This window comes from Poecilia formosa, unplaced genomic scaffold (assembly GCF_000485575.1).
Source record: "Poecilia formosa unplaced genomic scaffold, Poecilia_formosa-5.1.2 Scaffold64, whole genome shotgun sequence".
NCBI classification, from domain to species: Eukaryota; Metazoa; Chordata; class Actinopteri; order Cyprinodontiformes; family Poeciliidae; genus Poecilia; species Poecilia formosa.
Genome location: NW_006800003.1, coordinates 284,149 through 428,327, shown reverse-complemented (window position 1 = coordinate 428,327; position 144,179 = coordinate 284,149). Strand labels below are relative to the sequence as shown.

The 144,179-nt window shown below is 39.9% G+C and overlaps 5 protein-coding genes, 1 long non-coding RNA gene and 1 other non-coding gene across 14 annotated transcripts in view; 2 read left to right on the top strand and 5 right to left on the bottom strand.

The window, feature by feature from the left end:
- Positions 1-70,919: 70,919 nt before the first annotated feature.
- armc1 (armadillo repeat containing 1) lies at positions 70,920-80,401 on the bottom strand. The gene is made up of 7 exons (XM_007554505.2): positions 80,102-80,401; positions 78,783-78,994; positions 78,113-78,204; positions 76,818-77,010; positions 76,229-76,345; positions 76,023-76,097; positions 70,920-74,153 (listed from the first exon to the last, which is right to left on the bottom strand). Exons 2-7 carry the CDS (start codon positions 78,942-78,944, stop codon positions 73,962-73,964), a joined length of 831 nt encoding a protein of 276 aa, XP_007554567.1. The 5' UTR covers positions 78,945-78,994; positions 80,102-80,401; the 3' UTR covers positions 70,920-73,961.
- Positions 80,402-82,700: 2,299 nt separating this feature from the next.
- On the top strand, positions 82,701-88,843 carry mtfr1 (mitochondrial fission regulator 1). Of its 3 annotated transcripts, none has more exons than XM_007554503.2 (8): positions 82,701-82,791; positions 83,482-83,597; positions 84,754-84,852; positions 86,284-86,417; positions 86,796-87,031; positions 87,160-87,403; positions 87,497-87,683; positions 87,913-88,843. In XM_007554503.2, the coding sequence occupies exons 2-8, from the start codon at positions 83,562-83,564 to the stop codon at positions 87,958-87,960; spliced, it is 984 nt and encodes a 327-aa protein (XP_007554565.1). In that variant the 5' UTR covers positions 82,701-82,791; positions 83,482-83,561; the 3' UTR covers positions 87,961-88,843. The 3 variants fall into 3 exon arrangements, with proteins under 3 accessions (XP_007554565.1, XP_007554564.1, XP_016528136.1); XM_007554502.2 differs by having other exon boundaries at positions 86,793-87,031; XM_016672650.1 differs by having other exon boundaries at positions 82,745-82,763; positions 86,793-87,031.
- A 1,020-nt stretch (positions 88,844-89,863) lies between these two features.
- pde7a (phosphodiesterase 7A) lies at positions 89,864-122,281 on the bottom strand. Of its 5 annotated transcripts, none has more exons than XM_016672686.1 (13): positions 120,592-122,281; positions 103,635-103,695; positions 100,273-100,305; positions 97,185-97,271; positions 94,812-94,975; positions 94,633-94,696; positions 93,383-93,579; positions 93,162-93,293; positions 92,961-93,052; positions 92,732-92,876; positions 92,540-92,636; positions 92,330-92,410; positions 89,864-91,708 (listed from the first exon to the last, which is right to left on the bottom strand). In XM_016672686.1, the coding sequence occupies exons 1-13, from the start codon at positions 120,727-120,729 to the stop codon at positions 91,482-91,484; spliced, it is 1,518 nt and encodes a 505-aa protein (XP_016528172.1). In that variant the 5' UTR covers positions 120,730-122,281; the 3' UTR covers positions 89,864-91,481. The 5 variants fall into 5 exon arrangements, with proteins under 5 accessions (XP_016528172.1, XP_007554561.1, XP_007554563.1 ...); XM_007554499.2 differs by having other exon boundaries at positions 97,185-97,274; positions 120,592-122,280; XM_007554501.2 differs by lacking the exon at positions 100,273-100,305 and having other exon boundaries at positions 120,592-122,276.
- A 9,562-nt stretch (positions 122,282-131,843) lies between these two features.
- Positions 131,844-131,929, bottom strand: trnay-gua (transfer RNA tyrosine (anticodon GUA)). Its single transcript is given in 2 exon segments — positions 131,844-131,879; positions 131,893-131,929. It is a non-coding gene; the product is annotated as a tRNA-Tyr (tRNA).
- Positions 131,930-133,471: 1,542 nt separating this feature from the next.
- Positions 133,472-140,720, top strand: trim55b (tripartite motif containing 55b). Of its 2 annotated transcripts, none has more exons than XM_007554497.2 (8): positions 133,472-133,591; positions 134,055-134,224; positions 135,999-136,179; positions 137,326-137,421; positions 139,170-139,403; positions 139,490-139,512; positions 139,877-140,001; positions 140,097-140,720. In XM_007554497.2, exons 1-8 carry the CDS (start codon positions 133,472-133,474, stop codon positions 140,255-140,257), a joined length of 1,110 nt encoding a protein of 369 aa, XP_007554559.1. In that variant the 3' UTR covers positions 140,258-140,720. The 2 variants fall into 2 exon arrangements, with proteins under 2 accessions (XP_007554559.1, XP_016528203.1); XM_016672717.1 differs by having other exon boundaries at positions 139,877-140,027; positions 140,097-140,182.
- The window catches only part of LOC107836514 (uncharacterized), a 16,694-nt gene continuing 13,231 nt past the window's right edge, over positions 140,717-144,179 (bottom strand). The window contains exon 3 of the long non-coding RNA XR_001662429.1: positions 140,717-140,818. This is a non-coding gene — a long non-coding RNA (uncharacterized LOC107836514). The remainder of the gene's footprint in view (positions 140,819-144,179) is intronic.
- Positions 142,421-143,918, bottom strand: crhb (corticotropin releasing hormone b). Its single transcript, XM_007554496.2, has 2 exons — positions 143,704-143,918; positions 142,421-143,316 (listed from the first exon to the last, which is right to left on the bottom strand). The coding sequence occupies exon 2, from the start codon at positions 143,293-143,295 to the stop codon at positions 142,756-142,758; it is 540 nt and encodes a 179-aa protein (XP_007554558.1). The 5' UTR covers positions 143,296-143,316; positions 143,704-143,918; the 3' UTR covers positions 142,421-142,755.

Sequence of the window (144,179 nt, the reverse complement as noted above, 5' to 3'; positions counted from 1 at the left end):
GCTGGGAGATAATTATGCTGCACATAAAGGATAAAGATTGTTTTATATTCAGTAATTTGAGCTTAAAGCCTGCTTGTTTGAACTGATAGTGCTGCTGTATGTTCAGAGCCTTGACAAATCATTAACAGCCTCTGAGTTTTTTTCAAATTTGACCACGTTATAACAATAAAACTTATGAAAATTTCATATTTTCATTGTTTGTTTTTTTACAAATAAAAAATGTTGAGTATGTTTTCAGCTCTCCTGAGTCAACACTCGACTCATTCTTCTTTTTAAAAATAGATGAAACTCAGTCTGATTGGATGTCGAACAGGAAGGTGTAAATCTGCCTTGATCTCACTACTTTTGCAGCCTCCAACAGATTTTCTTCCATGATTATCCTGTGATGTTTCTCCTGAAGAATACATACTCGCAGTATAATGCTGCCACTGCCAGTTTTCACTGTGTTTTTAAGCAACGCTAATTTTCTTCCACGTAGTATTTTGCATGTAGCCCAAAAAATATCTTGAGCTCACTGAGACCAGAGCAGGTTATTCCATGCCTTTATTAAAGGCTGCCTTTAATAAATTATAGTCCCTAAAGGTGAAGAATGAGAGCCATCATGTAAATTCAAGTTGGGTTTTTTTTGTATTGATGTTATGTTAAATCCTGGAGTGTCGCCTTGCTCCTCCAGACTAGCGGCAGCAGCAACGTTAACAGTTGTACTGTAGTACACATCATTTTACAAGTATGGATAAAAGCATGCATCATTGTCCTTCCACATCACATTTTTCAAACATTAATCTCACATTTCACGAGATTTAAATATGTCTGCCACTGTATCTGTGTGTAGCTACAGTTTATTTTTATTTTAGGTCTGAGCTGCTGTGGGCTGGTCCAATTTTTATTTCACAAGGTTACAATACACACTAGCTTATTTTTGAAAATGCAATCGACATTAATCATAAGAAATGTGCCATAGTGTTTCTGTTCAAGGTAGACGTTTTCAACCGAAAGACTATAAAGAGATTATCAGGAAAATCTCCAACAAACATTCTTTTTTATGTTGCATTTGGATTTTAAAAAAAGTAAGAATTTTCTGTTTTTGTGAATTTTACTAAGAAATAAATATTATTTTCTGCAACTTGAGATCACCATTCAGAGCTGATAAAGTAAATCTGTTCAGCCCGATTTGATTTATAACTAAAGGCTTGAATAGACAACAAATATATTAATTACAAATGCAATTCATTGTTTTCTTTGTGACCAAAATCACATTTTCCAACTTTTTTTTATGAATTTTTCTTTTGTTTGTTTTGTAGGAACCTTTACATCCCTCCTCTGTGAGCTGTGATGAAATAAGGCTGGGGCCTGAAGAGATAGAAGTGGGGTAAACAAGGCGGCCCTGCTCCCCGACTGTGAAGGTGACACGGAGACGCTACACGCAGAACAAGCCCTTTTGATTAATCACAGGATATTTACTAGCTCAGATCTAATCAAGGACCACAGGATCACAGAGCTACATCATACACGGCCCAGAAATTTACGCAGCAGAGTTAACCTGTCACCTGCCACTGTCCTTTCCTTACATCTATAAACACCGTGTGCACGGGCCGGCCTGGTGCTACACACGCCACAGCCGGGCAGGTGTTTTGTAAACGGCGCTGAAAGTGATTGTTTTATTTCAGCGGCAACAATATAACCTGCAGTCAGATAGTCAACACATGTCGCTTGATATAAAACCTTATGGCAGAAGGGAGAAAGAGCCATTTATCTCAAGGTGGTCATGGTAATGGGACACAGGGACGTGAGCTGCTTTACCTCTAAGTAAACCACAGCACTATGTGGAGCAAAGTGTCATCCGCCTGTGGATGTGGGACTGTAATGCTGCGAGGAAGACATGTAAACCCAGGCCTAATCCGTGATTACAAGCACTAAGGGATTGTGAGATAGTGATCTCTGACAGCTTAAGACTTTTTGACAATAAGGTTTTTTTTTGTTTTTTTTTTCCAACTTTCAGTGAATGAACCATGCCACTTTTGGAGACTATTATGTTAGTTAGAAGAGCTGCATATATTTTCAGGATGGGATGGCGTTTGGGCTGTGACTACAACGAAACATGACTTGATATTAAAAAGTTATTCAAAAGAACTGATCACCCTCTATAAGTCCAGCCATCTTATGACTGCTCTTGTTTAATTTTCATATAAAAGGACCAAATGGCAATGTGCAATAATAAAGAAAGAAAGAAGATTTGTTAAAAGTTCTGTCATTTAACATTATCATGGTAAGTATAGATAATAAGAGTGGCTTATAGATTGACTTGTAAAAGTATTACCGACAGAATTTTTTCACATTTTGTAAGATTGCATGTGAAAAGTTCAGTGTACATCAGATGACACAACAGTGGTGTGTTTGTGTTGAATCTCCTTCAAGCTGATAACCCTTGGCGTTACAAGTCCCCTAATTAGGAAATAGATTCTCTTCTCTGAAGGCCTCGGATGACATTAGAGAGCAAGCTGAACCGTGAAGGTCAAGCAGATACACACAGCAGACCCATCAAAGAGAAGGATGTGGAAAAGGTAAAAGCAGGGTAAGGCCGTTAAACAATATCCCACGCTTTGAACATTTCTTGGAGCCCTGCTAAATTTGATAATCTGAAAAGTGGAGAATTTTACAGAACTACAAAACTACCACCTAAACTAACAGACTGGGGAAGGAGAACATTAATCAGAGAAGCAGCAAAGACGCCTTTATGAAGAAGCTGCAGCTCAGACAGGAGAATCTGTTGACGAGACTTTGGTCTTTATCGCCACGAATCTGGCCTTTGCTGAAAGGAAGCCGTGTTTCTGTTTGGATCAAGGCATATAGGGGACGCAGGAACTATAAGGGCACAAATGAAGTGATCAAAGGAGACCATAATTTCAATTTTTATTTTACATGCAAAAAAAAAAAAAAAAACTGGTGGAAAACTAACAGCACATCACCCTGAACATATTATCTCCTGGTGGTGGCAGCACAGTGCAAAGTTTAACAGGACGCTATTACTTTCAGATATTTTTTGCCAGTCAAAATAATTATATTTAATTTATAAAGAGCAGTAACCCTTGACTGTATGAAATGGGAAAAGACATAACCTTTAGTGTGAACTGGGTCCTGTCCTTTGCTATTAGCATTTTGCTCAAAGAGACAACGGCAGAGTAAAGGAAGTGCTGCAGCCCCGCCGCGTTCAGGAAAGTGTTGGAGTGCGGCTTGTGCCATTGTGTTGCCTGGAAAATGTCACTCTGTAGGGGGGAAGAGTCTCAGTTCGGCCAGGTTTACGGAAAAACACTGGCAGAGAAAAAAATTCAGATAACTCCAGTTTTTTTTCCCCCCAGGAAGATGAGACTATATTGCATCTCTCCCGCATCTACAGATCCAATAAATTACAAGCAATCTGAGATTTGTGAGTAATAGATCACTCGGTGGTCTTCAGCCACAATCTCACCACTTGAGCTCCTTACAAAAAGTCTATTAGACGAGAGTGTTTTTGTCAGCCTTCCCGTCTCGCCGATATTTCCTCAGAGTGACGAGACACATTTGAAGCCTGGGAGGGAGAGTAATTTCTGTGTCACATCCCTTTAGCCCAACCTCCCTGACAATTGCCAACACAAGAGCTTTCCCACTAAAAATTAATCACATTTGCCTTTTTAATGGCGTCCCTCATACCTCTGCCAAGAATTCACAATCATCCTGCTGCGGTTGTGTCCCTAGTTGCTCCGTTTCTCACAAAGACACATGAAGGAGTGAATAAATACTTACATGACCCCTTTGGTTTTTTTCTCTCTTTTTAGCCGCCGCTGCAGTTTTCAGAGCCGGAAACGCTCAGAGCTAAGCAGGTGTAAGTTCTTTTTTTTAAAATTATTGTCATGGACTCAACTTAAATATGAAAGGTACTTTTTTTCTTATGATGAAGAATAGAGAGATTGGTCAAATAGTAAGTTTTAGGTTGAAAAAAATCAATAAAAGCTAAATACGATAAAAGTAGGACAGTGGATTTTTATGAATTTCAAAGGCTTTTCATTAATTTTAAACTCATGATGCGTGATTTAATCAACTTTTACAGCAGAGTGAAGTAGTAGTTATTTGATGGATAATGACGAGTTTCTAGATTAAAGCAGGAGGTGAATTTTTCTGCTTGAAACACACCGCATGATTTGATCCAGAATGGCTAAACAAGCAGAGCAAACTGAAATATTTCAGACTGATTTGACCTTCCTTATATCTATTATAAAAAAAATTATTGTACCCAACAAGAGTTTGTTTTGTTCTTTTCATTGTTTGTGGCAAACTACAAATAGTTGCTTCCGTAAAGGACTAATATTTGTCCTGTTGACAGATTCTCCCACCTGAGTTGTGGATTTCTGCAGCTACTCCAGAGTTATGATGGGCATCTCTGGTGCTTTTCCAAAAGATAACACAGTTTTATATTTAAATCTACAATCATCTGGAAGCTATCTTCACTTTCCAATTTATCTGATGGAAAAAATAAATAAAAGAGTCGTCTCAGTAAAAACAAGCCTTGGCATCAAATATTCAGACAGACACATGATTCCTTGTGAGTGAGACTGCCTGTAAAAATGACGGAAAAACAAAATACCCACAGTAAAACAATGTTCAGAGGACACTCTGTCAGATTCCTCTCCTTTTTACAGATTTCACCACTGAGCCGTTGTGGCATAAATGCCTTAAAACACTTTGACATAACCGTGCCGCGTCCAGAGACCCCTGGTCCTGAATAATGAATCTGCAGTATGTCCCGAACAGCTGTCTACATGCAAAATGCTTTTTAAGGCTTTCTTAAATCTTCATTTTCAGGCAGCTGCATAATTTAAGTATAATCCACCTGGTTCTCACCTGGCAACCATTAATCTAATGGCTCGTTCTCAAAATCCAGAAAAGCTGCTGCCGTTTATGAAGCAGAAGAGACAAAGTCCAGACCATCCTCGATTCATGCCCTGCTCTCTTCATATTTAATTCAGAGGTTGTGTATTTCTTTATGATTGCAACATCTGTTTGGTCCCAGTGCCAGCTCCCTCTGTCAGCCACCCTCTGTTCAATAATTCCTGTCCTGACCCCTAAGAGGCCCGGACATCACAGCGCCGGCTGCTGCTCAAACTTCCCTGGGAGCAGACACAAAGGGACAGGTGCTCACAGGCGACTAAATCATCCTGCTCACATACTCGGTTCACCTGCACTGTTTAGATCCATGACTTTGTTGTGTTAGAGAAAGAAACCAAAAACCGTTTCCGGCATTTTCTGCAAACTACAGCACTCCACTGTGGGACTTTACAAAGTTGTGCAGAACTATAAAGTGAAAGGAAAAGGACACAGTTTTGAAACTCCAATACCAATTCCTTCATGAATGATTGAGAAATGCTTGAAACTTCTGGGCTTGCATAAATGCTTTAAAGAGAAGGATATTCTTAAAGAGACAGAGGCCAATTTCAAGGCATCAAATTGGGAGGTCAAATTTGTTTGATGTATGCAGGATTTTCATAGCAGCTGAAGGTAAGCGAGTTATTTGATTTATGTGCCTGGCAAACATGTTGTACTCCCCCTTTAAGTGAAGTCATCCCAGAAAAGTGGAACTGTAACAAACTAAATAAATTTAGTCAAAGCAGACCTCACTTTGTCTGGGCTTGTCATCTTTGAAAAAAGAGCACAGCAGACAGAACTTGGGAGTTCAGCAGTCGCAAGTTGTGATCTTTGCACACTGTATTATAATCGCTTCGAAGGAGGTCTGTAACATTCAAAGACATTTCATAAATAAGGCAACGAGCGAACAGCTGTGGCAGCGCCTCGGCTGCTTCGGTTTGTAAAGGAGCGACAAGGATTGTGCTTGTTTTTATTTTTGTCTCAGAACATAAACCATTTAAAACCCTAAAACATAACTTTGGTTGAAGGAGTTACTCATGTTTTGGCTTTTTAAACAGATGTTTAGAATATTAAACCTATTTTGTTAAAGAAGAAAAAAAGACATGATTATTTCAATCTGACATGATTAAAATCATACCATTATGATTTTTATATAATTGTTACATAAAACTCCATCAAATAAGTACTTTCTTCTGACCATAGCCATTTTCTGGGGCACATTCCTTCAAATGGGCAAAATGTTTTTAGGGGCAATAAGAATGACCCCAGAATGATACTCTAGTACCCGAAAAAGGTTCCTGTACTGAAAACACACCCCAGTTTAATAATGAATCAGAAATGGCAGAGAAGTTTAAAAGTTTAAACTGGAAGATGAACAAGTGCTCTGCTAGTCAGAAATGCTTAACACCTGAATCCTTGGAAGTCCTGTCTTGCTAGCAGGGATAGATTTACTCCCTGTTTTCATGTTTGGGCCCTGGTTGCTGCCATGGAAACAGCTGGGATTTAGCAATGTCCCCAGAAAAATATGCAGAAAAGTATGCACCTTTAAAAAATCAGGTTGAAAAGAATCAAGTTTCGAGTTATATTTTGTGTGTTATAAGACTAATTAACTTCCAGCAGATTTATTGTATCCCAACGGTTATAAACTGATCTAAACTGATCGTAGTGTTTTGTCTGGTTTTCATAGTCGGAGACACCGAAGGTGGCGGTGTCTGTGACAGATGCTACCCACCGACCTCATAAACATGGCGGAGGGGCCAGATGTTTGGACGACCTCACAACCTTGGTACCAGCTGATGTGGCAGTGATGGAGATGGGTTCTGGCAGACAAAACAGATCCAGTGACATCTAAGGTTCCCATTTTTCCCACTTTTTCCGCGTTGGTCTTTACTCCACCCGCCCCCCCCGCTCCACACAGGGCAATCCTGGAAGGCAGGGAAAGATGGAGGATGGACAAGGAGAAACATGCAAACACAAAAGAGAGAAAGAGGCAGAGGGAGAGAACTGGTCAGTGGTGCTGACGGTTGTCACAGATGTTGAGTTCAGCACAAAACTCTGCCAGAAGCCATCATGTCAGAGCTAAGTTCGCCGAACGAACAAGAACAACTCCAGGCCCTGCCACTTTCTATCTTGCTCAAAGTTCAACAGCTGTTTCTTGAACGAATGCAGATGCAAAATAATGATAATAATGATTACTTACAGCTCCTGCTTAGACGTAAATACTCCTTCCAGACCACACCCAGCGCACATGGGTTCTCATTAGATCTGTACTGCTGCAGCTCTTTTGGTAGACCTAATTTTAGAGGCAGAAGATGGTTTTTGGCAGTCACTGTCACAGAGAGAAAACAAAGAGTTGTTATTCTCGATTTGCACAATTAACTCCCTAATCATCCAGCTGGTTTCGAATCATACACATTTAATATTTCTTTAGTTTTCAATGGGTGTCTAAAGCAAACAGCGAGTTAGACAGTTGTCAAAAACATGCAGAGCCTCTTTGTAACATGCATCCATAGTGTTGGAGTTGCTTCAACATCATTTCTCCTCAAATCAACGCTTGTGCTTGTCGATTCTGGCATGTGAAATTTGTAACATTTTGACTGGGCGCATCTTGGCTCCGAGCATCTTCACTCAGCTCAGAGAACGTCTTTGTGCCAAGGCCGCAGCCTGTGGCGGTTTTCCGAGTGACAGATGAGTATGTCAACAAAGTTGCACGTGTGTGTGTGTGTGTGTGTGTGATGAAACAATAGGTTTGATAAAGTGTGAACTGCACTATTTTGGACTAAAATGCCTGGTCGTTCTGTAACTAATCAGAAAGCTTGTCAGAGAAAATGAACGCACAAGCTTCACTTTATCATACAAACCCGCATGAATTTGGTGAAGACACCGATTGTCATGAAGCGACAACTACAGTTGGAAGAGCAAACGCATCTGAGAATTAGAAATAAACTTGCCAAACAACCAGCCACATAAAATATATTGAACAGGGACGGGAACTGCGACGTGAAGATCTAAATCTATCCGTCCTGTCTTCAGGCCTCTTGGCAAAGGGCAGCTCAGCTGTAGCAGACAGATTGTGTGAACAGCAGACTATGAACATCTCTCCACAGGCCATACCAAGGTGTCTAATCCAGGAAACACTGTGAACACACGCCCTTTGGGCTCCCGCAGTGCATCACATAGCCTAGATCAGTGGACCGCTGCAACTCGCTTCCGTCTCAAGTTTGTTTATTCCTTCGGCCACAGAATCCAAACCGTTAGAGGAGGAGACAGTGTGACGGCGCGATGATACTCGTTCCCTTTGTTTCCTATGAGCATCCAGTTATTGATGACTGGGTGTGAGATTAAATTAAGATTTTTAATTGGATGATATTGCAGTAGATTATCTATCTTTAATTAACTTTACATACATCATAATACTGCAAAAAAATACTACCTGTAGTTTTTGGAAAACGCTACACTTAGAGATACGTCATGAAGTTTATGTTAAAATAAAATTTGTCAGATATAAAAAGAAATGATTACTTTTCGTAGCTCTGATGTTTTCTTCTTCTGCTCTCCATGCACACATTGACCTTTATTTCCTTTCTCTGTTTTTCTTTTCATTGAATGTATATCTTTGTTTATATGTTTTCTTGATGGAGATATTGAAAGAGGAATTGGTGCCATTAACTTTATGCACTCTTTGGGTGACATAGATTAGATCTTTTTTTTTATTTTTATAAATAACGCTTTGTTTTTCTTCCCATAAAAAGTACTCCAAGTTACATTATTCTGTGTTTCTTTGAAATTAAATTAATTTCCCTTTTTGACTATTTTGATAAATGTTTTTTATTATATATCAGACTATCGGAATGGGATGAACTCATTGATAATGCCCTGACACATTTCGGCACTTTACCTGGAGAAACGTTGCCGTCTCACTAAACCGGTGGGTCTGCTCCAGCACCTGTCATAACAGCTGAGCGTCACCAACATCAGAAAGTGCTGCGAGATGACAGCACCCAACGTTGGCAAAGATAAAGCCTCGGGAAGAGGGGAAAGCAGGATAGATCTAAATTTCATTCTCTAGAGTATATCAAAGTGACTCCTGTCAGCATTGCATCAAAGCAGAGAAACAGGAACTGTTCACTTTTACAGCTGAGAGTCGTTCAGCGGAGGGAGTGGACGTGTAGGGGGGCTGTCAGGTGAGCACCAGAAATTAAATTGGTTGAAAAACAGGGAAAGGGATAAGAATAAAACGGGCCTTGTTAACTATCTCTAGTTCAGATTTATGATGGGAGAGTAAAAATAAGGTTGTGTCAGAGGGTGAAACTGAAGTGGGACTTTTAAGAAAACATCTATGTAAAGCTACTGGTGCAAATCAAGTTAGTCGAATTTATTTTTATAGCACATTTCAGCAACAAAGAAAAAGAAACATTACATTACAGTGGCAAAGAATCTAAGCAAATTACTTTTTAGCCTGGATTTAAATGAAGTCAGGACTTCAGCAGTTTTGCGGTTTTCCAGAAGTTTGTTCCTAGTTTGATTTTAAGAAAATTAATTTTTTAAAAACACATTTTAAGAAAAATATATTGTCTTAAAAATATATTTTGGTAGTGCTATCAAATGCCAGTTTTCTTACCTCTGGTAGTGATACTGCACCACTAATGTTTGCATAAAAAAATAATTCTGACCTTATTAATTTCAGGCCCGGAATATTTACCAATGCTATTTCTGTGGTGGAGAAATTAAGTGCAGAAGGAAAAACCCAGATCAGCGCTCAACATAAAACAACATTGACAGTTACCATGGGGCAGGCCTGTTTACCTAAGCAGCCTGAATAACAACTGAGTGTTTTTGCTACAGTACAGTGCCACAGCATACAGGAATGCTGGTGCACAGATGACAAATATTAGATGCTTACGGCTTAGGAAAAAAAATCAAGGCAAGACAAATCTTTGTTTGTCCCTGGGCCAAACCCTGCACTGCTCTGTGGGCCATTTCTGATTTCTGCACTAGCTGGTGTAACGCAACCAGCCATGCATTAGCATTGGCCCTGCAGTTAGAGCAGACTCTTAGGATCCTGTCACCCAAACTTATCATACACTCCTACGCTAACACACACACAGCCAGACGTGCAAGCAAACACTGAAATATGGCTTGCTGGCTGCAGCATATTTTATTTTCAGGAGACCTATCTTAGTTTCCTCTAATATCCGAAGCAAACAAATCCACTTATGTTTCTCACTGTCTAAGCTGACCTCTACTCTTTTAGCTGAAATTTGCACTGCTTCACAGTTGTTCATGTTGGGGTTTTCTACATAACAGTTTTTTTTTTGTTTTTTGTTTTTTTTAAAAGGACATAACTCAGAGTTTTTGAAGTGAGATCCTTTGAAAGGAAAAAAATATATATATTTCTCGCAGTTATAATTTCTCTCACTGTCTTCATTTAGGCTGAAGCTAAAGGATAGTCAGGGAAGGTCCAAAACATTTCTACTATTTTATATCAACTTCATCCAAAAACTATTTTATGAACACTTGTACCTGCATTACGTTTGCATCAGGCAGATTTTTGTTTTTCATTTAAAAAAATTGAGGTAGGAGGATTTTTTTTTGCAATTCTCTTTCAGTTTGAAAGACATTGGATGAACAAAGTATATAGAGCTATTTCCACTAAAACTAAGTGATAAAAAATTAAAGCAGTGGGAAAAGAAAAAAAAAGGGAAAAAAAGAAGAACGTAACATCATTGATAAAATAGTGTTTGTCTAAGATGCTGTTATGTATAAAGATTTTTAAGGAGACAAAAATCCGTCTGTGGTCTTGACATCTCTCCAGTTACCTTTTAGCTTCAGCCAACAGGTCCAACTAAACTAAACTTTCTACTAAATAAAGATGCCAAAAGAGTTATCAGCTGTAGTTGGTCCAGGAAGATGAAGCTAAAATTTTCTCAAAGCGGACTTTTCTTTAGACTAGATCATCTTAAGGTGCTTTTGTCTTCCCCTCTGTCTCTGACTACCAGCTAGCTTCAGTCTATGTAATCTATATTTATAGTAAATGAGGGAACCAATGGAGTCATCTACTGGAGGTAAGATAATAAATACATATAACCTTTTACTAGAACTCCACTTTAAACCCTTCATTCTTCCTGCCAAAGCTGGCTCATGAACAGGGGGCTCAAGCCAGCACACAAAGTTCAACAACTGTGAAGAAGGAACTATTAAAAAGGACACACAAAGCAGTGACCTTGACTGACAAGTGCTCTTCATTCTGGCCATAAACAGCAGCGGGCCCTGATAAGTGTTCAGCGATGCAGGGAGTAATGACCTATCCGTCAGCAGTGGTCGGGCCGTGTGAGCTAGTATAAATGGAACATACATAATGTACAGCAATAATACCAGCACACTCCCAGCCTAATGTATTATCATTATTCTTGAAGACCAGGACCCTTTCTTTTCTTTTTTCTTTCTTTTCCCCCACTTCCTGTAACGCTGTACAATGTGACTCAACAAGGAGGGTAAATGTCTTCGGGCCACGATAATTTCATTTTAATCTTTGTTCCATATTATAATTTCATGGTCAGAAATACGCCGGGCAGCGACGGCACGTTTCTCTCAAAGGCTAAACAGAACACAGACCATAACCGGAGATTTTATGTGAGGGTATAACGGCCCGCTCACAGGCACCAGGTCAATTTACGATAAGACAGAGAGAGCTGTAAATTTACATGTGATGGCCCATCTCCTCATCTCAAACAACATCATTATGTTCCCAACTAGCCTCTGATTATGACGCTGGTTCTGCTTAAACAGAACCAGTACAGTTCCTCCGTCACAATACCACGTAAATATACAAAATGAAATCTAGCATGTGGAAAAAGAAGATCCAAAATCAACACTTTTGTAACCTACAGTACAGCAGTATTCACTTTTTAATCATTTGTCATATTACAAATACAAACACTGATCTATTTTTATGTAGATTTCCTGCAACACAAAGTAGTAAATAACTGTGAAGTGAAAGGAAAAAAATTATAAACATTTTTCAACATTTTTTGTTTCAGAGTTTATTGACAATTACACCTGCAGGCGTTTTGACATATTTCTATAAGAGCTTTGCACATTTAGAGAGTAAAATTTTGCCAGCTCTTTCTCAGATCTTTTGTAATTTGAAACAGGTTTTCCTGCAGGGACTGGTGTGTTTAGCATGAAGTGCAGTTTGAAAACTGAAGATAAAATGTCACTTTCAGCATCAAAGTTAGTCCAAGCATAAATCCAAACCAACAAAATGGAGACTAGACCGGAAGACAAAGTTTAGGAATCGAGAAGTAAATCCGATAGAAATATGATGAGATGTAGATCCATGATGAGATGTTGTCCAGTCTTCCAAGGAAGACTGGACAAAAATGAGGCGAGCTGTGAGCCTCCTTTATGAAAGAATGCTGAAATTAATGCAAAACATATTGCCTGCAAAATGTAGTGTTGGTTCAAGAGTGTACTTGTGCAATCAGGTCATTGTAGATTTTTATTTCTTAGATTTCCTTCCGCAACAGATTTGTTGGTAGGTGAGAAACCTCAACTTGTCAAGTGTCAAAAACAGAAATTCAGAAAAAATTTGTACATTTCTCAGACACACTTTGGACTATCATTCATCAAACTAACTTTAATCAAGTGTTGGTTAAATGTTACAGATTGGGAAAAACCCTGATCCGTTGGAGCAGTTAAGGCTTAACAAACAGAAGCTTTAGCACTTAAACCTGAGCCGATGCACCACTTTAACCACGAGTTAAATGAGGTTTTGATACATTGAAGCACATTTAACAGAATTTTTTAAACTTAATTTTCTGGTCCTTTGCAGAATTTTGACTCATGCGTTTCTGTTGTTGCATCCTTCCCTTACATCTCATGGCTTAAAACACTCATGCAATAAATATCATCTCCCAAAATACAACCAGTGACAGCTTATTTAGTCCTGTCCCTGTACTAGTTGTGCTGAGAGTTATCGTGTAACGGCATTAATTAACAGGCGTCTCCAAAGCCTCCCACTCACATATTGCATCAAAGTCACAGCCAGTGTCCTTGTCCAAAAACTCAACTCTATCAAATCAAGAATATGCAGAGCTACTATGCAACACAATGCCGCGTACAATAGAGAGATATTTAAAATAAGGTAATGAGTGCAAAAATAAAAGTGAAGCTTTTAGATTGCAACCTTATCACAAGCAGTTTTAATGAAAACCAGCAGCACGGAGGCTGAATTAGGGTGAAAATTGCACACATTTCTGTCTCATCCCGCAAAGGTATCCCTCCATAGTAGAGTAAAAAATGAGGAAAGCCTCCAAAGCTTGGCCAGTAATCTCTCCTCTGGAGGTCAAATCTAACATGGCAGGTTAGTGTCTGTGGAGATTGACAGCCTGGAGAAATACGGCTGCCAGGCGCTCACAATGCACAGTGACAGTGAACACCTCCCAGGAAAAAGGCTGGTTACCAAGCCTTATAGAGCGACTGTCAGAGGGCGCCCGCCGTCAGAGCTGCTGCCGACTCCACGCTGACAGACTCTGTCAACCCGTCTCTATCATATCGAAGCCATCTCAGTCATGTAAACACCAGCTTGTCTGAGACGTGGACAGATCTGAGAGGTACTCGTCTCAATCTGAGGCATTTTCCAGGCAACAAATTTCATTAAAACTCTTTTTTCTTTGGCGCTTACATTTTTTTTAAGGCTATGAAATGAGCGACTGACACAGAATGATGTTTTTTTTTTGTTTTTTTTTACTGTAAAGAAAATAAATTGGATCCGCAACAATAAATATTTCATGAGTACGTAATTTCACGCGCTTGCCATTTTATTTTGATGTAACTACATAAAACAAACACATTTTCAGTGTTATACTTCCACATTACTTCTTTTTTATTGTCAAGGGATTATAGTTATGTTTTTAAAATATATATTCACCTGAATACATCTAAAGAAATATACTATTTGCTGCAAAATAAATAAAAAAAAAACTCACTTAAGGAGAACCTTCCTAACTACACGAAGTAGACAAAAAGATCTTAAAAAGAAAATTTAAAATGGACATCCTTTAGTTTAGAAAGGGTATAATTTCTGGGTTTTTTTAAAGCAAGCCTTCACATGTACATTCCGAAAGAAATGTTACAAAACGATGTTGTTTACTGTGACGCTGTGTGTAAAAATAAAGTACAGCACACCACTAATTGCATGAAATATGTTATCTTACAGGCTTGTGCTGTCTGCGTTTCATAAACAAAGGCTGACAGATCATGCCCTCAACCAGTGACCCTGCTGTGAGCATATGCACTAATGCAAGGTCACACTGGAGACTGGCCACATGAGGGGAAAACAGCCATCCAATTTGCCTCGTGAACCCAGCAGACACAAACTCCTAATGCAGTCATCGTGCCCTACAATAAAATGTCAGTTTGTTTAACAGGAGCCTTTTCCCCCATTAGCAGCTCCAATAAAGAGCTCTTGTGCTGAACAGAGGATTCCCTTTTATGTGTGGGAGAGGATAAAAAAAAAAAATGATAAGAGGATATCGTTGCCAAAAATCTGTTGCATACTCAGTTTTGAGGAGGCTTTGTTGGCTCCCACAGGGCTCAGCTGTGCGCAAAAGCGTGGCAGCCTTTGATTTTCATGATGACAGGTGGCCATATTTAAATCAGAGATCCAGTTAATACCAGCTATAAACCGCAGAGGCTGGTATTCAGTCGGATCTGCAAGTATTTTGACAGAGATACAATTTCTTTAAATGCGAGTCTGTGCATCACTGTGAATATCAAATTAAGATGCAAATGATCGTTCCAAGAAATTTCCAACGCTTTTAATTTATTTTTTTTTTAAAGTTGTTTACATGCAACCAAACATAAAAATAATAATTGGGATAACAATTAATTTACTTGAAAGTCTTGTCTCTCTAAAAGGCAAAGTGAAAAAGTAAATGAACGATTTAAAAAAAAAACGATTAACCTTTATCATCTTCAAAATGTTGGAGCCTTTGTCAGGTCATTTGTTTCATTTAGTTTATTTTTCATTAAACTCAAAGGAAAATATGTTTTATTCTAAGTTTCAGGTCAAATCCACATCTACTGTTTTCCAGGGTCACTGAGCTGCAACTTATGGTTTCATCCCTGTTCCAAGGTGCCTCAATCAATGATGTAAATCAAGTTAATGTTTGCAAAACTTGCTCACATGCTAAGGAGGTAATTCAGCCTTTTGGTTCAGGTATTTATGGATCCAAAAGTAACAAAAATAATGGCACTCAAGGGCTAGAATTACAGACTCCTAGATTAAAAAAAAGTCAGATTTTTCACATTTGTGGTCCAAAACAAAAATGTATTCCTCCTACAGATTTCTTTCTTTCTTTTTAATCAAACATACTAGATCCTCTTATGATTTTTATATAGGCTCAAAATTACCTTGATTCAATACAAAAAGCAGTTTTGAAATTATAATGTAATTTATAAAAGGGAATATGAATGTCCAAAACCAACCAAAATAAAATTAAATGTTTACCACATTTTTGTTTTTGTTCAGTACCTCAAGCCTGATTAAAGCCTTCAGCTCACACCACCCTCATGTTTAAAAAATAAAATAAAATAAATAAACTTTGAAAATGTTATTCAATTCACAAAACTACTATTTTTTTTTTGCATGTTAATATTGAAATGAGAATGGAATGGTAACTTTATGTAAAATGTCTCTGTAAAAAAAGTCTTCTTTGTAGGACAAGTAACATTTTAACGTGTCAATTACATGTGAAATGTGATTGATATTTCAAATCTATAGATTACCAAGAAAGACCAGCGACACACCATTGAATGACTGTTTTTATCAAGAATCACCTTGTTTCATTAATGACGAGTCTTACTGGAAAGCTGAAAAGCTGGTTTTATATTTGCATTTTGAAGTTGAAGTTGAATGAGAAGATTGTAGATTAATAAAAATGGAATATCAAGTAATAAAACTGAGACTTGCTTCATCGTGAGCATGGTTTGACGAGCGTTTTGCAGGTGGCAGCAAGCTAAAGGAGGAGGCCAGCGGAGGTTACTGTGAGTTTTGTGGGTAAAAGACGTCGTCGTGTTCTCCCCTCATCCTCTGCTTGCCCTTTGTCATGCATCCTCACCTCCAGAGCTGTCACTGACTTGTCAGAACCAATCAAAGGATGCCATGCTGTCTGCCAGCCATGTACCAGTTTGGACAGGATGACATCAAATTTCTGGTGCTACGTGTCAAGGACCATATGAAAACAGATGTCCTCATTACTGCCTCATCCCACCGCAGAAGAAATGATCTGTACTGAACTTTTCATTATTAGAAAAAAAAAACATGAATCATCTCAATGTTTCTCTTTATGGTTTCACCTTTAACCCTGAAGCATGTCTTAAAGAAATCAGTCGTTTTGGAAGTCGGCCATATAATCCGCATTTTAGTAAAAAATAGCACCATTAAAGTCCAATAAGCAAAGTCAGCAAGCTAGAATCTGATCCATGTCCGCACACGGTGCTGTAGAACAGCGACATGTCAAAGCTCAGTGTTATCCATATATGAGGCCCTGTGAGATCCAGCATGACAAAAGTAACTTTATTGAATGGGACAGATCGCCGCTTGTCTGACTGACTTAATCTGTTTGATTGAGCAACGGGACGCCTTCGGCTTCACAAGTCCTTCAAAGGCCGCAGATTCTGCAAGTGTGAAAAAAAGAGGGAGGGGAAAAAGGCAAGAGGAAAAAAAAAATCTCCTAACACCCCTTCCTCTCCATATGACATCCACGCACAGTGCAGCAGCAATCAGAGGATTTGTGTATCGGTTTATTCATTGTGCTACAATTGAAATTCAGATTATGAATCGAAGGTCCATAAAGGAAAATAAAAACTGTTCCGTTGAAGTAACACAGAGCTCAGTTTGAATAGCGACTAAACTTTCGTCCTACACCTAAAAATGCAGCGTCCATCAGCAAAGCCTGCATTCATTTGCTCATGCTTGGCCATCTTATTAAGGGGGGGGGATCTAACTTTCCTCCCCGCCCCCTTTTCACTCGCCTGTCCAAACACAAAGCAGACCTCAGCTATCATTGTGCTTGATCTGAATTTTATTTGGAGCTCCATATGCTTCCACAGCCCCGCTCTTAAAAGGCTGGTGTCGATGCTCAGCCCCTCTTGGCCTATTGAGCATTAAAAAGAGGCTCCGTTCTGGCACCACACCGCCTATTGTCGGCTTTCAAAGTGCACAGACAAAAGTGGGAGATCATGAATGAGTGCCTGAGAGTCTATTAAATGGTTTTTCAAACAACTTAAACAAGAATCCTGGTCTGATGAAAAGCAAAGTACTTTTTTCTTTTGCTGGATTTCTATTCACTTTTGGTGCTATGATGAATAATTATTTGTAAACGGAAAACAAGTAGTCGAATCACAAATGTTATGACTTCTTTGACAAAAAAAAAAAGTTGACCACACAAAACTACATGAATGTTCCACATCTCTGCCTTCTCTGAACTATTTTCCCCACTTAAAATGCCCAAAACTCTGTCTCTCATTCTCCAGGATCCCCCGTTAGTGACAATTTGTCCACATCAGAGAGCGATCACACCTAACAAGATCTGACTTGTGACACGCAGATGGGGAGGGGCTGGGCACGGGCGGCGGCACTGCTGGGTGCTCAGATGCCCGGGGGCTACAGAAAAACGCTGGGCTCAGACTGTGAGAGGACACAACTGCTTTCTGCTAAACTCTGCTTTACCACCATGAGCCCTAGCACCCCACAGCCTACATCACTGAACCATTACAAAGAAAAGATTCAAAAGAATCACTGAAGGAAGTCCCGATTGGTACCCTGCAATAGACCTGGTTGTTTACACATCACATCAATCTGGACCTTTAAATGTGTCCAGGTTTAGACAGAGCTTGGTCTAAAAGTGGTCTAAGCTGAGACGTAGAAATAGAAATATGATCAAGGGCCAGAAAAATGTCTGTAAATCAGGCATAAACTAAAATACAGCTTTATTTAATCCGGTATCATGATACTTTTATTCTAGTCATAAAAGTCTAGTGGTAAATAAAATGACGTATTTACAGCTTAGTACTGTACAGACGAATTAAATCATGCACTTGGATCTAAGATTTTTCTTAACATCTCATCTATGGACAAAAAAAACTTTTTCTGTATCATCAGAAAAAGTTCTGAATCATAATTAACACAATAATTATGATTTCACAAAAAAAAACAAAAAAACAGCAGATGTTTAGTATGAATAATAATGTCCAACCAGAAGTGACAAGGCAATGAAGTACTTGAATATATATCTTGATTTGTACCTAAATTTTCTTAACAGTAGCACAATATGGTAAAAATTGTAATCAAGAGTTTCTGAGTTCGCAGTTCTTGACACATTTTATTTTTGTCAATCTCAGCTAAAACGGGCCCACGTTTTCACTAAACGACAACAAACTCTCATCAGATGACTTACTCTACTCAACAGGAAGTAGCTCTATAATTACTTCCCTCACTTCTTCAAAATAAGAGTCTTAAATATACATATAAAACAGCAATAGGTTGAACACTCGTATATACCAACTTATTCTTGCTGGGCCACTGGGTGGGTATCTCCAGCGGTCATCAGGTGAGAGGTGGGGAACGCTCTGCTCAGGTCATCAGTCTATCAATGGGCAACACAGAGCGACACGGGTCAAACGGTGACACACACATTCACACATTAGGTCAATTTACAGAGATCAGTAACCTAATAGTTATGTTTCAGGATTGTTTTTGGGAGGAAGCTGGGGTCCCCGGACAGAACCCAGGCATTCAGGGTGAACATGCAAACTCCTTCCAGATCGTTTTCCTGCAAGGTGACAGCGCTACCAACTGTGCAGCTTTACTATATCCGAGTTCATGATGACACTTTACATTTATTCACACAACAAAGACACGTATGCTACTCGATAACGTTTATGAGACAGACCTTCCTCTGATAGGAAACTTGTAATGTTTTGATTGGACCGTGTTACATTGTTAATGTGCGGGGTGGGAGGACTGAGGCAGTAACCACTATAATTATTCACTTGGTAAAATACAATTAAAACAAACTGCTCAGCAAATATCACTTCTGGCTCACATATTTCCCATGATTTTTGTAAAGAATCTGCGATGTTTTGCAAGTTAAACTTGCCACTAATGCTTTTATAACAGATCCAATATCCACAGCATGTTGACTTTAGCAGATAATAATTTTTTTAACTTTGTTTTTTCAAGAATTCCTCTTTATTGGGGTAATTTATATGTCTTTTAAAGTTTGTCCTTCAATTATTCACCTTTGTGCATGGTGGTCTACTGTCATGTTACATATGGACAGGGATGCGTTGCCTGTTTTAAACCCCCACACACTCTGTACTCTTAAAATCACAGCGTGTCGTTTCCAGTCAAGTGCATCAGCCCGGCCAATATATGAAATTAGGTCAGGCTGGCCATATAGGGGATAACAGTCACTCTCTATTTCAAATAAAAAGTTAAATCCTATCAGAGTGGAAAGAAAAAGTATCTATGGGGAGTTCAATTAGAAAAAGGAAATAGTAGACTGAAATCGTGCACTATTATACCAAGTATAATGAGCTGTATTAACCTGTTTTTAGAATCAAAATGTACCAAGGAATTTGACTTTGGATCTGCTTTTCTCAAAATAAATACATTTAACACAGAGGAAGACACAGTTGTTTCAGAGCTAATAGGCATCGATGGATCGATGGTAGATCGATCGGCTATCTCTCTGTCCATCAGAGAAACAACCTGGGGGAAGAAACTGAATCTGTGGCAGCTGATTTTTGCAAATAGCGCTCTGTAGTGTAGAGGCGACCTAAGGGTGAAAGTCTAAACGGTTTGTGTCCAGGATGTGTGATTTCTGCAAAGATGCTCAACTTCAGGTAATTTCTGTCCAGAGAGTCATTTCTTTATTGGGTTTTGCTTGATGCAGAGCTGCAAAAGTGACTTATTGTTTATGTCCTTTAAGAATAACTTTGATTCTATTTAGATTGATTCTACCGAGCAAGCCGGCATTAGATTTTAGAAATTTTGCTCAGTCTTCACAGGGCAAAATGAGGTGCTAGAGATCAAAATGATCAGACTTTTTTTTGTTGAATAATCTTGCATATGCTTAATCTCTTGTCTCTTTAAAATTAAACAAAAATACTTTACTTTGGAGACTTAAAAACACAACTACTTCTATTTATTCCAGTCATTTTAACTGTTCCAGCTATGATTCTGTGTCTTTACTCTCATGCGTTTTATTTTTTCCTGCTTTCAGTGAGTCCTGCAGCATCCTCGGCCCTGCTGGTTGCTCTCACCTCTCTCTTGTGGCCCTCTGGCTTTCATCCTTGGCTCTGGCTCCTGACAACCTCACCCACTGAGCTACAGATTGGCCGGCACACAATGCCCCAGATCCTCATTCACTAACACAATGCGCTCCCTGGCCATACACCTTCCTCTCCTCCTTACTGTCCTCACAACATCCTTTTCTGTCCAATTCCCCCATTTCCTTTCCCGTCTTATTCATTTCATTTGCTCGAATAATTTCTTGTTCCTCCCTCCAAGTCGATGTCTTCTGCTCCGATTGTGTCTTCCTGGCAACTTGGTGACTGGTAGTGCAACAACAGAAACCATCTCCTGCCTTGTTCGGTTGCGGGGCTGAACGAGCAGGACGAGCCAGAGCTCACAAAGCCTCTACCGAGAGAAACAATGGTTGTGTGCTCCATCATTCAAACCGAGGGACACTCCGACAGCTGCCTCCGCCACGCTCACACTGACAAACGGCCAGAAAAACAGATGGTTTGTGCATTCATGACCAGTTTAGTGGAAGCCCAGGAGTCACCCTCCATTCAAGGGGAGGGTTTGTGTCAGCCATTCCATGATAAAGCTTTTCAGTCTGGTAGAAAATTAGAAATGCATTTTAAAATTGTCCCTTAATTATCGAGGTCATCCCCAGCCCCGTGGAGGAGAGGGGAGGAAAGAGTCTGGGCTCTGGCTTTGTGACACATGACTGATCTGAGAAGATGGGCTGCCTCATTTCACTTTTTAAATCCTGCCAACGCATTAACATACGTTTGTCAGTTGCTTCTAAAAAAGCAGACGCGTTGAATTTCTGAAGCCAATGTAATCAACTCGTCTTCTGATCAGCGCTGGCACCGGAAGACTAAACTTTACCAAAACAGACTTACAAACACGCATTGACTTGCAAACATACTCCCACTCCTCCAAACTTGTCACATTTTTCGCATTATAATCTAAGACTTATATTTATTTTATTAGGGTTTTTTTTTAAAGAAAGCCACCATTAAACTGATACCCCTCCCCCCAAAAAAAAATAAAATCCAGACACCAGACTGGTGTGAATATATTTGTAGAGATGTTTAAAGCTTTGTTAGGTTCTAAAACAACATCTCAGGCTTTAAACATCCTGAGATAAATATGAGAAGATTCAAATGAAACCTATCAAGAAATGTTGTCTACCTGAACCAACAAGCCAGGAAAGAGGAGCGTTGATCAAAGAAGCAGATCGTGACCCATTGTAACCCTTTCCAACGAGAGTCAGTTGACAGCAATTGATATAGACGTACACAAATACGACCTTCATGATCAGAACAAAGCTTGCTGAAAGTCAGCCATCTCAAGTCCTATTTAAAATTTCCACAACTTTGGGACTCAGCAAATACTTGTGAGAAGGAGACGAGGTATATAACTCAAAAACTAACAGCCTCCCTTCACCTTGAACACACCACGGTGGTGGTTGTGTCATGCCGTGGAGATGCTTTTCTTCACAGAGACGGAAAAGCTGCTCAAAGTTGATATGGAGATAAAAGCACGGGAATCCTGGAAGGAAACATCTTAGAGGCTACAAACAATTGAGACTGAGATGGAGGTCAAAGTTCAAACCTATCCAACAGAAAATATGTAGTAGCAAGACTTACTTGAAAATTACAGTTCATAAACACTCCATCCAAATTTTGAAAAGAAGAACAGGCAAAAATAACAATGCCGTCAGCAGGCCATTCCTTTTTTTATTTAAAAACATCCACATAAACTCTACTCTGTACTGGTTTATCCCAACAAAAAAAACCCAACAAATTCATTGACATTTGTAGTTGTAGTTTTACAAAATGTTAAAGCTTCAGAGGATATGACTACGTTTGCTAGGCATCATTTGCTGAGGCTAAGTCTAGACAAAAATAAATCCATGTACATTTCAACACTTAAAACCTGCAAACTGTGGTCTGATCTTCTGTTACAGTGAAACAGCAACATCTACATACTGAGAGCAGAATGTTAAACATCTTTTGTCTTTGTATTCCAAATATACAACAAATGCATGGTTAATGGTTAGCTTTAATCCTTTATCACAAAGAAGGCCAAAATAAAGGATAAAAATGCTTCATATTTTTACTTGCATGCCCTTTGTTGTTCTATAAATACTAAGCAGGCAATGTCACAAGACGTAAACAGGTATGTGAGACTAAGTCGACCACAACAATGGTGTGTGTCATGTCATTAAAAAGAGCTTAGCGATTGCTATGACTCAGTGAGGCGTGAACCATACTGGGCTTCTGAGCATCATCATCATCAAGCTGCTGGCAACACATCCCAAAAAAGTCATTTCCAATTGTAAGAGAAAGCTTGCACCAAGTTGCACTGTATCACAAGCAACACTATTTACACAAATTAGTAAAAGTGCCAGCCAAAGTGACACTGACTGAACTTTGTTCTCCCGTAATAAATTAGTTGCGAGTCTCGTGGCGCCCGAGAGACGGGGCCCTAACGGCTGAGCAGATATGAATTAAAGATAATGCCAAGCCACTGCACGTCTGTCTCTGCCTGGAAACCATCTGGACGTTCAATATTACATCCTTGTCTACACTTTTCACACTGATCGGGATCACAGTTTTTTTGTTGTTGTTGTTTTTGAAGGGCCTTCGTGACGCATCACACCCAGATGTGGTTGCTGACTGAACACATTTGTCCAAGGATCACTCTCGCTCTCTTTAGCCGTCACATTGTGACCCTGAATTGTCACAGAGAAAATGCACAGCTGGAGGAAGAGGTCCCAAATGCACCAAAACGGCCAAAATCAGGATCTTGTATTAAACATTAAACAAATTCATGTCATCATTTAGAAAGTGATAGAAATTAACATAAAGCAGACAAGTCTGATATAAGAAAACAAACAAAAAAACACAAGCATATCTTAAGCAGTTTGTGATCTAACATGTTGTGATCCTATTAATAATCATTGTGGCTCAGCATCATTGCATCGGACTGGTGGAGTCAAATTAACATAATTATTGCCATGATTAGCATAATCTCTGCACTAGTTTGTCTGTGTTACTTACTGTAACACACAGCACAGCAGAGACACCCAACAGCATGTTACACGCCGCAGATAATGGCAAACCAAGCCCTCTTACTGACCTGCAGGAGACCCACACCGCTTGCAGAACATAAACAAGAATGTGCACGGCTCTTCTGTGCAAACACACACAACTTCTCATGACACCGCTTGTTTTTGTTCCCACTTAAGCACTGCCCTCCTCTGACTGTCTGAGGTAGTGCACAGCAGAGAAGTGACTTGAAGCATCGCTTCTTTTTTTTTCATACTTCCAGGTTAAGTTTACTGCTTGCCCAGAGGGTGTATTAGGCAGATGACTAGACCTCTCTCTGTTATAGCTTTTTTTTTTTTTTCAGTACCATTTGTTGTTGCGATACACCCCTTTGGCACCAGATAGGAATCACTTCCTCAGAATATGATGTGGGAGGCATTCAAAGATAGACACTGACAGAAATGTGCATCTGTTGCCAAAAGCACTGGCATTGCAATGACACAAGTGATGACTCTAAGATGGATGTGATTTGATAAGAAAAAAAAAGTGATAAATGCGTGAATTTGGGCAAGAAATAGTAACTGGATTAAAGATAAAGCACAAACTAGAAAGTGCTGTAAGCAACTTGGAAAATAAGTCAAATAATGTTGCTATGATACAAACAAAATTATTTTTTTCAACTGCAAAAAAAAAAAAAAGTACATCTTTGCTGCCAGGCTGGCCTTTTGGTAAGGTTTTTATTTGCGTTGTTGTAATTTTAAGCTCAACCATCTGGTTACATGATGAAAACCAGCCTCGTTTTCATCCAAATCTTTCCTAAAGAAAAGAACAAACTGCTCCTCGGCACTTAAAGGGATAGCTCACAATTTCTGAAGGGAAGTTTTGCTTAAAAATGTTAAATGCAGTCTATCATGACCACTATCAAAACTGGTATTGCCACCATCTTTGCTTTTATTAAAATTGTTTTGTTTATAAGTTCACTTTTGAGAGAATAAAAGGATTTTCATCTTATCTCCAGAATATTTGTCAAGGTTTTCAAAGACATATCTATTCATTTAAGAGTGTTACTTCAAGAGGATCTAATCTTTTTTTTATTTGTGACCTCTGTTAAACTGTTCTGCAAAACATCTCAACTTCATGCAGATGATGCAGTTATACACACACAGATAACAAAGAAGACTGCTAGCATACAACATGCTAGGAAATGTATGCTTAATACCCAGGAGTGGCTCATTCATTGCCACTAGTTGCTGGATTTTAAATGCAATGCTTCACATGCTACATTCTGAGAGTATGTTTCACACAGGTAGACCACTGGTGATGCACCACCTCCTACTTCCATTTCCTGTGTAAATAATGATCAACCGCTCTGCCAAAACCAAAGAAGACAGTAGAAATCCACTTTTGTCTTGGTCCTACATGGACCAGCCATTAGCTGCTGGTCCAACCAATCGGTTGTGTTTATTCTAAATGGAGACTCCAAGTGAGTTATTGATGGTGGGTAAACCACCGAATGCGTGCAACCTTTCATCAGAACCTCAGTTCAAACCCCATAAACTATCTCTACTAAGTAGAACATAATTATTAAACTCCCTGCAGGGTCTAATCAGCATTCGTGAGTGTCATCAGCACTAAGTATGATATACACTACAAAGCCTGTCAAGGTGATTTCTCGCCGCTCACCATGGCTGTCCCACTTTCACAGATTTAGACACACACATGCACACACACAAAATTAATATCCACAAGTGAATCCGTGACCTGCAGAAGGCAGCCCCGACCTACCATTCCACAGCTTCTGGATGGATACACCCCCTGAGCACATTGCTCTGCTTGTCCTCCCTCAATCTTGCACCCCTGAACACTGAGCAAGGACAAAACCTTAATGAGAAGAATGAGATGAGTCACTACTACAATATCTTAAACTATAAGTCAGTATTCTGATTATTTCATCAAATAAATTCATTATAAGTGGAGCTTAAATGTGTTGGTTTTCCACCTTTCTTGTACTATCTAAACAAGGTAAGTTAATTAAGAACTCTAAAATACCATTTGGTTATGGATAGTATGACACACAAGACGCTAGAAGATGAGTCCTTTCATGGTACTTTTATTTTGAAGGGAGAAGGAAGTTGTTTTTTGAGTTTCCCTACTGCGGCAGTCCGGACTGTCCACTACTGCTGACAGTAGCATCGATAGCAGGTACGTTTCAAAAATATTCTGTGACAGAGTAGCAGACTAGATCTGCACTGTGGTAGGCTAATCGTTTACTCCTAACAATGCTAACGTTAGCATCTGTCACTGAGCTCAATGCTAATGTCAAACGAAACTAATCAAACCAGATATTTCTTGGACACCTGTAAATAAAAACAAAAATTTGTCCCTCTATTTTTTTTTAACAATACTCCTTTAAATAGCATAGCAAGAATATTAAAATATAAAGACAATAAACACAAACCTCAATCATTCACGTTGTCTGCTGGAGTCTGTTTTCTCTGCACATGTTTGCTTTGCATCAAGAGGACACAGGGTTGGACAGAAGCTGGACGAAAGTAAATGAGGACACTCAAGGCCACAGGAACAATCATGGACCTTGTCTGTACAGTCACCAAATGGCTACTGCTTGGTTAGCTGTAAGCTCCATTTTGGGACCTTTGGTTCCCACATTTAATTAAAAATCCATTATCACCTCTCAGCGTTGCGAGCAGCACTTTAGCCCATAGTATTCCGATCTGAATTCCTAATTGGTCCTAAATGGCTAAATAGCCTTTTAATGCAATCAGTCTTTGAGTTTTCCAAAAGGAAGAGAGAAAAATATTCAAGTAGTTTTAATCCACGTTAAAACTAATCCTTCCCCTTGCAAAACGAAAAAAAAAAAAAAAACATGTCCAACATTTAACTTCTAGAGAATACCAACCCACACAGCAGAGGCAGACCTTGTGGCAGACCTTGCAGGCAAACTGTTTAGATGACAAATTAAAATTCAAAAGGTGATGCTGCCAAAGTACCTTGAGCAGATGCACACGGGCACGCCCTGATTGGCTGAATGAGTGAAGGAACAAACTGAGAAAATGGCTGGAACAAGAAAGACTGAGGTGAAAACAAGCGTTTCATCTAAAAGTAAAGAGAACAGAAAGAAAAGGTGGAGTCCCCTTCACATCCCAGCACCACTCTCCTTTCATCATTACCTCGATGAGTGCGGCCAGGCTCCAGCTCCCCTGGCAGAAACTAAGTGGCTTGCTGGCATATGGTGTAACCTCCATTTGAGTGCTAAAAGCTGGATATTGTTTTTGTGGAGCAGATGTTGGCGGGCCTGGCAAACGGCACAGCTGACTGGGCGACACAGCTGGGAACGGTGTGTGTGTGTGACCCACATACAGGGGGAGCGATTGTCAACTGAGAGCAACAACCTTAATGGAGAATGACAAAACATAGTGCAATGCTGGTTCCTTCATTGTCTCTACAAGCTGTGAGCTCATCAATAAAGACTGTTTTAGGTGTTATAGCTTGGGTTCTTCTGCTTTGTCCTATGTTACAACCAGTGGCATTTTTTGATGTAAGCAAAGAGGCACGCCACCCAGGGTGTCACCAGTTTTAGGGGACATCATGAACATTAAATGGAAAAATAAGGTTATGTCTCTGAATGGGTTTTGTATTACCTGTTTGATTTTCCAGTCAGACTTACTACCATTGTGAGATAGATAGATAGATAGATAGATAGATAGATAGATAGATAGATAGATAGATAGATAGATAGATAATCTATCTATCTATCCGTGGTTGTTCATAGTGACCCAGTGATGTATAAGGATCTGATTTTAATCTAATATTTTGTTCTTAAAATACCAAATCCGTGTTAGAGAGCCGCCCTCCCCATCTGGATGGCATCCCACTTTGATCTGATTTATAGAACGATGAGGCTTTATTCCCAATGACTACTTTAATTTGCTGAGGTTTATTGGAGCTAATAACAGCAGGACTGACATGAACTCCAGTCCTGTGTCTGTGCGCCTCTCGAAAACGAAAAACCTTCATGTTTTAAATTGGAATTAAATGAGCTTTCGCGACTAAATTTGAGCTAATGAAAACGAACCGAGGACATTTAAGAGTCTTGACTGATTTTTCTAAACCCAGAAGTGTCCTGATGCCAAAAGTGGACAAATGAAGATTATGCTGAGATTATAATAAGGATGCCAAAGCCATTATCCAGTCTACTTTGACAAATGTTGTGCCTCTCTGTGAGCAGATGGGACCAAGAGTTTGGGTGGGGAAACAGGCAGAGTATCCTTCACCCAGTTGGCGAGAAAACACAGGGATAAACGGGAAGCCAAGGCTCTGTCCAGAATTACCAAAATTACATGTAAGTTTATGTGCAAATATTTGTAACAATCTATGCTTGATTAAAACTTAGTTTGGAATAGAACAAATATGAAGAAAGTGTAATTACCCACAGACAAAATTTGTGACGCGCTAAAAACTGTGTATTTTAAATGAAAAGACATCACTGACTTCTTGATGAATTCTCTAATACCCCACTTATACCTTAACATTTGACACTTGGACTCCTTCATAATGAGAGTGTTAATGCCATATGTTGTGGGCTGAGGCAAAACAAACTGGCCAGAGGTTGCTGCGATTGTTGTTTCCCCTTGTGACCGAGGATTAGAGAGGCCTGTCACTCAGCAGGGTCATATAGAGCCCAGACACCACTTAAAAAGTCATTTAGTGAATTAAGATGTCCCCTGTTAGCCTCCAATCAGGACAAACAAACATAAACAGCATTTTATAACAATCAATGAAAAATACTCACCAAAAGCTCTTAATCTGTTTGTTTTTAAGTTGTTCTCTACCGTGTCTTAGAAACATTAAGACCTTTTTTCAAAGTGTGAAAATAGAAAGAAACAGATTTTTTTTTTCCTCATTTTTTGGAAGATGCTTCTGCCTTTTTACAAAGACTGTTTCAGTTCTGAAAAATTAGAGAAGTCTTCAAGGAAGAAGAGAAGAATTGCAGTTTCCTTCTGCTTAAATGTCCAAGGATTATCATGTACCAAATGTCGGAGGTCCAAATATAAGTGAAGGCCTTGGACTTTTTTATCCACAATGTTTTACAAATACTTGAACTTCACATTTTGTCTTATTACAACCACCAATACAAACCAACAAAAAGAAAAGGTAGAAATGAACATAGTTTTCATTTTTAGTACAGCTACTGTTTTTGCTTTTCTTTTAAAATTAAAAGAAAGGATATCCAAGGAACTTCTGATTCCAGTGTGAGATGATGTATAACCTATAAAATGATGGCTGCGTGTCATATCTGGCCGAATAGTTAATGACATAAATGATACTTATAAATCAGCGAGGTCATACACACACACACACACACACACACACACAGGGTGGTTATTAAGCCAAGGGAGCAATTAGTGCGTGGCCACCACAGGTCGTGAATCAAAGAGTATCTCCTTTAGCTGTGCTGTCGGGATCAGTCCCATTTAGGATAGGGAGGCATGATAGGCTGAATCACGAGGGGGGGAGACAACAACAACAAAAAAAACTAAGTAGGTCCTTTTAGGCAGCACAGAGTGAGAAAAAACACACCATGGAGACTGTCAACTGAAGAGGCAACAGGTTTGGATCTGACATAGAATGAATAAAAATGGAGAAGCTTTCATATGAGTGAGGGTAGTTATTGTATGGGATGAAGATACATGGCCACAAATAGGCTGCAGCTTAAAATGTCAACTCTGTAGACATTTTTTATTGTAAAATAGTAAAAAAAAAAAAACGTTTTGAAGCTTTTGTGGTATGACACCACCTCTGCTCATATTTTAAATATTTACTAATGCTAATTAGTATTGCTGCGAAACAAACAAAAAAAATATTTTGAATGGTGTTTTATTAAAGTTCTTGAGGAGAGATCTGAAGGGTCTAAATTAGACTTTGGTTGCTCAACATTGCAAAAGTGAAGATGGGAAATAGACCAGAAAAATTGTTTATATGCATCTGTGTGTAGGTGCGTGTGTGTATGCAAATACTATTAAAAGATCCTTTGTAGTCAATTAATTAGGCACAGTGCAGAATTTGTGTTGACAGATATGGTAAATGAAGTAATCTGATAGTCATAAAAACATTGAAAGAAACTAAATAATTAAAGGTAAAAATAGAATGATAAAACAATTTAAGAAACACTTTCTCTCATGCATAAATAGTGATAGTTGGTCAGAAAACTCTGGTGCAGAACATAAAACACATGCAAAATCAGAGAAGTTGAGGAGGGGCTATAACAGCATTTTCAAGATTTGTAACCAAGAATGTCATTTCTTTTTCACATTCTATAATTTCTTCCCAAAGATGTTTCAGCGTTCTAATAAGACATTTACTCTGTGGATGCGAGGCTAACACAATAAAAAAAGACTTTAAGCTTTTCCACTGTGGATGTGAATCCTTTAATTTATTGTACATAACTTTAAAGGATGCTTTAAAGGCATTAGATCACGGCTTCACTTCACAAACCCAAGAAGAGACAACATTCAGTGCAGGTTACAGCGATTAAATCCAGATTACTGAGCACTGCCTCTCCGTGCAGCTTCTGGAAGGACAGATTGAATAATGCCACTTTGACAGAAGTTATGAATACTGATCAGACCTCATCACTGACAGGCCTCTGATAGACGCTCAGGGCCTCTGGGACTGAGCAAATGATTTGACAGGAAGATATGAAGAGCTGCTACTGAACAGGACGGGGTGGGTAAGAACCACAAAGTAAGATAGTTGTACATTTTGTGTTTCGTGACAATTGAATGAAATTCTAAAAACAAATGTGTGAAGATTTAGTTTAAGAACCAAAACATTTGATCGCGCTAAAAAAAGTAATTAAATAACTTTCAGTTCAGTTATTAATCCAGAATAAAAACCAAAAACAAATTTATTAACAGTCAACATCAAACACAATAATGTGTGTACATAATTAAAGAATAAAAAAAATTGTTGAATCTTCAACATAAATTCCGGTGTGCAAATTTTTTTCTGTTTTAGAATATGTTTTGTTAAATCTTATAGAATTATATTTCCTCAGGTTTGTGTTTTTGTCTTTCATTCATAAAACACGTGAAACTGATGCCTTTTCTGGTCCAGGTCCTAAAAGAGTTTTTGTTTTGATGTTATGAAAAGTAAAACTTATGACCACAAGCGCCATGTGGTAGAGAAAACACAGAAACGCGAGTCGAGAAGTGTTTTAATAAGAAGACTGAAGTGGGCTGAAAGATGACACAAATTCACTTTTCCATCCGTAGATGAGAGTAAGAACACAGATCAACTTGTAAAACGAAGGCTTTGTCTTCCTGCTCAGCTCTCTTCATCTCAACCCGGAACAACTTGGTTGTTGCTCTGCAAGATTGTTGTTTTCGTCAACTAACACTTTTCATGCTTGCCACTCTATTAGCCTCCATACTGTCTTCGAATGTGATCCAGAAGTTTCATCCGCAGATTCTGTGTCGGCTGATGCACGGTGGCAGCTCATTGTGCTGAGAGTGACAGTCTGATTCCTGAGCCTGTGCATGAGTCAGTGCCACCCTTCCATCTCTGCAGCAGGCCTCAGCCCTCATGCCTCGTATCAGCCTGACTTTGATGGACACGTGCTCCAGCTGCGCTTGGCAGGACGGTCTTTTTCAGAAACTCAACCAAAATGGCAACCACGGCGATCGGGTCGACACACGCCGTTGCCCCCAGATCCACGTCTAACGAAATCGCAGACATGCTCTCGTTTGCTCAAGCATTCAGCTGATGGTTCAAAATGCCGTTTGGCAAGACACAAGAGCTGCAAGATGTCTGCACCTAGAAGCTTGAGATGGTTTTATATTATTTAGTTGACACTGGTGGTGAAATTAGAAAACTGCATCCATCCAAACATTAAATAACAAAACCAGAACTAAATGTCAATTTTCCCAATTTAATAATTACACTTGAATCACCTGAGTTCTTGCCAACACATCAGTCACGGTGCCAACACTCTCCACTGTCTTTATTCAGCATGGGGGCTGAAGCAAGGCCTACTCCTTCTCTAACAGACAAAGGGAGTCCAGCGCTACGTCTATGTCAGTCTGCTCATCCCATTATATCCACTCTGCTGCTCCCAGTCGTCAGCTATGACGAGTCTTCACCTGAGTTGACAGGTGACTGTCCCGAGGCAACGCGGCACCCAACAGGGAAGCCTTAACCTGCCAACTTTCTGTCAGTCCCCCAAAACCAGCTCTGTCATGTCATCTCCCCCACGCCAATCACGGTGACACATCAAGTTTATGTCAGGAAACAGTGTTGGAGATTACAATCTAATACAACACTGCCCCAGGCAAGCGGGAGGATTGGGCCATCGTTATAAGACGGAGATGACTGTGTAAATGTTGCAGGGTCACAGAAAAATAACATTTTAAATAGAATGTTTTAGCTACGGGCTAAAACCTTGTAATATGATTGCTTGTGGAGTATGAATTGCCCAGGAGACGGCAGGCGATATGAAAATTGAGAGTGAGGAGAAGTAAATTATGCATTAAGTAAATTTAGCAAAGCATTGCAATTCAGTCAAAGTTATAAGAAAGATCATTTACATACAGTTTAGTTGGGGGATTTTCCCCATAAGCAGTAGAATAAAAAGTCTACTGCATTTCATGTAAAATTGACTGCCAAGCAAACAACTAAAAATCCTGCAAATAAATGTATCCATACTCTTTTTTTTTTTATTCCAAAAACATATGTATTTATTTTGCTTTATATATAACTAGATGGAAAATCATTTGTGCATTGGTAGAGATAGTGGCATACCACAGCAGCCACAGATTTTTTAAGGTTTACTGGGGCGAGAAGCAGCCGGTGCCATATGGCTAACCATCACAATAATAAATCAATTTCAAACAACCCATCATAATTTATCTGAGATTATTTTTTTCCATTCAGCTGATTAGGGATAGTTACTGTGGCATTCTTGGGCCTCAGTTGAAAAGTAGCGAGAAGGTAAAGCTAGAAGAAATTCAACCTGCTGCTGCAACATTATACGGGACCAACATGAAAGCATTCACAATCAGCTGACAGATTTCCTCATATGTAAATGAGTAACCTTTAGCAGGGCGCTGGGTGGCAGAGGTGGCAGATGGGCAGTAGGCATAATGGGGTGAAGGGTGACTTGAATAAATATCCCATGTTTTGAACCTTGGCTAGTTTCGCATCACAAATCCAAGAGACAAAGTAGCGCAACTCCATGTTGAGGGCAAAGCAAGAAACAACTCCTGTGTAGGAAGACTTTGGTGGATCAATACTTTAAGATTTATGTGCACATAGATAAAGGGTCAAGGAATTAACAAAGGTTTTTCTCAGGTAGATCCCAGAGAAGTGAACAAAACAGTGAACATTTTTCATTTCAACTTTATGTAGGGAAATTCTCAATAGCATTTGTAACAAGCATCTTATTTGCTGTGCAGGAAACCTCCACCACTATAGTGCATAATTTCTGAACTCCACTAAAAAGATAAATTAATAATCATGCATGTCTCATCTAAATTACTTTATTTGAGAGCTAATGTGCTCAGCAAGAGGAGATGGACCAGCCCTCTGCAAAATGTCCAGCTATTGCTCAAAGGAAACTGTGGGGAAAAAAAATAAATCAAAACCAGTTGCTATAGAAAATTGGCTTTTATTTTTGTCGAAACTCTTTTTTTTCTGTTCTTTTGCATAAAACAGTGTCAAAAAATCTATTTTATCCCTCCTCCCTTTATTAACACAAGTATAATTTCTTGTGAGATAAATATGGCAAAACAAAATTCACATTAAGTAAAAATATGTGCTAATAAGTTCGAGAAACTAAAGCAAAGAAATACAAAAAACACTGCATTTCCCTATTGCAGCCTGGAATTACCAGGACAGTGGCTTCCTCAATAACACAAAAGTGAGTGATTAGTATTATCGCTCAAATTGTAATTTGGCAGTTAATTAAACTGACCTTGGTTGCTATTGCTGCATCTGTAAATGGGCACCCAGAGTGCAGTTCTGACTCTCGGCCGTCTGTGAAGACCTTTGTCGTCCGTGCCCGCTGCAGGATTAAGTCACCCCAGTGACAAAATCAAATTAAGCAGCTGCCACTGCCTACCTGCAGCTCAGAACCTAAAATGATCAACTTATGAGAAGCAGGGGAGCAGAGACGTAGCCCCGTCTCCTTCCTCCTCCTTGGTTTAAGACTTTTCTAATGATTAGTTTTACGACTTTTTTTTTAATCATTATTCGGAAAAGCAAGACATTATGAATGAACTACATAAAATCTTTGTTAACGCTCCATAATAATGGGTGAAAAACTGCGACACACCATTTGAAAAGCAACTGAGTGTGTTTAGCAATTAGATTTTCGGTTGTGAGAGTGGAAAATTGTTTGTTGCGCTCCAACGTAGATTTAAGCATGCAAAACTGAGAATTTAACAAAAATGCAAGCGACTGAGATCTCTGGAGTGGAACGCTCCTGAAACATCCTCGGAGAAACGAGATGAGGTCAGTGAAGTGGGAAATGTAAAATTTCATTTATAAACTTCATATGTAACCCTCTGGATGATACAAAGAAAGATGTCACACACACAGGGCATGGCTTTCGATCACTAAAATAATATTTGAAATATTACAATTTGTACATATGATTTTTCAGTACATGTTTACACAGGAAGATCAAATCACCTTCAACCTCCACATCTTGTGTAAATAATCATCAACTTCTGTGTAATTAAGTACCCATTGTGACAGTGGTTTAAAGGCTCATAAAATAAGATAAACAACTGTGATTTTTTTATTTTTTATTTTTTAACAGAAAAGATACAATCATTTTAAGACTTCACCAGTCCAATTTGTTTGGAGGTTTTCTCTGGTTTGTTTCTTTGGACGCTAACCTGGATTTATGCTAAATGAAAACGTCACAAGGAGGATTTTTGTAATTAATCGATTGTCTGATTATCTCAATGTGATCAATTTGGACCGAAACTGAAGGAGTTTAAAAAGGAGGACCAGCTACACACTTATGAATGATTCCCAACATTTTTTAACAATCAAGTTGTTGGTGTCAGATTTTGTTGTTATTGCCATGTATTGTTGGGTTTATTAGGTTTTGCATTCTAAACCTCCTGTTATGTTGTAATCTCACGTCCGACTTTGAAAAGAAATCGCAAATGATCTTATCTCTACAACAATAAACTAGTTAATTTAGGACACAGATGGAAATAATAATATTAATAAAACCTCTGTGTTGCCTTCTGTATACAGACTGAATCAAAGTGAAATGTTTGATTATTAAGACTGTGAGCCTGTGGGATCTGTTCATCCTCTGGGCCACGGCTCGTCTGTCTGTGTATTTCCCAGCTCCAACAAACTGAGTCAGTCATGTGACATGGGTGGCCATTTATCTGCTTTGCGAATTGTGTCAGGTAATAAACTGCGTCTCCAGAGAGTATTTAGCCTGACAGGAAAAGCTGATTGGGACAAAAGGCCTCTGAATCTCATTTCTGCTCCCTCAGCGTCAGGTGACTCCTGAGGTAAACATACTCCGGTGGTAAAGTTTAGATATTATCATGGCAATGGTTTCTAAGTAAATGCATGAGAAAGAAGAAAATGAGGCACAGTGGAAGATATTGCGATTGTATCCAGCAGAAAAGGATTGTGTTTGCAGGTAAATGCATGTGGGCAATTTTTGCTCAACATAAAAAAATGACAAAATTTACAGCCAAACAATTCAGATTATGTAGATTATGACACAAACCCGATGAAAGCTCACCGGGATGCTGTCTTGTTTGGCTTTGTTTGCTTGAGCCTGAGAGAAACGGAGAGGGAAAGGCAGCATGGTCAGAGCAGGCAGCAGCTGTATCCACAGATGCTCATGTAAAAACATCCGTATTCACATGTTCCCCTCCACTTGTTTGTTTCCTGGTAATTTAGCCCTTCAGCACAAGAAAAAAAAAAAAAAAAGAAAAAAAAGGAAAAGGAAAATGCTGCTTTGTTTTCATACTAACAAGGCAATTAGCAATCATTACAAATTTACACACTGGGCTGGCCTACAGGCAGATAACGGTAATGATTAACCAATGTATTTCATGTCCATTTTATGCATTTGCCTTTGTAAACATGTACATTATTTAGACAACAATGAGATGCAGGAAAGATAAAAATCTTTAGCTGTAACTAAGTACATAAAGGAATGTTTTTTGCACATTATTCGTTGCAAATTAGATCAAGGTCAGCCTGACTGGATGGAGATCATATGTGAACATCAATGTTTAAGTTTTGCTACAGTTTCTCAATTGACCTAATCTTGCCATCGAAGCTCTGACTTAGCGTTTTTCTCTTTCTGCATTTTTTGCAGGATTGCCTTTTATTTACCTCCATAAACTCTGACCAGCTACCCTGGAACCGAAGAAGAGCCACTTCAAGGCATGATGTTGTCACCTTATGTGTTTATTTTCTGGCATAGTCTTGCATTATGGCAAAATAATAATAATAATAATATAAAAAGTTCCATTTTAGTCTCATTGAACCAGAACATTTTAGCAGTAGCTTATTTCTTGCCGACTTTCCAGCATGACTTTCCAGTGAACAACTAACAGATGAGATTCTCCCATCCAATTTGTGGACCTTTGCAGGTACAAAATTACTATAGGCTCTTGCCTGCTTGTCTAATTCTTGATCTCCTAATGTTTGCCGGTCTGTTAGCTTCGGTGGGCGGCCATGTCTTGGCAGATGTTTAATCCTGCTATACTCGCTCCGTGTTTGGATGATGGAATGACGAGTGCTTGACAAAATATTCAAGTTTAGAATATTGTCTGAAAAACCAACTTTCAACCCCGCCTCTCGCCCGGAACGTTAGCTGGAGATAGGCACCAGCACCCCTCCCGACCCCACTGAGGGACAAGGGTGTTCAGAAAATGGATGGATGGATGGATGGAAACCAACTTTCATACATTCCGAGTCCATGTCAGGCCCGTCTCCTGGTCAATTAAGTAGAGTGATATCAGGGTCTTGAAAGCAGGTAGGTAGCGGTACTTTTGACAGTGGGAACAGATGCCACACCCTGTTGAAAAATAAAATAAACATCTCCATAAAGCTCGTCAAGAGAGGGAAACATGAAGTGCTCTAACATTTTATAGATGGCTTCGTTGACTTTGGACTTGATAAAACACAGCGGACCAACACTGGCAGATGCCGTGGCTCCCAGAATCACCCATGAAATAAACTAACTTTATGTTTCGGATTTATAGAGTTGTGCCATATGTACCTTATTTTAATGACTGCAGTTTTAAAAGTCAACAAGTAATTGTTCTGCTATGATAAATCAACAAATGCAAAAAAATTATGTTTGTTTGCATTTACTTATTTTTGATTCCCCGTTGTCTAATTGCACTGGGACAAGGTAATTCAACGCATAAAACCATTGAGAGGACGAGATTTTATCCTACATTACACAGGCTAAAAAAAACATAAATGCATTCATAAAGCAGTTCTAGGTTCTTCATTGTGAGTCTATTTTTCATGTTTTTATGTCTTGCTCCAGCAGCTTATACAATCTGCACAGTAGGACTGGAGTGGACAGGTTGCTTTGTAATGCCGGTGGCAAATAATTTGCTCTAAAATTGGGGCAAAGTAAGTTTCCCCTGTGGCAACGGTCTTTGGTATGATAGGTTCTTACATTGCTGTTCCTAAACTCATTAGTTCAAGTGACGAGAGATGCAACAGCTGTGTAAAACCCACCGTGCAACTGTACGGTTCCAGTAAACATTTCCCTTCTTAGCAGACACACAGCAGATGAGATGAGGGGTCTTCTACATTTTTTGTCATCATGCTCCTGGTCGCCAGCTCTATATGGCCTGGCCTCATTTCATATGCAGATTCATCTGGCTCGGAGCAGCAGTGGCCCTTGCTGCAGAGTGCCCCTAATCGTCCCCAGGGTCAGGCCCTCTGTTTAGTGTCCCCATGGGCCAACCTCCCCCTTCGCCCCGTTTTACCTGCTTCAGCTCATATGAGCAACTATGGCTGCCATATGTGAGGCCACAGGAAAGCAGATGCTGTTTTTCCATTTGTGAAATCAAGCTTTTGGAAAGCACGCAGCATTTTGATGGTCCAAGAGAAGTCACTGAGAGAGTGCAAAGGGGAGAGGGCAGTAGAGAGACGGTAGTCGCATCCATTTGGTGCCAACACTGCCAAGTTCTGATCAAAACTGTGAGGATGTTGTTCTGACTAATCTGGAGCACGGATGTAGTTTTGTACGTGTACGAACATGGATACTTACATCCATGTTAGTACTAAGACTTCCAAGACAGTCAGTACACTAATGTCTGTCCGCTTGTGAGCAGTTCCTGCTGATACTTACAGACAATACGGGGGTGAAGGTGTGTGTCATGAAAGGAAAAGCCTGAATGAAATGACAGACTCTCGCAATCGTCCACCTCTCACTGTCTCCAAACGTCCACCATCACCCGGAGCAGCCGGAGGAGCTATGACAAGCCTGACACCCGTCAGTCATGCACTCAAGAGACAGGATGGGGAGGACAGCAGCAGTCACTGTTCCACATGTTACAGCAGAGTTCTTCTGCATAAATCCAGAGTCACAGTGCCCCGCAGAAGTATTCACACCCATTTAGTCAAGTTATCAGACTTTTAAGGTTGTATCGTCATTTCCACTGCTCTGCGACGGCCTCAGAAGCTTGCTAAAGAACGTTAGTGAATAAACAGGATCATGAACATGAAGGAATGTTGGAGGCAAGTTAAAGAAATTTAAAACAGGTTTATGTTATAAAACAATGTCCCATTCTAGAGCACTGTTCAATCAATAATCTGAAAATGGAAAGAGTGTCGGACAGCTGTAAACTTACTAAAACCACCTAAACCTACAGGCGAGGCCAGCAGGTTTTGGAGAGATCCTGGAATAAAACCTATTAGAGGGCAAATCAGATAGAGCTTGACCCATTTTGAAAAATAAAATGGCTGATTGCAGAGAAAGTTGGTCCAATAAAGTAGTGGCTCAGGGAGGTTACACACTTCTTTTTCTTCTTCTTCTGAGAAGTTTTTAATTGTCATTGTCTGCGAATTAGCCTGGTAAAAATCAGCCCCTTGGACTCTGTTAAAGAATTAAATTTTACCTAATCACTAACTTTTGTTCGTGACATAAGTTAGGCTCAGTTAGCTTACCGGAAATGTCAGACGTACCGAGCAGAACAAGATGGCTGTTAATATTAATTTAATATTTCGAAGAACACAGATTGAATGGCTTGGTTCACTTCCTCCGCTACCATTGCTAAAACTACTATAATTCTAAAACAGAAAAGGAACTCATCGTCGTTCGCAACTTTTTCTTCTGTTTGCTGATTGGCTCAGTAAAAACATCTGCTGGAGAAATCCCCTTCAATGGGAGAAAACACAGACGGAGCAGTGAAGCAAGATTTGAATCAAGAGGAATTGCATGGGAAGGCAATGGCCAGGCTACTCCATGATGATTAAAAACATAGAATCTCGAATAAATCGAATAAATGTGTTCAAGTTTGTGGCAAAATGTGAAATATTTTGCAAAGCACAGTAAACCATTGCTTCCCATTCTGATTTTAATCTTAAGGAACTTCAATATAACATTAGCTGTTTTATTTTATATATTTTTCAACAGTCTGAAAGCAACAGACCATCAAGTTTTACATCGCTGAATGTTTTGATGTGGATGACATTAACGCCACAATTAAAGTTGTGCTGACTTGAAGTTTGAAAGGTTAGATTTCCCACAATTATGTGTCAAAGCATTGAACAACTTGCCGCCGCCCACTCCCTCCTGGCGACAAATTTCATTACCAAACCTGATGTATACAGCAAACGCAGTCACAGTTCAAATGGAGGACATAAATTTCAGCCTGTGGGGTACAGCAGTCACATTACAACCAATCAACTTTGCTCTCCCTGTACCCGTCGTCCATTCACACGAGTGAGGGGAGATGAAAGGGATATACAGTGTGATGTGTTATTTCTAATCAGCATAAATTACCAGCATACATCAGGTGAGGCTCAAATTAAAATCCTCATCTGACAAAGCAAGGGGAAATGTGCAACTTCAATCATGGATCTGTTGATTTAATGCGGTCACGTGAGCCCCCAAAGAAAAAGAGTCCACCCAGTGGCCCTGATGCAGATTTTTCCATTAAAAAGGGAGGGCCACATGATGAGGGTCAGCCGAGTAGATACACCATCCTGGGATTGAAAAGAAAAGTCTTTGCATAGATTGGCAAATGCAGACATTATTGATTCTGTGAGGGACATTGTGTCAGTATAAAATCTTTATCATGATTCACGAGAAGGAAAAAGAAGCATTTTTTTTCTGAAAGGTAGAGTGCTTTATATAAAACATCAGGAAGTGTGTTTTAGAGAAGCATGATATTAACATGTTTTGCTGTGTATTAATGTAAGAAAAAACATTTAGGGTAAATCGACTGAATTTATCTCCCTCTTTTTCAGTCATACTGATCACTCAAATGGCTTTATCTCCCAATTACACTCACAAATGCACACACATTTATTCACATATCTGTAGGCAACTTGGCCTACAGATCAATATACCCAGAGGCATATCGACATGTGACAGGAGGAAGCTAGAATTGAATCTACAACCTTCTTATTGCAAAACCCAAAATCCCACTGAGCCATCTGTGGTTGGGTTTTGGTTTTCAATCATTTCCTTGTACTTTTGGTTCTTGCCATATTGTGCTCATGTCTCTGTGTCCATTTTATGTTCTAGTTAGACTTTCCCATCCCATATTCGTTCATTCCACTGTTCTGTAAGGAAGGTTAAACTATTTATTAGACTATAAGCTTGGTTTTGTATTTTTATTTTAGTTTTCCGAGCCTATGTTAGGTCAGTAAATGCAACGCAGCCCTGGAGACAATGTTAGTATCGCGAGATTCATAGTTTCATGTTCTGGTGTTAGTTACGGCTCTCTCTGCTCACTTCCGTCTCTGTGCTAGAGGCTGGAAATCACACAGTTCTTACATTAGAACAACTCAGTTGCCATTCTAACTCACCTGTTACTGGAAGAAGTAGAGTTCATGCAAGAGACCCTTTTTTCTGGTCGCCTATCGACACCTCCATCACACCGGAAAGCAAAAGCACGACAGTATTTTGTTTTTTAGTTTACTCTTGTGAATTTAGACTTAGTTTCTTTCACTAAATGTTGTTCCTTTCCTTTTGATTTGTGCTTTCTTTGATTCCTAGCTCAGGTCTTTTCCCCCAACCCGCCTGTTTGCTACCTTTCACAGCTGCTCCCAATCACCTGATTTCCTCACCTGCGTCTAACGTTGTTCTCCTCGAGTGTTGTTTGGAAAAGTTTAATCAGCAACATTTTAGGAAAGTGTACGCTGTCTGTCAAGTAGTGTACATGTTTAGCCTCTTATAAAAAGAGGCTAGGCGAATCTTATTTGTGCTTTGTATGGCAACAGTCACTTAGCATTGGCCCATGAATTTGGAAGTGGTTATTCTTCCTGTGTATAAAACACAGGAAAATAGAACATGTGTTGATTTTGGTCAGTACATTCACACTGGACTTGGATTCTGAGTTAAATCAAATTTGCGTGTAAAAAATCAATGAATGACATCGCTTTCCACACTTTTCTTGAGAAAGAGACCCATCTTATCTTCTTCCCCCCAAATTTAGTGCCTGATCCACTGCCAGCAAGAACTCAGTCACAACTTCCTAATCATCTGATTATCCGATCAGCTGTCCATCTGTTCAATCTGCTGCCAAAAGAAGGACAAATGTCCAGCCTTGATAGTTACCAGACAGAATGATATTACTTCCTCTTCCCCTCAATCTGGCTGCTACAGATCCTGTCCTAACTGGTTTTAATTTATAATGACATCATATCCTGTTAGTCTTTCATTATAGATACATTGACACACAGCATGCTTTTTCACAAAATTAGCACCCCTTTTCTTTTTTTGCTGCAGCAGTATGATCTCACACTGGTTTATTTATATATATCCAGCATGAAGACCAAAACTGACACCTTTAATAAACTGGAACATGCTGGAAAATCAGTGTTGTGGACCACAGTAAAGTCAGTTTTACATGACCTTGAACTGAGAGGACGCTGTCCAAGAAAGAGGTTTCTACCCAGAACAACCAAGGTCTAGCATGAATAAGGTTTATGTCTTCCTACATGAATTAATCAGCTGTCCTCTGAAGAAAAGTATCATGACTGGAAGAGACAAAGATCAAACTGTTTGGCCATATTATAAATGTGTTTGAATGGTACAAGATGATGTTTTTAAACCTAAGATCACTGAAAGTCATAGTAGTACTCGGGTTGTTTAGGTTACAGATGGAGGCACGAGAGAAAGAACTGTCAAGACATTAGCAGAAAGCCACCAAGTCTTTTTTTGACAACTGAACTCGTGAAGCTGATTGGCACAATTAATCTAATTATTAATAAAAGTGCACATATTTAATATTTGTATAATGTTTAAACGTGGATGATTGAGAGTTCTTGGAAACGTCCCAATACAACATGGAGGTAAAGGGAGACAATGGGAAGTCCAATTATTCAAATAAGTGTGGTAATTACCTAAGTGAGAGCTGAGGGGCTGCAGTGAATGAGAGGACAGATATTTTTTTTCCTGAAAGTACTACTTATGATCACTTATTTTGAAGATGGGCCAGAGGCTAAATTCAGATGTTCAGTGTGAAATAAAAGTGCTTGCAGCCAAATTTACAATGTTAAGGATGCTTACTGTAGGAAGAATGTAAAGAGACTCATTTGTGACTTTTCAACCAACAACGTTAATTTATTTTGTACCGCTTATTATAGTGTCAACAGTGAAGTTGGAAAGCAAAAGAAAAAGAAAATTCATGCCTTGCCAGCTTTAGTCCATCCTCTAAATATCTCAAGCTCACTTGAATGAATGAAAACTGTCTGCATCCAACTTTTAAGTCTTGCCACAGAGTTCAGGTTTGTTTTCTTGCCACACATACTGTTTCGTTTGTAAGCCAAGAAGCTCAAGTTTGGTCTCATTTGATCAGACCAACTTCTTCAGTTCATGTTAAAAATAATTGTTTTATAATCTAATCCTGCTTTAGATCATTGAGCAGCTGTATTCCTGACTTGTTTGGCATGTTCCTTGGACTTATGTTTAAGTTTCTTACACATTAATTCAACTTAGGAAACCCCAGAAGTCAATTAGCTGCTCTGGATTTATGGGTATCAGAGTAGATGGGGTTGAGTACAAATTCAAAGCACTTTGAAAAGCAGATGACCTTTTAACAATCACACACTTACCCCATCACAATCTATTCTGTAAAGAAAATACACTACAATTGGGCATGTGATTAAGCAAAATGTGTCAAATTTTAAAGCATTTGAAAACGTTTGCATGATAGATATGACCAGAAAACCCACTTCCTATCTTCTGCAAATGAAAAATAATACTATTTCTGAACCTTGTGATATCGGGTTTAGAGGCAAGAAACAAATGCAATGAGGACGGTCTTGGAACCGGCTCTCGGTGCCTAGATTAGTTTTATTGAACAGATGGCATTTCAATTTTGAACTTTTGCACTGGTGCAAAAAAAAAAAGCTTGGAGAGTCAGGCTGTTTTTCTCACATCACTGACAGAAGCTGCGCATCAGATGAAGGGGATGTGTGAAATAGCGTTCCCAAGCATTTGTGTCTCCATGCTCAGGACACAAACACTCAGGCAGAGACGGTGCGGAGGCTGGACCATGCTGCTCTATCAGATGTTAAATGGAAAAATCCATCAAAGGCAGGAAAACCAAGACAAACTTTCCTCAAATGCTGCCGCCCATTTCATTGTCCTACGTTGTACCATTGAAGGGAAATGCTGTTATATACCGAATGTGCTGGGTTTTGTGAGGTTGTACGCAATTATGTAAATGTGTAATGAAATAAACAAAGAGAGCCAAATCGTTGGGGTTCCTGTCACATCAAGAACTGATAACCAGTCGCTGATTTAATGTCTGTCCTCCACCGTCCGCTGATATTGCCCCACATTAGCGGCATCATGTTCTCAATTTTCCCCCAGCAGCATTGCCCGTCCTGGCAGCCAGCTTGCCCACGCAGGCACGAGTCGAGAGGACAACTGGAGAAAGATCACAGTTCAGGCGCAGTCAGATGGAAAATATGGAAATCAGGCGGCGGATGGACGGACCGCTGTGTGTTCCCCCTGTTTCAGCAAGCTGCCACAGTTTGACTGACAAACTGACTTTTTGAGGGTCCTGTGCCCATTCCAGTCAGAGTTTATTGAAGGTGATTTTGATCTCCTCCATGAGGCCACAGCAGTGGTGCCGCCATCTGTCACCTTGATTGCATGGCGGCCTCTCTGGGGGGAGCGCCATGGCTCCTGATCGTTTACAGATTGTGCTGCTTTCGCCTCCATAAGGGCCACATGCACAGGGCCAGATGGTGAGCATACACGCTTATTATGAGTCTTTATCTCTGTGCAGGAAGGAGTGGAACCATTAGGCCTCCCTCAGGATCTCCGCTCCTCTCTACAGCCATGCTGTTCTTCCACAAATACAGTCCTCTTCCTCAGCTGTCACTGGCCCGCGACAATACTCGCACACGCGCAAGCAAGTGCATAACACACAGGACCACTTGTCAAAGAAAAGCAAACACAGATCTACTCAGGACACGTGAGAGCCGTGTTAATCCAACAGCACACACCAAAAACAGACACCTGTTCAAAATGCTAAATAAAGGGAGTATACGACATGTAGTGAGGCGGTGGAGGGGTGAGCGTTGGCCTCATGACATGTGTGACATGTAGGACTCTTGACATATGCTGAGAATGTCACATCTCTACGTGTTACGTTATGGCATCCTGCTGGATCATTGGATACAGAAGCTGGGGTCAGGTGTGACTAAAGACACATCGGTGTATGTCAGGAAACCAGGAAGAATGGGTGTCGCGTGACCGCCGTGATCTTACGTCAGTGTCACTGCCATGTTGACAATTTCATTTAGACACATGCAAAAAGCTGTGCAAGCTAGTTCTGTTCCAAGCATTTCAAGTCATGCTGTGTGACCTCATGGTCAGCTGTGATGTTATCGCATAATACAATGCAAAATAAAAAAGAGGGTGTGTTGAAACTTTCCTCAATTTCAGAAGCCTACATACATTTGCTTAGTGTTTAGTTGAATTACTTTTTGACTTGTGTTCGTTGTCAATCCAGCGGCTTCTGGCCATAGTCTGCTACAATTTGAGCCCATCCTCCGTGGCAAAACTGGTGTTAGTGGGTCACTTATGTAGGTCAATTAGTAATACAAATCTAAGCTTTGGTCACAAATTTCCAATGGGACTGAGATCATGGCTTTGTGATGTGACTTCCAAACATTGTTACATCAGAGCAATGTTTTGGAGCTAAGCTACTTTAGAGTCATTGTTCGTTTGAAATATCTGTTTGTGTCCAAGCTTCACCTTCCTGTCTGATGTCTTCCGCTGCTCTTTCAATTTTCCACACACTGCAGCAAATAGCTACACCATATTTCACTGTTGGAACTGTGTTCCCAGGCTTATAGGCATTCAAATTTTCCCTTCAAATGTAACAATGGTTATCATGGCTAAACAATTCCATTCATTTTCATCAGACCACAGGACATGTCTCCAAATTTGAAAATATTTGTCCCTGTGTGTATTTGCAAACTGCAGTACTCCAAAAGAGCCACTACTTTTTTGGAGCAGTGGCCTTTCGGTCCATGTTGTTGCAGGATATAAAGGTTCTTCTGTTGATTTGCACACTTCCAACCAAAACTCGTTCATCTCTGGGACACAGAATTTGTCTCCTTCCTAAGCGGTATGATGATTGGACGTATGTCTATACTTGCATATTTGAACAGATGAATGCCACGTCTTCAAGCATCTGAAAATTGTTCCCAGGAATGAACCAGACTCCAGAACTCTCTTCCTTTCTTTTCACATTCCCATCATGTCAAACAAGACGTGACAGGAAGCTGGAAATGAACCTGCAACCAGTAGAAATCATTCTGTACGTAAACTTCTGCTATTCAAGACATCAATAAATAAATCTAAGGCATGTTCTCTCTATCATTACTGTGGAATTTACCAAATAGAAATAATTCTGGCGAGTCTACCATGTCTTGCCACTCTTTATAGTGGGCTACCTGATGTATTATTTCTGTTGGACAATGAAGCAAATCCACCTTCCACTCTTCCTTGTCTATATCTGGAAAATATCATCAGGCACTGAGCGCACTTTGCTGAGCAACTGTGTTAGAGTGCACAAATGTCCATTCATGTGTGACCGTGATTCACAAAGATCAGGCCCAGTATGAGACTCTGGCAGGAGGCTGCTGTCCCAATCCTTGACATATGCACAGCATGACCAGGAGGGTAAGAAGTATGTTCAGGATTTAAAACCGACATGTGTGACGTCAACATGCATTTGTTATGCTCCTGCGGAGGCCCAAAGTTTGTATGCTTTAATGACACTCACTGTTTAGTAAACTGGGGGGTTTTACTGCTACATGCTTCAATCGATGTCGTATTGAGCATTACTAACATCTTCAAATTTCAATTGCTCCAAGATAACAAAAAAGCATTTTAGTGCACAATGTGGCATTAAAGGCTTAGCTGCTCACAGATTAGTTTCATTTCTCTCAATTACATCTAATCCAATGTTTGAAATGCCTCAGCAAAGATCCACCATTCAAGCAAAAACATGATCTAATGTGAAGAGGTACTCAGCTCCATAAAAAGCTTCTCAAAGTCTTCACAGATGCAAACTAAAAAATATATATATTATTCCTATGTGCAAGAGCCAACATTTTGTTAAATAGTTGTTTGTTTATTTAACAGGGATGGACATTAACCGCGCGCTCCATTGTCCTTTGCTGTCCCTGATTTTCTACCCTCAGGTGATGCGGCAGCGTGTTGCACTTTTAGGACAACAGCCGGCTTTCTGTGAGGGTAAGTCCCCTCGTCACTCTCCTACACGCTGCACAAACTGACATACTGTTTGCCAGCCTGTGGTCATATTTTTGCTCCGAGCAAAGCAGAGATACGCTCTGCGTCCGCAGACTGCACCATGACTTTGGTCAGGCAGAGGACCGGAAACCTTAAAATATGTTAAAAGTACAATCCTTGATTCATCATCTGGTTTATTTGATAGTGCAATCCTAAATTTAATGGTTGGTTCAATGACACCTGGACAACATTTAAAACACGCTCCATACATATTCAGTAACGTTGAGATGAGGGTCTTTCCAGAAGCTTAATGGTAGCCTGCTTTATTCTTTTCAGAACCAGTTTTGATAAGATTTAGATCATCTTGTTTGTTTTTAAGTTTCAATCATCTCACCCAAGCTGTGATGCTCAGATGAAAGTAAATTTGTCAGTTTATCCAAAGTCACGTCCCAAACCACCAAGGCTCAAACCAAACCTAAACCAGACGATACTGAGACACCAAAGGGACTTTCACATCAACATGAACTGAGAGGTTAGCAACAAGGAAGAAGTGTCTCCTTTAAAATCAACACCTTTGAACTCATTTTAGATTCATACTTATGTGGTCATTTATGATCCGAGGAGACCAAGACTGAGCTCTTTGGCTCTGAAGAGAAGAAACATGTTGGGAAAGGTTGAGGGAAAGCCTTCAAACTTAAAAACATTGTAAAAACTCCTGATGTCGAGTATGATGGACAAGCTCCAAATTCTTCAACTTAACCTCATATCAACAAGTATCACCTTGTATGAAATTGAGTCATTCAGCAGGATATGGTGCACAAAAATAAATACGCCTGAACAGGGTGTGTATATCTACATTGAATTCTGAAAAGCTTCAATTTAATGACAACCAGTGACGATGGGTGTATGCAAAATGTTTAACACACTGGTTTATCTTGTTGCATTTATCACAAAATATGGCAAAACATAAGCTGCACAGTTACAAAAAGCCGATAAGAGAAATGTGTACCTGATCATCAAAGAAGGTCAACTGAGCCTTTAGGGTTGCTGGGCTGTTCTAAGCAGCACCTGAACGGGACCCAAGTGCAGATCAGTCGGGTATCGTTGGGAAGTGCCACAAGCAGTTGACCCTTGCTGTCCTATCACCCGCTGATGGTTTTAACCCAGGAAACAGCAGTTAAATTAACCTCTGCGAGCTGCGACTCAACACAGCCTGCGGCATGCCAGCAAAGTCCAACCGAGCTCTTTCTCAATCACTGCCTGGTCCCCGGAAGCAAGGGACGAAGGGTAGAGGTCCCAAAAACAAAATTTTCTTTGACAGTAATCAAAATTTTTCTGAATATAAAGGTTCAGCAGAAAGTTTAGCACCCAGATTTAAAAGATGATTTGATTTGGTAAACGTACAGACCTGTGCTGTTGGACTAGAAAACTCCTTCAGTGACAATGAGTCTTTGGCTTTCCAATCAAATGAAGAGTCTGTTTATACTGAACACACAGTAATGTCATACGGATTTCAGTTCATGTAAAATTGGACAAAGAAATAAATTACAACTGATGATAATTGAACAAGGAAGTTGATTATTTTTTCACATAGGACAAAGTTGGTGTGGTTTGTTTTCTATTTCTAATGCTAACTTTTGTTTGACAACCAGCTTGGTTTAAAAGAGTAATATTATTAGTGCAAATGCTACTTTGAGGGGTGAACATGTCCTGCACTGGGATTCAGTGGAAACAAACGTCCTCAGTTTTGAAATAAGTTGGTAAATGAAGGTTCTGACACAAGAACCAATCATTCTATGAGTCCGTAACAGTTGCTGTTTGGACATATTAATTGGACTCTTTAGTATACAGTAATGATTAACGTCATAAAAATGCTAAAGAAGCAACAGCAGTCAAGCAGGTAAAGGTAACTGCAGCAATATTTGTTCCCTGCAGGACCTGTTGAAGTGTTTTTAGACACAAACGCCAAGTTTCAGATTGAGAGAGATCATTTAAAAAAAATTAAATGATGCTACTCAAATATACTTACTGCCTGTGTTTTTGTAGAGGATTTGGTGGCCAAACGACTATGTAACTGAGGAATCTTTTTTAGACTCCAGTGAAGACATACCATTGGAGAACAGCAGATCTGAGTTGCTTAGAGAAAGCTTCGTCTTGTTTGCGTTGGCATTGGCTCAGGGAGCAAATCTACACATACACACAAATTCAGTACGCACACTTGCTCTCAGCCTTTTTCACCCCTCTGCATCAATCTGTTCCCAAGCTGTTCCCACATTTTGGTGAAATTCCCAGGCTTATTCCATGGCAGACAGGGACACTGGGGCTGATTACTTTAGCATGAACCCACCAAGACTGCCCAGTCTGCATGCTCAAGAATGAAAAAAATAAAAAAAGCAACAACCTTGAGCTTTTTAAAGCAATCTAAATGTTATGAATGCTAAATCACAAAGTACAACCTCGTTTAATTTTAGCACAGACACTTAAACGCTATCGTTTCCATGCTTCACTTTGATGCAGAAAGGCAAATTCAGACTTCACCGAGCAACAGAAATTCAAAATCTGACCTGGCACCAAATCAAATGCATATTTTCTCCCCATCTTTATGTCTCATAAATTACAGTTCTGGTGTGCTGCGCAAATATTACCAAGCTGTAAGACAGCTGTGCCCCATTAAAATGTGTTATGGTTGCTGATTTCCTACAGCACACGGTCATCTCGCCAAATCTACGGCTAGTAATTAGAGGAGATGAAATGTTTAATTGTGCCTTAATTTTGATAAAATTTGACTGTCATCCATCCTATAATCAGGCATTATGCTTGCAAATCAACTTCAGCAGATGTAGGCAGGGAGACATGTGCTGACCTGACAGACATGTCTAGATGTCACAGCCGCACTCAGACTGCATAGACCCCTGGAAACAGGTTGGTGCATTAATACTGATTAGCACACTGAGAGGTTCTAATGATTTACAATCACAGATAACAAGACTGTGAGCTAGTCAACAGTCCTAGTTAACACTCTGATGCAATCTGATGTTGAGAAGTGTCCTGCGAGGCATTTTGTAACAATTTTGTTAGATTTTATGACAAGCAAGTGCATGATTTGGAAATATAAGAAAAAAAGAAATCTTTCTTATGAATAATAATCTGAAAAGTGTGGCGTACATTTCTAGCCCACCCCACTATTCAGCATATTTCTATATTTAGTTGCACCTTTCTGATCCTTCCTTGCTGAAGAAAAGTCTCCCCACAGCATGATGCTGCCACCACCATGTTTCACAGCAGATATTATGTGCTCCATAAGATATGTGGGGTTTGTTTTCACAAGTTAAGCATTTAATACAAAAACTTTTATTTGACCTTATCTGACCTTGTCCCACATGTTTGCTGTGTTCCCTGCAAACATGTGGGAACACATGTTTGCATGTGTTCCCACATGCAAACATGTGGGAACACATGTTCCCACATGTGTTCCCACACATGTGGGATTTAATTAATTGTTTAATTAAATTAAACAATTTAATTTGTTGTAAATTGCAAATATGTCTTCTTACGGTTTTGTTTTGTTTTCACCACTGCAACCCCCATAGCATGATACTGCCACCGCCATGCCACATTTCATCGTTTGTTTGTTTTTTGTTTGTTTTTTTAATAAAAGAATTTTTAAAAAAGTGCATCATTTGTTTTACTTCACAATTCTGCATCACCTTGCGTTGGTTCGTCTCATAAAATTCCATATTCAGAAAATTGGTTTGCAAATGGAAATGAAAGAGGTTTGAATAATTCTCCAAGGCACAGATATGGGGAGTGCTAATAACCCGATTACTTCGCAGCTTTGCGAACAATCGCGGTCCAACAGGAGCGGCGCACGCGGGTGATCGTGTCAGAATCGCAGGACAACAGGGAGGAAGCATTCTCTGACAGATGGATGACAGGAGTGCAGGAGTGGGAGAAGGTCAAGATGGGAGAGATGTACACAAAGCCTTCCTCACTGACGGCCAGAGAGCGTGTGATTTCTCAGGGTGCTAAACCGCGCAGCTCTGCCAAAGCACGACGCAGGCGAACTGACAAGGGCCGCTTCGTGGGGATGAAAGGACTCAAGATGACGCGGAGGAGAGGAGCCATGATAATGGCGTAATGCAACAAAAGGCTGGACTGTTGGGTCAATATCCGACTGCTCTCGAAAACACTGAGAAAGAGCGTGTTGGGGTTTATTTATTTATTTATTTATTTATTTATTTTCATGAAAGAGTCGACCTGTGAAGGAAATTTGCATATTTATGATCAACGTCCTCTGTCGAGAGAGTCCGCCCCCTCCCCTCGAGACATTAGGGGTGATTATTGTCATCCCAGAGCAAGTCAGTTTCCCCCAACATCACAGCATAAAACATATCATTACAAAGGGCCACGACAGGAAATGAGACGCAGGGCAGGGCTCCAGGAGCAGCCCATCCTAATCGCAGCGGCCAACTGTCACCCCCTCCCCCCCCCCCCCTCCCACCGTCCATATCGGCTCGTCTGCCACAGCTTTAAGCGGCAAGCGTGGAAGGATTTCACTGCAAACTTCTGAGTGGATCTGCAGTGGTAGGACATCCTGCCTAACATGTGGCACCCACAATAATTACGGCAGAATTAACACAGGCGGGTTTATAGCCCTTCTGCCGCCGGGAGACGGCTGCCAGATAGACACAGGCCTCATGTTTGAGCAGCCGTACTCGGGTCCAGACGCCCACCCGTCTCCAACACTTCTCACAGCAACAACTGTTCCGCAGGAGAGGACCACTTTCAGCAGAGCTGCCTGTCACAAGCCCTCTCATCCTCGCTGCAAAGGCTGCATAAATCGAGGGAAATGGCAAACTACAACGTGAGAGGAGCCAAATGAATATTGTTAGTGGTAGACTTATTCTCATCTCAACCACCTGCTTCGATCGTTGTCAATCCCTTACACCACTGCCATCTCAATAGTGGCCATTTTGCTTTTAAATATGGAATAATAGTTAGTAGTTACTAACCACATTGACAGAACATGTTGCTGGTAACATGCACTGTTCATATTTTGTCTTTTTGACTTGAAGATTTAAACCAGTGATGTCCAAACTTTTACCATGTTGACGAGAAATATTGTGTCGAAAGTACGCAAAAATAAGTTTCTAGTGAAATGATTTTTTTTTTTTTAATATACCTGCTCAAAAATAAACTAAACAGGCAATATTTTAATAAAACATTGTCAAAAATAAATGTCTTCTATTATTTTATCTTGGGATAGAAAAATTGTTTACTCTATCCTTTTCAACAATAAATTTTTTTTTTAGAAATATTCTTTATTGTCCCACAGTGGGGAAACTGAGGTGTCACAGCAGCAGAGTGACAGGGAATCAAGGCATGTTGCTTCACAGAAATTTAAAAAGCATAAAGAATATATAAACAAGAAAAGAACCTGAGTCACTTCTCTATAAAAGTGCTCCATTTTGTCAAATTTAATTAAAGGGTGGCTTTGAGCGAACGCTGCTATGTTATGTTCACTTAAAGTGAGAGCAAAACACATGGTTAATGACAGATAATTTGCTCGTCTTGTATGTTTTTTTTTTTTTTTTACTTTTAAGGATAATTTTACTTTCTAAGTGAAAATATTAACATAAATTTAAAAACAAAACTGCCCATCAAATGGCCTCACTGGTTTAAACTCACTGAGGAATTAATTCATGCAATAGCTTTAATGGAATCAGATCTTCTTGTCTACAAACAGAGGAGTTTGTTTTGTAGATAACAGAACAAACTACAAACTCTTGTATATATGGTGAGTGAATCGGGCATCCAGACCCTTTAAAGCCTTTGAGTTTCCCCCCGTCCTTATCTGTGAAGTGCCACCAGGGATGGGACATCAATAAAAAAAGAAGAGGCAGCCACCCTCTTGTCCTTGATTTCCTTTTTTTGTTGTTCCAGGATTAAAGAAGAACATTTGCATTTTGAAATGCTATGATCAAAAACAATTACCCTCCTCCATCTGTATTTTTCTCACAGCAAATGAAGCAGATTACAAGCTTTGCGGAGCACCGGTTCCTTCCCTGCCTCTTTCTCGCCGGCGATATTTGAAGTTTCCTGCAGTAACTTCATTAGCTGTATTTTGTCCAGAATTAGTGGAGCGTGCTGAAAATTGCTAATGACAGATGTTTCTCCACACTGTCACACTCCTTGTATCATTTGATTTGGGAAGCAGCATACGGTGTTCTGCTCCATCAGTATGTCACAGACTGTCTGCAAACAGCTGGTCATAACTCAGTTCAGTGAAAACCATTACTTTCCAATGAGGAGCTGGATGGGGTCCAAATTGGGGTTCTGGCATGGCCCCGGCGGCACCCGTGACGCACTGCAGCCCTGCATATCGCAGGTATACATGAAGGAGTGGCGAAGAGGTTCTCTATGAGCACGCTGCCTGCTCTGCAGATAACAGGGTCCCTTAGAGATGGGTATTATGAGAGCAGCCAAAGGGGATGAAACCCAGACGAAATTTAAGATGCAAAGAGCCTTATATTTACACCGGTTGTACCTTTATACGCTTTGGTTTGCTACGACTACAGATTTCATTGTATTTTATTTAAATTGCCCGTGAAAGACCAACGCAAAGCGGCAGAGGATTGGTTGAGATTGGATTTATGTTGCAAAACCACAAAAAGTGTTTTGCTCCAGTTTTTAGTGGACACGTCTTAGTGCACTTGAAATAAGACAAAACTAACTTACAAGTAACTTATCAGCAAGAAAAACAAGCTTGTTTTGAGTAAATATTAATATTGATGAAACAGTATTGGTTCCATTATTCCACTTATAACATGAGAAAAATGTCTTATGAGTGAAATAAATCTGGACTTTAACTAGGCCGTTCAACCACATTGGTATGTTTTGATCTTAACCATTCTGTTGTATTTTTGGCTTTATGTTTTAGGTTGTGTTCTTCCTCTCTCCACCAGTATCAATATTCATCTGACCAGTTTTCCTGTCCATTTAGCAAAACGAATCACCTCAGTATGATGCTGCCATCACCATATTTCACCTTTGAGATGGTGTGTTAAAAGTAATGCACCGTCTTCCTGACATAGCACCTTCTATATACGTCAAAACATTTTATTTGGTCTTATCTGACCAGAGCTCTGGTAAGGTCAGAGTTTGCTGGAAAAGCAAAGTAAAACCTTGAAACTTGTGGCTCAAGATGCGTCAAATGATGTTGTAAACTCTGGTTCGTTGGAAGCAAATCACCCAAAAATGAAGGATAGTCCAGTCCTTTATTTTACAGCAAAACACCCCCGAATTAATAAATGGATTTTGCTTTAAAGTCTGTTTCATATGATTGCTGTTGTGAAAATATCTCCATATTGAGTCATTCTTGACTCTTCATCCTGAGGCTTCATTTGCAATGAAAAGTATTAAAAAGAGCATGCAACTTTTACCAAACATCATTATATTACACTCAGTAGCAATGTGAGACTCTTTTTATTTGCCAAAGGCAGCAATATATGTTGTTTTACATGGTTGAACGTTTCACATTATTCTGAGTAAATATGCTGATGATTAATGATCACGGTGAGACAATTTTCCATCTTAAGGCTTAAAATTATGTTCCTTCTAAAACCTTTTGCTTACTGTAAAGCAATGGTACGCTGTAATGATGTAAAAGGAAGCCTTATGATGAAAGGCTGCCTTTCATCATAAAGGAAGCCTTTAAATTCAGTACATTTAATTTTTTTTCTTTTTTTTTTTTACAGAAATCAAAAATGCAGAAATTGTAAAACATGAATTTTATGCAATTAATGTAAAAACTAATGTAAAGTTGCAGTATAATTTAATTTTTTTCATTGAGATTTATTTATTTATTTATTTATTTTGTGAGGCTAAAAGCTCTGGCCACCAAGCGCGGACTGTGTGCCAGGACATCTCACAGCTCAGCTGCTGCCTGCATTCAGCAGAAGTGTCATTGACACCTCGCTCCATCTCTAAAGATAAGGCAGCTATGACGTTCAGTGTTCCCAGGCTCTGTGTGTGTGTTAGTCATTATTGGGTCCAACTGGTAAAGAGGCTCTGCAGCAAATTACCATGCTGACAGCATATGGCAAAATAATCAAAAATCATTCATTTTAGACACAGCTTCCTCCTTTTCAAAGGATTATATTGTTAGAAAATGTGAATTAAATTGTTTCAAAAGGTCCATTAGTCAGTGATTCATTAGCTACAGTGCAATGCAACCGTACTTATAGTAATTTTATTGTCATTTATTTCATAAAGCAATAGCGATCCAAATGAAAATAGCTTATTATTTACTAATAAAAATCTGAAAAATGGGATGTGCAGATGCAGTTCCTTCCTCTTCAGCACTTTATAAAAAATTATCTTTCTTTTGTTGAAATTACTCCTCCAAGCATTAAAACTGAAAATTCATCCCAGTTCCAGCTCAGTCAGGTTGGCTGGAGATCGACACCTTGTTGAGAAATTCCAATTGGATTTGGGGATGGACTTTGACTGAGCCGCTCTAATACATGAATGCACTTTGATCTAAACCATTACACTGTTGCTTTGGTTCTATTTTTTTTTAGGAGTGTTGCATGTAAATGTCTTCTGCAGCCTCAACCAGGTTTTCTTCCAAGACTGACCTGCTTCTTGTTCCCATTAGCTCTTACAAGTGCCACAGTCTTTGTAAAAACAAAGAAGTATGCCCACAGAGGGTACTACAGAGTTACCATACCCTAACAACACAGAGATGTTATGTTTACAGTATCGGTCAATATCAGGTTGTTTTGTCTCTTCTGTTGGTGAACAAACTGACAAAAAAGGGAGAAGAATTGAAATAACGAAGATGAATGTGTTGACTCGGTTCTATGAACACCGTCCTTTCCAGTCCCTGTGGATTGAATGTGCGCTGCAGAAGGTCGTCCTCTCAATCACTGTAATAAGGCTGATCCCAGTCGGAGCTGTGACGGCTCCGGGAGGAGGATGTCCTCGTTCTGGTTTGCACAAAGGGATTCTGCTAACAAACTGGAATCCTTCCATTACTGCCCAGTAAACTGTATACAGACCATTTAAGGAAACAATATCATACCAATTTAAGGTCCCAAGCTTTGAGGTGTTGATGATTTATTAAAAGAGGCATTGTAGTTCTGAGTCAGAGATGCTGCCAAGAGGCTAATGGTAACTCTGGAGGAGCTGCAAAGATCCAGAGCTCAGTTCAAGGAATCTGTTGATATGTCAATTCAACAGCAATCCTAATAACTACTTTTGTAATTATTTACAGTAAATATATTCATGTGTTACAATGGTCCACGTAAATCCAGGCCTAAGTTTGAAATCTTGTGTTTACAGATTCTCCTTTTGTATGTGAAGCTTAAAATCTTTCTCCTATAAAGAAAATAAACATAGGGATTTATCAGTGGAAAAGTCAAGATTCACTTTAAAAAAAAGAAATAATTCACATTGTAGCTCTACACTTTATTTGAAGGGGTGAGTATAAGACTGACAAGACAGTGTCATAAGCAATACGTATCACCTTACATGAAAGGTTTACTCTTTTAATTGACTTTTTATGCACATTTTAATAGAACTTTGCATTAAAATGATCATTATTGACCAAATAAAGCAAAGCTTTCGCTTTTAATAAACTTTTAACACAACTTTTAGAGCAAATTTGCATTAAAAGTGTCATTATTTACCAAGTGACACTTCACGACAACAGTCCCAAACATTCATGAACACTCCTTTATTTGTCATGTTTATGACAGTGTCATGTCAGTCTTATGCATGCCCCTTCAAATAATGTGCCACTAAAGTGTCAACTAAAATGTGAATTGTTTGTCAACTAGACAATCAATTGTCTAGTTGTTTCATGAGTTTCTTTCCCACAAGAAACAAAAAGCTGTTGTGTTCCCTCTTTAGCTCCGGTGTGTTGTCATCGGATCAGCCAGAGCAATCTGGAGGAATATCGTCCATGATGCTGCAAAGTTGTCTCTGCAAGGTTAGACTCGTTTATTTCTCACATCCGTGTCGCTTTCTGTGCAGAACAGTGAAGCGGCGCTATTTAGTCATGAACATTATTTGTGCTTTCATGGTCACATAAGCAGACAATGCTTGGGATGTCCCTGCTTTTAATGGGATGTTTTCTTTTTTAAGTGAGCTGTAAAGAAGCATGTCTAATGGAGTCCTACCTCACATTCCTCTCGTTGTGGTGCAGCGATGCGGTCGGCCTCTCGTGCTTTATACAGTAGGTGTCAAATTAAGGCAAAAGTGACAGTATTAATACCTTTAACGCAACTAATTGCTGTTAATAAATGAGATATCTTACCGTTTTTCTTCGCTGATCGTTGTCTTCAGTCCCCTGACCCAAAACTGACAATTGTGTTAATTACGTCTGATGAGGTTAGGTGACACAAATTTACATTTAACTATGTTACAGTGAGAGGAAGAGGATGTCGCACCCTCCGAGTCATCAGCTCAGTCAGCACTAATGACTCTAATGCTTCCTTGAATTTAGTATTTAACACAAATCTATTTGAGGCTCAACCCAGAAAAAGAAGACTGGAGAAAATTATGTGAAAAGGACAAGAGGATGACGTTTTTGTCATGAGGTGGGGTTGTTGGTGGTGAGGAGAGACGCTGAGACCCAGGTTATAGTGATGATGAAGATATTTAATGATGAAGATGCTCAAACAGTCCAACACAGGCAGCACGGCAGAGAGACAGGCACACAGCCAAATACCGGTAGCAACTGGTAAACAGGACTTAAACGAGAGCTAACGCTTTCCAGGACTTAACAGTTCTACTGGAGGCGAACACTAGACGTGAGACAAACTTAGACAAGGACCCGACGAGGAACACAGACAACAGGTGGGTTTAAATACACACGGGGTAATTAAGGAAACGAGACACACCTGGGGATCAATCATCGGGGAAACAGGACAGAGACTCACAGGGAAACAGGAAAACATAGAAAAACTCAAAATAAACACAGATCATGACAGTTTTACAATTTTTGATCAAGCATACGGTCAGTTAAAAGAGCCTAAATAAAATAATAATGAGACATGTCATAACTCCTACAGGAGAAAATACTTACATGTATCCAGAGATATTTAAACGTGTCATTTCTGATTGTATTGATAAATAATTAATCATGAAATATGAGATCATTTTTTTGACATTTTGAATTTATGATGCGTTCTGAATGTGATAGTATTTGATTATTTTAAAGTTCCTTTGTCCCCACCCACTGACACTGATGGGTAAAGCATAGAAATAAATTCATGATTTGCTTCAGCACATTACCACAACAGATTCAAAAGTAATTATAAGATTTTGAGGGGTAAAAACAAATAAAAATATTTTTAAAATTTAATTTAATATCTATTTTTACGTTAATTATATATTTACCTATATTTCCCCCCACAACCCTGTAAAAATAAATGTGTATGTACAAAGGCTGAACGGATGGACAGATAGATTTATCTATTTAATCACTGAATATATTTTGCATGTATTTATCTTCAATTTGTATTATTTACTGACACATTAAGTGATTATTTAATTATTTATAGCAAGTGAAATTAATTTTGAATGTGCTTTATACGTATACTTTTAACGTTTATCACTTAATTACATTTATAATTAATATATACACATACACATACTCATTTATTTATTGTACATTTTTCAAAATTTATAATTTTACAGACTATATAAAACACTTATTTATTGAATGGAAGCATCTTTATTACTTGGCGCTATGATACCTCCTTAATATATTTTTGTTTTTTAATACTAGAAAAAAAAATCTAATACGGTGAAAACTAAAACGAGTCTTATAGTTTTTATATAAATGGAGACTTTTTAAATGACATTTCCTGTTTTATTGTGTCCGTCTGAATCTCCCGACCTCCAATACGTGTCTGTCGACGTCTCCCTTGTCGTTTCTCGGCCATTGCTTCAATGAAAAGCATCTCTCAGCTCAATCCGGCATGCACTGAAGCTCCACTTCGATTTCTTCAAGAATCCCCTTCCAAACAAAAGCTCACATTTATCTCCATAATTGGTCGCAGCATTTAGGTGGATAAAGTGGTTATTACTGCATTCCTTCGTTCACTTTTTCCTCTCCACTGCTCATTTCATCCTCTCTCTGTTTATTTTTTATTTTTTTTATTTATTTTTTTTTTATGAAACTGTTGAGCTGGTAAGTTCAATGCAGAGGCACGTATGCACTCTGGAAAGGTAATCTAGCAGCCAGTTGAGCCATGACAAATAGGGACAGCTGGCCTAATTGAATCATTTGAGCTAAGACAGCTCAACTTGGTTATCCCCTCTGCAGCCCGCGCTGATATTAGTGTGGGAATCATTAGCCATGAAATCATGTCTGCTCTCTTCGACTGCATCTTTTATGACATGACAGCCAGCCCGGCTTGTCTCTTTCGCTCTTGCGCCGAAAGGAGCCGTTCATCATAAACAGGCAGAGGAGAAGGCAACCGGGGCTGAGTGGGATGTCTTTTTGTCTATTTCTGGGTGCTTGTGCTTATTAGGCTGTTTCGCCAGATGACAAGAGCAGTGCATTGTAGTTAACAGCAGAGCCCGAGTGCAACCAAATGATATTCTCCTCTGTCGGATTCGGAATATTGCTTTAGAAGATACTGTCTTTCTTTTTTCGGTTAACCCTTTTTAGTCCTTTTCTGTCGGCCTTTAATGAGGCACAATTACATCGATTGAGGCCACTCAAGAGTAATGCAATTGGGTTGAGCATGATGGGCTCCGGCGGAGGACTAGTGGGCCCCTAGGTGGAGGAAAACAGGGGTACCGCATGTTGTGAGAGCTCTCTGGTGTCACAGCCTGTTTTCTGTGCTTCTCGCTGCAGGTGCTCACAAAGCATCCCGGGCAAACGTCAGAGACGAGAGGGAGAGAAAAACCACAACAAGGAGAACAAGGGAGCAAATATGTACGGAACAAATGGGAAATTAGTCAATTGTTTGAATTTTATATGGATAGAGCAATGGCTTCTTATGGCATTTGTTGCAATGAGATGAAATGTGGAAAAAGTTCACCGGTACAGTGAGATTATCCCCTCAATGGATGGTCCTTGCGCTCTACCTAATAATGGACATCCATTCCAGAGAGATCATGCCTGGTTTAATGGAGCTCATACTGGGGGTACTGTGCAATGTTCAGGCCCATTTCCTTTTGACTCACATTGCAAAGGGGGTGGCATGACCCCAATGAGACGCCTGCTTTCCCCAGGTGTCAGTGAGCGATGCTCTTCTGCAGAGGAGGAGCAGGTGACCGAGGAGACCCCTCTTCACCCAGCCGGGTTGGGCTGAAGAAATAGACGTCCATGTGGGCTTACCAAGTCTCAGCGGCACCCTTCGGCCCCCTCGGGGGTCTCCTGCCCAATTTCAAGGAAATTTTGACATCAGCAATTATTGAGCGTTAGGAAGTGACAGGTCTTGTTCTGGGTTTCAAGCAAGCGGACTGACGGCTACCACTCCAGTTAAGCCAGTCCACCGAACTAACTGAGCTGTGTGTCTGTTTTCTTCCCCTCAGGGCTTTTTAGATGAGGTTCCTTCCCCCCCTCTCTCTTTCTCTCTCTCTGGATGTTTACACATCATTAGGGTCTCTGTCTCATCTCTACTCCATGTAGTCCATGGTGAAGCAAACAGCAGAAAGGAAACAATGCCGCAGAGGAGGCAGCAGGAAGTGAGAAAACACTTGACTTTGTGTCGATCAGCTTGTGCACTGTCAAAACGTTCTTGAGATAAAGTTCCACCCTATCATTGTGATTTTAAATTATTTTATTTTGCAATTAGGAGCCGTCGTGCCAGCTACCGCAAACGTCTCTACCGAAAAATCTTTCACAAACGAAAGTCTGAAAAATGCAGCCCGTGTTTGTAATCGGTGAGGTCTATTACCTGCAAATAAAATCCAGCCCATCTAAATGCCTTCATAAGTCACATAATTAACAAATAGAGCCCATCTGTGGGCAATTTAATCTAAGTATGAATCCAGCTGTTCTGCGAAGGCCACGGAGCTTTGTTAGAGCACATTAGCGGGCAAATAGTTTGAAGACCAGGCAGATGGGTCAGGGATAAATTGGTGGAAATGTTTAAAGCGGTGGCAGGTTATAAAAGAATATTTCAAGCTTTGCGTTCATCACAGAGCAATGTTTAATATGCCATCCTAAAATGACAAGGGCATTACACAATGCAAGCTTCAAGGCATGGCCGTCCATCCAAACTGGCCGGCCGCAGACAGACCTTTCGGACCCATCGTAGCTCTGGAGATGGGAGGATCAAATCAAAGTCCAAAGTACAATGACCTCAAGAAGAGTGATGCAGTTTCTTCAACAGATACAGGACAACTTCTAAGACCTAAAGATAAAAGTTAAAAACTGTTGGAGGCTACACAAGACTTGAGATTGGTCAAGGTCAAGATAACTACCCAAAACATGCAGCTAGTGACGCAATCCGATTGTTTAGAGCAAAACGTTTTCATCCAATCTGACTGGCATGCAGTTATTTAGCCAATAAAAACTAAACATTTCCAATAAAAACTAAACATTTTACATCTCCAGAAATGTAAGGCTGGACGAGACATTTTCCAGAAGAACTGCACCCCCTGAAAAGTATCGTCTCAGGTGGGCTGAATAGAAATCATCAGTACTATTTTATATTTTTATAGGTAAACGGATTTTTGAATGCATTTTGAAGGGATTCACTACTTTGTGTCGGTCACAAAACTTCGACAAATTTTCTTGAAGCTTGTGGCTGAAACTGCAACAAAACCAAAAGAGCTATACTTTTATATTATATTTTGTGAGTACCATATATGAATTTCCGCTAACATTTTTTTAGAAAATTATGCATTTTATATGTTTTAATTCCAATAACCTGGACGTCATTCCAAAGTACTTCTGCATGTTTCTTTAGACTTTGTCTATTTGAAAGGAAAGTCTGTCTCCTTAAAGAGAAGCCAAAGCATCTTAAAAGAAACGTGAAAATCTGACTTCTGAAAGGAAAAAAGTAGCAGCAGGAAAGTGTGTTGTGTGGCAGACACGTTAGACAACACTGGTAATGAAGCATTGGCAGAAAGCGATAATTATTTTAATTAATGATAATGATTTTAATGATTCAACATTTTGGCTAATTGATTATGATTGATTGCACATTACCAAACAAGGAAAGTGAATCAGGGAGGTAATCAGGGAGATGACAGCACGGGTCAACACTACAGCGTGACGGAACATACACTACACATGCTAATCAGACCCAGGGAGACGGAGAGAGGGAGCCGCAGAGACGGGCAGATGGAGGCGGGGAGGATGAGTGGAGCAGGGAAGTGGATTAAACGAACTTAAAGGTAAAAATGCCAGACAACAGGAAACATTTGAAAAACTTTCTCTCTCTCTCTCTCTCTCTCTCTCTCTCTCTCTCTCTTTCTTTGTCGGTTATTTGCGCGGGATTTTACGTGCTCTTCAAATGCTGAAGTACCTCAGTGTCGGGAAGGAGGTCCTCCATCTCCTGCTTCCTCATCACATCATACAGGACTGCTGACCTCTGACCCAGACAGTGATTAACGTTTGAGGCTGGAGTTCCTCTTCTCCGTCTCCCCTTCCTGTACTTGTCACAAGGATTTTATCACTTCTCAGGCTCCCCACTCCACCTCCATCATCAGCTCCTATTGTCTAAACCTTTCCACCTCTCTTATAGCCGGTGGAGTTTGTAACATGCAAATTTCATGCCGAGGTGGTGCATGGCACGGTGGAGTGTCCTGGCCTTTGAACTTCCACCCCCGCCCCCCGCACGGTTTTCTGTCCATGGGTGGACAGAGTTTGAGTTTAATTAATGAAATGTATGATAATGTGATTTCTTTAATAGAATGACAAAGTCTAATGGTGTTTTGTGATTATGATTAATATGGCTCTCTGGTGGGAGAGAGCATCAGCCAGCCGCTAAATGAGGACCTCAGCTCCCCTCGGTTCCAGTGCTGGACACATTTCAGCTTCGCCTTGGATCTCTTAGCTCAGACAGTGCAGAGCGTCTTGCAGCTCAGTGCTTTCTAAAGACAGTTTAAGATTTTTGGAGAGTACCTGTTCTGATAACTCACAATACATGGATCAGTGCAAAGGTACTTTAACAAAGAGATTCCTCCCATTGGACATGTAAGGCTGGTTCATGGGGGAAGATTGTAGAGCAATGTTGAGTTTTTGTCTTGTTTCATCACATTCACTGCTTGTTTTTTTCTTGTAGGTGTGTTTTTTTTGTTTTTTTTCCCCTGTCAGCAGGTAGGACGTCCCCAGCCACCAGTTACTTTCATCGTTACAGCTGGTGTCTATAGCTACATTTGTTTGATTTAAAATATAACAAAAAAAAAATCAAAATCCAAACAAATCTGCAATTTTTTTCATGGCACAGTTTGTGTGTTCTCTCCTGAAAAACTTAAGCTTTAGCTTTAGCTTTAGCTTTGCGACCAAGAGGTAACACGTATCTTTACCGGGTAATTAGACGCTCTTGATCAAAACGCTCTTCTCCTGACACTTTAAATCACCACCTGTCTGAAGGTTGCTTGAAGGACTCATGTGCAGCCATTGTCTGGAGAGACAGTAGGCCTAAAGGAAGCGATTCGCCACAATCGTTTGTCACACTGATATTTGGTAAATGTGATAATTAATACTGTAATTTCGCTAAACCCACTCTGTGAGGGCCGTAATTAAAACTGATGTACCTACTTAGCGCACCAAGCATCACAGGTGGGCCCAAATTAATCTGCAAATAGAGCTAAATTGCCTGTGCTTAGCGTTTTCGTCAACATCCCTCACTTTGGGGGGAAGAATCGGTAATTAATTCTGATATAACAAAGCCATAAATTTGAGGTTAAACGCAGCCTTGACAACAGACGCGATGACAGCAAGAGACCTCATCTAGACATCCCAGATGGGATCCAAGAGTCCGCTTTCTCCCAAGAACTTGGCTGAGACTTCTTTTGACAACTGTTAGCTGCAGTAAACACAAGAGCAGACATTCGGAGGCAGAATCTCTTCTTACTTCCCTGTTCAAGTCTTTTGGGGGACATTTACATAAATTGAATTGAAAGCCACCTTTGGGGATGCAGAGTAAAAACTGAAATGATTGCGTCCGGATGGAAGCCAAATGAGTGAGTGCTTTTTTTTATTTCGGCATGCCGGGAAGTGAAGTTGCATTCACACAGTGGTGGAAAAGGAAAAGTACATGCAGTTGCAGGTTTTTCATACTTCTGCAGTACCTCAACAATAAGCCAGAGGTTGTTTGACGAGTCAAACTCACATCCTGTTTTAGTAAAAAGCAAATCACTCTACAAGGTATTTTTTCAGTCAGGTTTAGAAAAAAAGTTCCCTTTTTCAATCAAAAGTTTGTTCAGCTGAAACTAGAAGACTACAGTTCAAGTATTTGATAGAAGAAAATGGAGAACGAACAAAATGTATTTCAGATTAGTTTCATTTTGGAGAGGTAAATTATAGAATAGTCATTGTTATGAACTGTGAAAATGTCAACAGGTGTGAAATGATTAACAAAAGTAAGTGACATATGTCAGTGTTAAAACTTTGTATGGCTTTATGTTCTGCTGCGTCGCAGTAGGGACTGTTATGGAGAAACGGAGAAAGCAGAAGTTTGCAGAAGTTTCTGAATAATCCCAGAAACACATCCAGCCTCACTTTCATCACTCAAAATAAGAGTCTATGATTCAGTCATTGCAGACCCTGAAAAAAGAAAAAGAGTGGTAGAAATTTTCTTCACAGTGAAATAAAAGTGCCAGTTATTGCAAATGCTTGATGAATGTTCTTTGCTGTCCAGGGTGGCAGAAGCTAGGCTTAGGAGGCAATTACTTTTTCACATGTTGCCAGGATAGTGTGGATAGATTTTTCCTTCAATAAATATTTATCCGATATTCCACAAGTTTGATTATGTGAGACATTTTAATGAGACAACAAAAGAATTGCAATTGTTTTTTTTTTCACATAACTGTTTTTAGTTTTGCAAATTTCCAAAATAAAAATATAAACGACAAGCACAAAGTTAAACGAAAGTGGAAAAACTCTCACTATCAGAGATTCCCTTTGTTTGTTTGTTTTGGACAGAGCAGAAACTGGCTCCTGTAGGTATTGTTGAGGGGAAACGCCGAATTAAACTAAACGACAGTCAAATCAAAGAAATAATCACATATTTATGAATATTTAATGCGGTCATGGCAAATAAGGCGAGTAATTAGGACTTTCCGTGATTTAGTAAATTGTTATTTCATGTTAATGAGAGATCTTCAGCTTTTTCCCGATGAATAATTCATAAAAGAAGCCCAGAAAGTTTTTTTTTTTGTGTGTGTGTGCGTGTGTGTAGAACGAATCAGGAAGTTTTCTGTTGATCAGACGTGCACACGTGTGCAGAGACGCACGACTGCACAGCTTTTGTTTCACTTCTTATTGCTTTTGTTCAGCTTGATCCTTGATACTTCTGGAAATGGCAACATTTTTTATGTACAAGGCAGCCGGCTCTGAGTAGTTTTGGAAGAAGAGGTGATACTGGCATCACGCACAAGCGCCTGTTCATGGCCGTTTTTGCTCAACAAGTATCCAAAGAGGAATAGTTTATAAATTCAAAAAGAGGGGAGGGGGATAAGCTGGTGAGATGGAAGACAAACGCGCCACTGGCTGTCAAACATTTCCGGAGCGCCAGGATTTTGTAAGTGATCGGTGGACAGAGGAGATCCTGGCTGACTTGAGGGGGTTGAGGGGGAGCGGGAGGGGATCTCCTTCTAAAGGGGTTAATGTGAAGGCGGGGGAAGAGGATGTGGGTGGGGCAGGAAGGGCAGCGAGTCAGAAAACAAGAGCAAAACAAATCTGTGATCTGGAACTCTGAGAGCAGCCACTCAGGAGGGATTAATGAGAAGTAGGAGGCTGTGAAATTATGTGGCCTTTGAGTGGGGAGAATGGCCCTACCGGAGCGTGGCCCTGAAATGAGGTGAGACAAACTTCACCTGATCCACAATTAATGGCATCATGCGGATGGGTGACACTGAGGAAGGAGGAGGGGGAAGAAACGCACAGTTCACTTTGTGGAAATTATCACCCCTCGGAAAGAGGCAGCCATTGGAAACCGGGGGCTTAGCGAGGAGGGGAAAGGATTTTACGCGTTTTTTTTTTTTTTTTCGTTTTTTTTTCTAGAAATGTACACAATGACGAAAGCGTGGAAAGATTTAGACGAAACGAGGGCAGAAGATAATTTTAAGACAAATAACAGAATGGAAAAATATAAATAAGGAGCAAAGGAGTGAGAGACAGAAGGGGGGGAAATGAGGTAGAGTTGATTGCACACAGGGTGAAGAGCAATAACAGGAGCCCGAATGATTAAGTGGTGTTAGGGACCAGGAACACTTGTTTGCAAGGACAATCTTTGTGTGCTTTTGTTGTCTGCCGGCCGCCTTTATCTTTGTGTAATTCTCCGTCTGATGAAATGTGTTTAAAGAGATGAATTGGGATCGGAGGAGCCGTCCTGACATGATTATGAGGGATTCATCTGCAGCCATCTGCCACCGTTATGAAGGGAGGGTTGGAGGTGGGGGGGGGGTTATGGAGAGATAGAAAGGGAGGGAGGGAAGTGCAGACCTTCTGTTCGGGAGCCTTGCCACAGAACCACCATTACACAAGCCTCTGGCTTCCAGTTTATCATGGAGACTTCCTTTATCCTCGTATGTGAAGGTGAGATTCAGATCAAATAATAAACAGGAAGTCCTCCATTTGTCAGCAGAGCACATTAAACCACAAGCTTTAATATAGAGAGGGATTGTAGGTCCTTATATGAAATGTTGCCTTTTTGTCATATTGTATAGCTGGTACTCAGTCTGCAACATGGCAGTCAAAAGGGCCCTGTGGAGGACAGTGAGGGGAGCTGAGTTTAATAGTATTATCACTGCTAACTATAAAATTAAATATCCTTCTATAATCATATTTAATATTGACTTGATAGACAAAAAGAGCCTTTTAGAAGATGGTCAGGGAAGCCATGATTATTAATGTTAGCATGATTCATTGTAAAACCAAACATTGGTGCAGACCAGGCCAGGAAAAAAAAGAACATCTATTTATTGGGTTTTACATTTATGTCTTGATTAAACGAGATGATTCTGTGTGCCTGGAGGCACCATTGAAAACGAATCTTGCTTCTTTCTTTATCTCGTCGTATTGTGGCCGACCACCAGTGGGCTTGATTTAAATATGGCGCTTGCCATCTCCGTTGTTATCAGCTGGAGTGGAGTGTACGAGTGATGTTTTATTCTGTTATACTCTTCCACAATTTTGTATATCATTAGTTGGATTGGATTGGCTAGCATAGCATATTGGCACATCCGGTCCAGTTGCTAAATGGCAGGCAAGAGGTCCCTGCAGAGGATTGTGAGGGAAACTGCGATTATTAGCTTTAGCATTAGCTTTATGGTCATAATTAGCTCAGATGAACCAAATAGTGTCCCTTTTTTCGTATTGCATATCATCTTATAGTGTTCTGCAGCTGGTATTCCAGCTGCAATGTCACAAACAAAAGGGCCCTGCAGAGGGTAGTGGGGGAGTAGATATTATTAGCATAATAATTAGCATTATGGGTGCTAACCCTTAAATCAGTGCATATCATCGAGTATTTTGCAGCGACTACACCAACTGCAACGTGATTATACAGAAGGCCAGTGCCCTGCTAAAGCTATATTTCTGTAAAATTAAATGTAGTTTAAGAGGGAGCCGTCAATATGACGAACCAATGTATTTTATCAACTATTTATCTAAAGGTTTCACTATATATGTTATCCATCCAAGAGAACTGCTGTGTTGTTAACTGTTGTAGTACATAATAAGCAATGAAACATGAAATTGATTTGAGTCGATATTTTCCAGGTACTACTTGTATTAACTGTGTTCCCACCGTGAGATGAAAATAGCACCTTCAGACTCAGTCCTGTTCACACACCAGTTGGAGAAGAGGGCACAGCAGATGGGTCCGTTGCTCATCACAATGTCCACTTGTTCTAAAGGGGAAAGCGGGGGCCTCAGACAGCATGTCTTAAGTTGTGTAATCGGCTCTTAGTGTCACAAATAATAATCACGCTTGCTTTTTTTTTTTTTTTCTCAGGTTCTTTCTTTTTTTTTCTTTGCCATCTTGTTTAAACTGAGACATTTTGTGGCACCACTGAATGTAAAGAAGAAAAAAAATTGCATTTCACAGACCAATGTGGTGTCATGAGAAAATAAATCGCTTCTTCTTACAGTGTTGCTGCTTTAACAGCATCTGGCTCCCAGTTTGTCACAGCATCGTCTTTGTGAATTGACAGCTGTTCTGATTTTTTTTTTCCTCTCCCAAAAATAAAAAAAAAGAAAGAAAAATCAAGTAGTTCTCCTGTGTTTTAACAAAGCAGCCTCATTTCATTCTCTCCCACTTTACAACTCAACCATCTCTTCATATTACAGGTCAGCGCGGCGGTGCTTAATTATGTGCCGGCTGCTTGGGGGCCTCTAATAACCTGTCATTGAGGGGAATTTGAATGTCACACCATTTTGTTGGGCCCTAATGGCAGCAGGCAGATCCACTGATGAGCCGTTTTGGGACAATTACAGAGGATATTCAAATCACAGGTCCTGGGTGTGTGGCGAAGAAACGCTCACGCGCACAGCCTTGATCGGGGCTCAGTCCAAACCCAGTACGCGCACAAACACGTGCACGTCCACACTTGTTGTATCTTGACCCTGCAATCCACGTCCTTTGACACACATAGATGCTGCCCCCCTCCATCCCATCCCACCCCCATCATTGCTGCAGCTCAAACTGTTTCACTGTAGCTTGAAAGCTTTTATTATCCATCTAATCCAGCGATGTCATCAAGCCGGGAAGATATGCATATCATGAATTATTTTGACACTGGGACCTTTTAATTTTCACCGGCAATATTTCATCCCACCAATCAGCGCCTGGAGTGGTTGTCGCCAGGCGGACCACTATGTCACCCCCCCACACACACACCGCCCCACCCATCACTGCCACAGAGAGGATCCAAATCATCCAGGGGACTGTAATGAGTTAGGGCCACAATTGTGTGAGTGTGCGTGCATCTCATCAAGGCCCCACGCAAGCTGCAGGAGGCAATGCACAATATGAGGAATGACATGTTATGATAAAGACTCAAATACTTTGACATAATTTTAAAAAGGAAGACAGCCAAACTCATAAGCTACTGGCTCAAGTTGCACTTCAATATTTCAAAGTCAAACTGTATCAAGTCGCTGGAAACTAAATATGCTGAGTTACAAGTCGGTGTCAGACTCTACAGACGTTCGCCTCTGCAGGGTTTTGTTATCGTTTTTAACTTTGAAGCTGAATTACATAAACTGAACTCAGTGAAGTTCAAAAAGGCCACAGAGTTAATCTCACAGCTTCAGTCTATGTTGTTTGAAATCAAGCACAAAGGTTATGGTGATGAGTTTGATTTTGGCCGCTTTAGGTGCTTCTTCAGAAATCATTGTTGGGATAAAGAGGTTACTCTGAAAAATAAAAGAAAAATCCCCAGAAAACTGGTTCATGTTTGTATTTTCAGTAGGTTTGATCATCACCATGGTGATTTTTCTTGTCTCTTTAAAAAAAGTGGACATCATCAGCAGCAGCAGCAGATTATTCAAGATGCTGCTGCCTGAATCCTGACCAGCACCAGGAAAAATTGATCAAAGCACACCAGTTCTTACATAATTTCAATAGCTTTATCTTTGTTGAAGGATGAACTTTTAAATTCTTCTATTAACCTGTAAATCACCAAAGGTTTGTGGGTCAAAATATGTTTCGTGAGTTTCAATTTTGGATTTCATTTACTGAAATGCTTGAATTGTTTGGTGATATTCTAATTCATTGCACTCCATCTGTATTTAACGTTAAGGTTAAGGCTATCTAGCTGTAAACTCAGAGGCATGGCATTCCCTCACCGCTGCCTGCAGTGTGAATGTGCGGAGTGCTCTATGTAACTCACCCAGCTCCCAGTAGAGCGGGTATTATGTGAGCAAATTGGATGCTCAAACAGTCAGTCCGTGACCTTCCCTCATCCCGGATGTTGACCCCCGTATAAAGAGAGACATTACATCTCGTTACACAACAACACGGCCCCGGCGCCTTGCCGCAGATAAAGAAAAATGTCTCAATTAAATCTTCACCGGGGCCCCTCCGTCGAAGAGTTATCGCCGCTCCGGCAGGGCTGATCGCTTACACTCACACATCCTCAAAAGTTATTTGACATAAATTGCAGGAGTCACATCATTTCCTGCCACAGTCTGAGCGGGATTTACGGCTGATCCCATTGACTGGGAGCTGAACCTTCAATAAAACTCCTCAGGAGACTCACCTTATCTCCTCTCCATCAGGGCCCCATCTTCCTCTCCCTCCCCAAGAGCAGATTAAACATGCAAATGCACGCAGGCGGGAGGGTGATGCCGAAAACAGGTTTATGCACACAGAGCTTTTTGCATGCAAGTGGCCTGATATGGGGTGGAGGCACGAGGCTGATTGAGTTTTATCAGCAGCAGGGAGAGTGAGAAGGAGGCTCTGCATCGCTGCTTATCGGAGATTCGGAGAGGAGGGAAATTATGTGAAGGTTTTATTTGAAGGTAAGAGGCAAGGCCTGCATGTGCCTTGTGTGAACATCGTTGGAAACCTTTAAGAGAGAATGAAGGACTGAAACAATCAACGCGCTGAGGAGAACATTAACCGCTGAAGCACTGTTATTGAGAACAAAGTCAGAAAATGGCTACAACTTGGCAATTCTTTTAATGGAGGTTAAAAACCTATAGCCAAGCACTGGCCGGACAGTCATAAACAAGTCCTCCTTTATACGCGATGAGTTTGGTCTGGATGGCTCACTTTCTCCTCTGCCGTCTTTCTGTCTCTCTCTAGTGGTGGAGTGCAGGAAATAAATTTCAGAGAAGTGTTTGAGTACACTGGTTCATTTATGCTTCATGCTAATAAATACCTTAAGGATTCTGGAGGTATTATCACTGGCACTGCTGATAATACTAGTACATTCATCTTTTATTGCATATAGTGAACATTCACATTTACTTTGAAGGGAAAAAGTGACCAAATTCTTAAGTTTTTGGTTAGTTTCAGGAAAAAAAAAAACCCTTCTGGAAGTCCAGAGGGGTCAGATTTGAAACTAAACAAACATCCAGATGATGCGGAAACTGAGTAAAAGCCTTCTCCACAGCTTGGCACAGGATTTCATTGGAGCCTCAGCATCAGCAGCATCAGTGGCTCCAGGGCTTCCAGCTGGACTTGGCGCCTACCTCTGCCTGCCTGCCTACCAGCACCTCGGCTGTGTGGTGTGTGTGTGTGTGTGTGTGTGTGTGTGTGTGTGTGTGTGTGTGTGTGTGTGTGTGTGTGTGTTGGTGGGGAGTGGTAGGCAAGCCACAGGATTGCCCCGAGGCGCCACGATTATGCACCAGCAAAGAAAACTGAATTTTTTCTCCACTCTCTCTCTCGCTGCCTGGGGAACGCTCCCCACGCTCAGCACTCTGATTTGAGACGTAGAGGACGACCGGACGGCAGCGATGTGAGGTCAAAGTACGCCAGACAAACACAACAAAAGATCAACAGCGACAACAGAAATGAGAAGCCGGCACCGTTTCTCTTATTTCAATGTTTATCATCGTTCGCATCAACAGTGTACAGGAATCTACAGCTTTTAAAATCTGCACAGGTTATATTACATCTGCCAAGTTTGTACGTTTGTACACAAGAGGTTACATTTTCGAGGATTTTGTCAGAGGCTCTTTCTCGATATTACCGCTGAGGCAACTGACGAAAAAGAAAAAAGAAAGAAATCTGAACAGGTTTCAAGTATTTTCTTTTGCAAAATGAGCTGAAATACTAAAAACAAACATGCAACAAAGATTAACTGCAACGTGGACAAATAAAGAAGAGAGTAATACTGCTGACATATGCAAGTCGCGCTGACGTTAGTCTGCGAGGTGTTGTTGACCTATGATGACATCAAACAGAAAAAAAATATTGCTTTTCAAAAACATGGCCACCGCCAGTTTTGCTTTTCTCTGCCGTTTTCTCAGTTTGAACCCAACCAAACGTGACGTCTCCGTACCATGAAAGACGGAAAGTGGCTCGCTCAGCACTGGATGTAATAACTGTTAATGACACAAGTCAGAATAATTAAACCTGAGGTGAAATTCAGGAGATTAAAAAGAAACATCAGCTGCTACGAGCTCTTGTCGTAATTTGTGACCTATAATAAAAGCCAGAATTATTAAAACTAAAAGTAAGATAACAAAAAAAAAAAAAAAAAAAGATCCTTCATGTCAGGGAATGAGGCACCATTTACAAAATATACATCTCCTCCACGGCGTTTGTGTGAGTCCTTCGAATGTGAGAGTGTGCTCCAACATGATCGCTGCTTTAAGGACACTGCTGGCTAAGCTGTCATGACAATACTGCGAAGAAATGGCCGAGGAATTCAAGGAAACGCGGGGGGAATATTTACCAAGCAGGCAGCTTCATCATGCAGAGCTGTGGTGTTACTGACAGAAGATCACAGCCCAGGCTGACGTGAAGGGCGAGGCTGAGAGCAGAGGTAGCATCGTCAATGAAGGACCGCTAACAGAGGAGCTGACCTCAGAGAGGCTACCTGCAGAAGGTTACCTTGGATGGATTTAAGTTTTCTAAAGCAATCAAACACATTAAAAAGGGTGTAATGAACGGCACCTAAACACATGAAAAATCACCCAAAAGTTTAAATATTTCAGTAAGTCAAGTTAAAAAGTGAAGTACATTGTGTCATATCTGGATTCGTCACACAAAGGGTGAAATATTTTGAGCTTTCATTTCTGTTCATTGTGATGACGACGGCTTACACGTAGTAAAAACCCAAAATTCAGTTTGTCTGACAATTTTTATAGCACATAGGATCAATAAAGCATTAATTTTGATGCAGATATTAAGTGCTACAACCTAAACCAGGCGAAGGCCCTCAGTCAAGTCAAATAAAACTTGTCTGGAGCCGCAAATATTAAATGAACTGTCATTTGAATTTGTTACTTTTATAAATATCAATATATATATATATACTATCATAGATACATTTTCTTCAGTGGGATGTTGATGTTTGTTGAAAAAATCCTGTAAAGCACAAAGTTTCTAACCAAGTTTATTTAAGTTGGAACAAACTTGTGCAGCTTCGCCTCATTCTGTAGTGGAAATTTAATGTGACTAATTATTACTTGAAAAAAACCCACAGAAGGGCTGAAACCTGAATTCATTCGTTAAAACTTTACTAAGAGTCATGTAGAAGATCCAAAGAGCCACATGTGGGCTGCAAACCCCTTGACCTAAATCGGTTGGCCCAGATGGACATCGACGTTCTCCACAGGCGTTCGAAATAAGCTGGTCTTTTACAGAGAGCATGTTAATGGAAAGTTGAGAGGAAGGAAAACGTATGGTGGGAGACGTTGCAGGGGCATCCACAGTCTGGAGAGGATTGTAATATAAAACTCATTCCTTAGATTTGAAGCGTTACAAGGTCTGGACTGAAGTGGAGTCAGAACTTTACACAGAGACGTATCCAGGACTTGAGCTACGACAGTCAGTCGGTGATGTCATGTGCTGGTGTTGGTCCTCTGTGTTTCCTGAAGTCCTAAGTCAGCACAGACATCCACCAGAAATATTACAGCAGTTCATGCTTCCGCTGCTAAGTTGATTTCATTTTAAAGCAGAACTTTCATGCTGTAATTCGCACAAGAACGAGCCATGACCAAACTGAGAGGCTAACATTTCCGTTTTAAAAGCTTTTTTTTTTTTTATTAATCTAATGTAATATAATTTTCCACAGAAGTTAATTTTGGGTTTTCATCAGCTGTAAGCCAGAGTCATCAAAGCTAACAGAAATAAACATTTGAAATACAGCCGTGTGAAATGAAGCTTCACTTTTTAAAACTGAATTACTTCATTAAATTAACTCACAGATGACGTTTGGATGTATCTAGACGCCCTGCACCAATCAGTCAAAACACTCATATGAGCTGTGATTTAAAAATCACAATTCAGTCCAACGCGTGGGAGCCGGCGGCTGAATGAGCAGCGGTTTCTGCTGGTGTCTACTTTTTTTTTTTTTTTCCTGTGAACTAACAGCGTTTGCTCAGAGCTCTCAAATTAATTGCGTAAAGTATGAATAAATAATCACAAACTAACTCTCAAAAACCACAAAAATTATGTGTGGACGTAGGCAACGGGCGAGATTGGCACGTAGCATGCTGAGCAGAACAAACAAAACGTGACTGAAAATGTGACAAATTTAAAGGACAAAGAATTAATGAAGAAACATTGGAATCGATGGAAGGAAATGAAGAACCGAACTCGTGCACAGAAAGACATGAAACTGACCCTCCCACTGGTGTACTAGTTCAACATAGCGTTACTCATTTCCAGGAAGCTATTCGGTTCTGTTGAGTCCTTTGGCTATGTCCTCTAGATATCTGCAGTTAGTTTATAGTTGTGAACAGACAGCCTTGTTGTGGGATTTGTAGCCTAATATTTGCACATGTTAAAGTTATTGCATGTTCCAACTGGCAGTCCAGCACATGTGCTGTTGAGAAGGGGAACCTAAAACTAGTGACGCAGGGTGAAAACCGACACTGTGCCGAGTGAGGCGCGCGGGGAAGCCGTCACCAGTAGAACGAGCGTGTCAGGAAGTTGGCGGCCGTGCTGAGCCAGCCCAGGCCGTCTGTGACCGAGCCCACCCGGGTGACGGCCTTGTCCTGCTCCTGCGATGGACTCTCGTCCTCGGGTAGGTAGTCTGGGATGTCCGTGTTCTCCTCCACCAGCACCGACGCGTCCTCCTGGAATGGTACCATCAGCTGCAGCAAAGACAGAGAGCGAAACGCACGGAACGCGGAGAGTGATTTGTTTACGATAATCAACGCAATTTACCTGAAAATAATATCAGCTCAAGTAAACAGCTGATAGCTTAATAGGGTCACAGTGAAGCCAAGAGTCCTCAAGTGTACGTACAAGATATGACTGAGGTTTGACTGACCCCTGCTGGCCACACGATGAACTGTTACAAATGTTCCCTCTGTGTGTGTTTAAACTGCAGGAACCGGCGCCAAATCAGTTTACCAGAACATTATGTCATCACTTATAATTTTAGTATCAGAGTGGACAATATTAATACCATAAAGGACTAATTGTAAAACAGTTTGTTGCCTATTACACTGGATGGATAGAGTCTAACTGAAGTACATAAGGAATTAATCAATCAATTAGATGAAAAGTTAAATGAGCTTAATAATTTCCATTCTGATGATTAATATTTTTTCTTTGAAGTACAATTTTGTTTACAAAAACATCAATTGATTTTATTTATGGTTTCGGTTATGTGTACTTTTTATTTCCTTTGTATTGATTGCTTTTGGCTGTTGTGTTTTAGTTTGGGTTTTTAAAAGTTCTCTGCTGCTAAATGTTCTGTACAAAATTTAAGTTTACTTAGTCTTAGGGAGGGACAACTTGAATTGTTATGCCATTATCAATATAATTCTTGAAAATGGTCTCAAAGCAACAATACTGGTTAACTCAATAATTTCTGGGACAATTTATCGTCCAGAAACATTTGTAAGAAGCCCACTGCTGAAACTAAGTCACAAAGCGGGATGGACAAAGCGGGGTGGAAGCCGATAAGTGGCAGTGTCTTCCAGTAATAAAGCCATCTCATGATTTTCATGAAGCAAAAAATGTCATGGTAGAGATCTACCCCAGAAAACAGCCCTGCTGTACTTATTCTTATGTATTTCCACAGATCCAGCTACAACATTTTCTACTCAGGGACTCGTTTTCCCAAAACCCATTTTTAACCCTGACCCACAGTTTTGTTCCTTTCGGCGGTGAAGTGTAGAATCAAGATGTTTACGTAAACAGAAAACTTCTCATATTGATGCAGCAAACAGAGGGGAAACTACAACAGAACCCTCCTGAACGCAACTAAAAACCGTTTTTCCAGTTCGTGGAAAAAAGATTCCTGTGGCGGAAAAGAAACTCAAGTGTGAAGGTTTTATTGTTGAGAGTGTGCAAAACATTTCCTAATGGATGAATGTTCGCAGAATTGTTTATACCCAAAGTCTAATAGGTTCTACAGTCAAGATATTCTGTTTAAATAACAATTTTTTTGTTTTTGCTTGCAAACAACTTTTAAACTCTGTCACTGATGTTAAATGCCACAGAGCTGGGCCTCTCACTCACAAACCCACACTTGGGTACACAATTGGTTTGCAATCAATTGTTCAGAGTGACTTTACTTTGTTTTTAAACTGTAATCGCTATGAAACCATCCCAGATTAAATTTGTATTTGTCTACTTTCACTTTTTTTTGTCCCATCCTGAACTCTGATGTGACCACTGATCACCCCGAATGTGAAGCAGCGATCCTTCCACTCTCAAGTTTTGTGGTACAAATCCACACAACCACTGCAAAAAAATAAGCAAAAAAAAAACTAAACTACAAAACATAATGACGCATTCAGATTTAATCTAATTCCCATAAGAGGAAGAGATGTGACAAATCATGTCAGCATGAATAAGTTTGAGCCAAGACCAGTGAACTACATCTCCTGTCCACAGACTCACACCACATCTAACACACTGACTTTTCATCTAACTTCCTCTGTGGGGCGGGGTGGTAACTTTATGTAAAGCAGTTTGAATAAACAGTGCAACTTCCCAGCTGTCCTTACCTCTCCGCCGTCCTCTGTCTTCACCACCTGCTGAGCCTTCATTACTTTGGTGGAGTTAATTGCTGTTCCCAATGCCTGAGAGAAGACATTCAACGTTATAAAATTAATCTATCCAATGATATTACGCAGAGAATCAGTTTCCCCCCCGGGGCTCCCGCATAAGTCGAGGGTAAACTTGAGTTGTTATCTGTTTCAAAAGGGAATACCTCAGCTTTAAGGTCGGAACGGATGCGGACGACGCATCGCTTCACGGCCATCTGGAAGGTGAAGCTGATGACTCCTCGTATCTTTAGCAAAGCCTCCTCACACAGGCTCCTTCGAGTCTGACGAGAAAGAAAGGACGCAGATAAAGAGAAGGGTTCACATCCCGAAGGCATACGAAACAATCATTTTGTTTGCGCGAGCTGTTAAATGTGGAAACGACTTTCAAACGCTGCGCAAACACCGAGTGTGTAGAGGTTCTGAGCCTCTGCAGCGTTGTGTGTTAGTGCGGCCCACCGGAGGCCGTCTGTCTGCGGTAATGCAATCTGGCTCGATGCGCGTTTCCTGCTGAGCAACATTCAGGTTCAATCTCAGCATCCTGCTGTTCAATGGCTGACATTTACAACCTGCGCCCTTAACCTTCTTATAAGCCGCGCAGACGCACCTAGGATGATGTGGCATATCTGTGAATATGACAGCAGCAAACATGTTGATCTGAAGTGGATATTTGCACGTCGACCAACACCGGGTGTGTGTGCGTGTCAATGTGACAGGGGCAGGGTAAAAGTCCCGACGCGTCGTTTGAACGCTTACAGAGTCGTCCAGTCCGTCGATGTGCAAAACTACAGTTTTGGCCCTCTTGTTGTTGGAGCCGAGGAAGAAGTGGGCTTTACGGCGGCAGGAGGCGGCGGCTGCCTCGGCCTGCTCGGCCTCTTCTTTACCGGCCGACTGCAGAATCTCATATATCTCAGACGCCAGCAGTTTGGTCTCCCCGGGCGACGTGCTCCTTCACGGTCAGAGAGAACAAAAAGAAACGCAATTAGAAACACAGTCGTGTGAAAATGAAGTGAAATGATTGGTGCTGATCAACTGAATGGAGGTGTGGATCTATAAATATGAGAGTCAGGCTAAGATTTTCTTCTTTTTTTTTTACAAAAATAAAATCTGAATGTTAGAGGAATACAGTCAAAGTGAGATGAGAACAATGTCTTAATATTAACAGAATAAAGTTGTAATATTAGGAAAATGAATGTTATGAGAACTCCAATATGAAAAATAAGAAATTAATTATGCTGTGTAAAATGTTTTTTTTCCTGCTTATATTATGACTATTCTCTTGTAATGAAACAATAAAAAATCTCGTTGCCAAGTCCTAACTCTCTGTCATGCAACTCACAGAAGGGATGAGTGAAATAAGTCACATTTCGAAAATATTTCCTGTCGTTTGTAATTTCCTTTTTAGAAAATAAAGCGAGGAAAAAAAAATCAATTAAAATTGGAAATTGAATCTGGTATTTAAAAAATGTGAGATTTTATTTTTAAGCCACACTGCCCAGCCCTAGTTTTTTAAACAAATCCAGATTACAAAATTCAACCAGGTATCAAAAATTGTAAGGCAAACATTTCATGAAGTTATTAGGTATTTTGCTGAACTTGTACTTAATACATCCCATTAAATCCTGACTAAATAAAGGGACTGTCACCACAAACCCTTAAATAAAACTGTTATGTCTGGCACCTCCACAGACTACACTTCCATTTAACAAACAACTGGCCATCATTTGTATTGTTTTATTTTTATTGGTTTTTAAAAGTTTTAATTGAAAAATAATTAAATCCATCTCCACATCAGTTAAAAGTGAGAAACATGCATGTCGACTGCGTGCGCAGGCAGCGTTTTACATGACCGGCCCTCTGCAGTAATTCAGCTTTAATAACACTCAGCCTGAGATGACAAGTAAAAACCAACATTGCCCAGAAATATTGCAGAAACTGTCCAAGAAAAAAAAATAAAATAAAATAAAATAAAAAATAAAAAAAATCTAAGGTCTATAAAACAAAGTGCACCGTAAGCATGCATTTCTGACATGCTGCAGACAGAGACTTACTTCTGCATGACATTCTGCAAGCTCAGCATCATGCCCAGCTCGCTCTTCAGCTTCTCCCTGTTGGCCCGACATTCTGCCAGGTAGCGCACAGCCTGCAAGGGAGAGGGGCAGCTTTTATCCGTCTACTGCTAAACGTCACAGAGACGCGTTTTAAAAAAAAGGCACCCGTGGTCAGCTGCACATACATTACCAAAACTCTTGACTTTGTGTTCGTAATTAATAGATCTCTTACATCAAACCAACTAAACGCGTAGCAGCAGTAACACGTGGTGTCGCGCAAAAGTGTTTCAGTGAATTAAAATGCGAGGATGAGACGAAGCCTGGACTGCATTTGCATCACAACAGGCAGCAGCACAAAAGAACGAGGCTGTTTTTGTGCCACAAATAACCTTACAGCTGCAACTAAAATCTGCTTCTATCCAGTAAAGGTGGGAAGGAGCAAAAAAAAAAAAAAAAAACACTTCAACAGCAAATGAATGAATACACTTTATTAATACCAGAGAGAAATTCACATATTTCAGAAACCACTAGAAAACATAGTCAGGACACATTTTGCGTAACACCATTTATGTTGCTAGTTTATTCATATAAATCGGAACAATCTCCATCTTTACATAATGGTAGAAACCAAAAAAAAAAAAAAACTTTATAGGTTTTAGGTAGTGCTTACCAATAGTGCAGAGTAGACAACCTGTGGGTTAGGATGGTCGAAAAAAAGGATGAGCCCCGGCAGGCAACCCTGGTCCTCAACTATGGCTCTTCGATTCAGGGGGTCCGCAGCGAGATCTCTCAGCTGGTTTACCACAGTCAGTGCATCCACCTCCGCACTCATGGTGCCTCCGGCTTTGATGGCACGTGCATCAAACCAACCTGTTCTCTTTACTGGAAAAAGAAAAATGCGGAAACATCTGGAATCCGACTTTCTGAAATTAAGGTGAACGGAAAATCATATTTTTCTTGTGCCAAATATCGTGTTAGGAATTGTCAAAACTGAAGTCTTAAAAACAGTCAGGTGACTTTAGCAAAGTTAAAAGACCTGTTGCGTGCAAAAAAAAAAGTAATATTAGAAACCCCATAGTAGAAGTTTAAAAAAAAAAAAAAAAAAAGATATAATTTTACAACAAACTTCAGCTCAGGTGTATCAATTTTCCACTAATTATTCAGATATTTCTACAACTTAGTTGGATTAAAACGGTGAACATGACTTGGAATGCAACAAACTCGTCTTTATTAAGGTCTCACAGTAGACAGTGATTTTTAGAGCACAAACCAAACACTGAACCTAAAGGAATCATCTGTGGACCTTTAAGGGCCACTTGCATAAAAGCATAAAACAGATGAAGGATTAGAACTAAGGGTAACAAAAGCATGTGGTTTCCATTATTTGTAAAAAGTTTGGAACCATTTCTACATCTGGATAAAGAGTACTGAAACCAAATACACGTCACTTATAGAAACACGCCAAAGAAGAATTTAGATTGTGAAATGAAATAAATAAAATATATATTGCATAAAAATAAACCTATATGTAATTTATGTTATCAAATATACACTAACACCAAGCTACTACAGGTCATAACTCCTGCTACATGACATGCAATATACCATGATAATTCAATATTAGCTATATATGTTGTGTTATACTTTCGTATTAAATTAAATGACACATTGAATTAGAGTTAAAAACCACCTAAAATATGTTAATAAATATACTTAGCTTGTTTGAAACCTACAGATAGGTGTCTGATAGGATTTCTATGAGCCCCAATCGTTGTGATATTACACCAGCTGGCAGGACATGGATTGATTTTATTGACACACACTAAAAAAAAAATCCGCAGTTGTCATATGCAACAAAATATATTTTTGTATGTGGTTGGAGGAATATTTCAAAAATAAATCCGTTCACGACAGCACATTAAGGCTTACGTATTAAAGGGTTTATAACAATGAACGTATAGGCTCGGGGTTTTTTGTCCCCAGGCTCACCTTAAATCACGCCCTGTGGTACACAGCCGATTCAGCAGCGGCTAGGCTAAGCTAACAATCCGTACTCCAAAGCTAGCTTTATGTCAGTTGGTCATGAAAGTCCCAAGCCAAATCCGGATCGACTCAGCCACTACGAATACAAAATTGACACCCGAACCAATAGCTATGTTACGAAACCACCTAAAATAAATAGTAACAAAAACAATTTCACCACCCCTTGGCCTGTGTCCCCTTTCTTCCCCTGCGCTTCTTTAGCTAGCAGCTGTGCACAGTGTTTGGGTTTTGAAGCACACCGACAGGGTGCAGCTGTTTTGTTATCAAGGACATTCCAGTGCCACCGATGGGATGTCAGTAATTTTAAGTGTCATTTTTCCACCGGGATGTGCGGGAATATAAAACAAACGTTGAAAGCTTCCCTGAAATCTGATTGGACGGGGAAACTTGAGCGACTGTACATGCCGTACGACACGTCATAGCGTTAGCCATATTGTGAATGGCATTTTCACTTTAGGAAAAAGTTTTGCTAATATTTTGTGCGATTGATTTTTATATTTAGTCGCTTCTATATATAAAATAAAGCTGGAGATGCTCCATAGATCCAAACTTGTATGGCTGACCCGAACAAAATATGTACCTTTTGAGCTAAGGCCAGAAAGTGATTGGTTTATAAGCAGTGCTTTTCATTTCAGCTGTCACTGATCATATTTCTGCATTTCTGCTTTCTACTTTCCATTTTCTATTACTTACTTTCGAATATTAAACAGGTGAGCCACCAGGGGTGAAAGTAGTTTTAATTTCTTGGGGGTACTATGGCAATATGCCCTCCGGCTGCAATGTTGACATGTTGAGATGCCATGAGACCTAAATTCTGAACATCATGGCATGGAGTGCACCAGTTTTCCATGTCTGGCATATAACCATTCATTTTAGCTTTTAAACTGGTTATATTGATCCTGTGTCCAGACAGAGGGATAATCAGTAGCCTCGCATCATGGCCTGTTTGTTCTGAAGATCCTGCAGCTTCCACTTCCTCTTCCTAACATGGTGCCTCCTCACCCTGACTCTCATACTGATAGGAGGAACCACAGAGGACTGATAAGTTAAAAGCATATCTTCTGAAATTGGGATATTTTTCCTCCAACAGGTTCCAGAGGAATCACCTCAAACCAGATGTTGGACTGGATTTTATTTCAATGTCATTTGTGAATGTTAGAGCCTCATTTTCAACAGTGGCGCTATAAAGGTTGAAAAAGGTTATCATTTTGGAGAAAGTCTCATCAACATCAATATTTCCACTAAATAAGAAGTAAAAAAAAAAAAAAAAAAAAAAGTAGTTTGATACAGGGAAAGCCTCTCAGGCTCTGAGCCCTACAGCCCCAAACTATTTTTTTTAAATTAGACAATTAATTTAAGTTCACATAATTATCGCGGTAGAAGCCATTTGTTTGTTAAATACTTAATGAAACATATTTACCGTGTTTGATGTTTGTTGTAAATGACGCATACTCACAAAGAACGAGGTAATTAGTCCAAGTTTGTCGTTTATTGAATGTTCAGAAACTACAGCGGCTGTGATGAGCTACAGCAAAGGTAAACAAAGATAAAATAAAGCGAACAGGTGATCAACTCTAAACCACTCACACATTTTGACTCTCCGTCTCTCTCTCTCTTTTTCGTTTAAGCACACCCGTTGCCATGGCAACCTCCTGCGCTCCAGAAGCCGACCAGAGATAGCGTTAAAAACATAACATTCAGTCCGTCACGATATTAGGTTTGCAGGCTTGATATTTATTTTTGCGATCATTAATAAGCCTCTCATGAACACAGCGGTGGTTGATTAGTTAATTTTAAACTCCTGCTCTGCTAGTTATTTTGGTAATGGAACCGAAACGCACAGAATTGCGCAACACCTTGTTGAAACAATAATTACTGAGATTAATATTGTTGTTGGGTCATTAATTTGAACACGTTTTGTTGATTTGTTGTTGTTGTTGTTCTTTAGTAAAGTTACGAACGTTTTAAGCCAATCAGTGGAGGACGTGCTGGCCTCAGCCTCCTGGCGGTGTTCAGTTTGTCACCTAATGCCGAGATCTACTCAAAACTTTAAGCGATCGACGTGTTGCAGTCCTGCTCTAACAAAGCACGAACTGTTCAGAAACAATATGAAATGGGGAAAAAGTTATTTATTAACTGATTAAGTCGTGTTTTAGATTGTTCTTGAAAAACTAATCACTCACGGCTGATTAGTGGGTGCACATAGAACCCATTGTTTTTTTTGTTTTTTTGTTTTTTGTTTTTTTTTACAGCTGACAGCAGCTCCTCTCTTTTGCAGGTACTGCGTACCCCAGCTTAATCTTTTAGGGGTACGAAGTGCCCTACCGTACCCCCCTACTTTCACCCCTGTGAGCCACACAAACTACACAATCACAAAGTTTAAGCGAAAGAATCTAATGCCACACAAAATATGGAAGTAATTTGGTAATCTATCCATCTCACGGTAAAGTAGTGGGACGGTCTATTACTGATTGGTGAAATGGTTAGTCACTCAACACAAACAACCAATCCGTGCTCTGTAAATCCAATAATCCAATTGGTTAAGAATGCAATCCTAAAGTTCTTCCCACATTATTTATCCCTACATGCTCGGCGTCGTGTTTGGAAGGTGCCTAAACTAGCGACAGCGGCTGTCAGTAAGTTTAACTTTATGCAGCTGATTTTCGGCCACATATATAGCGGTAAAAATCAAATGGTCAATAACACTTCCACATTTAACTTAATTAAGACTTGAGCTTAAATCTTGAGGAGCGTAAAGTGTGGATTAGCCAAGAACCTCTGCTATCGTTAGCCTTAGTTAGCATTGTGACCCGCTAATCGAAGGTCTGGAAAGTCCAGCTAACTAAAGAATAATGTCACTAAAAGTATGGCTGCCTGCTGTTCCCTCTTTGAACTGAGGTATTTCTGTTGATTTTTAAAGTGGCCAAATATCGAAACAAACCTCGGTGTTGGGTAACTTTCATTATGCAGCTTTGCCCTGCGTGTTTATTTCCACGGATACAGTCAAGGTTACATTGGAAAAATTTGATACGTTCTAAGAAATGAGAAAATTGAGAAACGAGCACAAGCATTGCTATGAGAAGTATGTTTGCTGTACTTTCTTTGTTAGATCCCTTTTTTTCCTTTCACAGTTGTACGACTTGCACCACTTCTTGGAAGGATTTGTAAAGAAATGCTGTTTTTTTTTATTTATCAAAATTTACTTTAATGATAACATTGGAGGACAAAACTAACATCATAGCAAGGGTTGGCATAGAGTTTATTGCATAAAGCATTTTAAGTTTGTGTATTCTGTTTTTCTCTCTCTCTCTCTCTCTCTCTTCCAGCTCCTCTTTTCAGGCTCTGTCTGTGGATCATGCTGATGTGGAGACATGTTCCTATGTGTTTTTGAAACTGATCAACAGAAATGAGTAAAGAACATGCAAAGATCGAAATGGACCTGGTGGGTGACTGTTTTATTTATTTATTTATTTAAGCGCTGTACAATATGTGAAATTGCAATATCAAGAGTCTTGACGTCTCAGTCGCCGAGACCTGATCCCTACAGCACAGGACAAAGATTTGGAAGCAAGATTATATTCATATTGTTTTCAATATACTTTGTTTAAAAAAAACACTTGTTAAAAAAAACCCTGCGTATCAGAATACATTAGCAAAGTATTTCCTTCAAATTTATTCAAATAAGTTGCCTGGTTTTAACAGCACGGAAGAGATGCAATATTCAAGCTTTTGTTACTTTTGGAATTGAGTAACTACTTTTACTGATCTTCTAGCGGTTGTGTTGTTGCTAATGTGTAGTCTAATGATTTGGCAACATGGAAGTATATCTAGAGGTAAACCAGTGCTAGTCAAAGTTTGATTTATACAGTTAATGGATATCAAAATCCACAGATATCATGTGACAAAAACACATTTTGTACGACAATAAATTGTCCCAGACGTTATTGTGACAAATGATGACGTTGTTTTTCAAACCATTGTCATGTAATGGCGATGGCATAATAATGCAAGAACAAATTCTCAAATATCAATAAACTAATGAACATTTAACAGTGGAACTGGACGACATTTTAAACATCCAAAATAAATAAACAAAAGAGACAAAAATGGGCCAGTTCAGACCAAAATCACCAGACTGAAGACTTTTGTCATCCAGTGTTCGGTAAACAGAAAAACAATAAATCATTCAAATGTAAATTATCATGCTGATAATTGATCTATTGCAGCAGGCATAGTCATGCTCGTATCATTATTATTATTATTATTATTGTTGTTGTTGTACTGGCTGATTTTGCAGACCTTATGGCCAGAGATGGGGAAAGCTCAGTTCGAGTGGTGGGAACTTTGTGATTATGGAAGAGAATAGTGGTGAGAAAAATTTGACGCCAACCAATACTGTGATTTTATTATATTGTTTTAGCAACAGCTCTACGTTTTATTCATATCCAAACCAGGAACCGCCACCCTGTTTGTTCCAATGAACATATAAAGTGTCCTTTGATGCCAGATTGGTGGGAATAGTCATCTTGTGTCCCCTAAGTAAACAGGAGTCCCTGTCACAGACATGTTGATGCTTGTATTTTATTTTCCCCTTGCAGGCTTTTGGCTCAGGGAAGCCTTATGGTTCTTCCAGAAGCTTGGTAAGGAGAATCGCGTCCAGTCTTCCCATTAAGCCATGCCCCCGGGTTCATTTTCAGGTATGGCCTTTTTATTTTTATCCAAATCTTAACATTTCTGAGGGGATTTGAAGTTCTTTCAAGTTATCAGTGGCTGCTTCGGCCGTGTTTTTCACCGTTTTTCCATCCATTTCTTCAAACTAATGTCAAATCCGTGTACCAACGAAGCTCACGCCCTCATCAGTGTTTGGTTTTGTTTTTTTCTTCTTCTTCTTCTTCTTTGGCTGTTTTCACTTATGAACCATAAACAGAGAGCGTCACTGAACTCATGATCACACGTAGGATTTCACCAATGAGAATGCTGACTGTTGGGATACAAGGCTTTGGAGATTTGATTGACATCTGATTTCCTTTCCTTTCTGCTTTTTCCTCTTTTCAAAACTGTGCCCTTTCTTCTTTTTCTCTTCTTTCTACAGCTGCCCTCCCTTTCTCTGAGGAATGCAGTCTGTCTGCTTTAGGTCAGTCTTGCTCAGCAACCGTCAACAACCTTGAGCTTATTGAAGACTCACTGAGTCACTGATGCATGTAGTCAGGCTGTAGACCTTCTTCTGCGCTTTCTGTATTTAACTGTATGTATGAGACTGAATAGCAGACAAATGGACTAGGTTTTCTAATGATTGACTTCTGTATGGAATCCTTTGCACGGGGTTTTTGTAGGGACACCAAAATAATGGAAGCTGAAAATAAATGCGTGCAACATGCCAAATTAAGATTTTATTTATTTATTGAAAAGAAAGCAAAAATATTTTCTTAGTACTATAAAATGTATAACATTCATTAAAGGTTGTGATTCTTATGAGATAAAATATGAAAAAGTTCAAGTGTTGTGAATACTTTTGATATTTGTGATTTAATCCCAGAACCATGCTTTAAAAAATAAAATAAAAAAATAAAAAGTTAAAGTTTCTCCTCTTGCTCATCACTTCTAATATAATGTTTGAAGCATTTGTGATTTAAAAAAAAAAAATTTTTTATTATTCTTGGGAGTGTGGTAGCATTTGGTGTGATTTTAATTCTCGCAGCCCAGACAGTATCTGCTAAGCTCTGCTAACGTGTTTGTCCATGTCTGGTTGCTCTGATCATTTTTATAATCCAATGCAGTGGTATGTAAATGCGGTGTACTTTGGAGCACGTCACACAGTTTTGATGTGACAGGTTACATCAAAATACATGTGCTTGACTCACATTTTGCCATTCCGGTGTGGCTTAATGATTCATTAGCACGCTTAAATATGACATAACCAGAAAATGCCTCTTCCTATGAGTGAAGAAATATACAAATGTATTGATTACACAGTGAAATGGTGATTTGGTCTGTTGCCTTTGTGCAGTGTTGGAGTTGCATTGATTTCCAAATACTTCATTTTGTTTTCATTTTCATACATGACTGCATGGATGGTCACTGCTGAGAAGTTTTCCCCCAGTGTTAAACGGTTTTCCTCATCCCTGCAGCTTTACCCGTACACTGAGGAGGCTGGAGTTCTCATCAGAGCCAAGAGGCAGACCAACCCGGTCGCCTCCCTCGCCGACGTCGCCTGGATCGAAGGGGACGAAGAGGATGATGAAGGCTACTTTGGCAGATCCAGGTGAAAGCACTGAACAAAAAAGTCTTCCTATGTTTGCATATTTCCACATATGTAGGGGAAACGTGGGAAAAACGCTGGTCATTTTAGAAAATGCAGAGCACACCGTCCCTGAAGTGGAACACAGTAGTGGCAGTGTCATGCTGTGCAGCTCTAGAGCAGGGACAGGGAAGCTTGTTATTCGTGAAGACGGATGGAGATGAATACAGGGCGATCCTGCAAGAAGACTTCACGGTTGAAAAAGACTTTCTGGTGCTGTTGCAGTGAAAGTCTAATAAAGTGCATCCTAATTTGTGACTAAATGTGAAAAAGCCGAAGGAGTAAAATGAAGTTTGTGAAGCTCTGTATTTAAGCGTTGAAACTGTGGTCTGGTTGAAGCAGGCCAGGAGTCCCGCCGGGCTTCATGTTTCGGGCCCAGCAGCCTCGTCCTCAGAGGAAACCGGTCGCCCGCCGGCGCTCCCTGCCCACTCTGTACGAGGACGCACCTGACCCGCGTGGACCAACAGCCGCAAACGACGAGGCGATCCAGAAGATCAGCGCGCTGGAGACCGAACTTGCCAAACTCAGAGCGCAGATAGCTCAGATCGTCTTGGCTCAGGAAAGGACGGCGCAGTCGGGTAAAATGTTTATTTCTGGCCAATCTGATCGTTTGTCTTCTACTCCAATTCACCGTTGTTTCCACTAGATGGCAGCAGACTTCTACATGACTTAAAGCTTTTATTCTTAACTTCCCATTTCTCTCCAGCTGTTGTTGCTGGGGTTCCTCCACCTTCTGGAAGCGTCCCTCCTCCTCCTCCTCCGCCACCACCTCCTCTTCCACCTCCTGCACCAGCACTACAGCGAACATTTTCAGCCATCGAGCTGATAAAAGAGAGAAGGGGGAAGAAGAAAGATGAGCAGACGCCTGTGTATTCAAAGCCAGCAGATATCCCCAGCATGCTGGACATCCTGAAGGACATAGACAAAGTTAAGCTGCGGTCGGTCAAAAGGTTCGTCTCGCACCTTCAGGCTCGGTTTCAATGCGCCGATTGTTTTATTCATTGATTCAGAATTTTTTTTCTTTTTGTAACTTTTTTTTATAGTCGCTTAGAGAACGTTGAAGACAAAACGAAGTCCAACGAGCCGGCCGACCCTGCGGGTCTCATCGCCGAAGCTCTCAAACGCAAGTTCGCCCATCGGTTTCGACAAAACAGCGGACAAGAAGGAAGCGACAGAGAAGACGTGAAGGTCGCCGACCCAGAAGACAAACCTCAAAGTGAAGCCCCTCTGGTGAGACGGATACTTTTGTCCATCAGATTTCCAAGAGGATTGGCGCCACTGGGAAGAAAAAAAAAATAAGGAAATAAAATTACTTGAATCTCAGAATTCTGACTTTCATTCACAGAATTGGCTTCTTTTTTTTTTTCATATAATTCTGACATTAAACTCAGATTTAACTCTGTTAATCTGTCAAAAATCCAAATAACCAAACGCACTTCTTGTCTTGTCTCCTCATCAGTTTGGGCAGCACATGCTGAAACCAACTGGAAGGAAAAAGCTGCTTTGACCGGAGGAGCCTGAACTGCTCATCCAGAGAATCTGTAGCTTCTCTCTGCTGACCTGGCTGGACCGATTTTTAATCATCTCAGTCCAAAGTTATGGATTTCTCTTTTGTTGCTGTTGTTGCACTTTTATAACTTATATCAGCTTTATATTTTAAACTGTGGTTGTCATGTGACCGCAAACACTAGACAATTATTATTATTATTATTATTAACCTTATTTTGTAATTATTTGTTTCAACTTGTTGCACATGGAAGAGGAGAAAAGCTGGAGAAGCTCATTTAACATGGAAGGGAGAAAAAAAAAGCACTTTCAGACATTTTGGTGCAGTATTGTTGAAGAACATGTGTAAATTGTAGTTTAATTTGAGTGGGAGGAGGTTATTTATATCGCAGCTCAGGTAGGTGCTGCAGTTTGTTTTTAGCAGTGAATGATGTGACGGACTCGTCCATGGTTCGTTTCAAAGGTACTCAACCAAACGTGGATGGACATTTGAAAGAATTTCGTCTTCTGTCAGGATCACCAGTTCCAGTAAAATGTGTTTTTAGTTTATAGAATTTTGTTTTATTGTCTTCCAAAAGCCAAAGACATTCATTCCACTGATGTCCTGCAGGATTCTGCATTTTGTTCCCGTTTTTATTAAACTGTACGGAAAGTTAATATCTCTTTAAAATTGCTGCAGTGTTCAGTAATGGTTATGCGTCCAAGAAAACAATCTTATGTTATGATTCCTGATGTTTTGAGCCATCATAAGTCTTTTATCATTTCACTTCACAACTGCTTATTTATAAGGGAAGGCGGACAAGTTGTCAGTAATGTTTTTGTTGGTTTTGCAGAAGAGTTCTCCAAGAAACTGTAAATCATTTTAATAAAAGTTGGTCTCTCGACCTTTTGGTGTTGATTCATTCTTCGCAAATGTTTGAGAAATTACTTCCATTGAACAGTTTCTAGGAAGACTAATGAATATTTAATAGTCATATTTTCTGTGTAGATAATTTCACATACGGGGCTGTGAAAAAGCTACTATTTTTACTGTTTATAACTTCAATTTGATGTATTTTTACAGGATTTTAAACCTGCAATTTAAGTTTGTAGAAGTGGAATTAAAGTGATCAGGGAAATCTCTAACTATGGAGAAAACTGGCCCATTGGAGTCCCTCACTTCATCCATTATGGCTGAGCTTCAGCTGTCTAATCCTTCTGCAACCGTTTGTACAAATGCACCTAGATGTGACATGGCAAAATAAGTACTTATTTTACAACTATTAAATTGAACATAAGTGAAAAGCTGTGCCAATAAAAATGGAGAAATGTTACATCAGAACCATGAAGCACATCATGAAAACTGTCCACAGGACTCATGTAGTTTGGAGGTTTACATTAATTGCATTTCAATTAAACCGTTTTTGTCAAGGTGCGATCATATTACAAAATACATCTTAAAGCCAAAAGCAGATTGCGAAGGTTATCTTCATCTGAAAGATCACTCATTTATTAAATTTGTTAAAATATCATTGTTCACTCGACTCCCCTGGTTTGGAAGAAGCTGCAGAATGACTGAAAAATGAGAGAATGAATGCTTCTATATCAAAATTAAATCTTTGAGGCCAACTCCGTAACATGAAACTAATAATTTAGATTGCTTGCAATCTTAAATTTTAATCCATTTTGTTCGTGGTTTGATTGTGTTTAACTTTGTAACCGATACTTGCATGTCTTTCTTGGCCAAATTTCCCTCGGAAAGGGAGTTTTCTAGTCTGGGATCTTGCTGCATAAATAAAGGTTACATAAAACAGCTTAAGAAGTCAGAGCAAAGGAGGACAAAAAACAAAGTTTGTTTAAAGAAAAAAGTTGGAAGGATCTCTAAGAACCTCTGTGAGGCAGAAGTATTAAACTGAATACTCATGGAAAATTCATCAACAGGATTTATTATTCAAATTGTAACTGCAACAAGCATGTATCAAAAAGGTCAATACAGCAAAGCCTTTACAAAAATCTGGCTCGACACTGAAGTCTTCCCAAAAATGGCTGTCGCAACAAATTGTAAACAGTTGTATCAACAGTCTTACAGCACTTTACAGCAAAATACAAATCAGCTAAAGTAAGAAAAGCACCTGTTATCGTTCCAAACGCTTCAACACAAACACAACCTGTGCCACTGTACAGAATCAAAACGGACAAACCCAAACAAACAAACAAAAAAAGGAATGGAATGTTTTTGATTCACTCGACTGGTTCCGTATCCGTACAAAAAGGAAGGGGGGAGGGGGGGGAAGAAGAGAGAAAAAGCTGGAGTTATTCCTCACAACAGGAAAAAAAAGAAAAAAAGCAAAGGGCGTCAGACAGTGCATTCACAAACAAGCACACCATGCACTTGATGGGAACAGGAGTTGGTTTGGTCACTTAGCATAGTTTGTGCATAGTTATAAGGCATCAGTCGAGCAGTCCGTCAGGTTTCATGTGGCCGTGAGAGACATTCTGTGCCGAGGGAGTCTCCTTCGGTTTATCCAAACCAACAGGGGAAAGAAAAAGAAAAAAAAAAAGAAACAACCCTGCATCGTCTGTAGCCACCTCCGTCTCCCCCCTCCTCCCCCCGTCATTCGCTGGATAAAATAAAAGACTGGTAAAAACCCTGAGCGAGTGAAGTTGCATGGAGTGGCGATCCAGGTGAGATCTGGGAGAGTCTGAGCCCTCTCCGGTAGACGACGTGCAGGAACACACGCTAGCACAGGTGAAGTTAATATGGCATCTGGTTTGTTTTGAATAAAGTTCAGCTCATGGCTTCAACAGTGGGACAACAGTTCAATCGAGTGGTTCGCTTCTTTTCGTATGCCTGTGCTTCGAAGGCAAACTGTGGAGCCGACGGGAGTCGCTTCAGTTCAAAAGGAAAAAAAGACAAAAAGTACAACAAATATGGAGATGCGTAAACAGTCTTCTCAGAGGCAGCAGAAGGACTGGGCTTGTCACATTTCTTTTTTTCTCTCGTTTTTTTGTACATAAGGAAGAATCTTCAGTACAAATGCAACACGGCAAACTGAAAAAGTCTCAGGAGGGTCTCCGAATACTCCAGTTGTCCGTCAAATTTTTTTTATTTTATTTTATTTTTTTGTTTTCAAATGGCACTTCAAAAAAAAAAACGAAATTAAGTTTTCAGTTTATACTGCTTTCACCTTAACGTTCCACAACAACAAAAAAAGTGGCATATTTAGTCGTTAATGCCTCAAAAATACAGTCCTCAAATAAATAAAATAAAGCAAATAAGAGAAAATACAGCAGTTGCCAAATGAGGTATCTATGTATTGCTCTATGCCAAAAAAAATTTTTTTTTCATTAAATAAATTAAATAAAAAAAAAAAAAAGAAAAATCAGTGGTTTATTGTGATGGGAGGCCAAAGCAACAACATATCAACAAGGTGTTCAAATTAGGCCGGGCCGGCGGTGGGAGCTCCACTTGCCCTCAGTGTGTGGATGAGGCCCCTGGGGTCAGGGGTCAGGAGGTTGAAGTGAAAGGGCAAACAAGGAGTGTCAGGATTCTCTGCTTCCCTGAGGTATTTCTTTGGAGCGGCTTCCTCCTGCGTCGGCGCCGGCCGCGCTCGGCTCCGTCTCCTCGGAGACGGCGGTTTGCTCCGGCTGCAGGCCGCCCCAGCTGGCCTTGTTCAGCCCCATGTGACCCAGCATGGTCTGAGACAGGCGCGTGTCCGAGAACCGGGCCCACTCTCCGAACAGCGGCTCTGCCACGTACGTCATGAAGCCTGGAGGCGACAGATCGGCAGAGGCTTTAGCTAGGACATTTACGGACCCCCCCGTTTATACGCACTCATCATCAGAACGGACATTACGGATGCATTTGACTTCTCGCCTCATGACAGCTGGATGGATTTGAGCAGGTCTTTATTTTATGGGTGAATTATTTTAAATTTACTGCGGATTTTCTCTAATCAACACAAGCATGTAAATATGCTTCCAATGTTTCAGTTAGACAGCTCAGGCATTAAGATGCTGACACATTCAGTCAGAATTATGCTAGAAGTTTGTTAGCTTCCTTGCAACTTGCTGAGGCACATTTACCAAATATTCGTAGGGATGGATGCAAACCTTTGAGTCTGCTATGATTTTGGACTAAACATCGATGACAGAAAATTTACAAATTCAAATTTTGAGAAAGAACCGATTCAAAATGAATCATTAAAATCCCCAGATTAATATGACATGCTGGTGGGGCATCGGCTGGGATAATGCTGCCAACTAACAAACGTTTTCTCTCTCCTGACATCAACTTTCTGTAAAACGTTTTAAAACGACATTTGTTGTGGATAGGCGTGACACAAATAAACTTAACTGAATTAAACATCACTCGTATCCACCACCCTTACCTATCTGGATGTTGCCGACGGTGTTCGTCTCTCTGTCGCAGAGCGGGCTGACCTGAAGTTTGTGTTTCTTCTCGATGTCTCCTGCACGAGTCAAGCAACAAGTCAAAAGTCAAACCATCTACGTGCGAACAGTTTCAGAATTAGAACAAAGTAAAGCTAAAAGCACAAAGTTTAAGTGGCCAAACACAACACATGCCATGCAACAGATACCCTGTTCGAAGAACTCCTCCGTCACTTTCTCGCTCCACTGCTTGCTCAGCTCCCAGGGTCTGCAGGGGTTACAGATGTCTGCACACTTCAGAGCCATCTGCACAGGAGATGGAGAGAAAAGCGGGATAAGAACTCGCCCGTCTGCCGACAGGCTAGAGACTGCGCGCGTGTGTGTGCATGCGTGCATCCAACCTGCAGGACAAAGTGACGATGACTGGCGTTGGTCAAGCACAGGCTCTCCTGGTCCAGGTGGGTGCGAAACCTGGACAGGTAGTCGTTCTGTCTGCTGATGTCCGTAGCCAGGATTAAAGAGCCCAGTTCCCTCTCCATGTTCATGCTGTGGTTAAAGAGACAAACGCACGATCAGACATTCGTCTTAGCGCTACAGCAGAGAGGCCTGAGTATTTGTTGCCCAGGTTACCTGTCCTCAGGCGGCAGGTGAGAGAACAGTCCGGTCTCTCTGAGGAGACCCACTGCTGACTTCCAGTGGTGGTTTTCCAGAACCGAGGTATTCTGTTTAATCAAAAAAAAAAAAAAAAAAAGGAAAGTTGCAACCATTTCAGTTCCGATTTCCTGAACGGCAACTAAGGCGGGTTAGTTCGTAACGTTTACGGCATCTTACTCTATAGAGTGTGGCTAAATAGTGGTCAGTCTTAATGAGGAAGGGCTGGTTGACCCCAGGATGGTCCAGGTCGTGTGTGGCAGCCGCAAGAAGTCCCAGCAGGATGTCGTACGACGTTAGAGACTTTGACAGCTGACGGGACAACGGCAACACAGGCATCTTTGTTTTGGCGCGTTTTTCTTAGCAAATAAAACGTGAAAGGCTTCGGCTGCTTGTCTCACCATGGGCTCCTGCAGGTAGCAGTACATGGCCTGTGTCACGTCTGCAGCATGAACGGAGTTGTGATATGGGTTGTCGTTGTGGTAGTCTTCCTGCACCAGGACCAGGAACCTCCAAAGCTTGACCATGTCCAGCTGGAAGAGGTCCACCAGGCCGTACTGGTTGAGCAGGTGGAGAGTCAGGGTGATCAGGCTGTTTCCTGTGCAGAAAGAGTTGCACAGTTAGCTTCTGGTTTTTGTGAGCATTCAGTCTTTATTTGATTAACTGCTAGATTTAATGTCTCTGTAAGTAATTGGATCTCTGCATCTCCTCCAGAGTAACCACAGGCTGCTTCTCTTATTAATCCTGTCCCTGCCGGGTCTGTCTGCCGAGTTCCTTGGTCTTCATGATGCTGTTTGTTCACCAATATTCTTTAACAAACCTCTCAGACATTCACAGAACACCTGGATTCATACTGAGATTAAATTAAACGCGACTTCTGTATGTGACACCCTTCTAATATGAAATCCACACATTTTATTGCCATTTCAAAATTATGCACTGCTTTGTCTTGACCCGTCACGTTGCATCCCAATAAAAACCCATCCTGCACATCATATATTATCTAGTGATTTAATTTGAGACTAGAAACCGACTGTTTATTCACTCGGGCTGATTTAATCACTCAAAGAAAGTTGACTTTAATCTACTGCTGGAAGATTACCTCTAACAAAGTTATCTGAACTAAAATAGACAACGACATGAACAAAGGAGAGATTGGATTGTTTTACAAATCTTCAAAAAAAAAAAAAAAACTTCAAAATTCCCATCATAAAAATATAGCCCATTATTGTCTTAAATTATTGCTGTTAAAATTATTCTTACAATGTTAACTACAGTAAACTTTTTATCTTTTCTGGGGACATTTCTCTAAATTACCTGCACACATTTGAAAGAACTGCATGTCACTGTATTTTCGGAGATGGTTTAGCAAAGTGTGAAATTTTCAGAAAAGACCAAAAAAAAAAAAAAAAAAAAAAAAAAAAAAAAAAAAACTTCGCTTTTAGACCAGTGTCTAAACAAATTACCTTAAAAAAAATTGTTAAAGATTTTTTAAAATGTTTTCCATGTTCAATCTGGGACTTTTATCATATATGGAGGTTAATCTTAAAACAAGATTAATTGATAAACACAATGTCCACTAGATGGCAGCATTGGTAGCGGTTCTTAAACAGCCTCTTTATTTTTATGCGACCTCACATCTTCTACTCACCATTTGTCAGCTTGTCAAAGAGGAAAATGTCAAAATTCCAGTTGCCAACTTTTTCCAACATGCACTGAAAGACAAAGAAGAGAAGGCATAACGTTAAAGATGCTGGGGGGGCAGGGGGAGGAAACAAAAAACTTCTTTACGTTGTATTGAGTTATTCTACTGAACGGTGGGCATCGTACTCTAGCCTGTCCGCTGTAGTCTTCGTCGAGGATGTGGAGGGGGATCTGCTGGGGGATTCCCCGCAGCAGGCGGGACGAGTGCAGATATCGCTGGAAGCTGAGCAGCCTGTGGACCCTCTTTTCAGTACCAGAGTCAGCCGGCGAGGATCCGCAGCTCAGCCGCGCTGCACACAGAAATATTACTCAAACGATGCAACATATGAATGAGACTGTTGGTGTGTCCCCCCCCTCCCCCAACCCTCCAGAAGCTCATTAGGCTTGGAGAAGCATTTGGCTGGGCACGGCCTCGGTGGGGATCCGACACCAACACAGCGATATCCAAACAGTCGCTGCTGACACAGCCGCCTACTCGTAAGCCTTTCGTCTGGGATCACACGGCAGACATGCTTTGTCAGTGGTCTCTCTCTTTTCATGCACACACAAACACGCACTGTGCAAAGGCGAAGGGTCTGTGCAAACTGCGGCTGTGCTCTGGAAATATGTCAGCGGGAGGTGGGATTACTTTGGGGGTCAAAATGTCAGCAGGAGAAAAATAATAATAATAATAATAAATCTAAATGAATTTTAATAACTCATCTATTTGAAAAAGGTTTGACAAAAAAAATTCTTGATCGCATTAAACAAAGACACACCTAACTAAGACTTCCAGAAGAGGAACCAACCAACGACTCTTGTTATCAGAGGCTGGCTTGATCAGTCAATATGCCATAATGGACCTAATGCTAGGTTATGCTTGAATGACCAGTTGAAAGCCTTGGATCATTTAAAGCAACACGCATTGAAGACATATAGGTCGGTTGGAAGTTTATATACACTAATCCGACTGATTTTGTTAGAAATGAGTTTGAATTTATCTTCTCTAGTCCAAATGGGGTCAAAATTAAGCAAACTGGTTTCAATATAGCCGTTCACCTCACCAACGTTTGGTTAACCACATGCTTTTTATAGAAATTAACAGGCTGCAGCCAACGTTCTGGCTCTGAATTAGACCAATCCTCTTGGCAGGAATAGTAGAGCTAATTTATGCAGATTCACTTCCAGGCTGAGAACCGGCGTTTATGTGTAGCGTATACATTTTCTGAAGGACTGAGGACAGGGCTTTAACAGAAACCCAATGCTAACCTGATGCGTGTTTAGGATTAATTTTATGCTACTAGAAAAATCCTACAACGTCCAGGTTTCACTCATCAGACCAAAACCATCACATCAGAAGAAAAGGAATTAGAGCTGCAACTAACAATTATTTTAGGAATCGATTAATCTATCGATTGTTTTGACGATTAATCTGATTTTTTTTTTTTAAATGGCACATTCTCCAGATATTTCTTTGACCACCAGAATCGTTTTTTTTATACAATATTAGAAATATGCTAAAAGACGCAAATGAACAAATAACTCAGTTCCTTTTTAAAATAATAATAAAAAAAAAACATTTTACTGCCTAGAATACAATAACGGCATTCTTTTAGTGAACACTTCATCGTTTGTAGCAAAGGATACATCTGCAGATAAATACACACTTCTGACATCAACATGTGAAAAACACAACCCTTTTTCACTTAGGGTGCAAGACTGACCTTTTGATTATGTTTTTGGGGTTAACCAGTTAATAATTAGATAGTGGAAGGTGGTTCTTTTTATCTTTAATGCAAAATGTGAATATTTTTACACAGTTTTGGCTAAATTACTGCTCTGAAAATGGCTTTTTTTTTCTGAGTCTGGATACTCCAGTTAACAGCTGACTACTAAATTATTTGGCAATTATTTCAACTATCAAGTCACCATGATTAACCTGAACAATTATTTCAGACCAAGTCATGATGTCAAACCCTCTACGAGCTGAAAACAATTGGATCACCGGCGTCATCCTCCACACAGTTAATCGAGATTTAAATCACTGTGGACTGAGAGTAGCACCTCCTCCACAACTAAAACCGTAAAGTTTCTGGAGAAACTTAGTTTGGACTTGACGTTTCTGGAGAAAAAGACTGAGAAGTCAAGGCGACACTTTAAAACCAAAAAGATTACACCAACTGCAAGGCACGGTGGAAGTAGCATCATGCTGAGTGGACGTTTTGGACCAAAGTGTGCATCAAAGGACATTAATAATTCAAACCTGTGCACAAATTATTTTTTCGCAAAAAGCAGTGAAGTTTATCGCGCATTAGTAATTCTGCCTCACAATGTTTACATTCATCACCAAAAAAGAAAATAAAAAATAATCAAAAATAATTATGGCATCCATGGCGACGATGAGTGTCCTATGTGGCTTGGCTGGTTAAATGCATGGGAAACATATTTTCTAGGTGTTCAGTCATGGGTTTGATCTAGTGGGGAAAGATTTAAAGACACTGGACTGAGGTCCATACTCACTGTGAAGAGTTCGGAAGTCTATGCAAAGGTAGGGGTGGGAGCTTCGGCGTTCCGGTTCAAATCCAACCTGACTTCGTACTCTCACATCTCCTAGAAGAAATTAACACTCGTTTCCTCAAGATTCGTACCGTGCAAAAAAAAATTTTTTAAAAAAATTACATAAATAAAAGCATCATTGTTCTAAAAAACAAACAAACAAACAAAAAAAAAAGAACTACTTAGAAGTTATATTTCAAGACTGATCTGATTTACATGATTTTATCCCTTTTTTTTTTTTTTAAGTGCCATGAGGACGGGCTTGACCACATGATGATGTGCGGAGCAGGAGAACAAACCAAGCGCACACTAAATTTAAACGACAAAAAATCAGTGGGATGTTAAACCTTTTCAGTGCCATTTAAAAGAGCTCCTGAAGGAAAGCCAAACTAAATGATCCTGGGTTTCTGGCAACATCCAAAGAAAAGCTCAGAGTTGTTAAATAACTATTTTTCCGTTTTATTTGTTTTTAGAATATGCACATAATAGTTTACAAACGCCTAAAAATAAATATTGTAACAATCCCCTCACTACTTTTGTTGCATTTTGCCAGGATAAACTCGACTCCATTTTGTTTTCCCTTTTTGAAGAGAGGCAAGAAAAACTGTGGGACGCACTGTAGTTGTGTGTACATAGCAAATTTTAAATAGTCATAATCATTGTTTTTAATTTAGAGTTTAGAAGGAACTCTAAACTCGGGTAAGATCTTTGACATTATGCCGAACTAGGCTGCAGTCTGGGGCTGCGACAATGCATTTCATGATGAAGTTGAAATTGTCTACCAAATGGCGTTTTTTAAAACTGCACTCCAAACGCGTATATAAATCTGTAAGCTTTGTTATTCTGCAGATGTTTGCATTCAAATGTCTATTGAATGCGTTAATAAAAAGGAAAAAATGTGTGAATAGCTTAATTTGAAGTTTGACACATTTTTGCAAATAAAAATGAATTAAAAAGTTGCCTTTCGGTTCTTGTCAGAAAATACAGTTTTCCTTTACTTTGGAGATTTGACAGAAAACCCTTCGAATGAGAAGAAGAATTTTAACGCATCTGTTTATTGGAATAGCTACAACCAGGTCAATAATATGGTAAAACCCATCACGCTGGCATTCTCAGAAAATTAAGAAACAAGCAGAAGCTGCGATTTCAGAAAGTACGATTTGACCCAGGTCTAGCGGGTGCTATTCATATGCAGGAACAGTCGCACACAAACACACACTCCCATGTCCCAGAAGAGGAAACAGACAGAGAAGTGAACAGCTGAGCATGCAGTGCCATATCAGGACAGTCTGCTCTACTATTAGTACCCAGAGCCACTGAGGGCGACCTGGAGTCGAACTACGACCGGTTTTAGTAGTCAGGCGGCGGAGCGGGCTCCGAAGCTGGACCCCACGGACGGCGGACGGATCAGCATGTAGACTGCAGTCAGGAGCGAGATTATAGTGAGGTGGCAGAACGATGCTGTGACGCTGATGCAGCAAAATGCCAGAGTGTTGATTCCAGGCAAGGCTCTACAGAGCCTCCCAAAAGTATCCATGCCCCTAAACCTTTCCACGTTTTGTCAGGTAAAAAAAAAAACTAAATAAAAAACAACCAATTGAAGTTTTGTGCGATAGACCAACACAAGGAAGCACGTACTTGCAAATAAGTGCAAAAAAAAAAAAATCTTTTTAAAAAACGGCCACGTACTGTTGATCCACCCTTTGTTGCAACAACAGATGCAAGTGTCTTGAGGCAGATCTCTTCCAGCTTTACTCGTTTTGAGATGGAACTGACTCAATTATTTGCAAAATAGCTCAGATTCAGTCAGATAGCATAAGTGTGAATACCAAGTTTCAAATCCTGCTACAAATTGGGGATAAGATCAAGTTTCAATGCATTCAATTTCCAGCTTGATCAAAGGTTGATACTCGATTACGTTAATGGCCTATGAGCTAAGTTTGAGAAAGCCAGAGGGTGGAAATTAGGAGCAAACTTTCGATAAGGACATGAGGTCATGTGTACCACATCCTGTGCCCTCTGTGCCAAAGGAAGAGCGAGTTGAAAAGGAGCCACACCACATGTAGGCTTAGTAAGACGGAGAGGAAATATGTCAAAATTAGAAAAATATGAGGAACTGTAAAAGACGTTTCAACCAGAACCTGCAGCAGTAGGCTAGTGCAGCAACCTGCAGCAGAGCATCAAGCTAGTACTGTCAAATCTTCGCCTTAGCTCTGAGTCGCTGATTTTTACTGTGTAGCTCTCGAGACTCGTTAAGAACCAGGGCTTTTGCGCTCTGGAGCCATCTTTGGCTCAATATCCCACTTAAAGGTTTGTCACTGCTTTGCAATCTATGTGGAAAAACTGACCAACTTCCTTGTCGCTTGCAGTAGAAAGCATTCCCTCAGCCTGATGGTGCTAAGCCCCACGTTTCGCCATGAGGATGGTGCGCATTGAGCAGAGTCGAGCTTTTGTCACCTGATGGAGAAATCGTTTCCCACGTTTGCCGTGTCTCGTACGAGGTCAGTAGAGATCCACAAACAAGATTATTCTTATATCACTCCTCCCTTAAAAAGAAACAGCCAACCGATTCACCCACCCGAGTTGTGGATCTCTGCAACTCCTCGGGAATGACTATGGGCCTCGACTGTTTCTCTAGTTAATGTTCTCCATTTTAGGTTTGTGCCATACTTTTATCATCTTCCTACGGTTAATAAAAAGTGCTTCGGTTTAAAACTGGACACATTGTTTTATAGAAAGAGATTAGATCCTTACTCGTAAAACCGTTTACAATCACGCATCTCTCTTCTTCATCGTCAGTAATTTACTGGTGTGTGTTGGTCTATCACAAGAAACCCCAGTAAAAACATTGATGTTTGTGGTTGTGACTAATTGTGGAAATAGCTTAAGGGGTATTTCTTTTCACAAGGCTCTGCACATGGAAGTTAACTGATCAAGGAGCTAGACATCGAAATGTTACGTTCCCAGCATGGCACGTCAGATTGTCATGTGTGCATCGAAATTAAAGAGCAAAGTCGCACGCATGTGAACCCACAACCGGCACGTTACTTACTTGCAAACAGCTGTTTGAACACTACACAAGCTCCTATCAAAATACCAAAAACTTTGAATTACAATTCAAGGCATAAACAATGCTTCACAATTTGTTGAGAAGGACTTTGATCTGGGGGGAAAAAAAAAAAAAAGAAACGATGGATAACTAAAAACACAAGAGTGCATGCATTCCTGGGCACTGAGTGTGTGTTTGTATGTATAAACATCTGTCACATGTGCAGATACATGTGCTTCGGGTCAACATCGAGTGTGTGTGTGTGAGATTAGTGTGTTTTTGAGAGTCACAGAGTCCATGTTTCCCCCCCACCCCCAATGGTGCATTAGTGCCGGTACTCTGGGGTGGATGTAGGTCAGGTCATTATAACTGATGTGGCAAAAGCTCTGAGTGCTGCTATTTGAAAGCACATCAGCATTAAGTTAGCCGGCTAAAGCCGGGCACAGGCAAACACCAGTCTGCATTAGCGTGCTTCTCCTGCGCACACGCCACTTAATCTAAAAAAAATAAAAATAAAAAAATCCTGCAGACACAGATGCTTTATGCCAATGACGTACGAGACTGCCGTCATACTTGGCCATGGAAAATGATTAAAAAACCCCTTCAGTCAGCTCAGCCAAGGCTCCGAGTGGCCGTTTCGTGCATGAATTATGACAGACTCACTAGGATTAAGTGGATTAAATCATCCACAGGAATGATTTTTATTTTATTTCTTTTTCTTTAAATAATATTTGCCTTTCGAAGAGTTTTTCACACGTCCACCAAGGTGGTCAACATAAACTTAGACTTTGAAATATAAATTGATATTTTATACTGAGTGAGCAGAAAACAAGCCCAAATCCAAGACTCTTTAAGGAAAATGTGACCTCGTCTCTGACTCCTGAGCTCTCTGTGCTTCTCCTTCTCATTCTTCTCGTTTTGCTTTTTGTTGCTCAACGGTGTATTTCAACAACGCGCATTCCCCAGAAAAACAACAGTGACACGGCTGAGCGTCGTCATCAGTAAACTCAATTGGAGGTATACAGATCTAGGGTGCACACACCAGTCCTATTTGGTCTACTTTAACCAAACACTGGTTTGTTTGTCTAGAAAGTTTGGTTCGGTTTGACCAGGCAAACTCTGGTCCACCTGCAAACCCAAGTCTCGGTTCGGTTGAAGTGAACTCTGACGCGGTTCCAATGCATATGTGGATGGCAAATGTACTGAATATCGTTCCAAAAGCAGAACAGACTCTGTAACGTAGGACATCCTGGTTAAATACAACCTAAACAAACGTACGAGTCTGGCTCTAGCAGGAGAAATGCCTTGTGGTCTTTTGCCAAAGACAAAAGAGAAATCCTACAACCACCAAAATCCGACGCCACTCCATTTTTGTTTACATTATGTAAAGAAGGCAGTTGTGCTCCGTGTCTTCTTCAGAGGTTTTCATGTCGTTTCCTTTCGGGGTTCGTGGTGGAGCGCCGCCACAGGCAAAAGGGAGAACCTGGTTTATTTGACAGTGCAGTGTGAAAGTGAACCGCACCAGCTGAAATTGTAACAAATGTTGCAACTTTGGTCCTGATAGAACCAAGTTTACTGTACTGTCTGATTTTAAAACACCCTAAGAATCCACTTACAACTCGTATATTGCAGTTTTTCCCTTTCTTGAGAGACATTTAGAGGCCCCGTCTAACATCATCTCCACTTAGATATTAGCTCCACTACACTATATGACGGTCTCTGATTTATATCAGTTCAGCCTTTTAAACTAAAATGACACGAGCTGTGTTAAAAGTTTTTACACTTTTTAATGTGTAAATTAAAAATTTACCTGATTCTTCTCTGCTGTTATTTTTTTATAATATTCTGGTCATTTGAGTAAAATATTAGCATCCTTTATCTACATAGTCCACAAAGCAGAATCCCTAAAATTTGCTTCTGATTTGCTTTTTTGGGATCTAGGCTAACTTAATTACAACAACTTAAAATGATAAATCAACATTTTTTGGACTAAAATAAGGACTGAAATATTCTACATTAAGTGCTGATTGTCTATATGGTTTCTAAAAACAGTTTACAGTTTAGTGTTTTAGTGCATTTTAAAATCAAATCAATTTTGGTGCAACCTCTATTTTATGTTGACTTAAGACCAAAAACAGTTGTGAAATTGTTGCTTTTTTAGTTGTTTTTTTTTTTTGAATGAGTGTCCAAAAGCAAAACCAAATACTGATGGGTGAAATGTTAAAATCAAGTTGTGATTAGATGAACCAAAGACAGGGCACATAATTGATAACCTTTAAGCCTAACATTTATGGGTTCGAACAGAGAGAGGGAGCCGGAGGTCCCAGAAAAAAACACCACAAAGAAGAGAAATGCCTTGGTCAGGATTCGAAGAGCTTCCAGGTTAATCTCTTCCTATTAAAAGGGCTGGTGAGATATTTATGTAATATTCAACATTTACAAAAGACTACTGGCAGGGTATATTTGAAGAAGAATACCTTGCCAGTACGTGCAGCTACACTGGTCGGCTAGAAGGCGGCAGAGTAAGGAGTAACAAACCACACACACACACGTACACAGCTTTTCAATAGCCATCTACGGCAGTGACCACTGTGCAAGAAGGCGTTTGACTTACAAGGAAGTAGTTAAATCATGATGGAGCCGGAGGAGAATAAAAGTATAAAAGTATATGGATCTTATGATTAAATAAAAAAGTTAAACAGTTTTCAATTTTATTGTTTCCCGGTAAGATCCTTCTACAGTTTGAACTTCGCAGGTCAGCATTTGAGCGACTCTTCTCCGATTATTCCCTTGCTTCCACTCAAAAAAGTGTTTGTACTAAGGGACAGAAGCTGCCTTCACACTCCCACATCAACGATAAATAGACAGCCCGCAGTGGTATAACCAGCCTCTAATCACATCCATCCCCAATAACCTTATTGATTAGGAAGCAGCTGCTGATCCAGCTCCTTCCGAGACGCATTTCGCTCCATCTGACTGGCAGATCTATCAGTCCTCCATCCTCTCTTCCATTTTCTAAACTGCTTACTCCGGTTGGAGTCACTCAGGGCAAATGGATGGTGCTACACACATACAGTATGTACACAAAGGCACGTGGAAAAGCACCAGTCAGCCCAGCTACACACCAGCTCTTACTCTGGCGAGGGCGGAAAGTCTGTACTTTAGATCTGATAAAACCCAAAAGACTCCCGGCGTTGCAAACCAAACTTGGTGTGACGGAGATAAAAACAAAAGCAGGGATCAAGTTATTTAAAATATAAACTGTATAAACTAGCCACTGGGAATACACAACGACCACTAAACATTTCTAACATCTGCAAAGTGTTCATGTGTGTGTCTGAGGGTGAGGACAGGGAAACACTTACCTAGCATACGAATGTACAGCGCCGTCTGATCAGAGCTGTCATAGGAGATGGCCCCTCGTCTCTGCAAAGAGAGAGATGTAATCAGATGTAATCGGCAGTTCATGATAAAAAAAATAAGATAATACTTTGTTTGTTTTCTCCAGAAATGACTTTATGACCCTTTTCAAACTGACTCGTATCAGTGTCACATCGTCTGCTGCTTTTTGAGATATTTTAGCCTACTTCATGCTGTCGGACAGGTTCTATTAAAGTGACTTCTAGCCTTGTGGCTAAGCGAAACTGCTTTACTACTGTTAATTTACAAATTAAAGTAAAAATGGCGTCTTTTTAAAACTAATTTGTTTTTTACGTCAACATTTTTAATGATTTGAAATCATGTAAAATGTGGGAAAACACAGAACAAACTTAAAGCACTTTTTCACAGAACGATACAGGCATCATTTTCAGATGGATGTACTTAGTATCTGCTCCGTTTGCTGCTAATCTGTGTGCAGATGAGCGTGCGCATACATCACTGCTACACTGATAAACATGTTCCTGCTTCGTATCACCAGCCTGATACGGCGCTGCTATCAGTCATGCGAAAAACACATGTGCAACGAGGAAACGCACACACACACACACACACACACAAGTATAAATGCGACCACAAACACGCGGTGTTGTACAAGAAGGTAATTATAAACACCGGTCCCAATTGGACCCCACCCAGGAGGCTTGGATTTACTTCCCTTTGAAAGCCTGTCAAAAAGCTCTGCTGCAAATGCACAGATGGTAACGTGTAGATTAAAAAGGGAATAAATAAATAACTCTTCCCTTTTCTGACGTCAGCCGGTGATGCGAGATAGTCAGGAAAATTAGCCTCTGGCTACAATCTTGTGTGTTTACATTTACACCGTAAATGTTCCTCAGCACACAGGCCATTCCTGTTTTAATGTAAATGACACTGAAATTAATAGTTAAATGCATCCAAGTCTGTTTACATCAAGTCAACACTAATAACCAATAGGAAATCAAATAGTTTTAATGATTTAAACATTGCAAATATCCATCGAATGTGACCAAAAGTTATGTTAATTGTTAAGATATATAAAAAGCTAGTCTAAATCTACCGTAGCTTTAGACTTTTTTAGCACATTTGTCCCAATCCTGTTCAGGGCCCTGAGAAAGTGTCGGCCCCACTAAGTCAGGCAGTCAGTGTTAGCCAGGCAGCTATAGCGTTAGCCAACCTAACTATCATTTTTCCAATCTTTACCATGACACAGATCATAAAAAAGACTAATAGTTGCTGCAACTGCCGCATGATCTGCTCTGAGTGCTTTGAGCTGAAATATTCCTCCAGGACTTATGGAGATGGGGTCAGGAAATCGGTCGCCAACATCTCTGCAGATCCCACACATCCTGGACACGAGTTGTTCAGACCTTTGCCTGAGAGTTGGTGCTGCTTGCAAAAACCAGTCCCAACACTTTACAGAGTGCTCGGCTAATCTGTGTTTACATGTGCAGTATTCTAGCCCATCTTGGAAAAAAAACGACTGAGTGAACACGGTGACCAAATGAAACCAAAGTTAAATGCATCAAAGTTAAATGTGTGTTTTGCACAAAAACAAAATGGATTCCGAAAATTTAACAGCATTCAAAACTAAGCATTTCATTTTAGATTAATTACTGGACATGAAGTGAAATGCAATACAAGCTAAATTATCAACCAGACTTTATCAAAACAGAGTTTGCAGCATTGGTCTTCTGCAAACTAATCCAGATGAAAATAAAGTCAGTGGGAGAAAGACATGAGTGAACTGACAACTGCAGAGCTCTGTGTGGCGAGTCTTATCTTTAGAAACAAGCAATTAAGACTGTACGGGTTTTAGGTGACAGTTTTCTTTACCTCACTAACCTCAATAGCAGCTTATTAAAGCCGAGATGCAGAAACTGCTGGTGTGATAAATTCTCTTTAGCTTTTAAAGAAAAAAAAAGAAAAAAAACACACACTGGCTACGTACAGAGCTATGGGGCGTTTTACCCTGACACATAATAAAAATGGTACATTTACAAGCATGGGAATGGAGGCTTGTGTTCTACCTTGTGTTCTCAGTCTAGTTTCATTTAGATTATTTAAAAAGATTTTTGTCTTTTCTTCACAACTTACCAAGAGAAATGCTTATAATGGTGCAAAGTTTCTCTGTTAATTTTAAATGCTAACTTTTAAAATTGCTGTATTTTCTTAAACATAATTAAAAAAAACAACAGTTTTTAAAATGAACATTGAAACTGAATCTCATTGCCGCACTTCACAACTAAAACTCCAGATCTGTTTGATTTTCTGTCAAAATAAAGAGATGTCAGTTCAACTAGAAATGCTGCGTCTGTGTTGTGAACTTTATAAATGTGCAGGAAATGTTTTGATGATGCGCGTCATTGCTTCATGCAAAAGTTATCCTCTTAATCTCGCAGCTTCAACCTACTAGGTGGCCAGTAAAAGTCATTTAACTTTTGGTTAGAGGCAATGTGTCTTCAGAATAGTTTTCTTGGCTTAAGTTGTTTCCAGCCTTGTATCAGAGTGGCTGCTTGTACTTGTTTACAAAAAATAATAATAAATAATGAGGCATTCTGCTCGAAGCAGTTCAATGAGAGTCTGTTTTATAGCATCAATGACAGACGAACTGATAAAACCCTCCCTCAAGTCTTCACAATAAAAGTTTTCACCACACACACTGTGTTCTGAACATCATTTAAGCTGGCAGTGAGAGTATTAGTTGTGGTAATAATAATAATATTTATACTGAAGATAAACCGACAACTGTGAAGGATTTTTGCATGATAAACAGAAGATTTCCATCCCGGTACATCCTCCTCTTGAAAAAGCAGAATTTTAATATCTTGTCGTTTCCCCTTTGAGCGAGCTAAAACTGTAAGGCAAAGCCGTTTAAAATCTGTCCCGTTTTGTGCTAAATGCGCCGTTATGTCTTTTCATGATAAACTAAAATTTGTGATTTAAAAAACCTGATCTTTTAGCCACATTTCCCAGCCTTACTCTTTATCTAAACCAGTATCTAGAGCCAGCTGGTCCTTCCAGGCCAGAGGCATCTGCAGCAGGAGAGTCACAATCAGAGTGGGAGCCGTGGCTGGCTTCACTGCTCTAAATGTATATTTGCTCTGTCGACAACCAGCTGCTTGGAGCTGCACTGAGGTGTTGGCTCACCTCATTTTGCACTCTGCATATGCTGGCGCCCCTCCAGGCCGCCACTTCGCTCTTCTTTCTGGGGCGTCCCTTGCATACAGTTAAGAGGAATGACATGTTTAATGGATGGCTGAGTTGATGGATGTTTGAGTGAGCAACGAAAGTCCGGCTGTACTCGCAGCTCTTAGAAAAGGTCTGCCAACTTAAAAACAAAGTTAGCTTTGAACTTGTGTTTTTGCAAAAAGTAAAAGAAACGTAACTTTTAAGAAAGAAAAAAAGCGATAAAACCTGACAGCACAGTGACATCTTGTTCATTCCGTCTGTTTACTATGATAGTTTGAAGACAACTGTCTGGTCAAACCTCAAACACAGACAAACACAAATGATCCTGCTCGTATGCTCATGACTTCGTATCCTTGGGCTTAACCGTGGCTCCACTTCACACACACACACACACACACACACACCTAACAGCGCCTGTCCGATGAGCTCATGACAGCCGCCAATCCAAAGCTAATATTTTACCAGCTAGCAAACACCTCGAGTCAGGGTGTGCAAAGCTGTATTTTAGTGTCAACAAGACTCTGTATTTACACACAGTGCAAGTGTTTAGTTTTGGCATTATATACTGTGTGCATGTATGCATGGGTTCGTGTGCGGATGAGTGCAAGACGGCGGTAAACGTAAAGTGTGGGAACGACACGATGCAGTCTCCGGGGATTTAGAGTCGAGAACGGTCTGTGTGGAAAAACCAAAGGTTTTCGTCAGAATTTGAACGGGAACAAAAAAATCTAAACAATGCGTATGTGCAGTCACGGTGTTGCGAACAGATTTATGTCCTGAACAAACGGGAAAGTTTTGTCTTACTGTCAAAGTGGCAGAAAGCAGACACCCCTTTCTTTCACCTGCCCATAACGCTGTCTGGGTTCAGCAGGAAATAGTGCTGATTTGTAGGAGCGGCGCATTAGAGCGGAAGGTTTCATGTTGGTCAGCTAAAGACAAAGGAAACTTCTTCACAGCTCCTATTTGGGGCCCACTGCTGTGCACGTTTCAGCTGAAATGATGCAGATGTCACATACGCGTGCAATGCATGACATGTTTACACCGAGTGGAGCAGCAGACGCATTTAACGAGGAGGACAAAGACTTCTGAGTTATCAGAATCAAGAATAATTTAAATGATTTACATTCAAAAGTTTGTGTTGATGTCTTTAAAATGAATTTTTTAATTTAAATGAAGCACTAATAGTGACACATTTATAGGGCTGCAGCTTTTTTAGTAGGCATGCCCTCCTTTAAAAAAAAAACACACAAAAATTGAATACAAAAATGTCTAAAACGAACAATAACAAATTTTTAAAAATACTCCAACATATTGATTTTACAGTTACATTGCTATAAATAAAATGCATGTGTTTATTTTTATTTTATAAAAATATTAAAGCAGAAATGTAGCATGCATATTAAACTTAGTAGTTTTCAAATCCACATTGCTCTATAGGTGTATCTCAGTCAAAATATGACCTGAAAGTTCATTAATTTGTTAATAAAACACAAAATGAAACTCCTTAGTTGTTATTCAAAACTTTTGATTCCACTGATTTTGATCATTATTGCTTAATGTTCATAAAAACCCACAATTCAGTTCATCAGAATAATAAAACATAACAGAAATGTTATGTCATTGCATATCAGTCATGCAATCATAAGCAAGACTGCTAACGTTCTCTACAAGAAAGGTAAGACAAAAATGTCTTAGCTGTAGGAACTGGATGTTTGTAGAGCGCCATACACAAGCATATTATTGGAAAGGTTAGTGGAAGGAAAAAGTGCGGCACAAGCAACAGCGAAAGCCAACCTCAGCCTTAAACTATGATTGTGAAGCAAAGAGTTTGTAGTAGATTCAGTAAAACTTCCTTTTCCGTGATATGTACATTTTTATTACATCTCATGATCGAAGAGAACGTACCCAGCAAAGATCAGAGGTTTTAAGTAAAAAAAAAAGATTTTTCAAAAGAAATTTACACTTTACAGAGCTAGTACCTGGAAAAGCCATCCATTGCCAACATCAGATATGTAATGTTTTCACTACGAAGCAACTAGAATGTTTTCATTTCATGACCGCTTTCTATTAAAGCTCAGTCTTCGTCCTCAGGCTTGTTGTCTTGGGAGGAAATATGGGTGGTGCAGTCCCTATATCTCGGCGTTTGATCAGTGACGCTAACCAGAGTGTCATAGCAAAGCTAATCTGCCGGCTGATCACAGGCTGAAAAACAAAAACGGATAGGGGCTTTCTGTTAACTTTTATTTCATCACAACCTTTGTTAGTCAATTAGCCACAGGAGCAAACAAAGACGGGGCTTGACTCACTGAAGAAAGGGAAACGTAAAAATATTTGATATTTTTAGCGCTGGTTTTATTACACTTGGGTGGATTAAGGAGATCGTCGGAGAAAGAGTCAAGAGATAAACCAGCAGAGAGCAACACAAAACAAATGTGGCAGGCAAAATATGTGGATGCTATTGCAGTTTTTAAAAATAAAAAGTCACAAGAAAGCACAAAAGATGTAGGAAGCCATTTTGAAACAAGTGTTTCTCTTACACAATTTCATGACTGTTTTCTAAATTCATTACATCTAAAGATAATAAAAAAGAAAATGTTTTACCACTGAACACTATAAAAGAAAAAAAAAAAAAAACTTAGTCAACCGAAGTTGGAATAGGTAAGACCAGGTGGGGAATTGGGATTTAAACAGGACAAATTAGTAAAAATATCATATAATTTTAGTAATATTAACATTTTCAGGCACTCCAACCAGAATCCAAACATGGATCCGACAGAAATCCGCAGAGCGAGCTAAAGGTAATACTCATTCATACCAGTGCATACGTGCAGAAAGCTAAACAAATACAAAGAGCTACATCACTGCTTTTATATCCCAAATAATGAACATGTACTATAAAAGGTAAAACTGATGTTTAACCAACTACACACCAGATATTTCAAAGTGTAACTTCAAACACCGAAGCCCAGTTGTTATAAAATAACCACCAAGAAATCAGCGCACACAGACAACACGGGAAAACAAAAGACTAAATCGTTACCGATCTGCATTTAATACTTCCCTTTACGGTCGTCAGGTTCAGCATTTTTGATACGTCAAACCTCCCGGGTATATTTATTATGTAGAGTTAAATCAGCTGACTGGACCGCTTTTTTTTTATGTCGTTTTGAAAAATGGCATCAAATGCCGACTCTGACCTCAAGAAATGCAAAGCTTTTCTAAATCGGAAAAGTATTTATAAGCAATCAAGTGACTCGTGTACACAGTTTATAAATGCCAAATTAAAAGTGATTGTTTGAAATCTGCACTAAAGCTGTGCCTCCAGGTGACCTAGTTCACCTTTGTAGACTTTAAAAAAATACCATGTGATCTGATCACAGGTCTGGTTTCCTTTTTCTCCACTTTCCCTGAGAATTTCAGTGAAACCACAAATCTCCACAGCTGCAGAGTTCAAAACAGCTCGCGATATCAACAATGTTCTCATGTGAGCAGAAGACTCAATTCAGGCCGGACCTGCACGAACATGCGGCTGAAATGCGTCCCGCATACATATCCGTAAGCAGGAACAATAATGCCAGTTTCTGCTTTTGAGTGCATTTTGCCTTGCAGCCCTCGGCGTTCGCCGCGTTTGATTCGCCTGGCCCCCAGAGTTGCACTTAGCTGGTGTTCCCCCCGCAGCACTTTGAACACAAACTAAACACCGCTTTGTTTGGAGTGTGCTGCGAGCGTAACAGTCTGCTCATTGTGCTCTGCAATGTAAGCTCGTTTACATGCGTCTCCGCTCCTTATCTCGGCTTAGTCCAACAGCCTGAGGTCAGAACGCTCAGGTTTCTGAGGTCAGGACCTAGTGTCAAAAATTCCTGATAGAGTAAGCAGCCCGGGGCTTTGGTGTCTGTCATTTTCTGACTCCTACGGTCCCAGAGATAGTAGAGGAGAAAAAAAAGGGAACAAAAGGTTCATGTATATGAACTCAAATTGACCTTACAGGCAATTGGTGAGATTTTAAAAGTTTTATTTCAGAAAGAGGAAAAAAATAACACACTAGAGGGGTTTAAGCTAAAACGAAGACAAAAAAAAAGCAAAAAAAACATGTAGCTTAGCTTTGTGTTTGATCTCCTGTTTCAGTCCACTGCCTTTCAAATGATATCAGAGCCATACATCTTCCTTGTATCAAAGATAGGTGTAAAACCTGCTTTTATTGTGTTATTACACTTTAAACATGGGGTGTAACCGAGGATAGAATGGCTACAGACAGCCAGCGGAGGCTAAGCAAATGAGCCCCAGCACTAACCTCATAAACCGACATATCACAAACAAAGGAAAAACACACACACACACACACACACGCAAATCCCCCCTCCGAGATAAAAGCAACAGACTCAATGCCGTTTCATAAACTAAACGTTTCCTTCCGAGTTGTGACCCAGCGCGGAGCTTTGCTGTGTGGGACAGCACATTCCAGCAACCGAGCGCTAAGCCATAAACACAGGCAGACTTGGAGAGAGGGCGAGTGACTCCGTCTGTGTGTGTGTGTGTGAGCTTCAGCAGCTACACGCACAAGAAGTCCTCCATGGAGTCTACCTGGTGGAGGAGTGGTTTAAGAGCGCCGCGATCACTCTGACACACTTCAGCTGCTGTGAATTTTAAGAGCAGGCTGCTGGATTGATGAAGGGGGGAACTGACCCTCGATATCTCAGCAAACCAAGTGACAATGAGCACAGCTGCAGGACAAAGCTGCACGCTCGTAAGGCAACTTATGATTTTTTTTAATTTAATTTTTTTTACTGGCAGGGAAAGTGCCATAAAATAATTCAGGCCTCTTTATACTTTACACAGAGTGCTCCATCTGCCCTTTGTGTACCTGGGCTTTTAGCGTTGCTGTATGAAACGAGCAGAGTAACGAGGAGATGCTTCAGATTCTCTCCGGCCGTCTAACACTGTGCAGGAATTTCATTCATTTAAATGCCATCCCCCGACTCTGATTGCCTCTCGGGATCAACTAACTGCCCCCTCTTTTCTTAACCTTCAGGGCAAACAAAACCATGGCTCTCATTGTAGGTGAAAGCTGCAAGAATAAAACCTATGATTCACATTGTCCGTCTTCCTTCTTTGGATCCAATGCTTCAAATGTATGTTTGCAGGTACCGGAGAAATATGGGTAATATTTACATTTGTGCTGTTTTATTTTATTTTAAAAATAAATAAATGTATAAATCAAACCTGAATGCAGCTGCTGTTTTGACAACAACCTTGCTGCATTGCAATACAGTTTCTTGTTGATTTTACCAAAACATCTGCATGCCCCCCTAAAAAAAATAAAAAATAAAAAACAGTTTCACAATACATATACCCTTTACTAGTAGCATTCCACAACCCTCTAATGGCTGCTGTTTGTGCACTTTTCCACCGAATTTTCTTTTCTTCCACTAAACTTTTCATTAACTTGGGCTCTGAATAGCAAGCCCATTTAGTTAAGATCTTTTTGGCTTGCCCTTCTTGTGGAGGACGGGTCAGCAGTGTGCTCCTTTATCGTATAAAGCAGTGGTCCCCAACCCCCGGTCCGAGGACCAATTGGTACCGGGCCGCGCAAGAAATAATTAAATATTTCCGTTTTATGTATTATTTGAGTCTGGAGGATCTTTTATTTTGAAAATCATTTAACCGGATTCTCTGTTACTTGTGCGCCAACACTGAGCCCACAAGCAGCAAAATGAGTAAGAAACGGATCAGATGTCTTTGTAAAGTTTCTTTGCAAAGGGGAAAAGGCCCAGAGAAGAGACGGGAGGATGGATTTATCCCGGACCGGTAGGTGAGTCAAACATTACAAGCCGCTCTGCGTAACATGCGGCGACCGGCTGCTAATGAGGCAACGAAGCTTCAAACTGCTTTGCCACGTAGAGACCCAGCAGGCTGTGGATATAAGCAACACTTCGGATGTTATTGTCTCCATCACTCCCAGATGGGACCGTCAGAGAAACAAGCTCAGGGCTCCCATTAGTCATTATCGTGAGCTAAAATTTTCACGAAAGTAAAATGCTCGTTTTTGTGGCGCATCTGTACCTTATTTTGAAGGGATATGTAAACGTTACCATAGCAACCAGAGTCAGAGACCGTTTGGGCAGTGGTCGAGACGAGATGAGTAGAGCTTGTCTGGTTTAGACGGCAAGATTTAAGGATTGTCGGCCGATTCTCCAAACCTCTGTGATCACAGAGCTGATAAAAGTACAACAGGTTCAATCGGTTCGTGTCTCATGGCAGGAGCAACACGAACCGATTCCAGTCAAGAACATCGCGATTCCAGAGAATAATCCATAAAACCCCCAACATAGCATACGGGAATTTAGAATGACCAAACGCGGATGACGATGTAGAAGCAATAGTGACAGTTTGTGGACTTATTTTAAGAGATAAAAGAAACAAAAAGAAAAGGCGGTGGATAATAGACGACGGGAGCAGCCGCTCTATTTGCTGCACTATGATTTGGAAGCGACTATGTTTTTTCATAGTTAACATTTTTAACTTAATAAACATAATAATAAACATTTCCACATATCATCTCCGATATCCACCGTACTCTCAGTTGCGCGATATGTCAGCTGTTTGGGATTCCCGTCTGTTCTTACATCGCCACGCTTTCTGATTGGCTACCCGTCTTCAGCAGGTTGTATTATCGTTCCCAGTCAGGGAAAACCCCACAGGCTGCGATAAAAGGGCCAAGACAACCCAAATTGGGCATATTCAAGATTTAGCGGGAACACCAACATGCAGAAGCCTTATCTGACAGTTCACGACTTAATTTAACGAATATTTTTGTGCATCAATTATGTGGCTACAAGCAATTTTATGATGACGTGTCTCACTGGAGCTGCTTGTGTAAAGTTGTTGATTTTACTCAAGAATTGTGAAACATTTTCTAAGTCACATGTTAATATTTCAGCCATTTAAGAAAATTATATTTTATCAATTTGAATTAGACTAAGAATCATAAATATAAAAGTGGCATGCACCTTTTGATACATTGCGATAAATGCAAATTATTTTTAGGGCCAATGACAAAAAGGATGTAAAACAAAAATAATTGAGGGTTAAAATCAAACCAATAGTTTTTAAAAACATCTACCAAAACTTTAAAGATGTGCATTACACATTAGTCAGCTTGGGTAGTTATTGTGTGTCTGAAAGTGTGTCAATGTGTAAAACCACTTTTGCTTGGTTGATTGCACTCATCGTTGCAGCACAAAAACATCGTGGTCATGTGGCATCAGCCACCCCCCCCCTTCCTCACAGACAGAGAAGAACGTGATGTGAATCATGAAAAGTGTCTCGGTGAAAACAGGATGTTGTCCATTTACCACAAAATAAACATTCTGAAAAGCCCTCCAGGTCATTTCAGCAAAGCTGGTTTAAAACCTATGTTTCGGTGCAGCGGGGGTTAAAAGTTTGCGAAAGATTGTGAAACGCCCGGCTCAGTCAGAGTCTGAGCAGCTCCTCTAGCATTCTTACCACATCCTGAAACGACGTCAATCTGATGGCAGTTTGAATCAACAAAGTAACTCCCAGAAGAAGAAACCGCTGCCTCGTGTTCCCTTATCAAATCTGTGCAGAGACGAATCTACGCTGCGTGGAACAAACACACCCATCTCTTACCCTCATGCACAAGCTTATCGTCTCCCTAAGCATCTCAAATTTGAAGGGGGTTATCTGCAATCGGATGACAAAACAATCTTGACGGCCCGTCTGACGGTGACGTAACAGACTGAGTAGATCACGGTGTACAGCCCCGAGCTGCTTTCCTGCCATTATCACCCAAAACAACGTGACAGAACAAATCAATGCCATTTGTTTACCAGTGTTTTTTCACCAGAATTGTTGGTATGTGGATGTGAATGAATGCAGCTATTGAAAAAACTGGGGAGCAAAATGTCTTTTCATCAAGTTGCTGGATTTAGATTTTACAATTCTGTCGCGCAAAAGTACTCGTATGGCGTAAACTTTTAACATTCGGTCATGAATTTATTCGTATGTTATACGAGTTTAACAATAAGTGGCATATAGCTGCGAATTTCACAGTGGCCTCCTGGTATTCCTGGAAGATAGAGACCACAGCTGCTAATGAAAAACTAAAAATACAGATACTTTAGACTCCCTATTAAAATGCTTATAAACTGTCTATTTTCATAGTTCAAACACAGCTTAATGTATATTAATTCGCCCACTGGAAACCGTCTTAGCTCTACCGCAGAAGTTGGCATCTATGGTTTCCTTATCTCTGCTTTTAGGCTTACAGCCAATCAGCACCAAGGAAAATGAATGGCACTCCTGGATTGGCTGCTTTGCAAACAGCAGCCAGTAGCATATAAAATAGCAGCTAGCTATTGCAGCTTCCACAAACTGCATTTTCTTTCAACTATTTTAGAGAAAAAATCTGCAAAGACAAATTTATCACAAATAACTTGGAACTAAATTCCACAAAAAAAAAAAATACACAAATTGAATTTTTCTTTCTTCAGCATCGTAAAAAAAAAAAAAGTCGGATATGGGTTGCAAATGGGAAGAAAAAAAAATTGGATTTGTGTCGCCTGCTGTGTGAGCGTTGCCTAAGTACTGCTTATATTTGTAAAAAAAAGAAACTGTATACTTCATTTTTACACATTACTTGCTACTTTGAGTTGGTAAGTAGCATAAAATCCAAATAATACACAAGTTTTTTGGATGCATTTTGACAAAATTGCAAAAAAAAAGTTCTACGGTTCCAAATACTTTTTCAAGTCACTGTCAGTAAAAATGTGTGCAGCAATGCAGAGCAATCAGTGTTTCATAGTTTATAGGAGAACCACATGACCTGTTCCTGCATCCTTCTCCCTGCATGTCGCTTCTAGACTTTCCAATTTAATCAGTCGCTGGCTCGTGTTTACCTGTCGTTTTTCTTCAAAGAAAGAATATTTCAGGGGAACCAGCTTTCCTGAATGCATTCCGGCAAAAAACTCACTTTATCTTCCAACAATTCAGGACGCTAACATGTGTCACATGGATACAAAGACAACAGAAGAAGAAAAATCTATTCATTGGCAAAGGTCTTCCCCCACTTTCGACCAAATCATAAGCATTCCACAGCCACTAAGGGAGATATCCTTCTGAGACAGAGTTGTGTCTTCAACCCAACTCTTTTGTCCACTGTTTACAAGAGGAAATGTCTTCATCTGCGAGGGAAGGGGCGGCGGGAAGGGGTAGAGGAGGAAGAAAGAGGGGAGCTTGTGAGTGAGCGGAACAAGATAGCCGGAGAAAGAAGAGAGACTGAGACTCCGGCCATCTGTGAATGTGGAAGCGAGCCAAACCACTGCCCACAGAGCACAGGCACATGCCTAACTGCCTCTTTCTGCCATGGCAGTCCTGCCCTGCTTCCACAAACAACAGGCTTGTTGAACCACACACAAAAACACAGCAGCCACCAAGGACAAACGCACCCTTGTGGTCATAAATAAGGCCTAAACATAATATTTGTGGAAGTGTAATTGCTCTGTAGCAACGGCTGAATGACACCACTGCATGCATACATGCAGGTTCACCCATTTTTGTTAATGTTTGCAAGAGGAGCGGTGAAGCATTTCAGCTGCAGGTCTTAATGTTTCTAATTTAGTTGTTTTGTTTTTTTACTTTTTATGGCAAAAAAAAAAATAGGTAAAATGCCAGAACTGCAACAGAAAGACTAGAAAGGAAAAAGCAATGTAGCTCAAACTGGAAGGACAGTGTTGCAACTTGTGTTTGTTAGCAGATGAGCAGCACAGAAATTGAACCACAATGTCAACTCAGAGGCGTCGCGACCTTTCCAGGGAACTCTCCCTGGTTTTGGTCCGAGATCCAAGTTCCAAGAATCACAGTGAAAAAAAGCGATTTAAGGTCTTATAGCTGCTGGAGGCAGAGTGTTGAGACGGAGCAAAGGGAGAATTTTACTGCACTGACCGAAACCATTTCACCAGAAACCCTTGGAGATCTACTAAACGTCCGACATCAACATAAATGCATCCAAAACAGCTCAAGAACGGTAACCGACCTCTTCACTTGCATGTTGTTTAAATTCTCCTAAAGAGATGAAACCTTTTAGCTTTTAGTGGTCTGTGAAGGTTATTCTATGAACAAGGTGTTAAATAAAGTTCTCCAAGTTCAGAAAAAAATATCTGGGTACACCAAGGAAAAGCAAACCCAAGAACCAGAAATCCTGCAATGTGTCTGAAGGTGTTAAAAGTTCTTAAATAAGAGAGAAGTTTACCCAATACAGGTTTGTGCAAACAAAGCATACCAGTGCGGTTGTCTCGTTTGGCTCAGTTACAGTTTAAATTATAAAGTACAACAGTGGAAATCTACACAACGGAATCAGATTTTAAAGTTAAAAAGGAGCGTTACACTGAATCTAATCTGAAGGTTCTGGGAAATAAATAAAATCTATTCAATTTATCACAATGTTGTTCCACGTGACATCCAAAATGGAAACCATTTTCAATTCATGGAGACTCAATTTCTTATTCCTGAATGCATCTTCACCGCCATCTCCTGAAACAAATTCTTGACCAGATCAGATGGGTTTGTGGGAAAAGCAAAAGAGTTAAAGAGTTTTCAGTAGATGTTAAATGAATAGACTTTCTTTGAAATGGAAAGCACACTATGGCTCAATTACTGGTTTTGAGGAAGAAATGGTAAATAAAGTCGGACATTTTACGCCACCAACCTTTCTGCAGAAGAGAGACTGCAGCTTGAAGCCATCAGAATTGCTTAGATTTTGTGAAAGCTACACTTTGGCTGATAATCCTTTGAAACACGGAAGGAAATTTTGAAAACCAAGCAGACTATAGCTGAAAGACTCGTGGAGACGTACAAAACAGACCATCACTGTGCAGATAACATATTTAGCATAGCTAAAAAGTATCCTGTAGTGACTGTTTTCTCTAACAGACCAAAGTTTAAGTTCACAGGCCGTTTAGTCATTCTTTACTAAACTTAGCTCTAGTGTATTGGTTTCTTTCTATGCCATATTTTTGTCAGATATTATGATGTTAATTTGTCCTCTAGTCAGTATTTAAGGCCTGTGTGACATTATTACCATTAGTCAGAAAGGTATGCAGTTTTTCTCTTATTTTCATCCTCCTAAAGTAATGGCCCAACTCATTTGTTTTGTTTTGTTTTTTTGCAAAGAAATGAAATAAATCACTTTTGACAAAAATGATTTGTAGGCCATTATTTTAGGAAGATGACAATATGATGTACTGTGGCTTGTTTTTGCAGAATTACTCACATATCTCATCAACAATTTTTACACTTAGCAACCAAATTGTTCCTTAACTAAACTGGTTAAAATTCCTTCTACTTTTGGATTGTGTGGAAGGACAGCTGGTTGCAGCAGCACGAACATAAATATTGTCACCAGTTATCAATAATGAAAAATACAGATCAACTATATTTAACCCCATTTCAATAAAACCCTACAAACTTTTTCATATAAGGTTATCGTCCAGGTAAAAATCAAATTATGTATAGATGCTCTGTCAATGGAGTTTTATCCTTGATAGACATCAACATTTTCTGAAATATGAAAGTATGGTGTCATCTGCATAAAGTTGCATGTCACCTACTGACATGGTCTTCTAACGGTTTTTACTTCATAACTGAAACTAAAATATGATGGCTGAACTGTTCTAAAAGTGCTGTTAAACCAACTTTTATGACATTTCACAACGTCAGCCGGTAGATGTCATTACAGACATGAACACAAGCTTCATTTCTCAACACCATACATTGGGTCTTGACACCCTGTGAGCATGAATAAAAAAAAGTTATCAGTAGGAACTGCTGCATATAGCTTAAACAGACATCCATCTAAAACAGTCACACGTACACAGTAGAGGTTTGCACAAAAGCTAGAAGTCAAAAATGACAGACAAAACTTGCAATGCAATGTAAGACGACAAGAAAACCAACAAAATTAAGAAAAATCAAAAAATCCTCAGCAGGGAGTATTTAAAAAAAAAAGGTAAAAACATATAAATACCTGATGACTTGTCTCTAAAACATCTTTCCTGAGCACACAGGGAATACCTAGCACCCATTATTCTTCTGCACAAAGAACTAATGGGCGTCACGTCAAAGACAAACGCTTCAAATGACTCAGTACAAGCTAACACAAGGAAGACATCATAAAAGGCAGAAATGTGACCTTACAACTTGAAGATGGTTGTTTCTGCCTACACTTTTTATCTTTACCCACACAGCAGGTGAAATAAATAGAGGCATGCAAACCAGAGGGATATTTTCAATGCGCTACAAGAAAAAAAAAAAAAAAAGGAAGTTCACGTCTTACTCAAAAATTTATGCTATGTCAATGTGTCAGTGTATGATAACATAAATAACAGAGTGGCACGTTCCTTTTGATAAATCCCAGGAGGAAACTCCAGCATCGTGTTAGCGCCCGCTGAAAGAGGGGCCTTTTATCTGAGGTCAACATGCACAAATACAAAGTTGGGAGACAGCTTCTTGTCTGCTGTAAAAGGTCCAACTGATAAGAACATGGTGAGGACTTCTGTGCAACTGAAAGCTCATTTTATGTGTTTGCATTTGTGTGTGTGTGTGTGTGTGTGTGCGTGCGTGTGTGGACTAGTACCAGTACTACAATACAAAGGCTCTAAAAAGTCAAAAATGTTAATTATTCATCACACCATTCCTTTTTAATGAACTGCTAAATGCTTGAAACTGTTAAATTATAGTTTGAGATCTGGAATCTTCAGTTTTTCACAGCTTTTAATGCCTAAACTTTTACATTTTAACTACATTTAACACACATTTAATGTACGGGTTAGTGGTAAGAAGTGACAAGTTGTAGCCTATACAACTTGTTGTCAATGTCAATTTAATGTTCTAGTAGGAACAGAAATACAAATTTGTGTGTTCAAAAATGTTAATACCCAGCAACCACCTGCAAGATTTTTGCAGATTATGCATTCTGTGGAAAGATGTTTGTTAGGGGCCTGTGTGAGCACAAACATGACCGTACAGTTGTTATTGAAGATATTTAGATTAACTGTGACACCTGTTATAGATCTGGGGCCCCGTTACGTGGAGGCTTTAATATAAACATTCAACAAACAATATTTTCTTTCTTAACAAGACTCTGGCATACTTTTGGACATTTAGATGGCCTCTCCTCTATAGGCAGACTAACAAGAGCTTATTAGATTCCAGCGACAGACTCTGTTTTTAGGCATCAACCAAACATTTGAGATTTGATTTGGGTAAGGGTCCTTCCAGAAGCTTAATATTTGTGATATCTGATCTGCCCACTTTTGTGTTTGGGATGGACACACCCAATCGTGTCCACTTTTCAAGCACCCAGCTGTTGCAACACCAACTCTCTGGCAGTAAAACAGACCTTCAGCATGATGCTGCCACCACCATGCTTGACAGATAGAAGGTGTCTGAAAGCTTCCCATCTCCATACTAAAAAACTGGATTCAGCTAAATGTCCTCATAAGGATGGAGATACTAATTAGTTGGCGTGTGTGCAGAAACCTCTAACAACCACCTGCACAATTCCTGCAAATTATTAATGCACTTGCTGTGAAATTCCTCATTGCAGACGAGTGCATGCCCTACTGTAAAAGTAAAATTGAAAAAATAAAATAATATATATATATATATTATTATTTTTTATTATTATTATTTTTTTACCTGTGACAGCTGTCTTGGATCAGGAGCCCCGAAAAGGGAAGAGCTGGAGCTGAAACTAATGGCCCCCCTCCGGCTGAGGACATGCTTGGGAACCGGCCTGTCTAGAGGCAAAACCGGCAACTGATAACATACTTCCATTGAACAGTCAGGGCTGGTTCCGGATCAAAAATATAAAAGAAAAAAAAAATAAAACATGCAATGTTTAAAAAAAAAAGGAGAGAGAGAGAGATATGACTGATGAATTGGAAAAATTTCCAAAAAAGGCGAAAGGAAATAGCTTTCAGTATGGTGAAAACGATCTGACACGAAGCTGTGAAGTGTTTCTGTTCATTATGAGCGACTCAAAACTTGTCCAGATCGCCTTCATCGATGCTGCGTCTCGTCTACCTCCGCCGTTTTACATCCCTCGGTGTCATTCTGTGGGAAACTATTCATGCCGTCGCTGTTGCGTTCGCCCCTTTCTTTCTCATTTTGCTCAAATCCGGGCCCACGGACGACGAGACCTTCTTGCCATTTTCTGGGTCTTTATGAAATCGCTTCCTCATTTTTTCAAAGCAGAGCAAAAACGTCCGCTCGTCCGGGCTCCGTGGCGTCCCCGCTGATCCGCATATCGCAAACCCCGAGATGAAAACAAAAGGCACGACCGCTTCCAGAAAATATCATCAACATATCATTTTCTGGTGCCAACACCGGCGGGCGAAGGAGAACAGAGGCAGCTCCGGGAATGGGGGGGATCCTGACGGCGGCCGCGGTCGTGAAGGACTCCTCTCTCATTCAGGACTCGGCCGGTGGTGAGATATATTCAACATGTAGGGGCTTTTCCGTCTTTTTTCTGAGGCTGCATGTTGAAGGAGCTGTTGTCTAATTCACCGCTGGTTGTAAAACACAAAGTGTCTGGCTCAGAGAGAGGAGAGAGGGGAACCCCGACGTTCCTCTCATTCACCGCCGCTCCGCTGGGGTCCGCAGCGACTTCAGTGGCACAAACATAAACGCGTAAAACAAAAAAAAGAACAAAAAAGAACCTAAAGAGAGCTTAATTCTCTACAACTACCTGCCTATCGTCCTAAAAATTACCCTACTGTGTGGTTTTAAAGCGCACAACACCTGCCAGAGATGGTGCTGTTGGAGCGAGCACCCCAAAAAACGCCCTTGTTTACGGTTAGCCAATAGCGTGAAGGAAGTGTTTGTAAAACAGACGGTGATTGGATAATGCTTTCAGGGCTGTATGCAACGACACACGTGAGTGGCTGCGGAGCCAGGGCGATCCCTAGAATTATATGAGCAGTCATTTGCAGACGGCGTGGACTTTCTCAAGGGTATTCCTCCACAACGGGGCTTGCCCTGCAGCGGTCCACATTATTGCCTGTGATTACCTTTCTCTCATGAGTCATACTACTTGGGAGCTGAAATACAGCTTAGCAAACGTTTCAAAATGTTGCATCTCTGTTAAGCTATGGCAATTTTGCTGCATGTGTGTGGTGACTAAAAATGTCAAATTTAACCACACAGACGCATTTAGAAGGAAGAATATCATCAAAAAGTTCACTACCTTTTCAATAAATCAAACCTCACATATTGTATGCATTCATTCCACATAGAGTGCAACATTTCAAGCCTTAATATTTGTTAATGTAAATGTTAATAATTATGGCTTACAGAAAACGAATACCTCAAATTTAGTGTCTCTGAAAGTATGAATAAAACATAGGATACATTTTAAAAAGGATATTTTAAACTGAAATGTCAGACTTCCTAACAGCATATTCATTTCTATGCACTAAATACTCTCCTTTTGCAAAATTATTGCGTTAATGCAGCATGCCTTGGAGGTTATCAGCCTGTGGTTCTGCTGAGGTGTGATGGAAGCCCAGATGTTTTTTTAATGGTGGCCTTCAGGTCATCTGCACTGTTAGATCTGGTGTTTCTTCTCTTCTTCTCCAATACCTTCTAGGTTCTGTGTGGGGTGTATGTCAGGCGGGTTTGCTGGCCAATTAAGCTCAGTAACACCATGGTTATTGAACCAGCTGTTAGTACCTTTGGCAGTGTGTGAAGGTGTCAAGTCCTGCTGGAAAGTGAAATCATCCCTTCCATAAATTTTGTCTGCAGAGGAAAGACAGCTGCTCTGACTGTGGACTCCAGTAGATGACATAGCACCTGAATCATCACTGAATGTGGAAACTTCACACAGGACTTCAAGCGATGTGAATTGCTCCACTCTTTCTCCAGACTACATAGTTTTCCCAATTAAATGCAAACTTTACTTTCATCTGGAAAGAGGACTTTGGATCACTGAGCAACAGGTCAGTTCTTTTTCTCCTCAAGCCAGATAAGAAGCGTCTGACGTCTCTGGTTCAGGATTGTAGCTCTTCATGCGCTGACTCTGGCCTCAGCCCACTCTTTGTGAAGCTTCTTAAATTGATTTTGCTTGACAATCCTCTCAAGGCTGCACTTCTCTCTGTTGCTGATGCGGGATTGCCTACCAAACGTTTTTCCTTCCACTCGACTTTTTTCAAATATTCTCGGATACGGCATTCTGTGAGCAACCAGTCTCTTTAGCAGTTACTTTTTGTGGCTTACTCTCCTTGTTGATGGTGTCAATGAGACACCTCTACAGCCTAAAGCAGTCTTCCCCAGGATATGTGATCTTCTGACCCAGAATGAGAAACTATTTGTAGGCTCAGGAAAGCGTCGCAGATGTTTAGAGATTATTAGCTTATTAGGATGTGACACTTGGAGATGCCAATATTTAACTTTTTAGGATACTCTAATGTTTTGATACTCTAAATGATGGGTTTTCCTTAAGAGTAAGGCAAATAAAATATTTGCCTAAATGTGTAATTGCTCTATGTTCACTTCCTGAAATAAGAGACATAAAAATACATTTTTCATGATATCCTAATTTCTCCAAATTAGGATATCAACTGGTAAACATTATAGTGTTTTCGATAAATAAAATGATCCTACATTGTTTTCAGGACACTGATGTATTGGAACACTACCTATCACTCTTGTTGAAGTAATTATGTTTTAAAAATGCAGCTTGAATGCTATGAGTCTTTGGTCTTTCTTTTTTCATTAGGAGCTGCCACTCAGCTGCCTAATACACTTTTCCTTTACTTAAATGAAAAACTGAAACTGAAGAAAACCACATAATCAAATCATATTAAGCACTTTTTTTGTTTAAAATTGTTGTGTAAATGCCTTTATATTGTACTATTTTTACTCAAGGTTATCATACTGTTTTAATTTTATACCTACCTATACTTTTTTTTACATATACCCTTTTGATTTAAATAATTATCTGTTTCACCAGAGAAATAGCTGCCTTCCTGTACTATCCAAGTATCACCAGTATTGCATTAGTCATGCAGAATATGCCCATTTTCACTCAAGGTTTCTCCTGCCATATCCATGTGTTGGGGGACAATGAGTGCACCATGGCAACAGCCATCCAGGGCCAATGTCAGCACAAGCATAAGCCTCATGCTCCCTATTTCCATGGCCCTGAACATGGCTGTCGGCCATCATCCTCCCAAGTGAACTGCACTCCACATTTAAGGGCAAGTAAAGTAAAATAATGCATTTGTCCATTCTTGCATGATTTTATTTATAGAGGATCTTGTCCTTACAACATCCAACAACAATTATTTCAATTAAGTTTGTTGTTGTTTTTGTTTTTTGAGACTTTTACCTTTAGGTAAAACATGTGTGTTGCTAAAAATATCAAATAAATTATCTTATTATTATTATTATTATTATTATTATTATTATTATTATTATTATTATATATTTATCTAGGTTAAAAAGATAAATAAAGTTGAGTAAAATACTCAATTTACTCAAATACTTGAACATGCTGATAAATTTTCTTTCTTTGGAGCTAACAGTTGGGTAAAATGCATGAAAAGTTGGTGTATTTCAATAAACCCAGGCTAAAATTATGTTTCTGGAACCTCCTCAGATACTCTAAAAGTCTATGAACCATGTCTAAAAGCCGAGTACAATCTAGAAAACCAGGCAATTTAGGTGAAGTCCAAGACCTGGCTGACGGCTACACAAAAACATGTGGCTTGTCTGCAACTTGCTGAGGAACATTTATGAAAAATATTTTGATGATTAGGAATATTTGTAGATTTGAGAAAATCCAGCTAAAATTTTTGAAGTTGTGGAACAATATTTTTGTAAAAAAACAAAAAATAAATAAAGTTGCATGCAAAATAAGGTTGCTGCAGTGGAAAAAGAGAGGGTTAAGCACATCTTTAAAGCTCAAATATGCACAAAATTTATTCTGATGATGAACTGTTTTTTTTTTGTTTTTTTTTTATTTAAAAGAAGTTTTTCAATTTCTAAAACTTGACCTCCTAAAACATTTTCTCGTCATATGAGAAAAGTAAGTTTTTATTTGTATTAGATGAATAAATAGTACTACAATAAAGAAGCATATATGGAAGTAACAAAGGATTCGGGATGCCTTACTGCTTATTTACTGCATACCCTGTAAAAGTGGAATAGCCTTGAATTGTTTAAATGGAAAAAAATTATTAAAAAGGAACACTCTTAGTTACCCAGCAGAGATCAGGGGTTTTCACTCAGACAGCACTTTATTAATTCTTTTAAGATGGAGAATAACAAGCAGTCTTTGTACAGTCTGTCTGTCCTAACTAGACAGAGAGTCACTACCTTGTTGAGGTTTCTCACAAGGAGTCTGGGAATCAGCCTTTCTGGCTCCGATCAGCAGCAGCGTAACTCTTAGGATGTTGACAAGACCTTCAAAACCTTGAAAATAGTGGAGCGCTTCGTTCTTATCTCTAAACCCTCCCTAAGTTCCAGCAGAGTGAAAATACGGTAAATACTTCTTTTCAGGTTATACAAACAGTTAAGAAGAAGCTTTTTTCAAAATTCCTGGGAAAAAAAATCATGAGATCCTCAAATCTAATGTTAACGAGCCTAATCTGAAGTTGCACTTTCAGATATCTGTTGTACCCTACTGAGAATCTGCAATCCGGCGGTTTCCGGACGACAAGTTTAATAAGTATTACACCTGTCTCAGTGTGTGCACACAGCACAGTATATATCTTACACCATCTACATCAAGTTCTCATGGGGGAAATTGTTTAGGAAGCCGTTGAGTTAATTAATTTACCCCACAGTCTGTTTTTGCCTTTCACAGTAGTGCAGACACACAGAACATGCCAAGGGGAACACATTTGCAGCAGGTATGATGAGCTCTTGAGTAACGGTCTCCAGAGCTTAAATACAAGTGAGCTGCTAATTTCCTTCACAGGTTCAGTACCTGCTTGCACTGCTCCCCAGTGCAATCCTCACATTGGCTCTACTTCTACTTACAAGTAATTGATTTATGTTAAGGTAATTCACAAACTATCGTTCTCCCTAAATTCCAATATTTTTCATGGAGAAGCATATTTGTTCTTTAAATCTTGTCACATCATTTTAGGAGTCTATATTTGCATTATTGTCAGGTTTTATTCGAAGCAAAGAAGAAGAAAAAAAGAGAACATGGTTACTCTTTGCTTGCAGAGCCATCTTGTGGAAGAAAGGTGTAATTACAACAGCAGTCTCTGTTAAACGTATGCCATGGGTGTCAAGCTAATATTCATTTTGGGCCACATCAAGGTCATGAAGTCAGTCATCATTGGGCGGCTCTCTTTGCATTATTAATAAGTTTTTAATTTTTAATTTGACGTGTGCCTCAAGTTATTGTTGTTACCATTTTTTTTAATAATCTGTATGCCCCATAAAATTATTGAAAGCAAACTTCAAACTTCAACCCCTCATGTTGAAGCAACCCCTCAACATGAGGGGTTGCTTTGTCAACCCCTCATGTTGAGGGGTTGACAAGCAACCCCTCAACATGATTCTGCCAGCACCATGTGTCACCATGGCAAGTTTGTATTTTGTGACAAACAGCAGTTGGGATTTCCTAAAACAGTTTTTAAATGATAGCTTTCTTCTTTCCACTCTTCAATTAAGGAAGGATTAGCTACATGCGTGACTTATAGTAGTGTCAGCAGATTTTCCCACCTGAGCTGCCAATGTGTGCTCCTTGTGAACCTTGACGTCCCAGGTTCACGTTCTTCCTCCCCAGAGGTTGGATTTATTTTGCTACCTAAGGGACCCACCTGGATCCTCACCTGCTTTCCTGGCCTTCTGAGGACACCAACCACCTGTAAGGTTGGATCTGAGCTGTAGAGCTGCTTGCTCCTTCAAGTAGACCTACCTGGATTCTTTCATGGTTCTCCTTCACACCTCCTTTTTCCTTACCCAACACCATTTTTGCTTGCTCTCTGATGGGTGCCTGCACCCACGTTTGGAGTAATACACTGGGGGACCTCAACCAACAACTCCATGCGGTCTTCCAGCACCACGGAGAGACAACCAGGACTCCCCTCATGACGTAAGATTAACCAACCTATTTCAACCCAAACCTGAGGATGACAAATTAAAAAAAAAACAAAAAAAAAACAGGACGATAGTAAGGAGGTGAAAACTGCCATAAATTCCGTATAAAGTTGTGGCCTTGCTTGAAAAAGCTAGCTTTTTTTCTGCCACTAGATGGCATCCTTTTTCCATGTTAAAACCTTATTAGGTTTTATGTATGTTTGACCTGCCTAATAATTTTAATCTTCTGCAAAACATAAGTTTATTTTTTGAACAACTCTTAATTGAGACTTATCTTACAAATTTTCTAATTATTTTTGCTTTGCTGCAGATATCTGATCATCTGGAACCGTTCTTTGTTAGGAAAAGGAAACAAACATCACTTCCTACCAGCATCCTGATTTTCTGCAGGTTGCTGCAGTTAAAATAGTGAAATACAGCATTACAGTGTAGTACTCTTATTGCAACAGGGCCCTGCAAAGGATGGTGAAGGGAGCTGAGAAGGTGATTAAACTATCCCAACCCTCTATTCAAATTCAAAGTCAAATTCAAAAACACTTTACTAATCCCAATGGGACATTAAATAAAATTAAATTCAAGGTCTGTTTCAAAGTTGCTGCAGAAACGAGGCTCTGCACATAAAAAAAAACATCTGGAAAGTTTGATGTGTGTTTGTATTCAGTCCCATTTACTCTGATAACGCTAAATAAAATTCTGTACAGCCATTTGCTTTCAGAGGTTAACAGAGCCCACATGTGTGTAATTTAATTTTACTGTAGCTGTTCTGTGAACTGCAGCCATCCTGTTAACTGTACCTTCAGCCTATCCGGCTGCATAGTGATAATAAAATCCCTCTATCACTTTCCTGTGAAGTAAAGGACCGAACATCTTGTGGTTTAAATGAAATTAAGTTTAAGACAATCTGCTGAGTGCATCTTGGTTTTCTCCCAGGAGTTGCACTGGTGCCCCTTACGGCAGAATGACGTCTTCTTTTACGTCACCTCACGGACGACGATGTTACATAAACTTCCATGTAGGAGTTCAACTTTGTTAAAATCAAGTTTTCATATGTTAAATATGATGTTGGCTGTCTAACGTAACTCAGGACTCATGTATTATTCATAGTAAACTCAATCTGCATATCTGTCTGTAGTTAAGCTGAATTAAATCTGAGGAAGTCTGCTGGATTCTCACACCACTCTGGGAAACAGAACCGCTGGATTTGCACTTTGCTGTTAGGAAAATCTGATGTTTTCTCAATCTACTGTATTAGCATAATATATATACATATATATATGTAATTGGTTTAATATATCGTATAAAACAACAAGAATAAAATAGTAGTAGTAATCATAGTTTAGTGCACTGCACTTTTTAGTAAACAAACTTTCTATTTGTATTTTGCTTTTATTGTTTTATCCACTCAATTTCTTAATATTTTAAATATAAACACAAAACTATTCAATATACTTTTTTCAGACTTATCCAGATCTCAAAAATGCATAAATCAAACTCTATATTGTACAAGAAACATAGTTCAGATGGGATAATCTGTTGACATGACAACAAGTAGTCATGTGCTTCAGTTGTTGAACTTTTATGGAAACGTGGCAAGAAGAAATTTATTGTTGAAGACACCATGGGTTCTGTTTATAGTTTGTTGCACGCAATGTGTCTCTGCGAACCTAGAGGGAGGGAGGTACTCCTATTAAATGTGACCACATTTAACTTTTTAAAGTGGTACGTATGAAGGGAAACGAACATCTCACATCACCCTGAACACATCATCCCCAATGTGGAACTGGAAGAAACCCTGTCAGTATCCAGAGGACTTAAAAGTGGAGCGGAGGATCACCTCCCAGCAAGACAGTGAACCTAACCGCTAATGTCGTACATGTTACACACAAGTGGATTCTACTTATTCATTTTGAAGGGAATCTAATTTTGGGGGTATTCAAATAATAATAATAAAAAAGGCTAAATACAACCGGTTCGAGCATAAAATGTGCACAAGTTAAAACCAGCTCCCATCCTATCATCTCTAATATCTGTGAGGAAAACATGTAGAGATCCAGGTTTAATTCAAAGCCAATTTCCAGAATCGAAACTGAGCTTCTGCAAATTCGGACAGAAAGATCCTGTTTCTCTCTGTCTCTTGTACAAAGACTTTTTAAATTGCTTGCCATCTGACTTCCTCTTAACTGAAATATTCATACAAGAGAACAGATGGCACCCTTTGCTTTTGCTTCCTTTTCTCGTCCCGTGTGCACTTTTATGTTGTGAGCGAGCGTCTTGTGCGCCGCTACACATGTGTAACCTCCACTCGTGTAACTTGGAAGTGCCTGCAGACCCTTTTGCTATGCATCCTCAAATTACCGCTGAGCAAGGAGTTTCACACTGCGCTCTTTAAAGCGGCATCTTTCAGCTTCAAAGGCAGCAGTGTCTGGCTTTTATATTAGCCTTTCATCTTTTAAAGAAATCTCCATACTGCTCTTAATTTGTCAATCTTTATTGGAGTTTTACCAGCCAGCGCTGCAATATTATGAGTCAGTCAGTAATGGCTTTAGAGTTATGAATTCACTTTAGTCACACAAACACAACCCAGAACATCTCCCTAATTGATCTCATCTGAATTCTCTTTTAGGCGTCAGCTAAATGGTGAGGACCGGAGCAGTCCTCGCTCGTTAATGAATACGTAATCAGACCAGTTCAGGCTTTTTAAATATTAATGATTAAAACTGAATAAACTGGCGTTCCCACAGCTTCACAAAAATAACACAAGAAGAAACTTAATGTGTAATCGTGCATCATAAGAGAAGCACTCAAGCTGAAGAGAGGACTTGGATGAAATGGCAAACATTAAGAAGACAGCTTAAAAAAAAACAAAAATCATTTCAATAGATTTACAGATCAGACAAGGCAGTGCTAGCTTTTTATACTCAAGAGCCACACGTAAAAGTGGTGCTTTTTCTGTTTTTCTGCCTTTTCCCACCTTTAAGGCATTAACTGGGTACATGCTCGGAGCTGTGGTTCCACACCTGCATTCTGGTGTCCCTGGATGAATTCATGCAAACAAAGGGAAAGAAATTAGAGGGAGTGAGAGAGAGAAGGGGGGAGGAGAAAAAGACGTTCATTATTTTCAACAACATCTGTCTAAAATGGTTAAACATGATTCACTGACTCTGATGCGTCTGTGTGAAAAGCACTGCATACATTTCCATGCGGCCTTACTATAAAGGGAACAGAGGTGCAACATGAGGGTGTCGTATTATATTAGTCAGAGAAAAATGGCATATTAGGTATGCACCGGTGGGTCAAAAACAGGTGAATAAAATCAGCCTGTCCTGTAAGGCGATTAACCTTTGATATAAAAGATTAAAAAAAACTATATCTGACATAAATTGCTGAACAAAGGTTAACAAAAAAAATAGCTAAAAACACTTAAAAATATATATTGAATAGTTGTTTCCAAACTTTAGGTGTTTATTTTTAAATATATCTCATGGGAAAAAAACAAACTGAAATATATCTGTAATATTTTCCTCATCTTGCAAAACTAATGCATCTGCAGAAGCAAGAGTTTCAGGATATGTATCTACTTGCTTTGCAGATCTGTTGAAATGATCGCAAATTCCTCCATACAAAATAGCTTAGGTTTAATCACGTAGACCAAAGAGGAACATACATAATTAAAATGTTCAAGAATTTGTCATGAATTCTCAAAAGGATTTAGCTCAGGACTTTAATTAGGCAACTCTAACAACTGTATTTGGTTTGATCTACAAACATATGACATATGGGTACACTTCAGTCATTAAATTAAAGCATAGATGTACTACTTTAAGCACTCACTTACAATTCTGAACATGTATCTACACAGAGTACTTAATAGGTCACAGAGAAATGACAAATAACAATAAGCATAGTACAAAAAAACCCTCCAAACAACTGTGATGCACGCCACTGTCCTCTCCACAACTGATAATTATCACCACTGAGTCATCCATCAAATAATGATAATGTTTGTTGTCAGCAAAAGTAGCAAGCATATCAGGCAAGAACTTTTGTTAAATTAGATTTTCGTAGGGATGCTTACAGCAGGGATCATTTGTCAGTTAACATGCTGATCAACAATGCAGAACATGTTGCATCCCCTTACTGAGATGAGCCATGCTGTAATTATCCAGGTTAGTGTTTGCAATAAAGGTTGGTTTGGAGATTAAAACTGTTTACTTTGCTCCCTTCCTAAAATCTGAGGGGTTGAAATGTTGTGCATTATTGCAAGGCTTAAAAGGATTTGCACTGAGAAATCGGCTGGTTTGAGTGACAATTATTGCGTGAAGACACCCTGTTATTTACAGGATGAGAGAAGTTTTTAAAATAAGATAAATGAGAGCAGAATTCCCACTTCGGCTCTAATAGGAAAACATTTTGATGGAGATATTTTAGATGTTCTTCCGGGCTGCAATGTGAGAAAATAATGGAAGTCAAATGACAGAAAAGTTTTTGTGTTTATTTTTAGATTAGTAAAAAACCAAGCCATAATGGGACATCCTGGACTAGGAAATGTGTCTTTTAGAAATCTCATCCTTAAAAAAGGGTCAACTACTCTGCAGGAAATACATACTGCATTTTATTAGCATTGCTAACCGTGCCTGGTCTATTGTTGGGGTTCTTAGAAATAAATCATGAATTTTCTTACAACACTGCTAAAACATTGGCATTAAACTAATTAAAAATAAAGTTTGGCTTTACAGTAAACATCAAATACGCTAATCCTGGTTTGTAAAATGTTGACAAATGCATACCTCAGCATTTCAAACGAATGTTAAGTTTAAGAAAATTAAGTCCTCTCCTTCGAGCCGGATTCGAACCAGCGACCTAAGGATTCCCGTGAAACCACTACAGTCCTCCGCTCTACCAACTGAGCTATCGAAGGGAGATACAGAACCTAAAAAATTTTACAATATTGAGACTGGAAAACGGTGGTCGCTGTGATTTATATGATTTTTGAGTTCCGTTAGCTTTATCGCTCTCATTATAATACATTTCAAAGAGATGATTACGGATTTCCGAGTTGAAATTGTCAGTGCACTTTTGCTAACCAGTCTTCTGTGTATCGCTAACATAAATTAGCATAAGCTAATTCGCTGTCTAATTCTTCACGAATCCCGCGGACAGCTAACACAGTTTCTTTAAGGATTATTGTCAGGAAAATGTTCACATTTAAACAGATCTAAATACCTATTTGATTATTTTATTCATGAAGGAAAACAGTTATATCTAGCTTTTGCTGCTTTGTCAACCGCTGTATTGTAAATAAAGGTTTTTTTCTTTAAATGGAAGACCTCTCGCTTAGTATGCGAGAGGTAGCGGAATCGATGCCCGCATTCTGCAAGTCTTTCTTTATTATTAATCTAAATTCCATGTTCACGGCAACTTGAAATGTAAGAATAACAGCTAAGACACGTTTTAGACTTTAACTGGATGCTTAACTTAAATTGCCAACATTTAGGTAATATTCTAGAGAAAGACTAGAAGGGGCAAAGACTAGAACGTTCCTTAAATGTTCCATGCTGTAAGAAATATTTTAATCCAGACTTTTGTTCATACTCTAACAAAATATTTTAAATGTGTTCATTTATTTCACAGCTTAAATAGTTTTTTGTAGCAGTTGTACCAATTTAATCTCCCTTTTCATTTGTTCAGAATGCATAGTCATATCTGTGAAAACGTAATTTAGCATCCTTTTCTTTTGCCTTCCGGCTGAACCAAGGACAACAACAAATATAACTCTAAATATCAGCAGTGGAATTACTTTTACTATTGTCTTCATCTGCTCCAACTTCTTCTCCTTCTTTTGAGATATACTGTTTTTGTGAAAACTAGTCATCTGGTATAAACATTGTTTTTCTCTTCTTTTTAAACTTTCCCACAGTTTCTGAGCAAGACTTGGCCGATCCCTCTTGTTTTCTACTCTGAGATTTGCAGCTACTTCATCTGAATTAATCTGTTTTCTGAAAAACCTGTTTCTCCAACACTACTGATTATCTTGTGTGACCTCAATTTTCTCTGTCTGTTTATTGCTCCAATATTCACAACCAAGTTCTTGTTTAAAAAAACAAAAAAAGATATATGGAGATTAAATCTTAAATTGTGAGCTTAGAGATGGGGCAAAGTTATTCTATAACAAAGAAAGTTAACTTCAGCATCATTTTGTCACCCTCTATAGGGCGTGTTTAGAAGCTGTTAGACAGCTGTTAAATACTGACCTGCTCTGTTTCAAATATGGGCAAGGTAAAAATGGCAAGCCGAACTAAAAAAAGAACTGACTCCAACTGGGTTGGACTGAACACCCTCTTCTCTAGACCGTGTGACTAAGTGTCTGACCGTGTTTTTCTTTGTTGCGCAAACCTTTACCAAAGCTGTGGTTTGATTGAGTTTAGGTGCAGATTAAAATTGTTTCCCCAAGGCTCGCGTCATGGACAACTTGGAGAAGCAGCTGATATGTCCCATATGCTTGGAAATGTTTACAAAGCCTGTGGTCATCCTACCCTGCCAGCATAACCTGTGCAGAAAATGTGCCAATGATGTTTTTCAGGTAAGCAAACAAATAAAATCAACTTATTTTTGCTTTAAATCAGACTAAAAGACAGCTATGAAACATTGTTATTTATGTTTGCCATTTGAATATTAATATTTTAAAGTTCTTTCCTAAAAAATTTAAGATATTAGCAAATGAACAAGCTGGTGTTTTAATGACAAATTAACTGCCAGATTAGAAACACTTAAATATTTATATGCTTTGTTGGAACATTATTAATGTAATAAATGAAAGGTACAAGTTCTTTAAAGTTGTTCCAAAGTATTATTTGTTTGCATTTACTCTTCTCAAAATGTATGAACGAATTAGCAGTTTTACACAGCATGGATTCCACATTGGTATTGCTTTCCTGTGAATCTCTTAGATTAACATTTCATAACTGTTTATCGAAGAGATCTATTTATCCATCACAGTCCTGTTAAGACACTAAAAATAAATTCTGAATTGCTTTTGCTTTCAGGCTGCAAACCCATATCTCCCAACCAGAAGTGGTTCGCTGACGTCTGGAGGCCGTTTCCGATGCCCGTCCTGCAGACACGAGGTGGTTTTGGACAGGCATGGTGTGTACGGCCTGCAGAGAAACCTGCTGGTTGAGAATATTATTGATATGTTCAAGCAGGAGTCAAGCAGGTGAGCCCAAGCAGATTCAGGACCTGTCGTCATGCAACAACCACAAATCTGAGTGTATTTTGTTGTGATTTTATGGTAGATTTACACAAGTTTGCACTCAGTGGCGCAAAAAGTGGGTATGCACTGTATGCAACGCATATGGGCGCTGCACTAGAGGGGGCGCAAAAAAACGATGAGAGGAATCTTTTTTCTCGTCAGCATTTTATGTACTTAACAGCTGTTTGTGTATGAAATGAAATGATCAATAACAGAGGAATAGCAATGATTAGGCGCCCCTCCCCTTCTGCCAGCCGCTCTCTCCTCCCATACAGGTAGCTTGGTTCTCCCTTAGAGAACGAGCCGAGGCGCGTTTTCTTTCTTTTAAATTTGAATTGTAGTGCACTCGACAACAGGGAGCTAAAGATGGGGCGGCAGAAAAAAACAACAACTCCGGGGCATAAAACAAAAAACGGAAGAGGGGGAAGGATAAATATGTTGGAGAGACGAAGAAAAGCTTTTCAAAGTGGTTGAAAGACAGTAGGTAAGTTTTGTCAGTGTATCAACAAGAAAGTTGTAAATATTCAACTAGCTTAAGCTAGCCTGAAATGGCTGTTGTTGTCTCCGCCCCGTATTGAACCAATACGGGACGCAATTTATTCTGTATTGCTATAAATGTCTGATAGACACACCTATATCACCACGAGGCGGGTACGGTCGGGTACTGCGTACCCCTAAAAGATTTAGCGGGGGTACGCAGTACCTGCAAAAGAGAGGAGCGGCTGACTGCTGTAAAGAATCAACGAGTTCACTGTGCAGCCGTGAGTGATTAGTTTTTCAAGAACAATTTAAAACACTACTTAATCAGTTAATAAATAGCTTATTTTCTTCCCATTTCATATTGTTTCTGAACTGTTCGTGCTTTGTTAGATCAGCGGTGCAATACGTGAATCGCGGAAGGTTTTGAGTCGATCTCGGTATTAGGTGACAAACTGAACGCTGCCAGGACGCTGAAACCAGCACGTCCTCCTCTGACTCCTTATCACAAAGTTCGTAACTTTATTAAAGAACAACAACAAAAAAATCAGCAAAACGTGTTCAAATTAATGACCCAACAAAAATAATGATCATTATTGTTTCAACAAAGTGTTGCGCAATTCTGTGCGTTTCGGTTCCATTATCAAAATAACTAGCAGAGCAGGAGTTTAAAATTACCTAATTGACCACCGCTGTGCTCATGAAAGCGCTTATTAATAATCGCAAAATAAATATCAAGCCTGAAAAGCTAATATCTTAACGGATTGAACGTTATGTTTTTAACGTAATCTCTGGTGGGTTTGCGGAGGGCAGGCGGTTGCCACGGCAACGGGTGTGCTTAAACGACAAAGAGAGAGAGTAAAACAGCGAGTGGTTTTGAGTTGATCACCTGTTTGGGTTACGTTTAATTAAGTATTCAACAAACAAATGGCTTCTACCGCGATATTTCTGTGAAATTAAATAAATATTTAGAAAAAAAAATAGTTTAGTGCTCTCTGGCATCTCACTTTGAGCTCAGAGTCTGAGAGGCTTTTCCTCTACCCTATCACATCCACTCCTGTGCACTGATCAGCATCCAGCTACATCGATTACCTTGTTGACATTGCATGCGTTAACCGGGAAAAAAAAAAAAAGTGGCTGACGGCTCGTCAATAATCTGCCAAGGTGTGTAATAGTGACATTACCAAAGCAACGTCACATGTCACATCATTATGCAGTGAAATGACAGAAAGGTGTTGCTGTTTTCCTCACACCTCAACAGCAGCAGCAGGCCAACACAGGAGAGGAAGGAAGAAACGCCCATGTGCGACGTTCACGAGGACGAAAAGATCAACATTTACTGTGTAACCCACGGCGTGCCCACGTGTTCGATGTGTAAGGTGTTCGGAGCCCACAAGGACTGCGAGGTGGCCCCCCTCGGCACTGTCTACGAGACAAAGAGGGTGAGAGCTTAGAGGTTTGAGATAATGGTCTTCCTCCATCACAGTAATTATTATGAGTACAGTTGAAACGAGAAATGTACATACACGCTATGAAGTTACGTAAAATATTTAGATATGTATTCCTTTCTTCAAATTCTGAAGATTACGTCGCCTCAATATTTTCTACTTGGGTGAAAGTAATACAGAACTCTGTGAACCACATTGCTCTGGTCACACCTGGTTGCTCCAAAACTTTAACTTTGTTGTTCTAGGTTACTTTCTAACTAATTCGGAGCAATATTTAGGGTCACCCTCCATTTTGAGTACTCATTTGCTCACAAGTTTGACTGAGACAAAGACGGATCTTCAATATTTCCAAAGAATTACCTTACCTCGTGTTATTTATTTTATGAAGTCTCTCTTTCAGTAAAACACTCTTTAAACATGACGTCGCCGCCGGCGTGCTTCTAATTTGGGATGGTGTTGTTAGGCTTGTGACCTTCCCCCCTTTTTCTTCAAAAGTAACATTAGTCATTAGAGCCAAATTTCAGTTTTATGATTATAGGACCAAATGACGAGTCTCCAAACATGTTCTTCCAGAGAGCATTTTGAAATCTTAATCAGATTTTTTCATGCTTCTTCTTTGCCAAGCGGCCCTTTCAGCCAGTGTCGGGACAGGACACAGTTTTCTCTGGATGATGTCTGTCTCACCAACTTCAGGCAGCAACTCGCTCTTGTTCTGGAGTGGATGCAGACATTGTGCACAAAACCCACGTTCATCCCTGAGATACAGACTGTCACTCCTTACCTGAAACCTATTATTGTTGGACAATTCTATGATTGCACATAGTTGTTGGAACTGATAGATGAGGAACCTTCCAGGAGTTTGGATTTTATCAATGATGAACCAGGCTTCTGAAGGTTCATAGTCTAGGTGTTCTTTTGACACCTAAACTGGTTTCTTTTGACTTTTTCGTGATGTTATATACAGGGTAGGAGAGTCACAGGTGTGCCTCCACTTAACAACTTCGGCTTTAGGAAATTATTTAAAGGCATATTAACCCCATTTTGTGTAAAAGAGTCATTTTATGCTGCGTTTATCAGCATCTGTTTTCAAGTGTCCCTGATTTCAGTCGACAATCCCTCCCGTCTTGTCTTTGTGTCCAGTCCGAGCTGAGTGACGGGATAGCCATGATGGTTGGGAACAACGACAGGATCCAAGGCATCATTAGTCAGCTCGATGAAGCCTGCCGTGTCATAGAGGTCAGTGTTGAGCGACTGCAGCGTCCAGCTGCTCACAGTGGGCTTCAACCTGTGCATGCACTAACCCACCTGTAGAGACTTACAAACTGGTGTAATGTGCCCTTGTCACTGGCACTCTTTTCGCTTTTTTCAGCATGCTTCTGTGGGCTTTACACAAAAGGAGAGAGAGGAAAATTGGTATTTTCGGTGCCTCTGTGTTCTGTTCCCTCCCTCCCTCCCTCCATTCATTCTTTTTCCTTTTTCCCCACCCCTTACCTCAAACACCTGATTTCTGGTCTGCTCCTGTAGCATGGACAACAAAACAAGCAGGGTCATAGATGGGGAGGAGGACAGGCAGCTTTCCTTTGGTTTATGAGTGACAGTCAGATTTAGCTCAGAGAAAGCTGGATTGGTTCCAGTTTCCCATGTGTCATCTTTCGCGTTCAGATAGCGCGTAAGAAAGGAGGTTTACCGTCTTTTCAGCGCCTTACAAAACTAATCGCACTGCTGAAACCCTTCCACAGCCTTCATTATGTTTTACTGGGATTTTATGTAATAAACCATAGTAAACTTCTGGTTAAGCTAATAAAACTCTGAAATGCATGATGTGCATTTGTATTCAGCCCATTTCACTCTAATATGATGAAGTCAAAGCCAGTAGAGCCTATTACTTTCAGGTTGTTGGCAACTATGAATCAATACAAAGAGTGGTAGTCTTCCATTCATAAACTTGTCAGCTTAAATTTCGCCGTTCTCGTCTGCAACATGTTGATGTGCCCCTTGGCAAGGCTCTTTACCTCAAATTGCCTTTTACTCTGCAGATTTGGCTGTATTAAAAAAAAAGTGCTTTGAGGGGTTAGTCTGAGTTCAAAAGCACAGTCTGAATTCATTCCACCTACCATTCAGAAACACACATGATGAGGACAAAAGAGTCCACCTGTTAATAATTTGTTATTTGTACAAATACACATGTTCCTTAAAGGCTTTAGATATGTGTTAGAGAATGTTAGTGAACGTGTCACTGAGTAATGTTCAGTCCATCATCCAAAAATAGAAAGAGTGTTACACAACGACAAACTTACCAAGACATGGAGAAATTCAAACTTGTGTCATTAAATACATTAAATACATGTTATTAGGAATACATGTAAAATAAAATATAAAATAAGGCATACAATTATGTATTTTGAACACATTTAATGAGCCAAATGTGTTCATAAAGTTAAAAGTTCTGCAGTTTGTGCAAAAATAACAGAGTTTGTTTGTGTCAGTGGCATCGCTAAGCTATCACATTTGTTTTTAAATTGATGTTTAAAATAAAAACATGAAACTAAATTTAGCCAAGAAACTCACTCCGCTGTTAACATCCAAATTACTGCGAAAAAGAAACTAATAAGCTCTTAAAAGGTCCAAACTAACATGACTCAATCTACAGGAAGCAACATTTTAGTCTCTAGACGTGTAAAAAAAAAAATGAAAATAAATAAATAAAACATTAATGTTGGACAAACTATAACAAGGTTGAAAGAGAATAAATACTTTTACAAGGTAATGTAAATAAAAAAAAACACTAAATAATATTTAAAATAAACCTAGCTGCAAGCGTCTTTGATTTTCAATATTTAAAGCTGTTTTCTCCCACAAATTACATTTGCATACACTCACTCGGCTAACCTGAATTATTAATGTGGATTGAATTTCCCATCTTTCCCGCACATGTTCCAATATCTCTTTTTTTTGCCCCCCTCATCTTCCTCTCCTAACCCCAGGAGAACAGTCGGAGGCAGAAGACGAAAGTGTGCGAGAAGTTTGACCACCTTTACTCCGTGCTGGAGGAGAAGAAGAGGCAGATGAGTCAGAAAGTGACGGCCGAGCAGGAAGAGAAGATGAACTACATCCAGGGCCTCACAAAGAAGTACGGAGACCATCTTGAGGAGAGCTGCAAGGTCGTGGAGAGGGGGATTCAGACCATGGAGGAGACAGAAATGGCTCTTTTCCTTCAGGTCAGGACAATAAGTTGACTTTAACCTTTCCAGTTTAAAATAAACTGCCTTTATCATCTAACAATGTGAATTTTTGTTTCTTCCAGAATGTAAGGGATCTCCTTAAAAAGTGAGTACTTGCTTACCTCCACATTGTAATACTACTGCAAGGCCAACAACTTCGTTTCGTTACGTTTCGTTTTGTGTGCTCCTGTGGTTTTCAAACTTTTTCATTGATTTCCTCGTGAATGATTCATCACATCCACATCTGCTCTTGCACCCAAAACGCAGCTTAATTCACACCTTCTCTCTGATGTGAAAAATAATTCTGCGAAATGTTGCAAATCACTATCCAGAGCTGAGGCGTCCTGAAATAATCCGCGGGAAGGCGCCGGAAATCACAAATGTATAAATACACTTCGAGACGTGTTACTTTGAACGCTTGACGCTGGAGTCTAGTCAATGGGTGTGCTGTTTTAAATAACTGCCCTCAGAATCGAAGACGCTTCCAGCACAGCGCACTTGGACAAAGTTGAGCGCGGCTACGAGAAAATGGATCACTACAAAGTCGACTTCAGAAGAGAACGCAAGGCTCTCGGCAGCCTCGACTTCATCCGAGGTGAAGGGATGTAGATTATTTACGAGGTGCGCCTGTTTTTTTTTTTCTCTACTTACCTGCGATTTGTCTGAACGCTGCTCGCTTTGTTTACGCAGACGATGACGACGAGAATGAAGAAGAAGGAGACGGAGAGGCGGGAGAAGGTGCGCGGACTGTTTCTGGAGGGGCTGCGGTTTCAGCCCCCCCTGCACAGCCCAGTGCCCCCCAGCAAATAAACCCCTCCCTGAGCCCAACCAGGAGCTCTCCTTCCACCTAACTGGTACAAAACATGCATCTTAACGAGCAGCTGGAGAGCTGCTGCTGCTGCTGCTGCTCAATGTTGATTTCTGATCAGTTGTGATCGGGCGAATAAATGCAAGAGAAATTCTAGATCTGTAAGAAAGGAAACGTCTGAACCATCAGGAAAATTAGTCTTATTTCTTTGCATCATATTTATATGTTTTAATTCCTCTGTTCTGCTCGTTTTTGATAGGCGTCGTGTTGCTATTGGCTACGTCCAGAAATGAGATACATTTTTAAAGCCGCTGACCTTTAACAACTCAATGTTAAAGTACGTAATTAGACTCAAGAGGAAAATTGGTTTTCTCTCCTTTTTGCTCCTTCCGTGTTGTTTTTATGGCAGATATAACTTTATATGGGCAGCAGAAAAGTGAAGAAAAATATCAGTGACATCTCAGTGTTTTACTGCCCATTTATTCATTTTTTTGTCACATAGCACATGGATGTTTTAATATATTTAATGTAATTTTGCCATTTTGTTATACATATATATATTGTGAGATTAAAATGTATTCAACACTTTACTGCTGACACTGTACTTTCATAAATCACATCCAAACACATTTGCACTCTTTACACACAGAGTGATATATTTCAAGCAATTTGTGTCAATTTTCATAATTTTAGCTTTCAGCAAAAATAAAAAATACAAATAAAAAAATCTTTCTTAAGACCAAAAGAGAAAATTATTACATATATATAATTGATCATTGTTGTTGTGGTTTGCTGAAGAATGAGGCTGTTCAGAGTCTTGCTTCCAAAGAAATTAACGGGAAACTGAGTGGAAGGAAAAAGTGAGGAAGGAAAAAGTTGCATAAGCAACAAGAATAACTGCAGTTTTAACTGTGAAGAAAAGCCTCAGATATACCCATGATATGAGCTGCAGCTGTTACAATTTATTTGTTAGGTCCCCCCAGAAAGAAATCAGGGTCCAAGAGTTTTGCGGAAGAGTAAAGCGTCACAAAATCTAAATTGCTTGAGGTTCAGTGTGGCGTTTCCACAATTAGGGATGATTTGGTGTGCTGATGGTATTTGTTTGTGTTTTTGAGTTCATGTTTTCCTCTGCTGATAAGCTATATGTAGATGCTGATTTAATTTTCCAGCAGGATTTGGAACCTGCAGGTACCAGCGGGCTCAGCTGACCTTCACCCAAATTCACGCTAATGCAGACACCACCAGATATTGATGGTTTATAATGTGCAGCACACAGGTTTACTTTCAGCAGGCCAACATTTATGTATTAAAAATCCTTCATTTGTTCCAATTTCGAAACGAAACTTTGGGTTTTAAGCCTCGATAAACAATTTAGAAAAAATAAACACTTTTTTACATTTTGCTTTTCATAATAAGTGAAACCTTTTGAATTGCAATATTAAAAATAACTTTTTCACGATGTTCTGATTTACTGAGCTACACCTGCATTTCTTATTTGATTGTTTTTGTCTGTCGCTGCGTAAGCTTGTTCAGCTGGAGTTTCTGTCTGAATTCTCTCGTTTCCCACCTTGTGCTCACGTCTCAAGACCGCAAAGGCTCTTTGTGGTCTCACCTTGACATGGCTTCACTTCCGAGAGAGTCCATCACTGAGTCCCATCTAATCACTGCACAGCATCAGTCAGTCAGTGAGTTGGATGCTTTTCAAATGGGCCCAGTGCAGCACTACGGGCTCTTAGTGGACACGTTAGCTGTAAGGGATGAGTCACTCAGTGCACAGATCTTGTTCAGTGTGTCTTTAAGGTCAGAGATCAACACAGAGGCTCACATATTGTGCTTAGCATTCATCAGTGGTACATATCTGAGCTAAGGTTGCTTCTTGATGGTGTAATGAGAAGTGCCTCTTGAGGTTGCAGAGGGAATTACTCTACTGTTTCCACCTGCAGGAGCTCCCGCATCCGAAAATTGTTGCCTTTTGTTTGTGTTTTTGCTTTTACTATTTAATCCGTATAATTTAGATTTATCGTTCAAGCTACACGTGTCTTAAAGTCTTGAAAATAGATTTGACTCCCACATTTGGTTGGAGCTTCGGTTTACTCCTGCAAGGATATCGACAGAGAAGTGTAAGCTTTGCATTTGTTTATTTTTTTTTATTTATTTAAAAAATATAAATATAAGACGTGTCGTTGCACAACAGAAAAAAAAAATGTCTGGTTGCACATAAGTTTATTAACAAACATAAATATCATAAATACAGCGGTTCATGATCTAAAACAAAATACAAATTTATGTTTGAACGAAAAGAAAAGTGCGTATTCTGAAACTCTACAAATTCGACACCAACATCAAAATGGCAAGGTATAACCGGACCGGTCCAGCCCGTTTACGCTCCATCGTTTTTAGGTTAAAGCTATAAATTATCGAGTGATAAAGCAGCACTATATTGCACACAGCATGTTTTTGTGCTAATAAATGCAGAACAAAAAATAAAAATAAAAGATAAACAGAGGGAACTGAGATCTTTGGCGGGCTGGAGAGATGGTTTCATTTCCCAAACAGCTCCATCATCCTTCTGTTGTTCTGCGCCTGCTGGGCCAGCTGTTCCGCCTTGGACATCTCCATCATCTCCCGCAGCAGGTGGAAGGTCAGGTCCAGGGATATCGGTGGGTCTTCGGACCTCCTCCCCCTCTCCATCGACTCGTCCCCGCGGTCGGCGAAGCCACCTATGAGCGCTCTGATGTTGCCAACTTTCCCCTGCAAGAGGCGCCGCGTCAGCTGGAGCTGCTGCGCTCTGTTGAAGATGGATGGGGATCCGCCGGGATAGTACAAGGATGGGAAAGAGTTAGAGTCCCCGTTTCCCAGCCGGATGAAGTACTCCTCTCCGAGGCGCTCCAGAATGGGACCAGACTGCTGCTGCTGCTGCTGCTGCTCCTGCTGCTGCCGCCGCTGCTGCTGTTCGGAGTTTTGGCTTTGGAGAGCGGGGATGCGCAGGGGACCGCCTGGGCTCTCAATAGCCCGACATTCGTAGCGCGGTAAGAAGGCAACGAGCAGAATAACGGTGGTGCCGAATAAATTGAGCTTCATGTCAGGATTTCAGCTGGAAATCTGGGAAGAGGGGGAAGGTGAAAAAAAACGCACTTAGGATTCATGTTTGCTGCGTAAAGAGACAATTACGCACGGAAAACACACCTGAAAACAGCCATTGGTGTTCCAATTAATGTACCTATCATTTCTGAATAAATTCTATCTAAATAATAATCATACCTTCTCATGTTAGAGTAAATAAAAATGATCAACTATTTTTTTTTTATCTGTGCGTAACCTCGAATGATTAGTTAAGATTTTCTACTGAGATGTTAAAAATTCAAAAAGAACCAAACAAAATCAGCAGTAATGAGTTGATAGGCATCTATCTTTGTTTTAAATGAGAAAACATACCAAGTTAAGTATTAAGCAGAAAAGAAAGAAAAAAAAACTGAAGAATTTCCTTACCTTCAGTACAGGTAGTCCAGGAGTCTACAGCCGCGTAGATTGCCAGGTACAGTTGGCGAGGTGCCGCCCTCCTTCACTTCTCCGAAGAGACAAGTATATAGTTACTTAAAGGCAGAAGAGATGCTGAATGGACTTATATATAGCCGCCGTCACTACAAGCGCGTTGCTGCGAGCCCCAGATTGATTCTGCGCGTCCTCGCAGGGGTTGAACGTGAATGGACGCCTCTGACAAAGTGCTTTAGTTCGGATGGGATGAGTCATACGTGAGCATGCGCGCGCGCACACGAGCGCCTACCTCCCCCCTCTGCGCCTGAAGAGCAGGCCTAAATAGGTGCCACACCTACAGGCATTTTTCACTGGAAAGGGATAGTTGGAAATTCTAAGAGCGCTTTGCTTAGAAGTTAATGGAAATGTTGGATCAATAGAAGCTCTAAATTGTGTGTGTGTGTGTGTTTTTAATAACCATCTAATTAAAT

Excerpts from the sequence above, each read along its gene's own strand:
- armc1 (XM_007554505.2), bottom strand. The coding sequence starts at position 78,944 with ATGAGTGCGGAGGTGGATGCACTGACTGTGGTAAACCAGCTGAGAGAT. Across the intron at positions 76,346-76,817 it reads TCGACGGACTGGACGACTCT|ACTCGAAGGAGCCTGTGTGA; the intron begins GTAAGCGTTCAA and ends CTTTCTCGTCAG. Across the intron at positions 76,098-76,228 it reads GTTCCGACCTTAAAGCTGAG|GCATTGGGAACAGCAATTAA; the intron begins GTATTCCCTTTT and ends GTCTTCTCTCAG.
- mtfr1 (XM_007554502.2), top strand. The coding sequence starts at position 83,562 with ATGAGTAAAGAACATGCAAAGATCGAAATGGACCTG. Across the intron at positions 84,853-86,283 it reads GCCCCCGGGTTCATTTTCAG|CTTTACCCGTACACTGAGGA; the intron begins GTATGGCCTTTT and ends TCATCCCTGCAG. Across the intron at positions 87,032-87,159 it reads GGAAAGGACGGCGCAGTCGG|CTGTTGTTGCTGGGGTTCCT; the intron begins GTAAAATGTTTA and ends ATTTCTCTCCAG.
- pde7a (XM_007554499.2), bottom strand. The coding sequence starts at position 120,729 with ATGGAAGTATGTTATCAGTTGCCGGTTTTGCCTCTAGACAGGCCGGTT. Across the intron at positions 103,696-120,591 it reads ATCCAAGACAGCTGTCACAG|AGACGAGGGGCCATCTCCTA; the intron begins GTAAAAAAATAA and ends CTCTCTTTGCAG. Across the intron at positions 97,275-100,272 it reads GTTCAAACAGCTGTTTGCAA|GAGATGTGAGAGTACGAAGT; the intron begins GTAAGTAACGTG and ends AATTTCTTCTAG.
- trim55b (XM_007554497.2), top strand. The coding sequence starts at position 133,472 with ATGGACAACTTGGAGAAGCAGCTGATATGTCCCATATGCTTGGAAATG. Across the intron at positions 133,592-134,054 it reads GTGCCAATGATGTTTTTCAG|GCTGCAAACCCATATCTCCC; the intron begins GTAAGCAAACAA and ends TTTTGCTTTCAG. Across the intron at positions 139,404-139,489 it reads AAATGGCTCTTTTCCTTCAG|AATGTAAGGGATCTCCTTAA; the intron begins GTCAGGACAATA and ends TGTTTCTTCCAG.
- crhb (XM_007554496.2), bottom strand. The coding sequence starts at position 143,295 with ATGAAGCTCAATTTATTCGGCACCACCGTTATTCTGCTCGTTGCCTTC.